The sequence below is a fragment of the Chionomys nivalis genome, chromosome 3 (genome assembly GCF_950005125.1).
Source record: "Chionomys nivalis chromosome 3, mChiNiv1.1, whole genome shotgun sequence".
Lineage (NCBI taxonomy): Eukaryota > Metazoa > Chordata > Mammalia > Rodentia > Cricetidae > Chionomys > Chionomys nivalis.
In genome coordinates, this window is record NC_080088.1 from 61757914 (window position 1) to 61876603 (window position 118690).

At 48.4% G+C, this 118690-nt stretch overlaps 2 protein-coding genes and 1 pseudogene across 2 annotated transcripts; all 3 read left to right on the forward strand.

Annotated features, from left to right (window-relative positions):
* Positions 1 to 12424: 12424 nt before the first annotated feature.
* Muc20 (mucin 20, cell surface associated) lies at positions 12425 to 26270 on the forward strand. The gene is made up of 5 exons (XM_057764646.1): positions 12425 to 12500; positions 13813 to 13948; positions 14574 to 17281; positions 22579 to 22670; positions 26013 to 26270. Exons 1-5 carry the CDS (start codon positions 12425 to 12427, stop codon positions 26079 to 26081), a joined length of 3081 nt encoding a protein of 1026 aa, XP_057620629.1. The 3' UTR covers positions 26082 to 26270.
* Positions 26271 to 32738: 6468 nt separating this feature from the next.
* Positions 32739 to 34444, forward strand: LOC130871772 (bifunctional phosphoribosylaminoimidazole carboxylase/phosphoribosylaminoimidazole succinocarboxamide synthetase-like). The gene is given in 3 exon segments (XM_057765374.1): positions 32739 to 33119; positions 33121 to 33548; positions 33551 to 34444. Coding segments are annotated over 3 exon segments (1248 nt in total). The 5' UTR covers positions 32739 to 32763; the 3' UTR covers positions 34015 to 34444.
* A 4321-nt stretch (positions 34445 to 38765) lies between these two features.
* LOC130871284 (uncharacterized) lies at positions 38766 to 43152 on the forward strand (annotated as a pseudogene).
* Positions 43153 to 118690: the final 75538 nt, after the last annotated feature.

Consider the following 118690-nt stretch of genomic DNA (forward strand, 5'->3'; position numbering starts at 1 on the left):
GGAATCCCCCTGAATTTGGAGTTACAGTCAGTTATGAACTGCTTGATGTGGGAGCTGGGAACCAAATTCAAGACCTCTGGAAGAGCAGTAAGCTCTCTTAACCACTGAAACACCTTTCTAGCCTGCCCACCTGCTCTCGCTCTCTCTCTCCCTCTCCCTCTGTCTCTCTCCCTCCCATGTGGTCAAGCAGTCTTAAATTCAAGCTCTTCTTGCCTCAGCTTCCTGGGTCCTAGGACTATGGATGTGTGTCTCCATGTCCGACCAACGTTACCACGTCCCAGTGAGCTACATTTCCAGCCCCTCAACTTCATCACAGAAATGATCTAGTTCCTTAGCAGCCTGGGGAGGCTGGGTCATTTGTCTTCTTAGTGTATAAAGTACCGAGATCTCCTTGTGGCATTTTCAGACAAACTTCATGTCAGTTGATCTTCTCTTTCCCTCCCCCAGCTCCCGGTCTCCCTCCTGTGAGTTCCCTTCCTCTCCCCACTGTCCCTTCCTTCTACTTTTGTGTTGTGTGTAATTGTGTGTAATCTATTATCCCATCCACGTTTTCCCTTTCCTCCCCTCCTCAGCCCTTAGAACTTCTTTCTCCCCACCCCCATACTGCCCTTTCTAGTTTCAACCAAACACCCCCACCCCCCCACCTCCCCACCCCCCCCCACCTCCCCCCCCACCCCCGCACATAATCATTAAAAAGCTAGGCTCAGCCTGTAGGGGAAAAATGTGATGTTTGTCTTTCTGAGTGTGGGCTCTTCACCCAGCAAAGCACTCTCCAGTTCCAGCCATTCTCCCGCAGACGTTGGGACTGCGGTTTCCTTTACTGCGGATGGGGAGCTGGGTTCAAGTCTGACCTTGATATGAAAGAATGTTTTCTTCTAATGGATTTGGAAGGGTCGGACCTCCCAAGCTGATGGCATCGGATAAGCAAAGGCTCAGAAGCAGGTGCAGGCAGGGTGTTTGGAGACTAACAGACTTGGGTGGTACAAGCAACAAGCACCTGTGTGAGTGACCGGCCTGGGTGCAAGGTGGTGGGGAAGCCAGGAAGAGGGAAAATCAAATCAGTGCTTCTAGAATCTCCCAGTTTTGTGGCCACCTCAAACATGGCCTTGGGCACATACCTGTCTTCCATCTGTAGGATGAGAGCATCTCTCTAGATCAGGGACTTTCAGGTTTTTCTGGCCCCAGACCATATTCATAACCATGAAATTGTTCTGTGACCTAGTTCATTCATGCATGTAGTTAAGACAATTTTGAAAACCACTTATTCTTGTTATATGTAAGGTATGTAGGTCTATTTAATTTGATTTAATTCAGATTGGTACCATCCCATCTCATCCTGTCCTGTCTAAAGTAGACATTGAATTGATTTCTAATTCATAAACAAGGCCAAGCTTAATCGGGATGGCTTCTCCCACTCCTCCCTCTCCAGCTGGTTCTCAGTGTTGACTGCCAGACCAGGTACCTGGGAAGAGGGAGGATAGAAGAATGGAAACAGATCGTCTGCTCCGGAGCTGACTGTGGCAGGCAAGCCCAGAGGCCGCCAGCCCAGCCCACCCTCACCTTGAGAAGTCCTAGGCCACCGACCTTTCAGCAGACTCCTATTTTCATAACAATTGGCCTTGCAGCCCTTCAAAGGCCTCTTTCTGTTGACCCTGTCAACGCTGGGAAGTCCTCAAGTTTGTCCTTAAACAAGGCCCGAGGCAGGTGCTGAGCTAATAGGAATCAGCTGAGAAGGAAAGAGCATAGCATTAAGATAATCTGTTTCTTTTTTTTCCACCTCTTAGAAAAGATGTTCCCGCATACTTGTGGGTTAGTAAGCAGACAGTAGCTGAGTTGAGCAGCTTAGGGAGACGGTTAGGGAAGCAGTTGAAAAGCCTTAGGTGTGAGAACAGCAAGCCTATCTTCTTACAGCCGTTCCCTTCACAGTTTTAGGGCTTACAGCCAGGTCTGTGAGCCACCTTGAACTACCGTTTTTTGTATGTGGTATGAGGCAGGACCCCATTCTTCCGCATGTATGCATCCAGTTGTCCCTGCATCTTTGGCTCAATCTCTGTCTATTTGATGTCTCTTCCCCTAGGCAGTTGCTCCCAGCCCCAGCCTCTCTGCTGCCCTGGAACAGATCACCACTGCCAGAGAGGAAGCTGTTATTGCGATGAGTTCTGCCGTGTGCTCTCAGACTGCTGTCCAGACCATGGGGCCCTCTGCAACTGGGATGACCTGCATGCAGGCTCACTTCTTCCACCCGTGGCCCAGCAGGCTGCTGTCACTGACAGAGGCAAGCCTGTCCTTCTGCTGGTGGCCACAATGTGGCCCGGATGGCACCACGTCCCCGATATTTCTTCAGTTCTTGTAGTCTGTGCATTTCATGCCCAGAGTGTCTTCATATTCCTCTCTGCTTGGCATCTCCCTTTCGCCTTTGTGCCTACTGCTCTCCTCTGAGCCTTTTTGAGGTCCCATGGGGAGAGGCTGAGCTATTGGTAGAGAGGGCCAGGCTAGGGGAATGTGGTGGTCCCAACATCTCTGGCCTGCTGGGAGACTTCAGAGCAGAAAGGAAGCCCGCAGAGTTGGTGAACAGCAGTGGGCTGGGAGGCATGGATGGGAGTCACGGATGAAGATGGTGGGCTTTCATGCTGTGTTTCAGCTGGTCACACTCCCAAGATGGTGCTGCAGATGGTGCTGAGGATGCGGAGCACGAACGACTCAGCCAATAGTAATCAAGATTGGGTGCAAAGCATGGTGAGTGCCTGGGAGAGTCCTCTGCTAGGGCTGGGTGGTAACCTGCTCCTGCCTCTCGGTAAAGGGAGGGGAGGGAAGGGGACGGGAGGGGAGGGGAGGGGACGGGAGGGGAGGGCTAAAAGGGAAAGGGGGAGGAGGGGCTCTATGAGCTAGGGCAGAGTGCCCTATTTGAATCTTATATCATTTTCATTATGTCATAAACTATTCCTTTTTCTTCTCCACTGTCATTTAAAAATACACAAAACAGGAGGCTGGGGAGAGGGCTCAGCAGTTAAGAGCAACTGGCTGCTCTTCCAGAGGACCCAGATTCAAGTCCCAGAACCCACACAACAGTTCATAACTGTGTATAACTGAAGTTCCAGGGGATCCAACAGCTTCACACAGACATATATGCAGGCAAAATACCAATACATGTCAAGTAAAAAATGAATATTAAAAAAACACAAAAATACACAAAACATCCTTCGTTTATGAGCTGTACAGAAACAGGCAAAGTGCCAAATTCACTGGCTTGTGTTCTAAACCCTCCTCTGTCCTCCTCTTTCCTTCTGTGCCCTGGCCCCAAAGTGCTCAGCCCAGCTCAGAAGGACACACCTCACTGTTACACAAGAGGAAGGGGTGTGGGGGTCCTGGCTCCTGTCCTTGCTGCCTGGGGGACCTGATTTGACTCCTATAACAGCTGAGCCTGTTTGCTCAGTTGGGCAGAGGTGACAACCCCCAGAGAGCAAGCATGGAAGGGCAGGGCTCTTGCTGGAGTGAGAGATGGTTAGAATATGAGCCCATGCGTGCCAGCAAGAGGGAGGACCGGCTTTGTTGCTCACTTAGGTTCTGCAGCTCCTCCGCACCAGCCTCCCCAGAAGGCCACTCTCAGTCACTGTGAAGGGGATCTGGAAGGGGCCCTGAGCCCTCCCGAGGGTCCTCCTCCAGCCCACGTCAGGACACATGGAACCACTATCACCTGTGGTTGGGTGGGGCCAATATGGCTGCCAGTCCAGGGGATGTCTACCTCTTAGCTGTCATCCTGTGAGCCCCCACATTGGCTTAGCCTGGGGAAAATGGAAACCTGGTATTGTTGCAAACATATCTAAATGTGCATAGAATTAGTCATTAAAAAATTACAAAAACACACTTGGTTCAGAGTGTTATTCATTGTGTTGAGATGATTACACACATATACTCTTACAATGACCTGAAAGTAAGCTAAGGAGGCTGGGAGTGTAGCTCAGTTGATAGAGTGTTTACCAAGCATGTGCAAAACCCTGCGACCAGTGCCCAGTACCCCAGAAATCAGGCATGGTGACACATACCTGTTACCCTAGCACTAGGGAGATGGAGGAAGTAGAAGCAGATGGATCAGACATTCAAGGTTATCCTTGGCTATATAGTGAGTACAAAACCAGCCTGGTCTATACTCATGTACACCCACTTTTTAAAAAATGCAGAAAATAAGAACTCAAATCAATAACTTTTAGTTAAGCAACCCACCGTCTCTCCCCTATATTCTTTCCTGGGTTATGAATAGTTCTTTACATTCAAGTTTCTGGACTCAGCCCCAGGGTCATCTTTGACTTCTCTCTGCCGATGGTCTTCTAATGACACATCACACCATACCATCCTTCCTATTATAGCCCCATGGCTGCAGTCTAAGGTCAGCGGCTCCTTCCTGGTACGCTTGCCTGGCACTGGTCTCTGGCTAGCTTCCAACCACATTGCGTCTCCAAAGCTCTGGTGTGAGGCCAGTTTTCTGTTCAGAGGCAGCCAGCTGCTTCCACCCTCTACACAACAAAGGTGAAAGTCCTGGGCCTGGCCTGCCACAGCCCAGCTCAGCACACAGTTCTAACTTTATCCCTCGCTAATCCCCTTCACCCACTCTTGGTTGCAGCAGAACAGAATCGCCCATTCTCCCCACCCACGCCTCACTCTAGGCCTTTACCAATCTGAACACCGTCTCTGGGCAACTGATTGCAGCAAGGATCCCTGTTGGCATAGAGCCCAGCTCTTGGCTAATGGTTTTATGTTGGCTTGATTTCTCTGAGTAGTTTACTTAGGAACATAACCCCGATGGGATTAGGGTAAAGGAAGTGAAACAGGAAAGAAGAGAGGGCCAGGACAAAGACCTGCCCTCCAGTCAGCTCTTGGGGTGGCTGACTGGTTACTTCACCTGTGGGATCTTCTAAGAGGCCTTGGGAAATATGTCTGAAAGGCATCTATCTGGTGACAGATGGGTATGCCCGTCCCTTTTCCCATGGGTTACAAGCTGGTCTAAGGAGTCCCAGAAATACATATTCAAAAAACGCAATAACATGAATAATAACTTGATGCAGACTAGTGAAAAACTTGGGTCGATCCAAAGCCAAACATCCATCGAGAAGAAAATGGCCATTGTGGTTGTGGTTGATTATGACAGTGGGGAGCCACCCACCATCAGAAGGAGAAAACACTGTTATACAGGAGAGCTCTGGTGAGCCTTGCACACATAATGTTAAATGAAAGAAGCCAAACACGGGAAAGTGTGTGCACGGTCCCATTTACATGTGGCTCAGGGCCAGCCATGGCGACAGTGAGGAAAACGTTTGCAGCTGGAACGGGGATGCTGATGGAAGGAGGCCTGTTTGTTGTTATGTTGTGTGGATTTGGCGATGGATCCAAAGGTCTCATGCATGCTAGAAGAGCTCTCTGCCATTGACCTGTATCCCCATCTCTGTTTTTAGCATTTACTTTAAAGCAAGGTCTTACTAAGTTTCCAGGCAGGCATTTTAACTCATGCCTAGACCAGTCTTGAATTTGCAGTCCTCATGTGTCAGCTTCCGGAGATGTTCCTTGCACACCATCTGTTCTTACAGAATATGCAGAACTTGTGGAACGCTCGCAGAACCCCCAGATAGCAGGAAGGGGTTTGTTTTTCAATGTGCGTATGTGTACACATGCTCATGCACACACATACGCACAGATGTGTGTACAGAGTCATGTGCACATGTGTGCACATTCATTTGGAGGCCAGAGGACCATCTCAGGTGGTGTCTTCAGGGACACTGTCTACATCCTTTAAGGCAGAGTCTCTCATTGGCCTGGAGCTCACCAGTTAGGCTAGCCTGGCTGACCAGTCAGTCCCAAGGATTCCTCTCTCTTTGTCTCCTCAGTTCTGGGATAGCAAGCACACACAGCCTCACCTAACATTTTTCTGTGGGTTCTGGGGAGCAAACTTAAGCCTCCTCATCTCAGAGGCAAGCATTCCACCCAATGAGCCCTCTCCCTAGTCATGCATGAAGGTTTTTTTTTTTTAAAGTGAGGATATCGGGGGCCAGCAATGTCTTATCCTAATTTATCTGGTTAAAACAGAGCCTGTTCAAAACCCAGGATCAGCACACTTTACTGCTACTCTGTCTGCCATGGAGACAGACTGTCCATCCCGTGAGCATGGCAAAGCTCACAGCTGCTTTCCTGCTACTCTGTCTGCCATGGAGACAGACTGTCCATCCTGTGAGCATGGCAAAGCTCATAGTTGCTTTCCTGCTATTCTGTCTGCCGTGGAGACGGACTGTCCATCCCGTGAGCATGCAAAGCTCACAGCTGCTTTCACACTTTGCCCATTACAGCCTGAAGGCCTGCACCCTTTGCCAAGTTTGGTATATAAACATTTCCTTCTGGCCATTCAGGGAGCTATTTACAACGAGCACACAAGTGCACTTGTTATTCTTGAAAAAATGTGGGGGAGTCCCCCCCAGGGCTCACGGAGCAGCAGCGAGCTCCTGCGGGTGCCAGCGGGGTGGGCGGGTGCTGGGCACCCGAGCGGCGGCAGAGTTACCATCAGCGGGGAGCCACGCGGTGGAATTCCCAATGCAGCAGGCACATGTGAGCAGACCCATAGACACAAAAGGTAGCCATAAAACATTTATTGAGGGAGAGAGGGAGAGAGGGAGAAAGGGGGAGAGAGGGAGAGAGAGAGGGAGAGAGAGAGGGAGAGAGAGAGAAAAGGAGGAGAGAGGCAAAGCCCCGTGTGTATACCAGGAGAGAACAGAAGGAGAGAGAGAGAGAGAGATGGCAGCGGAGGTCAGAGGTAAAAAAGGAGTGGGCGCGGCTAGGGCAGGGACCGAAAGAATAACATTTCCACATCTTGTTTTTAATAAAAAAAGCAAATTAGACACCCCAGTTTGAAGAAATTGGGGCGGCGAATTCTCAAGACGCTTCCGGCTGATTGTGGGCATTGTCTTTTGTAGAAGGTGAACCCGACAGAAGGCTGGATGCTGGTCACATCCTGGCATGGCTGGTCTCTTTGCTTTTGGGTGTCTATGGCATGGAGATGTCTGGTGTCTCTTATTCTGTTTAAGGTATTGGCAGAACAAAGAACAAAGATAAATTAAGGAAATAAATTTTTTTTGGACCAGGGAATTGAGGGGGTATCTGACCTGTTTAAGATGGATTCCTTAATTCGGCTCCCTGGAACTCACGAGAACTCCTTAGGTTTGTGAAAACAGAAGTTTTAGACATATAATGACTGTGGCATAAGAGATAAATTTGATTTGAAATTTGTTTGGTGAGGTCACCTGGCAAAACCTCAACCTCGCAAAACCTCTCAGCTGTCAAACTGTCAGAGATCCTTGAGAAGGATAAGATTTTACTTGAGTTACTAATTAAAAAATGACAGAGAACTTACTTGGTTGGCACCCAGAGCTACTCTTCTTGGATCCTCCATGGTCGATGAAGGTTGCATTTGGCCTTTGCTGTTTAGCGCAGGCTCCAGAAGACCCTGTGGACTAAGAAATCTGTAGGAAGACAGGCCTACCTTGACCTGAGCAGCTAGGCTGTCGATTCCAGTGATTCCATTCACATTTAGAGGTCTTTAGTTTAGACAAAAGGCAGTTTTTCCCAATGGTCAGCGCTCTGCAGTCGAAGCGAAATGCAGAAGGACGTTGTTCTGCGCGTGTCTGTCTTCTGTCTTCTTTGGAGGGAGCAGAGAGCTGCTGCTAGGAGCCAACCTGTCTCTTTGTTGTTGTTGTGAAAAGTTTTTAATAATTAAATATTTAAATATCACATTCCCCAGATCTCTGAGCAGTTGAGGGCAAAAAACTGCTTGTAATATAAGGTTAGTGGTGGGATTGACAATGGTAGAGAACAGCTTAAGAGACTTAAAAGTACATACCAGTTTAAAACATATGGTTTTGAAGTCTGAAATGAAAGCTGGGAGTAAAACCGGGAGAGTGTGGTCAAGCGACCTGTCCCTCAGCCAAGATGGCGGAAAAAGTCACCTGACCCATCTGGCCCTCAGCCAAGATGGCGACCACCATGTGTAGTCTGCTCTGTTGGAGAGCCACCATGCCATAACAAAAGCCGCAGAGGGGAGGGGCAAAAGGCTGGAACCCAAAAACGGCCGTCTATAGTTTTAATGGGGACATTTATCTGGACAGAGACTGATAAGTGTGAGGTTGAAGGGCATCCAAAAGCTGTCCTGGGGAGAGGACAGGGGAACTGTTTTTGAAAGCTTAGCACCCATGGCTAGAACCTTGGAAACACCCGCAAAAGGCACCCAAAAGATGCCACGAACATTGGCAAGCCCTGGACACAGGCGTCCGAGTGACCAGGGGGCAGTGTTATAGCCTGACTGAATCGACTCTAGCCTCCGTCCGGAGACAAAATCCCGGGCAGGAGGGAAACAGTCAGGCCAGGGGGCCGCCTGTTGCAGCCAATGTGTTCACACCGTAGTGAGCCCGTATGTAAAGAGGACAGAAAAAGAGCAGAAAGAAGAGGTGAGAACTGGAAGCTCCGAGCTTCCAGGCGCAGGTGAAAACACGGGTCCAGCCGATGGGGGGGCGGGGGTGAGTGTTAGCACCCGTACCCAGGACACGCCAGAGAAAGCCGGGAACTCAACCGGACAATCTCTGGGTGAGAGAGGACGGTAAGCTAACCCAGGTAAACTCATGAATCAGCCGCTGTTGGTCGCAGAGGGCCGCGTTCAGATAAGTGGAACACGTGGGGGCGGTCTCAGGTCGTTGGTCCTGACCTTGTCCCGGGAGGCCCTGAGCTACGGGAGGCGCCAAAACTGGAGCCTCGGCCTCAGGTGAAAAAAACCGGGATGTAGAGGTCTTACGAGCACAGCACCAATTTGTTGCTCTTGAAAAAAAATGGGGCGGGGGGGGGTTCCCCGGGGCTCACGGAGCAGCAGCAAGCTCTGGCGGATGCCAGTGGGGCGGCAGAGTTCCCATCTGCTGGGAGCCACGCCGGAGAATTCCCAACGCAGCGAGCGCATGTGAGCAGACCCATAGACACAAAAGGTAACCATAAAACATTTATTGAGGGAGAGAGGGAGAGGGGGAGAGGGGGAGGGGGGAGAGGGGGAGAGGGAGAGAGGGAGAGAGGGAGAGAGAGAGAGAGAGAGAGAGAGAGAAGGAGGAGGAGGAGGAGGAGGAGGAGGAGGAGGAGGAGGAGGAGGAGGAGGAGGAGGAGGAGGAGGAGGAGGAGGAGAGAGGCAAAGCCCCATGTGTACACCAGGAGAGAACAGAAGGAGAGAGATGGCGGCGGAGGTCAGAGGTAAAAAAACGAGTGGGCGTGGCTAGGGCAGGGACGGAAAGAATGACAGCACTTGCAACTAAAGTTTGTCCCTTTCTTAGGTGCTATGTAAGCTGCAACTTTGAGACCCAAGTTGGGAGGAGGAGGTAGCTACATAAGAAGCCAACCGACTCAGCTGTGGCCTGTGAGCTAAGGGTCAGCTTCATGTCTAGTACACAGACGGCGTTGCATTTCCAGGACATTTTTTGTTGGGTCAGTTAGGCCCTTGTCCCAAATCAGAGTCACCCCCACAATATGCCCTGGTTTTGTGGGGGACAGAGGGTGGGAGAGCCGATCCTCAGTGGTGCTGATGGTTCCAGGTCCTTCCTGATGTGCGGACTGAGAGGCTCGCTGACTCCACCCTGGCAGCCCATGTCGATCAAGTTGGATTGCTCTCGGTTCTGCTTTCACTAAACAGAGAACATTCACCGTCCCCACCAACCCAAGTCACACGCAAAAACTCCAAGTCTTTACGCTGTTCTCAACACAGCTGCCAAGGTTCCCACAGCCTGGCTTTCTAAAACCTGAGATAGCGTCCATCACTGCTCAGAACTCTCCAGGGACACCTTCTAGCTTGCTTGCCTGTCAGGTTAAAAGTGATGGGCGCCACTGTCTTAGACAAGGCTCAGAGCGAGGCCAAGTGGCCAAGTAGGGTCACTTCAGTCTCTCGTCCCTGGAACTACATTCTGACCTTAGAAATCAGAAGAGGCCAATGGCCAGATTTTGAGAACAGGCAATGAATTTCTTTCATCTTACCAAACAACAACAAAAAGAGACTTGACATTAACCAGTCAGGGATTCATTATCTATTTCCTGTTTGCACCTTACCAGGAAAGTATGCTTTGAAGTCACCAAGTCACTTTTTGTTTTGGTCTTTCCTTTTTCTTGCCGTGCTGGGGGTGACCCCATCCAGCCCCAGTCTTTCTGTTGGCGTTGTCTGTGCTGTGTCCTTCTTTGTCAGCACAGCTCACCGGAAGGAGTGCTCATTCTGTTTTATGGAATGAAGCTGCTGACACTCTTGCAATCTGTATTCTGATAGAGGAAAGCCTCAGATAGCCACGAGATCCCTATTACCCATCCCGGCCATTCCGCTGTCCCCACACCCGTGTCTTTGACTCCTGTAACTCCAGCTGCGGTGGCTCTTTGGTCATAAGCCTCTCTGCAGCTGTCCCTACCACCTTCTCACTTGTTATTTAGTATCTCACACACACACACACACCGCATACACCCATGTGACAAATCTACCTTTTTCCCCATGTTCCTCATTCACCCTCTCTTCAGGAAGCTAGCTCCCGAGGGCAGGCTCTGTCTGCTTTCCTCTATGATGGATTCCTCAAGAGCCAAGGCTGGCGTACCGAAACCTGCGCTTGTTAACGCAGTGGCCCCTGCGCCTTGTGCCCACTCAGGGCGAGCGCTGAACTGGGCTGAGGAAAATGGTCCAAGGACTTTCTAGTGAAGTTTGTGACGGCCTCGGAGCCACCAGCGTCAGCCCAGGCTTGGAGCCGACCCCGAATACAGAAGGAGCTGGCCCGGATCTCAGGGTTTAGTTTGTTTCTCTTTCCGCGCCAGTGTGTAGAGCTGCTGGGTATTTCAGGCGAGAAGGAAATGGCGTGGGGGAAATCCTTGTGGGGGTGAAATGGGCACCTTGTCAGTGGATTAGCTCGGGGGTAGCGACCTACCTGCTCTTGGAATGAGGAAGCCCCTGGCCCAGCAGGGGTGCGGCAGGAGGGGGTGCCCTCCCCCCTGCTGTGTTCCCTCCAGCTACTGGATGGGAGAGTTTCACACCTCATACCCGGTCATGGCTATCTGGCAAGGTCTCCCAAAGTCCAGGTTTCTGTAGTGAGCCCCTCCTCACTAGGGAGATGAAGAGGTTTGCCTACAGAGTGTGTTCACGGGACTGGTCCCTAGGCACTCTACTCCAAGTGGCGAGTGGCTCCAGACAGTCTCCAGCACCCTCTCCTGAAGAGGCTGACATACCCCACTTCCTCCTAGGCCGCACAGCCTGTCACCTCAGTATGGACTAAAGTTCTGGATGATAGTGTCACATGCCCAGCAGTGAATCCCAGACTGCACCCTCAGAACTCTCCTTGACTAAGGCCCAGAGTGGGCAAGCTACCTGTCTAAGATCACACAGCTTCTTGCCCACCATTAAAGGACAGAGCTGGAAACAGGACAGATGTTTTAACACAGTTTTAAACTGTATCTTTCTTTCTAGTCCCTACTTTTGTGAGTCTGTGACCTCCATCATGTCTGCCCCATCATGGAACTACTTTCATCTAAAAGCACCTACTTAAAATCTCCAAGGAGCCCTTGAGGGATGTGTCCCCTCTGTTTCAGAGGAGACACGTGGGAAATACAGGCTGTAACTCCACTCCACTGTCCCTCAGTCATCTCCCTCACAATGGCACCCAGAACAGCACGGCACCCTCCACATCCTGGTACCTGAAGCCTGGCTGGGGATGTGGTCCCAGCTTTGACGTGGTGGTAAACTCCCAGGTTGTTGACAATAGAAAGATAATAGAAGTGAGCGTCCTGCTCCCATACTGGAGCACTGTCCCCTGGAGACCCCAGGAACACGCACATCTGCTGGTGGGGGAGGGGTGCCACTTATATCTTGAGCATCTGAGATGAATGTATTTTCTATGAGCACCAGCAATGTACAGGTGACATTCTGTAAGAACTTTAATAGCCTCCTGCATCAGAGAGCTTATCCATTTTACAGATCAAAGAGTTGAGGCTCAGAAAGGTTGTCTCATTTGCCTTTGATCCTTAGAAATCTAGGCTCAGCAGAGAAACTTGGGTCCTGCTCATGAAGCCCAGAGCCCAGGAATGGGTAAGTGGAGTAAACACCCATCTCTCCCACACCCTTCCCAGTTGCAGGGGAGGCTAACAGAATGGAAATGTTGCTGTATCTTCAAATCAGAGAGGCAAGGCTGCCAGGCAAGGGGGCGGGGGTGGGGGTAGGAGGGCAAGCCTGGGTCAGCCCTTGCTGCAGGTCTGTGTTCACCTGGCTGCATCCTGGAACATGCCCAGTCACACCTGGGCAGGCAGCTGCCCCTCCTCCCTGGGTTGAGGAAGCAGGAAAGAGTGGTGCAGAGAGGCAGTGGGCAGGTCTGCCAGGCAGCGGTGGTCAGTGCCCGGCAAGATGGGCTCTCTCTGGAGCTTAGCTGTGCCTCTCCTTCTCCTCTGCTTGAAGGCTGGAGTCGTTGCCAGCTCTGCAGGTAAGGGACAGGACAGGACCCAGGGCTCCTCCCCGACAGGGCTCTGGGTGTGTGTTTTGGCAAAGCCAGCCCTTTGTGGGCAAGGGTAGACATCTTTGTTAATTTGCAGTTAACAACCTGCTGAGTATAAAATATGATGACTGTAGATGAGTGTGCAGGACGGCAGATGTGTCAGCTGGGCGTGGTGACTCCGGCTACCCCTGTAAGAGAGTGTGAGAGTTAGTCTTCAGGCATGGGACAGTGGGCTGGGAGGGTAGATGCCAACTGGTGATCATTTCGCTGTGAACTGAGAAATATGGCCTAGCAAAGCTCCCGTTCATCCAAGTCTGTTGCCAACACAATTACTCTTTGAAATTTGCCTTTGGAATGAAAAGTCTGTCACAAACCGCTCAGACAGGGAGGTTCTGAGACAGGTGGCCTTTTCTGGGAGATAGGAGCTAAGGCCAGTCTGCCACTGACAGGCACTGTGCCAAACTCATCACACACACAATGGAAAATAGATGGTTTCCAGGACAACTTTAGGTTCACACAAAGCAGAGCAGAGGGTCCTGAGGCATCGCCTCTGTCCTGTCCCTACCACAGACGGTCCTGCCAGCCATGCCCTCCAGCATCAGCGTTGTCATAGTGATGGCCCCACACGGGCACCCCACACTAGACAGTACCTTTTAACTCTACTTATTTCTTTATCGACTGAGTCTCTCTAGGCAGGGCCCTGGCTGCCTGCAACTTGCTATACAGACTTTATGTATGTGTGTATTTATTTCTTTCCCCATTTTCCATTTTCTCTGTGTGTGAGAATGTTTTTACATATGTGTGGACTCACATGTGTATGGCTGTGTGTGAACATGCGTGCATTGTATGTGGAGGCCTGGGGTTGATTTGATACATACACACACACACGAGAGAGAGAGAGAGAGAGAGAGAGAGAGAGAGAGAGAGAGAGAGAGAGAGAGAGACTATGAGGACCCGACACATGTGTGTAGCCCAGATGAGCAGATGACAGTCTGGGGATTAAACTCAGGTCATCAAGCTTTGTGGCAAGCACCTTGACCCACATGAGCTCTCTAACTGGTCCAACATTACGTCTTAAATTCTCATAACTTTAAGGACAGGCACTCATCTCTAAGACCAGTACTGCCACCTTAAGGGCGAGGAGCCTGCAGTTTACAGGGAGTAATTGATCCCCAGAGCCAGCATGTGCTGTCAGTGCCTAACCACTGGCCCACCCTGCCTATCACGCACACTCACAACTGACGGCATATGCTGCACTTTTCATCCTGTTTAACTGCAACCATACAACCCCACGAACCAGGTCCCTCGCTCCATCCGGAGCCCAGAGGCTTGGCTTGTGTCACAGAGTTGTACACAGCAGAACAAGGAGTGGAGGTGGGACTCAAAGCTGGCCTCACCTCCAGTTTGGAGGAATGCAACAACATCCTACGACCCGGGTGGGTTCCGTGGACCAGGAGGCTCTGAGAAAGAGCTTGGACTGGAGTGGGGGAGGTCTGTGGAGTTGGCGATCAGCAACTCCTGCAGATGTGGGTGTGAGAGTGTGGTTGGACTGGCTGAGTGAGCAAGGGAGGATACGTGTGCTCATGTGCCCACCTGATCTCTCTCCGTACCCAAGTGAGCTGTCCTGGGCTCTCTGACTGCTCGCTTTCCTAGGATACATTACATTCAGGCTGTGGGCTCCTCTCCCTTCTCCTACCTGTTACCTCTAAAGATGAGAACGCAGGTCGTTCTTGAATTTTAAGGAAATACTTCCACAGGAAAATACTTCGGGGGTGAGCAAACTACCCATCGGGGAATGACAAAGTTCTACAGAACGTTCTGGAAGTCCTCCTTCCTGCTCTGCAGTCCTGGCTCACGTGGGTTTGTGTCTCCTTTGCCCACCCTTGATGGCACAAGGCTGCCACACTGCCCTGCATCCCAGTGATCAGCAGGGACCCTGGGGCTGCCTGGACTCAGAGGGTTATCAGGACTTCAGAGGGTACTAGCCAGGGCGTCTGTCTTCAGAGCCACCATGGAGGCCATGACTTCTCCATGTTGTTTTCTTCATCTTTGTTTATATAGACAATGTGCCATCCGGCGGCACCCAGGGCATAAACGCAAACACCCATGTGAAGTCAGCCTATCGGGACTCACCAAGTTATTCCCTCCCGACATAGGCCTGAGCATCGGCAGTTCTGCTCCTGTGGTGACAGTGAACAACACGGAAGTGCCTGCCTTCACTCAGAGGGACAGGCCCAGTTCAGCGGGGGCTTTCCAGACCACTGACCTTACTCAGTACGTTCCTCTAGATGCTCAAACTCTGAGCGCTGAAACTGCTTCTAACACCTTAGCTGCAACCAGTACCAGCTCAGAGGTTAATTCTGGGGACACCCAGACCATCTCTCCTGCAACAGAAACAGGGAAGACACAGACCACCTGTCCTGCAGCGTCAGCCCTGGATATTCAGATCACCTCCACTACAGCGTCAGCTCTGGAGACTCAGACCTCTTCCCTTGCAGCATTTAGCATAGATACTCAGGCCTCCTCCCCTGCAGCATCATCGCTGGGCACCCAGACCAGTTCTTCAGCAGCATCGTTAGACACACAGACCATTTCTGCATCATCCCTGGACACACAGACCACTTCTGCATCATCCCTGGACACACAGACCACTTCTGCAGCATCCCTGGACACACAGACCACTTCTGTAGCATTATTCCTGGACACACAGACCACTTCTGCAGCATTATTCCTGGACACACAGACCACTTCTGCAGCATCCCTGGACACACAGACCACTTCTGCAGCATCCCTGGACACACAGACCACTTCTGCAGCATTATTCCTGGACACACAGACCACTTTTGCACCATCGTCCCTGGACACACAGACCACTTCTGCAGCATCCCTGGACACACAGACCACTTCTGCACCGTCATACCTGGACACACAGACCACTTCTGCAGCATCCCTGGACACACAGACCACTTCTGCATCATCCCTGGACACACAGACCACTTCTGCACCATCCCTGGACACACAGACCACTTCTGCAGCATTATTCCTGGACACACAGACCACTTCCTTTGATGCATCATCCCCGGACACACAGACCACTTCTGCATCATCCCTGGACACACAGACCACTTCTGCATCATCCCTGGACACACAGACCACTTCTGCAGCATTATTCCTGGACACACAGACCACTTCTGCAGCATTATTCCTGGACACACAGACCACTTCTGCAGCATCCCTGGACACACAGACCACTTCTGCAGCATTATCCCTGGACACACAGACCACTTCCTTTGATGCATTATTCCTGGACACACAGACCACTTCTGCATCATCCCCAGACACACAGACCACTTCTGCATCATCCCTGGACACACAGACCACTTCTGTAGCATTATTCCTGGACACACAGACCACTTCTGCAGCATTATTCCTGGACACACAGACCACTTCTGCATCATCCCTGGACACACAGACCACTTCTGCATCATCCCTGGACACACAGACCACTTCTGCATCATCCCTGGACACACAGACCACTTCTGCAGCATTATTCCTGGACACACAGACCACTTCTGCAGCATCCCTGGACACACAGACCACTTCTGCAGCATCCCTGGACACACAGACCACTTCTGCAGCATCCCTGGACACACAGACCACTTTCCCCACAACAGGCACCCTAGAGAACCAGACCATCTTCCCTGTTGAACTGACCCAGACTATTTCCCCCGTAACAGAGACCAGAACTCTTGCAATAAAAACGCCTTCCGACTTCATGGTTGTGCACCCCAACCCTACAGATACTTCAGCTACAAGTGGCAGCCCCAAAGTAGAAATGAGCACTCTCAAGACAGGCACAGTGAGTGACCCCGTAGACACTGTCTTTGACACCCTTTGTACGGATGACAGCTCTGAAGAAGCTAGGAAGACCACAGTTGACCTCTTGACCTTGGCTCACACCTCCACAGAAGCTGAACACCTGACCTCAGAGAGCAGCTCCACCTTGGAGAACTCAGCTAGGGTCCTCACCAGCCCACAGGTCCTGGGACCCGACACTGCACCTCCAGCCAAGGACTTGGTTGCCGTCAGCATCACCTCAGAAACAGAAACACCAACACCTGCCATCATCCCTGGTACCTCAGACACAAACCACAGCCCTACAGGGCCCTTGTCCACTTCTGAGATGCTAACTTCGCCTCAGTCCCCTGAGGCAAATCCACTTGGCCCCAAGACCACAAGTTCATTTGGGACTCTGTTGACAACTGGTACCTCAGCTCTTGCCATCACCCCAGAGGGCACACTGTCTACTAGTGACATCACAGAGAGAGAAACAACAGCGGCTCAGACTCCTGCCTCTGGTGGGACTTTGGTGACAGTTACTACGAGCCCACTGAAAGAAACCTCAGCACTTTCTGTTGAGTCGCAAAGCCACACTGAGGTCTTGGGAACAATTACAGTCTCCAGGGCTGCTGGATCAACAATGGCAGAAACAATATCCTCTGGTTCAACTTCAGACAGCAGTCCCTCAGCAGGGGCCACCACCAAGGGCTCTCCCACCTCAGAGACTTTAACCACCGATGATAGAACCAGCAGCTCCTCCCTCGCAGGTAGTAGCCCTCTTCCTTTTGTCTATTCAAGTACAGCCAGCGCCAGCAAAAACCCGAACATCACCTTAGCCAAGACCACAGCCTCACCAGAGACCCCAGGGATGCCCTCACCATCTACACCCACTACTTCTTGGACAAGGAGAACCCCAAAACATGATCCAGGTAAGTGAAACCCCCATGAGTGGTCTTTGCCGATTTAGGTTTGGAGTATTTTTTGGTGGGGGTGGGGGGTGGTTTTGAGATAGGTTTTTTCTGTAGCTTTGGAGCCTGTCCCAGAACTTGTAGACCAGGCTGGTCTCGAACTCACAGAGATCCTACCATCTCTACCTCCTGAGTACTGGGATTAAAGGTTTGTGCCACCGCCGCTCTGCCAGGTTTGGAAGGTTTTTTGTTTGTTTGTTTTGTCTGTTTGTTTGTTTTTGTTTTTAGAAACAAGGTTTCTCTGTAGCTTTGGCGTCTGTCCTGGAACTAGTTCTTGTAGATCAGGATGGTCTCAAACTCACAGAGATCTGCCTGCCTCTGTCTTCCAAGTGCTGGAATTAAAGGTGTGTGCCACCACCGCCTGGTTTGGCATATTCTTATGGAGTTGAGAGGAAGGAAGCGGTTCAAGGCCGATGTTGCACACTCTCCCTGACATTTCATGATTTCCTTTGTAGGTTGATAATAGGCAGTTACGATGTGGTCAAATGTATGTCATGTAGTGATGTGTATGTCATGTAGTGATGTGTATGTGATGTGGTCATGTGTATATCATGTAGTGATGTGTATGTGATGTGTTCATGTGTATGTGATGAGGTCATGTGTATGTCATGTAGTGATGTGTATGTAATGTGTTCATGTGTATGTGATGTGATCATGTGTATGTCATGTGTATACCATGTGGTCATGTGTATGTGATAAGTGTGAAACAGGTTTTCGAGGAGTGGTTGGGATCTTGGCTGTTTTAAGCTGAGAGACAGGACCCGTCCCAATCCTCAGAGCCTAGGTTTCTTCACCCTGGCTGGGAGGACAGGCAGCACTGGACGGACAGCATCTTTCCCAGATCTGACCTTTACAGCATCAACTCTTGTGCAACTGCTGTGCTTCAGGGGAGATTGGAAATGTTTTTTAAACACTTGGCCCTTAAGTCAGTCATGCCCACGCAGAAGGGAGGAATGTGGACAAGCAACTTGTCCAAATCGCTGCCACGTGAGCATGGAAGTGGGGCTCAGTGGCCATGTTTGCTGTGCTGTCTATCATAAAGAGTGACTTTAGGCAACCAATGAAACATTTGGGGAGCTTGACTCTTAACTTCTGAAACGGCAGAAACATCTCTGAGGAGCCCACCAGTCATCAGCTCTGTGGGAAGAAGAGTTTGTGGGCGGCCCGGAGGGAGCATCTGCCCTGCTGGTAGTGTTGTCCTGTGGTTCATTCCTGAGTGTCTTTGCCTTGCCCCAGCTTTCTGAGCAAGGGAAATAAGATACTAATCACGAGTTGAGGACATAGCTCAGTGATGGAGCACTTGTCACTGGTGAGCATGCCTAAGATCCTACATTGACCCCAAGCCCTGAAAAATCTCCGCCTCTGTCATCTGTACCTCTCTGTGTCTCTCTGTCTCCATCATCTCTGTGTGTCTACCTCAATCTTGATCTCTATCACCTGTCTCTACCATCTCTCTCTCTTTCATACCCATCTCTATCAGCGTCATTTGCTCTTGATCTCTATCCCTCCTATCTCATCTCTTTATCGTCTCTGTCAGCTCTATCTCTGTCATACATCTTCAGGCATGATATCACAGGCCCTGCAACCCAGTACTCAGGAGGTAGAAGCAGGACTGTGAGTTTGAAGCCAATTTGATCTATATAGTAAGACCCTATCGGAAAACCAGAATCAGCCCAAAACAAAAATTAAAACAGCGAAATATTTAATCACAACCATGTTATTGAATATCTTTTATATTCTGGACAGAAAATAATGTAAAAATTCCTCACAGTCAGTAGGCAGAACCCCAAAATGAATTTGCCAGATGCTCTAGTGTTCTGTCTGTTGCTGTGTGAACACCATGACTAAAAGGAACTTGGGGCGATGACTTATTGGCCCACAGGCCAGTCTGATGGAGGCAATTCCTAAGTGGGATTCCCTCCTCCCAGCTGTGTGTAGACCTGTGTCAAGTTGACAAAGCTACTATGGCACCAGAGGAAGACGATTGAACACAGTTGTCATGGGTGCAGGCCACTGATAGGATGGTGGCTGTCATGAGCTCCATAAATGTGCGAGAGAAATCTTGAGTAGCTGCAGACACTCTTGTCAAAGAAATGCCTAGGAATTGCAGGCTAGTTCACACTGGTGAGTTTGAACTCAGTTCTGCCTAGGAATTACAGGGTAGTTCACACTGCGAGTTTGAACTCAGTTCTGCCTAGGAATTGAAGGCTAGTTCACACTGGTGAGTTTGAACTCAGTTCTGCCTAGGAATTGCAAGCTAGTTAACACTGGTGAGTTTGAACTCAGTTCTGCCTAGGAATTACAGGGTAGTTCACACTGCGAGTTTGAACTCAGTTCTGCCTAGGAATTACAGGGTAGTTCACACTGGTGAGTTTAAACTCAGTTCTGCCTAGGAATTGCAGGGTAGTTCACACTGCGAGTTTGAACTCAGTTCTGTCTAAGAATTACAGGGTAGTTTACACTGGTGAGTTTGAACTCAGTTCTGCCTAGGAATTGCAGGGTAGTTCACACTGCGAGTTTGAATTCAATTCTGCCCAGTGCTAGCTTCAGGATCCATTTTCAGAGCATTTCCTCAGCCTGGTTGTAAAGAACATCTGGACTAGGCAGTGTTACCACAGAAGACCAGCTTTTTCCTTTTTGTGGGTTCATACCCATAGTTAGTTCCAAAACTTGCCTCAGTGGGCTTCTCCTTGGAGACTGATGGCATGTTTCCCATTCTGAGAGCCGAAGGCGAAGTCACACATGTATGGTGGTCCCTGGGTGAAGTCACACACGTAGACTGGTCCCCAGGTGAAGTCACACACATGGGGTGGTCCCCGGGTGAAGTCACACACGTGGACTGGTCCCCAGGTGAAGTCACACACGTGGGGTGGTCCCCAGGTGAAGTCACACACGTGGGGTGGTCCCCAGGTGAAGTCACACACGTGGGGTGGTCCCCAGGTGAAGTCACACACGTGGGGTGGTCCCCAGGTGAAGTCACACACGTGGGGTGGTCCCCAGGTGAAGTCACACACGTGGGGTGGTCCCCAGGTGAAGTCACACACGTGGGGTGGTCCCCAGGTTCTAGGCACAAGTCCTCTTGCTGTTCCCACTCTCACAGAGCACTCCATTAACAAAACTAGTCTGTCTGCATGGAGGATGAACCACAGATGGGTGTGTCTCACAAAGAGGGCCTTGCAGTGGAGAGGAATCCTTTTCTAAGTTTCTTTCTCTCTCTCCTTCTGTCTGTCTGTCTGTCTGTCTGTCTCCTCCAACTCTTCCTCCTCCGTATCATTATTGTGTATGTATACGTGAGTGTGTGTGTGAAGGTGTGTGTATGAGTGTATGTATGAGTGTGTGTGAAGGTGTGTGAAGGTGTGTGTATGAGTGACTGAGTGTATGTATGTATGTATGTATGTATGAGTGTGTGTGTGTGAAGGTGTGTGTATGAGTGTATGTATGAGTGTGTGTGAAGGTGTGTGTATGAGTGAGTGTATGTATGTATATATGTATGTATGTATGAGTGTGTGTGTGTGTGTGTGAAGGTGTGTGTATGAGGGTATATATGTATGAATGTATGCATGTACGAGTGTGTGTGTGTGAGTGTGTGCATGTATGTGGTGGGAACAGGTATTCATGTGCCAAGTGCACATCAGGAGTTCAGAGGACAGCGTTGTACAACCATTTCTCTTCTCCCACCCTTACTTGGGTTCCAGGAACCACACTCAGGTCACCAGGCTTACTCAGCAAGCCCCTTGACCCATTGAACGACCTCAAAAACTCAGAAAAGAGCTCTGAGCACACATCTCAAGGAAATTTACCCTGCCTGAATTCCAAATCCACAGCCTCTCAGATCATTCATTTCCTCGGTCCAACCATCAGGCACAAAACCAGTCAGTGCCAGATCAGGTCTAGGGAAAGTTAGTTACCTAGAGCAACAGTGATCCCGTAGGCAGCTGGGACTGACCCAGGATTCCCTGGCCAGGACTGACTTGCTGTCACAAGATTTTTTTTTTCTCAAGAAACTTAAAGTAAAGTTTATTTCTATTTGCCCCAGATAGCGAGAGCTTTCCTAGATTCTATGCAGTCCGGCCTGGTAAAACAACATGTTCCTTGGTGTTACCTATGGGAGCCTGGATGGCTCAGAGGTAGTCACGTCACCAAAGAATCCCACCTCTTATGTAACTTTGGGGAGGGGCTGGGCCTGGTGAGCCTCCCTGAGCCTTGAAAGAGGAAATGCTCATAGACCTGATTTGAAAAGGGTCTTTTATAGGTGGTCACAGCAGCTGCGATCTAAGACATCTGTTATCATACCTAACCCAGAAGAATCAGACACAGCAGTAGCTGTGGGCAAAAAGTTGGGAGGCCCACCAACCTTTGTTTCTACCACCACAAAAGATAATGACTTTGTTTGGACAAGAAAAAAAGATTCATCTGGAATCTGAAGGGCTTCTTAAGGAGGGGATGAAGGAGCAGGGTGTAATAAAAAAGACAGGATTCCAGAGACTTCTAGAAGCTAAGCCAGTGGCCTGTTGCCTTAGTCATTCTCATATGAGGTGAAGTTAAGAGAAATCAACTTTGTATTATAGTCCCATATGAAACAGTTCTCAAATGGTTAATATCAACAATTTAAAATTGAATAGAAATCTGATCTAAAGATTAAGGTGGCAAAAGAGACAGATAGAATGTAGAGGCAGAGGTGTCAAGCAGACAGCGTAGAGGCAGAGGTGTCAAGCAGACAGTGTAGAGGCAGAGGTGTCAAGCAGACAGCGTAGAGGCAGAGGTGTCAAGCAGACAGCGTAGAGGCAGAGGCAAGAGCAGCCAGTCCTTTTCACCTTGCTTTAGCAGCTCACCAGACATCTGCAGATGCTTTTAGCAAAAGTGACTTCAGAGCCTGGAAAGGCAGCACACTTGCCTGGTGTCATGAAACCCGAGTTGGAGGTCTTGTCTGCAGTGGGTTAGCAAGGGACCCAGGATATGCCGCTCTGCTTCATGATCTCCAAAATCGGTGACTTTCACAGTCAACTGAAGTAAAGGAAGTTAAGGCTTATTTCCTAGCACTCTGGAGGTAAAGGGATCTCTGTGCATTCGAGGCCAGCCTGATCTACAAAGAGAGTTCCAGGAAAGCCAGGGCTATGACACAGAGAAATTCTGTCTCAAAAATATAAAAACAAAACAACAAACGAAAGACAAGCAGGAGGCTAGACTAGTATGGAGAGGGCCCAGGTTGGAGATGAATGCACTGTTTTCACCATCTTTTCTCTATCCTCAACTTTCAGGTGAAGATGGCGGCTTCCTCCTTGTACGGGTGAGTGTGGCCTCCCCTGAGGACCTCACTGAACCCAAAGCCGCAGAGAAGCTGATGCACCAGGTAAGTGAGGCATCAGGCGAAAAGTGAGGGGCTCTCGGGGACCCCAGGGACCATTCTTCATGGTCTTTCTCCAGACATAAGGAAGGGAGATATCACAGAGGAATACATGAACACAAACATGTTACTGCTCAGCCTACCTTTGTTTTTGTTTTTTTTTTTTTTTTGTTTTTTTTTTGTTTTTTTTTTTTTTTTTGGTTTTTCGAGACAGGGTTTCTCTGTGGCTTTGGAGCCTGTCCTGGAACTAGCTCTGTAGACCAGGCTGGTCTCGAACTCACAGAGATCCACCTGCCTCTGCCTCCCGAGTGCTGGGATTAAAGGCGTGCGCCACCCAGCCTACCTTTGTAACAGCCCTGGCTGTCCTGGAACTCGCTCTGTAGACCAGGCTGGCCTCAGACTCACACAGATCCGCCTGCCTCTGTCTCCTGAGTGCTGGGATCAAAGGCGTGCATCCCTGCCCAGTCTTTCTCCACTCTTATACAGTCCAGCACCCCAGCCAAGGGAACGGTGCCGCCAATAGTGGGCTAGGTCTTCCCATATTAAATAACTTTATGCAACCATCTCCCTTAGTCAGGCCAAACTGATCCGGACAATGCTTCGTCGAGACTCTTCCAGGGGAGTCTAGAGTGCATCAGATCGACAAAACTAACATCACAGCCACCACGACTGACATCCCAGTAAACATCACATGGGTGTGAGAGGGTATGAAGTAGGGATGCTAGATACATATGAACCCCTCGGAGATGCTCCAGGCAGGGAGGAAGATGGTGGTGTGTTTGTATACCAATTTGGAGAAATTCTCTTAAGGAAGGTTCTGGGTTTTGGGGGTACTGTGAAGGAGTAGAAGATTAGTATAAAGGCCATAGGTCTAGCTCAATGCAGGCCTCGTGAAGTGGCCAAGTTCTACCCTATTGTGAACAGTGAGAACAGAGCTGGTGTGCCCCCTAAGACAGACTGCCCCTTCCCCCTCTTCCACCAATGTCTCAGCCTTGTGGAATGCACCCTTCACAGTCAATGAGAACCACAGCAGGTCAGGCTCCATGTTACCTCTTGAAAGAATAGACCGGAAAGAGAGGCTGACAGGCAGCCTTATGCCAGGGCTAAAGTCCTACAGCCAGGATAGATGGGTGAGGTGGTCCATTAGCAGATGGAAGTGGGTGGTAGGATCCCTCAATAAAGGCAGAAGAGACCTGACATCCGTCACTATTTGGCCTTGTGTAGCTTTTAAATTTTTTTCCTATTCCCTTTTCATATTGTAAATAAATCCCCACCCCACAACTAATTTCTGTTTTTATCTTATTTTATGTGTATGGATATTTTGTCTGCATGTACATCTGTACAGGCACCACATCCATTCCTGGTGTCGGTGGAGGCCAGTAGAGGACATCAAATCCCCTGGAACTGGAGTTACAGATGGTTGTGAGCCTCCATGTGGATGCTGGGAACCAAACACAAGTCCTCTGCAAGAGCAGCCAGTCCTTTTAACCACTGAGCCATCTCTTCAGCCACAGATCTGATTTGTTTCAGGTCCTAGATGTCCAGGCTTCCAAGAAGTTAAGTGACATTGATGGGGTGTGGGGGGAACATTTGGTTGCAAATGAGGGGAAGGAGGACCCCAGATGCACAGAAGCAAAGGAACGACAGAAAAGCAGTTTTGAAAAAGCATGTGGCTGGGTGGTGGTGGCGCACACCTTTAATCCCAGCACTCGGGAGGCAGAGGCAGGTGGATCTCTGTGAGTTCGAGACCAGCCTGGTCTACAAGAGCTAGTTCCAGGACAGGTGCCAATCTACAGAGAAACCCTGTCTCAGAAAAAAAAAAAAAAAAGCATGGTGACATGCTCCCTGGGACACTGTCATCTTATGGTCAGTGGGCATCACACGCCATGTCCTGCCCCACAGGTTCCCACTGACATTTTGCCTTTGGGTTGCTTGTTGCAGGGTCAAAGTCTTGAGCAGGAGCATCTGACTGGCCAAGGCTGGTTCTTGTATTCCCCAATCACTGCCCTGGGATATTAGGAGGGACTAAATATCGGGTCTTTGAATTCTTAGTAGCAAGGAAGCCCATTGGGACTGCCCTTGTGAGGATTTCTGTCCACAAGGTGTCCAAGTTTGACATAGGACAAAGAGATGACAGATGTCTCTGTCATGAACATCAAAGCAGGAAGCATGGATCCCCACGGGAGGGGGTGGCCACAGGGGAGCATAGACTTGAAAGGATCAGAAAGCAACCTGGAGCTCAGAATTGCAACAGGCAGCTGAAAGACAGGAGTGAGGCCACATGAGGTTGCCACTGCTTTTTTATTTATTATTTTATTATTATCATTGTTATTATATTTTATTCCTTTATTTTATGGGATTTATTAAGCGTATTGATTTTTGTTGAGGTCTGGTGTAGTAGGAGGCTGCTTGTTTGTTTCCTGGCTGCTGAGACTCCTGAAATAATCACACAGAAACTATATTATTTAAATCACTGCTTGGACAATCACTTAAGCGTATTGATAGCTAGCTCTTACATCTAGAATTAACCCATTTCCATTATTCTATATTTTACCGTGAAGCTTGTGGCCTACCAGCAAGGTTCCAACTGGCAGCTCATGTCTTTCCCCTCTGGCGGCTACATGGCGTCTCCTTGACTCTGCTTACTCTCTCTATATATTATCTCTCCCAGTCTGGCTAAATTCTTTAAAACCATGGGCCGGAAGCAGCTTCTTTATTCATTAACCAATAAAAGCAACACATATACAGAAGGACTTCCCTCACCATTTACCATTTTCTGTTTAAATAAAAAAATGAAGGTTTTAACTTTAACATAGTAAAATTACATACAACAAAACAGTTATCAAGCAAGAATTATAGTTAAAATATTGTTATCTACTTTATCTTTTATCATAACTAAGGAAAACTATAACTATCTATTCAACTCCATCAAAGACTCTAGAAGGATATAATATTGCCTAAGTTAACAGGACGTGCATTGTCGGCAACTTCTGAAACTCCAGAATTGACAGAAACATCTCGCTGCCTGGACAATCTAATAGGCCAAGCACTGTTGTAATTATTTCGGATCTGGGAAGCCAGGGAACAAACAAGCAGCCTCCGACTACAGTCCGGCCAATGGCGAGAGGCACAGGGGTCAGGTAGCTCTGAGGGTGGGTTCTAGGTAGCTGTGTGAGCTTGGGTAAGCCAGTCCACACCACTTTACCCCTCCAACAGTGCGGGTGAGAACTGGCTGTGTGTTTTAAGTGTCCCGGGAAGCACTGTTGATGTCCTTCTGCTGCCCCTTCTTGTCCTTGGCCTATGGAGGGTAGATAGGCCGGGCACCCCACCTGTTCTTCTGCTTTCCAGCTCAGCTGCGAACTGCACACCCACATGCCACTCATCCAAGTGTCCGTACTGAGCGTCAGAAGGGGCTGAAGGATGTTAGCTGCAACCAGGCATGCCCTCCACACCGGAAGAAGAGTTCTGCTATTTGTGGCCCAGGCCCAAACCAACCAAAGCCATGGTACTGTGCCATGGACCAAGGTCAGCTGACTTGGGAACCCGACCCCACACCTGACCACAAGACATTTGTCCACTCCACCTGACGGTGTGTGCAAGGGGAGAGGGCTGGCCTGTTTCCAGCCGTGTCGTTCACCATCTCTGACTGTTGTATTTCAGTAAAGAGAGAACTGACTACCTGTGTTCTTCTGTTTCGTGCTCATGACACTCAGTGTGACCCAGAGATGATCTGAATTGAGCCAGTGTGCCTTAGATGTCTTTATTATGTGGGAATTTGGTGTTTTCCTGTGGCCTGGTTTGGTTAGGCATTTACCACGATGTGCCCTGGAGCACTGTATTAGTCAGCTTATTGTCACTACAGCAAAATAGGAGATCAGCAACTTGCAATGAGAAAAAAAATTATTTCTGCTCACAGTCGAGAAGGTTCTGGGTCAGAATAAGGCAAACCCATTGCTTTGGGCTCCAGATCAGGTCGAAATAGGGCAGTGGTCCATTGTTTTGTGTTTCGGGGGAAGTGCCAGGTGACAAAAGCCTCACGCTCAGAAAGCAAAACAAAGGAGAAGGAAGGAGCAGGGATCCCGATTCTGTGATTCAAGAGTGTCCCCAGTGACCTCAGAGTTCCCCCTTAGGCACCATCTCCCTAGAACCCCACCTACTGAGGAGCTACTCTGGGGACTTAGCCTTTCACACCCGGATCTTCCAGGAAGGAGTCCACAGCACAGAGAGCTCCTTCAGGGCAGGGACCTCCAGTGAGGGAGGACCACAGAGAAAGTCAAATTGATTGAAATGCCTAGTTGTAGACTCAAACAGATTTAATAGAAAGTCTGGAACATGCAGTTATTCCTGCCATAGCTCATTCTCTCCTGCCATTATTTAAAATTCAGTGTGGTTTGTTTTTCTTCTCTTGTAAAAGCATAACTTGGTTATGATTTTAAACTTTTGGAAAATCCAAAAAGGAACCAGAAAGAGTAAAGTCGGAATAGGCGGAGGAGAAGGAAAAACCCTGAAATACCAGCTCTTCCATGCAGCCAGTGTCCAGTTGCCCAATGTTTGAGGAGTCACTGCACACTCAATGCTCCCAGATTTGAAGCTTATAATCCCACTTGGCTGCGTCATCCTCAATTTCCCTCAACTCCGTTCATTCCGCTTGCACCCTTCAGCTGCTCCAGCCCAAATTTTCAGAACCACTAATCCTTCTCCTTTCCCGCTCACATTTTATAGTAGAAAACTCAACTGGCTTCTCTTCCTCGAATGATGACCAGCACCCCAGAACCCCTCCCCCCAACTCACCATCTCTGCTGCCATCGCCCAGGTGGTCTGAGATGCCACCATCTCTCACCTGTAGTACTCCAGCCTCTCTCTTTGTACCTGCGCCCACCTGAACACCCAGTCCTGTCCCCAGACACCAGCTGGAGACGTCTTTTCATGACGCACGACAGGCCTCTGCTTCATACGCTTCTGTTTCCGTTTCACTCACAGGAAAAGCCAAATTTGGGCAACAGCCTGTAGACCGTGAACGATGGGTGTCTGTGCACCCAGCTCTCTGGGCTGCCCTCTGCATGCTGCCTGACTGCTCGGCTGATCCTTATCTATATCTGTGCTGGGCTTGCTCGGGTCTGTGGACTTTTGTATGCACCGTTCAGCCTGCTTTTCAAAGGCCTTTTCTGCAGACATCTGCTCAGCACCTCCTCCCTCTCTACCTGCTCAGCTGCTCCTCAGTGTACTCTACCCACAATCCCCTTCTCACCCTTCGTGCTGATTGCCACTCTGCCTTGATATACCTGGGGTATTATGCATTTCTTCTATTTGTTTTTATCACCTGCATCCTCGAACTATAATGAAATCTTTTTGCTCTTTGTAGCGTGCCTAGCACCTTGCATGTAGTCAGTCCTTCATGTGCCAGGGTTACAGCTCAGTCTCGGAGCACATTCTCAGTGTGAGCAAAGGGCAGGGCCTAATCTCTAGCATTGAAATGACTACATAAGTTGTTCCGTCGATATGTTAAATAGATTTTGAAACCAACCACCAGCTGCTCTAGATAAAAGGGGTGTGTGTTCTCAGAGTGACACTCTGTGTTCTCAGAGTGGGGCGGGAAATAATTCCAACTCTTACCCCAGTGTGTTTGGTGAGTCCCTGAAACAGAAGCGAGACTGTACTGTGTGCTGAGGTGGATTCAGAGACATATGGAACTAGGAAGATGCTCACGGGGTAAAGGTGCCAGCTGCCAACCCTAAGGACCCGAGTTTGATTCCCAGGACACACATTATGGAAATAGAGACCCAGCTTCCTCACAGTGTCGGAAGTAAAGAACCAAGTTCCTCACGGTGTCTCCGACTGCCTCCCCTTCCTGTACACAAAGTAAACAATGTGATTTATTTATTTATTTATTTATTTATTAAAAATTTCCGCCTCCTCCCATCCTCCCATTTCCCTCCCCCTCCCACCACTCTCCTTCCCCCTTGTTCTCCAGTCCAAAGAGAAGTCAGGGTTCCCTGCCCTGTGGGAAGTCCAAGGCCCTCCCCCTTCCATCCAGGTCTAGGAAGGTGAGCATCCAAACAGACTAGGCTCCCAAAAAGCCAGTACATACAGTAGAATCAAAACCAGGTGTCATTATCATTGGCTTCTCAGTCCACCCTCATTGTCAGCCACATTCAGAGAGTCCACACCAGAAAAAATAACCAGAGTTAACAAAGTAGACAAGATCGCCAGGCAAAAGTTGGGAGCACGGGGTGGGGGTGGGGGTTGTGGGGGAAGGGGAGATGGGGAGAGAGAAGAGAGAAGGGAGAAGGGGAGGATTGGGGAGAGCTTGGCAGGAATGGGATGGTTGAGATGGAGGAGGAGTGGATATGGGAGCAGGGAAGAAGATATCTTAACTAAGGGAGCCATTTTAGGGTTGGCAAGAAACAAAGTGATTTTTAAAAATGTCTCCTACCACAGAGAGTAAAGCTCGTAGGGGATGTTTAGACTCAACAAAGATAAAAGACTAGGAAGCCATTATTTACATCACATTCAGCCAGAACAGCAGGTCCTTGCTGTAAGGAGAGTTCCTATAGGACAACAGAGAGAGAAGCAGGCTAGCAGTCAGATGGACACACAGCAGAGAGGGGTAATCCGTAGAAGGAAGAATGAGAATGCCTTCCCATGAAAAAGAAAGTTTGACTCTGATGCCAAAGATGAGAAAATTAATACAGTTAGGTATAGTTTATTGTGTTTCAGGTAGGTAGGTAGAGATTTGTAATTTTTAAAAAAGATTTATAAAATTTTCAATACTAATAAGTGAGTAGAAAATATTAAATATTTTTTATCGTGGATGAAGCTCGTACAGGATTTTGAAGGCAAATGCAACTATTTGACAATTTAAAACCTTGCAAATGCACATCCTGGGCCGGGTGGTGGTGATGTACACCTTTAATCCCAGCACTTGGGAGGCAGAGGCAGGTGGATCTCTGTGAATTCCAGGCCAGCCTGGCCTACAAGAACTAGATCCAGGAAAGGCCCCAAAGCTACAGAAGAACGCCGTCTCAAAAAACCAAAACAACAACAACAACAACAACAAACAACAAAACAAAAACAACAACAAAAAAAACCCACATCCCTTCAACCTGGAGATTTCATTCCTAGCTTATTTCAAGAAAATAATGAAAAATCTATATAGAACTGTTATAACTGCCAACAAAAAGAAATCTAAACAAAACTCAAAGACAGTTTAGTTAGATGCAGTAGATGTTAAACACAATATTATTCATTCTGTAGAAATACCTGGCTGGAGTGATGACTCACCAGTTAAGAGTACCTGCTGCTCTTGCTAAGGATTAGAGTTTGGTTCTCAGCACCCATGTCAGATAGCTCTGGGATCTGATGCCCTCTTGTGGCCTCAATGAGCACTGCACTCATATGCATATACCTCACCACAGACACATGCAACTAAAAATAAAATAACTCAGGACAGGAGAGATGACTCAGAGCATGCACTGCGGCCAGAGCAGGCCCCGAGGCAGCAACCTCCAGGGGAGCAGGCCCAAGCCAGCAATCTCTGCTGGAGCAGGCCTGAGGCAGCACCCTCCATAGGAACAGGCATGAGCCGATGACCTCCACAGGAGCAGGCCTGAGCTAGTGACTTCCACCAGAGCAGGCCAGAGGCAACAACCTCCACAGAAGCAGGTACAAGTGTGCAACCGCTGAGGGAGCAGGCCCAAATGATGCCCGGGATTGCAGAGCAACCCCTGGGAGTGCTGAGTGACCTCCAGGAACATCTAGTGACCTCCAGAGTCACTGGGTGCACCATGAGGAGCAACCATAAGAGCCTTGGATCCACTGGCACCTGGAAGATTGATCATGAGAGACACAACCCCAACTACACCAACCAGAGGAAAAGATGGGTAGACAACGTAAAAACACACTCAACACCACAAAGAGCAACATGATACCAACAACACTAGTGGCCCCACAACAACAAGACTTGAACAACCAAATATAGATGAGGCAGAAGAAAAATGACCTAAAAATAACTTTAGGAGAATATTTGAGGCCCTTAAAGAGAAAATAAAAAATTCCCTCAAAGAAATGGAGAAAAAGACAAACAAAAAATTGGAAGAAATCAACAAATCCCTTAAAGAAAATCAAGAAAAAGCACTCAAACAGATGAAAGAAACTATTCAAGACATGAAAACAAAAATAGAGACAATAAAGAAAACATAAACCAAGGCAATTATAGAAGTAGAAATTATGAGAAAACCACAAACCATATAACCACAAAGAGCAGAATACAATAGATGGAAGAGAAAATCTCAGGCGCTAAAGATACAAGAAAGAAAATAGACTCATGGGTCAAAGAAAATATTAAATCTAACAAAAACTTAACACAAAATATACAGGAAATATGGGACACCGTGAAAAGACCAAATCTAGGAATAATAGGGATAGAAGAAGGAAAAGAAGCACAGAAAATATATTCAACAAAATCATAGAAGAAAACTTTCTGAACCTAAAGAAAGATAAGCATATGAAGATATAAGAAGCTTACAGAACACCAAATAGACTGGATCAAAAAAAAAAAAAGTTCCCTTGCCACATAATAATCAAAATACTAAACATACAGAATAAAGAAAGAATGTTAAGAGCTGCAAAGGAAAATGGCTAAGTAACATATAAAGGTAGACCTATCAAAATTACACCTGACTTCTCAATAGAAAAAATAAAAGCCAGAAGGTCCTGGTCAAGCGTTATGCAGACATTAAGAGACCACGGATGCCAGCCCAGACTACTATACCTAGCAAAACTTTTAATCACCATAGACAGACAAAACAAGATATTCCATTGTGGAGGGCTAGCTTTGAACTGCATAGAAACTGTGCAGGGTGGCTTGAAGTAACATTTTTGCTGACATGCTTGGCAGGCCAAGTAAGGAGGAAGCAAACCTCCTCTATCAGTAGAGTGCCCTGCCAACAATCAGTCCTTGAGTACACAGATGTGCGCTGTAGTTCAAAGGCTACAATTAGGTTGTGGTTTGTCTCCTGGTGAAGTGTTTCTACATATTATATTACAGCAAAAGTTATTCCCATAACAATAAGCTTTTTGTTTAGATTAACAAAGGCACAAAGCTCTTGAAATAATTTGTAACAAAGTGATTAGTTTATATAACTATTTCCAAGTATTACGAGAACCTAGCTTGTATTGTGATTTGAGTATTATAAAAGAGCACTGGCTTTGCAATAAAGTATGCAATTGTATCTCCTACTCTGCATTCCCTGTGTCCTGATTTCTGCGGCACTACCCAGGGTCATCCATAACCAAGGTAGTTGGGGAAGGGTCCCCAACATTCCACGACAGAACCAGATTTAATCAATACCTAGTCACAAACCCAGCCTTATGCAAAGTAATAGAAGGAAAATTCCAACCCAAGGAAGTTGGCTGCACCCACAAAAACATAGACAATAGATGATCCCACAGTAGCAAATCCTGAAGAAGGGGAAAACACACAAAATAACAAGAGCTAGCAATCACTGGTTATTAATATCCCTTGATATAAATAAACTCAACTCATCTATAAAAAGACACAGGCTAACAGATTGGATACAAAAACAGAATCCATCCTTCTGCTGCATACAAGAAACACATCTCAACCTCAAAGTGAGACATTGCCTCAGAGTAAAGGGTTGAGAAAAAAATTTCCAATCAAATGGACCTAAGAAACAAGCTGGTATCCTAATATTTAACAAAATAGACTTCAAACTAAAATCAATCAAAAGAGACAAAGAAGGATATTTCATATTAGTCACAGGAAAAATTCATCAAGAGGAAATTTCAATACTGAACATCTATGCCCCAAATACAAGGGCACCCTCATAAGTCAAAGAAACACTTCTACAGCTTAAACCACAAATAACCAAACAGTAATAGTGGGAGACTTCAACACTCCACTCTGACCACTGGACAGGTCTGCAAGACAGAAAATTAACAGAGAAAAAAGGGAACTAACAGATGTTATGACTCAAAAGGACTTAACAGACATCTATAGAACATTCCATCCAAACATGAAAGAATATACCTTTTGCTTCACTTTCCCATGCCGTCTTACACCTTCATCCCACCTAGGATCATGGCGACAGTTGAGGTACTGAACATTGGGAGAAAACTCTATGAGGGTAAGACAAAAGAAGTCTATGAATTGTTAGATAGTCCAGGAAGAGTCCTCCTGCAGTTCAAGGACCAGATTACAGCGGGAAATGCAGCCGGAAAGAACCACCTGGAAGGCAAAGCTGCAATCTCCAATAAGATCACCAGCTGTATTTTTCAGCTGTTACAGGATGCCGGTATCAAGACTGCTTTCAACAAGAAATGTGGGGAGACTGCTTTCATTGCACCCCAATGTGAAATGATTCCAATTGAATGGGTGTGCCGAAGAATAGCAACTGGATCTTTTCTCAAAAAGAACCCTGGTGTAAAAGAGGGGTGGGTTTTACCCACCAAAAGTGGAGATGTTCTTCAAGGATGATGCCAATAATGATCCACAGTGGTCTGAAGAGCAACTCATTGCTGCACAGTTTTGTTTTGCTAGACTTGCTATAGGCCAGACTGAAGTGGACATCATGAGTCATGCTACACAAGCTATTTTTGAAATACTGGAGAAAGCCTGGCTGCCCCAGAACTGCACGCTGGTTGATATGAAGATTGAATTTGGTGTTGATGTAACTACCAAAGAGATTGTTCTTGCTGATGTAATTGATAATGATTCTTGGAGACTCTGGCCATCGGGAGATCAGAGCCAGCAGAAAGACAAACAGTCTTACCGTGACCTCAAGGAAGTAACTCCGGAAGGACTCCAGATGGTAAAGAAAAACTTTGAGTGGGTTGCAGATCGAGTGGAGTTGCTTCTGAAGTCAGACAGTGCAGGGTTGTAGTGCTGATGGGTTCAGCTTCTGACCTTGGTCACTGTGAGAAAATTAAGAAGGCTTGTGGAAACTTTGGGATTCCATGTGAACTCCGAGTGACATCTGCCCATAAAGGAGCAGATGAGACGTTGAGGATTAAAGCAGAGTATGAAGGGGGTGGCATACCTACTGTATTTGTCGCAGTGGCAGGCAGAAGCAATGGTAAAACCGCATATCCAGTTATCAGCTGTCCTCCCATCACACCAGACTGGGGTGCTCGGGATGTGTGGTCATCTCTTCGATTGCCCAGTGGTCTTGGCTGTTCAACTATACTCTCTCCAGAAGGATCCGCCCAGTTTGCTGCTCAGATATTTGGGCTAAACAATCATTTGGTGTGGGCCAAACTTCGAGCGACCATATTGAACACGTGGATATCTTTAAAGCAAGCTGACAAGAAAATCAGAGAATGCAATTTGTAAAAAAGGAAAGAAAGGAAAGAAGAGAAAAAATTTACCTTTTAGGAGAAAAGTTACACATTCCTAGTTTGGATTAAAAAGGAAAGAATTCAAACAAAATGATTTCACATCAGAGAAATCAGTTCAACTAACTACTGAACAAATGGTCCTGTAGATATCATCCACTATATGATCATTGTTGGGCAGTTGTGTAACATTAGCAAAGAAATGTCATTTATAGAGTTGGAGCTATGTCTCTGTGCTTAAGAATCAGTGTGGTTCTCTTGCAGAGGACTGAGTTTGGTTCCCAGCATCCGTGTGGAATAATAATCACCTGTAACTTCTCATTTCTAAATGCTAATAATGACTTTTTATAAATCAGTAGTTACTACTTGATCTTCTATAGTTCACTATTTGAAAATTAAAATATTTGTATTGTTTATGCTAATAACAATACATTCTTCTCACTGCAAAATATATATATATATATATATATATATATATATATATATATACCTTTTTCTCAGCACCTCATGGAATACTCTCAAAAACTGACCACATACGAGGTAACAAAGCAAACCTCAACAGATACAAAAAAAAAATTAGAATAACCATATGTATTTTATCTGATCACCATGGCTTAAAATTTGAATTCAACAACAACACTAATTCCAGAAAGCCCACAAACACATGGAAATTAAACAGTGCTCACCTGAATCATCAATAGGTCAAGGAGGAAATAGAGGAAGAAATTAAAGACTTCCTAAAATTCAGTGAAAATAACAATACAACTTACCCAAATTTATGGGACACAATGAAAACAGTGTTAAGAGGAAAGTTCATAGCACTAAATGCCTACATAAAGAAGCTGGAAAAAAAATCTCACACTAGTGAGTTAACAGAACAACTGAAAACTCTAGAACAAAAAGAAGCAAACTCACCCAGGAGAACTAGGTGGCAGGATATAATCAAAGTGAGAACTAAAATCAACAAAATAGAAACAAAGAAAACAACACAAAGAACCAATGAGACAAAGAGTTGGTTCTTCGAGAAAATCAACACAATAGACAAAACTTTATCCAAACTAACTAAAAGGCAAAGAGAGAGAATATCCAAATTATCAAAATCAAAAACAAAAAGGGTGACATAACAACAGACATGGAGGAAATCCATATTTTGAAAACCTATACTCCACAAAATTGGAAAACTTAAAGGAAATGGACAATTTTCTGATAAATATAACTTACAAAATTAAATCAAGACCAGGTAAGCAAACTAAACAGACCTATAACTTCTAAAGAAATAGAAGCAGTTATCTCCCAACCAAGAAAAGCCCAGGGTCAGATGGTTTCAGCTCAGAATTCTACAAGATTTTCAAAGAAGAACTAATACCAATACTCCTCAAACTGTTCCACACAATAGAAACGGAAGGGACATTGGCAAACTTTTTATGAGGCTACAATTACCCGATGCCCAAACCACACAAAGACATTACTAATAAATAGAATTACAGACCAATCTCACTCATGAACATTGATGCAAAAATACTCAATAAAATACTGGTGAACCAAACTGAGCACAGAGCCCCACTTAGAGGAGCACTCAAATGTTTCTAGGCCTTGGAAGAGAAGGTGTGTCACTGGGGGCGGGCAGGCTTTGAGTTTCAAAAGCCCATGCCAGGCCCAGTTTAGAGCTCTCTGGATGAGAAGTGAGCTCTCAGCTCCTGCCCCAGCTCCATGCCTACCTGCTTGCTGCCATGCTTCCTGCTATGATGGCCATGGCTCACCCTCTGAAATTCTAACCAGACCCCAATTAAATGCTTTCTTTTCTAAGTTGCCCCAGTCACGGTGTTTCATCACAGCAAAAGAACAGTGGCAAAGGCCGGCTACATGTGCAGATGCCCCTGAAAGAAGGCAGTGGGCTCTGAAAGCTAAGGAAAGATCTCTCAGCAGTGCAGTCAAACAAGCCATCAACTGACCCATGTAATCACCGGCTGTGCAATTGATGATGTAATCACGAGCTGTGTGACCGATGATGTGATCACCAGCTGTGTGATCAATGATGCGATCACCAGCTGTGGGACAGATGGTGTGATCACCAGCTGTGCGACTGGTGATGTAATCACCTGCTGTGCAACCAATGATGTGATTGATCACCAGCTGTGCAGCGGATAATGTGATCACAAACTGTGCTGTGACAAGGCATAGCAGGAAAGCAGAGCTTACTTGACCACAGTGTCACTGTTAAGGGAGCCCTTCCCACTGAGTCTTTTTTCTTCTCTTACTTTGCACTTTTTTAAGTTGGTGACACCTACGCCAGAGGACAATTTCATATTAATTGCATTTATGTAAGGGCTTGTACACACAATGTTGTTGATGATTACTACTGTCAATCAGAAAAATTATAATATAGGACAGATCAATTGGAAATATTTGGAAATTCTAGAGTCTAATTATAATTGTGTGGAGAAGGAAGAGAGGATCAAGGTTAGCAGTAATAATGTCACCAAATCATCAAGAAGCAGAAGAACATGGAGAAATTCTCTAGGTATTAAGATTCTGAAGGTGTGTGTAGATGAGGTAAAAACATCAGATGGGCAGATGGCTGGGTTGGTAAGAGAGCTGGCTTCAGAGACATGATGACCTGAACTCAGATCCTCAGCATTCACATGAAAAGCCAGACAGGGCAACATGTTGTTGACCGAGTTTTCTGTCCTACCAAGTCCCAAAGAAATACACAGAGGTCTACATTCCCATTATTCTTGTCTGTGTTATCCACGTGGATTGGTACCTCTTATCAGTGAGGCAGTCACATCTTGCTTGTTCTGTGTCCAGCTTCCTCTGTGTCTGGGTGATGACTGCCGACTGAGCTTTCTTCTTCCCAGAATTCTCCTGTTCTCATCTCCCCACCTCTACTTCCTGCCTGGTTGCCCTGACTATACTTCCTGCCTGGCTACTGGACAATCAATATTTTATTAAAATACAAGTGACAGGGCACAGACAATTGTCCCACAGCAATATGCAAAGCCAACAACTGCAGCATTGCTGGGGATGGGACAGAGACAGGAGGGTCACTGGGGCTTGTGGATCAGTCAATCTAGACAAAATATCAGTCTCCAGGTTTGCTGAAAAATTCTGTGTCAGATTAATCACAGAGTGATGGAGTAGGCCTCCTAATGTCCTTCACAGGCACACACACTTGGGCACACACACACACCCCCACCCCCACCCCCACACGTTTCCTAAAGGGGAAAGTATGTGCAGACCTAAACAAGACCACCTGCCTTGTCAACTGTGACTAGGTATGACCTCTGAGACCCTAAAGCATGAAGAGACGGCACAATGGGCACTTTCCTGACAAGGTCACCCAAAGCCTGTTCATCTAGTTCTCCTTTTGTCCCTTGAGAGAGGGCTGGCCACCACGCTGTGTGAAGCAGTGCCCACTCATGGGTGCGTGAGTGAGTGGACCGCTTTCTAGTATCAAGAGTTTAGAGTGGTGGATCAGGACAGCCAGCTGCTGTCTGTCATTCTGGCCGTCTAGCTCCTTACATCAGGCCCACAGGAGATTTCTGGAAGGTTCCTTTAGAGCAGAGAAGAATGAGCAAGGACATGGGTATTTGTGGTCTCTTTGTCCTGCAGCGGCCCCTCAGGATGTCTCTGCGGCCTAGGACTAGAGTGTGCCTCTTCCTCTTCTCAGCTAGGCCTAGCTCCCTGAAGATGGACGAGTCCTCTTCTATCCCAGATGCCGAAGTGACAGAATCCAAACCAAAGAGCCAGGAGTAAACTCGTGAGAACTTGCAGTAGTGCCCTTGATCTAGCTCTGCCTTTCTGGAAGGTAGCTCTCTGCCAGACGCAGCATGGTGTCCCTAGGGGACAACCTCCTTTCCCTGTCAGTGCCCCATTCTGTGTCCTCAGCATTGTGACTGAAAGACCCTACAGAGCCCCTCCTCAGAACCCGCAGCCAGCAGGCTCCCCGGGAGAACGTCCTGTTTGCTTGAAAGATTCTCAAGATCAGCAGCTAGCCTGCTCTCGTGAGAGGAAAACAGGGTATCTATAAGATAGGACATCTACAAAGCAAGATGACTGCACAGTAGGATATCTATAAGATAAGAGCAGGATGTCTGCTGCCAGACATCCATGCTGGGAGAGGAAAACCATTCATGCCCCCCGCCTCATTCCGATAACCACGCTTCTGCTTCTGTAAATTGCTTTTTGCTGCCCTCTTTCCTATAAAAAGTTCTCCTCCCAGTCTGCAGGTGCGCAAGTCCTCCGAAAGACTTTGCCACCCGCAGGTACCTGTGTCTACCTAATAAACCTCTTGCAGTTTGCATCCGACTCGTGGTCTCGGCCTGGTCTGTGGGTCCGGGGTCTCCACCTGAGGGAAGGTCCCTACCGGGGGTCTTTCATTTGGTGCATGGGCCGGGAATCGAGGCCCCCACCCAGGGACCACCGACCCACCATCGGGAGGTAAGCTGGCCAGCACCGATTTGTTAGTCTGTGTCTGCGTCGTTTATGTGCTTTGTTAAGTCTGTACACTCAGATGTGGGTGCTCTGTATCTGGCGGGCCCAGGAAGGAGCTGACGAGCTCGGACTTCCACCCCGCAGCCCTGGAAGACGTTCCAAGGGTGTCTGGAGCCCGGAATTAGGTGGCAGCTTTTCCGGAGCTCAATCTGTATCAGACCCAAAGTCTTGCTTTGCTGACTTGGGTCTGAATCTGGAGCCCGAAATTAGATGGCAGCTTTTTCGGCGCTCGTCTGGCGGGCCACATTCCAAAGGTGGCCGGAGCCTGATTTTTCACAGTCTCTGTCTGAATTTTTGCTTTCGGTTTTGCGCCGAAGCCGTGCTGCACGTCCATATTGTTTGTGTCTAATTGTTGGATTTTTGTGTTTAAATATGTTCTTTGTTTTTGTATATCTGTTTGTGCTCGAGTCTAAATCTGGTACCATGGGACAATCGTTAACAACCCCTCTTCACTTAAGAAGGGGGGAAAATTGGGGTTTTAACTGTTTCTCAGAGACTGGAACTGATGGTATTTAATAACAACAATGTCTGTCATTGTACTCTTACTGGAATTGACCTGATGATATTTGTAACTGCTTATAGAAGTTGGAAAAGTTTGACACACCCTGTAAAATGTTGAGCCTCCTCCATATGCAGGATCAGATAGCCCAGAGGGACCTGAAGCGGCGATGGCCGAGGGGCCCCCACAAGAATCCCCGGCCCTCTCACCTATGGCTGGCCAACAGAGGGACAGACGCGAGCCGCCGCCTGATTCCACCTCCCACGCCCTTCCCCTCCGGGAGGGTCCGAATGGGCAGCAACAGTACCATTCTCAGCTTCTGATCTCTATAACTGGAAACAGCATAACCCTTCCCTTTCCAAAAACCCAGTGGCGCTGACTAATCTAATGGAGTCCATTCCAGTCGCCCACCAGCCCACCCGGGAGGATTGCCAGCAACTCTTGCAAGCCCTGCTGACCTCAGAGGAAGAGCAAAGAGTCTTTTTGGAGGCTCGGAGAAACGTTCCAGGCGACAACGGTCGCCCAACCCTTTTGCCTAACGAAATTGACGAGGCCTTCCCCCTGATGCGACCTGATTGGGACTTCACCACAGCTGCAGGTAGGGGACACCTACGCCTCTATCGCCAGCTGCTTATAGCGGGTCTCCGAGGGGTGGCACGCCGCCCCACCAATTTGGCCCAGGTTAAGCAAGTAATACAGGGAAATGAAGAGACGCCCGCAGCCTTCTTAGAGAGGCTCAAGGATGCTTATAGGATGTATACCCCCTATGACCCTGAAGATCCAGGGCAAGCTACAAGTGTATCCATGTCTTTCATTTGGCAGTCTAGTCCAGATATTAGAAGCAAAGTGCAGAGACTTGAGGGTCTCCAGGGATATACTTTACAAGACTTACTAAAAGAGGCAGAGAAAATTTTCAATAAGAGAGAGACTCCAGAAGAAAGAGAGGAAAGATTATGGCAGAGAATGAAAGATCGGGAGGATGAAAGAGACAAAAAGAGAAATAAGGAATTGACTAGTGTGTTGGCCACCATGGTTCAGGGACAGTATAGAGAGGGAGGCAGGAAGGGAGGACGACTCAGGGCCAAAATGGACAGGGACCAATGTGCCTATTGCAAAAAAAAAAAGAAAAAAAAAAAAGAGGCTCTTGGACCAGGGCATCCTCATCCCCTGCCGGTCACCATGGAATACCCCCCCCCCCTTTTACCAGTAAAGAAACCAGGGACTGGGGACTACCGGCCAGTGCAGGATTTGAGGGAGGTCAACAAAAGGGTGGAGGACATGCACCCCACGGTCCCCAACCCCTATAACTTATTGAGCACTCTGCCACCATCCCACGTTTGGTATACCGTATTAGACTTAAAGGATGCCTTCTTCTGCTTGCGGCTGCATCCGGAGAGCCAGCCCCTTTTTGCCTTTGAATGGAAGGACCCAGATCTTGGTCTTTCGGGTCAATTGACCTGGACTAGGCTCCCCCAGGGATTCAAGAACAGCCCGACCCTCTTTGATGAGGCTCTGCACCGGGACCTGGCAGACTTTCGGGTCCAGTACCCCACCCTGACATTGCTCCAATACGTTGATGACCTCCTTCTGGTGGCCACTTCGGAGAAAGAATGTCAGGAGGGCACAAAGTCCCTCCTACAGACATTGGGACAATTAGGATATCGGGCATCAGCCAGGAAGGCTCAGATGTGCCAGAAGCAAGTCATTTACCTAGGTTATCAATTAAAAGATGGACAGAGATGGCTGACCGAGGTGCGCAAACAAACTATCACTAACATCCCTGCCCCCGGAACCCCCGCCAGCTGCGAGAGTTTCTGGGAACAGCGGGATTCTGCCGCCTCTGGATCCCAGGGTTTGCCGAGATGGCTGCACCCTTGTATCCTCTAACTAAACAGGGGACAATGTTTGACTGGGGAGAGGAACAGCAGAGGGCTTTCAAAAACATTAAGAAAGCCTTATTAGTCTCCCCTGCTTTAGGCCTCCCTGACATTACCAAACCTTTTGATTTATTCGTGGATGAGAGACAGGGTTACGCCAAAGAGGTCCTAACTCAAAAACTGGGCCCTTGGAGGCGTCCTGTAGCTTATCTCTCAAAGAAACTCGACCCAGTTTCTTCAGGGTGGCCGCCCTGTCTGCAAATGGTAGCAGCTATTGCAGTCCTCACTAAAGACGTGGGTAAACTAACCCTGGGCCAGCCACTGACTATCCTGGCACCCCATGCGGTGAAAGCCTTGGTCAAGCAGCCTCCAGACCGCTGGCTCTCCAATGCCCGCATGACTTACTACCAAGCCCTGCTCCTGAATGCGGACCGGGTGCAATTCGGACCTGTGGTCGCTCTTAATCACGCGACCTTGCTCCCCCTGCCGGAGGACCCGGAACACACGGGACCAGACTGGACCCGACGAATCAACCCCTCCGAGATGCTGACTATACTTGGTATACGGATGGCAGCAGTTTCCTGGCAAATGGGAAACGAAAAGCGGGGGCAGCAATGACAACGGAGACTGAGGTAGTTTGGGCAGAAGCCCTACCAGCAGGCACCTCCGCCCAGAGGGCTGAACTCATCGCTCTGACCTAGGCACTCCGGATGGCAGAAGGTAAGAGACTGAATGTTTATACGGATAGCTGCTATGCATTCGCCACGGCTCACATACATGGGGAAATTTATTGAAGACGAGGGCTGCTGACCTCAGAAGGAAAGGAAATTAAAAACAAACTTGAGATACTGGCACTCCTGAAAGCCTTATTTTTGCCCCCAAAATTAAGTATTATGCACTGCCCTGGGCATCAAAAAGGCCATAGCCCTGAGGCAAAGGGAAATAGGCTGGCAGATAACGCTGCCCGAGAGATTGCTATAAAATCAACCAAGACCTCCCAAGCTCTCCCCTTGACGAACCCGGAAGAGGCCCAAGCCTCCAGTTTGCTACCCTATAGTAAAGAGGACATTGATCTCCTAAAGAAAATGGGGGCCACATATGACCCCGAAAAGCAACATTGGGTTTTCAAGGAAAAGATTGATATGCCAACAAAACATACTTATAAAATAATAGACTACTTGCATAAATTGACTCATTTGGGGCCAAAGAAGATGAAAACCTTGTTGGACAGACAGGAGTCAGGCCAATACCTCCTGAACAGGGACGGAGCCCTGCAAAAAGTGACTGATGAATGCCAAGCCTGCGCTCAGGTAAATGCAGGCAGAACCAAGCTTGGTCCAGGAGTTCGGGCACAGAGACATCGTCCTGGAGTACATTGGGAGATCGACTTTATGGAGGTTAAGCCAGGTCTCTAGGGGTACAGATACCTCTTGGTGTTCATAGACACTTTTTCAGGATGGATAGAAGCCTTTCCCACCAAAAACGAAACCTCAAAGGTGGTGACCAAAAAGCTCTTGGAAGAAATATTTCCCAGGTACGGAATGCCTCAAGTCTTAGGCACCGATAACGGGCCCGCCTTCGTCTCCCAGGTAAGTCAGTAGGTGGCCAAACTCCTAGGGGTCGAATGGAAATTACATTGTGCGTATAGACCCCAAAGTTCAGGACAGGTAGAACGCATGAATAGAACAATTAAGGAGACCTTATCCAAATTAACGCTTGCAACTGGCACTAGAGACTGGGTGCTCCTCTTACCACTGGCCCTGTACAGGACCCGCAACACCCTGGGGCCTCATGGACTGACTCCTTTTGAAATCCTATATGGGGCTCCTCCCCCATTTATAAATTTCTTTAATTCAAACATTGCCGATTTTGCTAACAGTCCTTTTATGGAGGCTCATTTACAGGTGTCTACAGATTGTGCAGAGAGAGGTTTGGAAGCCACTCGCTGCTGCTTACCGAGACCAACTGAACCAGCCAGTGGAACCGCATCCCTTCCAGATAGGAGATACTGTTTGGGTCCGCAGACACCAGACCTAAAACTTGGAACCTCGGTGGAAAGGCCCTTACACTGCCCTTCTGACCCCCAATGGCACTAAAGGTTGACGGCATCGCAGCCTGGATCCACGCCTCACACGTTAAGGCCGCCCATACAGCTGACAAAATGGAGCCCGCTGCAACCCCAGCATGGAGAGCCCAACGCACTCAAAACCCCTTAAAGATAAGGCTTACCCGTGGGGCCCTTGGATCATTATATGGGCCCTACTAAGACTGGGGATGGTGACATTCCCGGGATATGACTGTCATCAACCGGGGAATGGAGGGGGATGACATGGGACCAGGAACAAAGACTTCTATGTTTGTCCAGGACAAAACACACAAAAGGGACGTGGAGGGCCGGGGGACGGTTACTGTGCCCAATGGGGTTGCGAAACGACGGGGGAGGCTTACTGGAAACCCTCCTCCACCTGGGATCTAATCATGCTCAGACGAGGAACCATGCCTGGGTACTCAGGAAGGGGACCCTGGACTTGCGGGGGGGGGGGGGGAGGAGCTTGTGGCCCCTTCTATGATATCACTACCGCTACCAATGTCCAGGGCACCACCCCAGGAGGTAGATGCAACCCCTTAGTCCTAGATTATGGAGACCAGCCAATTTAGACAACTTCAGGCAGCCATGCATACTGATATCAAGGTGCTGGAAGAATCGGTTAGTGCACTTGAAGAGTCATTAACCTCCCTCTCAGAGGTAGCCCTACAAAACAGGAGGGGGCTAGACATGTTGTTTTTACAAGAGGGAGGGTTATGCGCAGCACTCAAAGAGGAATGTTGTTTCTATGCGAACCACACTATGACAAAGCTTAGAGAGAGGTAAAGACAGACACAAAAAGCTGCTCGAATCACAACAGGGATGGTTCGAAGGGTGGTTTGATAAGTCTCCCTGGTTTACGGCTCTATTGTCTCCTCTGACGGGTCCCTTGATTGATTGTCCTCCTTCTGATACTCCTGTTTGGGCCCTGCATCTTAAACCGCTTGGTCCAGTTTATGAAAGACAGGCTGTCAGTTATTCAGGCCCTAGTGCTGACCCATCAGTGTCATATGTTACAACAAGAAGAAACCGAGGTTCCCTAACTGCTTAGAGTAAAAGATTTAACTCTATGATAAAAGAGAAGGGGGGAATGAAAGACCCTACAGACCCCCTCCTCAGAACCCGCAGCCAGCAGGCTCCCTGGGAGAACGTCCTGTTTGCTTGAAAGATTCTCAGGATCAGCAGCTAGCCTGCTCTCGTGAGAGGAAAACAGGGTATCTATAAGATAGGACATCTACAAAGCAAGATGACTGCACAGTAGGATATCTATAAGATAAGAGCAGGATGTCTGCTGCCAGACATCCATGCTGGGAGAGGAAAACCATTCATGCCCCCGCCTCATTCCGATAACCATGCTTCTGCTTCTGTAAATTGCTTTTTGCTGCCCTCTTTCCTATAAAAAGTTCTCCTCCCAGTCTGCAGGTGCGCAAGTCCTCCGAAAGACTTTGCTGCCCGCAGGTACCTGTGTCTACCTAATAAACCTCTTGCAGTTTGCATCCGACTCGTGGTCTCGGCCTGGTCTGTGGGTCCGGGGTCTCCACCTGAGGGAAGGTCCCTACCGGGGGTCTTTCAGTGACCAGAGTTACTAGACAAGGTATAGAGTATCGAGTATGTCACACCTTCAGATGAACAATTTAAAAATAAATAAATAAAAGGATGTCTTAAATATTTCCTGGAGCACTCTTGTACTACAAAATAAATTGTGCTGGTGGTTTGTCAGAAATTTAATTTTTACTAGGCATCCCCCACTTTTTATTTGCTAAATCTGACAACTCCCCTTTCTTATTCAAGAATAATATGCATTTGTAGAGTACATAGTCCGAGCTGTGTGGGTGCTTTGCATCCGTTAGCAAACGGCCCTCCTTTGGGAGATATGATCTTGCTATAAGCCCTGTTCAGATCTTGCAGTGATCCTCCTGCATCTGCTTCCCAAATTCAGTTACAGGCATGGGTGGCCCTTACTGATATAGCTCACAATTTTAGAAGTTGAAATCTAAGGTTGATTGGCCTCATCTGTTTGATCTTTAGGTCAGGGCGCCTTGACTAGGTCAGATGGCAGAGAAACAGAAAAGAGACCTATCCACCATATGCAAAAGAGGCCAAGGGCACAGGCCAGCCTCATGTAATAGAATCTCATTCCCAGGGGCACTGGGATCCCTTGAGAAATACTCGTCTTCCTGAGGGTGGTTTCCATGACCTAACCGCCTTGTACTAGGCCTTGCCTCTTGAAGGTTTACCACTTCAACATGACCGCACCAAGGACCAAGGCTCCAGCACAGAAATCTTTAGGGAACAAGGGCCCCCAAAGCATTGGCTGAGGTGTAGAAGTGGGGTGAGACAGGGGGAAACAAGGACCAAGCCAGTGCTGTGGCCACTGATGCAGCCAACACGGGGTACCTGGGAACTGTGGTAGGGCTGGGACCCACCGCCCAACTCCTGTATCACCTGTCTAACATTTGTGTTTATGATGATTGGGAGAACGAACTGTGCCTAGCCCTTCAGCCACCAGAAGAGATGATAGAACCCATGGCTTGGAGACATGAAAAGATGGAGGCTTTATTTAAATACATTTTAATGAGAAGTAAGCCAGTTTTATATGTAAAAATATTTTGGTTAATGTAGAACCACTCACCCATTAACTCTTGTGTGTGTGTGTATGTGTGTGTGTGTATACTCATACATAACAATGTCCTTCTTTCAGATATGTCTTTGCGAAAATCCACCCATCTCTATATTTGGTCATCATGGCCTTTTCCTGTGTCCCGGTCTACTGCCAAGGTATAGTCCGACTTCATTTCTTTATTCATTCTTGAAGAATCGCAATTCTCTTCGTTCAGCAGCCCCTTTCCAGTCTCCCTAGACCAGAGGTGGAGCGACGGGTGGGTCCTGAGGTATCATCTGGAGCCAGGCTTCACAATTCTGAGGCCAAAGGGTAGGAGAACTTGTACACAGAGGAGCTGCAGAAGTGGAAGGCTGCAAAGGCCAGGATCCCCAGCAGCAGGAGGGCTCCCAAGGCTCCGAAGAGGATCCCGAAGAAGGCTCCAAGTTTCACACTTAGGTGCTCACAGTGTTCGCCCCAGGATGTATAGATGGTGAAGGACGCACAGCTGGGGACAGAGAAGTGTGATGAGCGAGGATGCAGGGGACCAAGGGCTATTATCCAGGATAAGGCAGGGGCTATGAGGATCCAGTCTGCCCGAGGCCAACTAAAGAAGTGAGGTCACCAGCTAAAGAAGGAGGTCACCAGCTAAAGAAGGGAGGTCACCAGCTAAAGGAAGGAGGTCACCAGCTAAAGAAGTGAGGTCACCAGCTAAAGAAGTGAGGTCACCAGCTAAAGAAGTGAGGTCACCAGCTAAAGGAAGGAGGTCACCAGCTAAAGAAGGGAGGTCACCAGCTAAAGAAGGGAGGTGTGCATAGCACATTCTACCCCACCTGGATGACCCAGAAGGGTGGGGTACCCATATAGTCACAAACCCATCCCCTTATTCTCCCAAAGGATGGGCTCCATCCTCCACTCAGCCCAACTCTTTCGACCAGTCCTGGACTAAGAGTGAACAGAGGACACTGGGCGGCAAGCCCCTGTGTCACTGCAGAAATACAGTTCTCTCCTTGGGGAGATGCTCAGTTTGCTAACAACCTAAGGATCCAGCTTCAGGGGTGTTCCCAGACTGAGCGCTCTTACAGAGGGGCAGGACCAGGACCAGACCCAAATAGCGGATTCCTTTCTACAGGGTTGGAGGGCATCCATCCTCAGGAGGCTCTAGTACTTCCTGGGAAGCCCCTGGGCTCCCCCTGGACCCTCGCTGCTCTACAGTGCAGTTTCTCATCTCCAGGATGGTTGGAGCACCCTCTGCCACTAGCCTGGGTTTCAGAAGCAATGCATGTCTTTTTTGTCTCCATGCGGAGGAGCGGCACCTGGCCTCCTCTCACCTCCCCCCTCCTCTGCTTCTTGTCCCCCAGTTACTAGGGAGTCACCCCAGTGTCGTGTATTGGGAAGGACAGTGCCTTCCTGAATCTATTGTGCCCCACCCAGCCTGTGTTCCCCAGTAGTATCCTCTCCTGCCCCAGGCCCCTACCCACCTGCATTGAGGCCCGTTTGGTAGGTGCTGGCATTGGCCTCCATTGTAACAGTAGCCCTCACTACATGGGGACACACAGGTGACTCCGTTCTGGGGGCTGTAGACCAGCTTGTAGCCCTCGTAGCCATCACACAGGAAGTAATAGTTCAGCATACTCAGGTTCACTGTAGGCAGGACAAAGACGTATATAGAACAAGCAAACAGCTGAGCTAATTCATGTCTTTTTCATTGAGAAGTCAAATGTCAGATGCTATCCTGAGAAACAATCGGTTGGTGCACAGATACCTGTATCTGCGAGTACTCAGTTCTACAGGGTTGATCCAATCAACAGTGTGTAACGGAGTGGGGCACTTAGCAAATAAATTACTGTACAGCCCTAAGGGTTGTCACCAAGAGGGTGACAGTTTGCAGGGTCCGAAAATGCCAGTAGTGACGAGCACACACTCAGAAGTTAGCCAAACCTCATACTCTCCGAATGACCAGCTATGTAATGGGGACCTTTCCTAAGTGATAAATTTCACTCAGATTTGCAAACCTCAGAGCTGACTTAACCTGCTGCCTCGTCAACTGCAGACCTGCATGTAGGGCCACATACTTTCTACTGGGGCTTGATGTGGCCCTCGGGTCTGTGAGGACCCCTAGCTACTTCTCTCCTCTTCCCCAGTTGTCTCGATATTGTCCTCAAGATAGAGCGAGCGACTCACGGGCCGTCACATCGTGGATATCTGCCCTGGAGATGGGGAAGAAGGTGACGTTCCTCCTGGCTTCAGGGTTGCTCCTCTTGGGCCGCCCACTCCGAGCCTGTTGGAGGAAGACCTCCACCACAGCGTCTATGAGCTGGTGGTTCAGGAAATGGATGACAGGTCCCCTGGGACGGTACTGGAAGTGGGAGACGACCCGCCAGTGTTGAATTGACTTGTCAGAGGGCTGTGCTGAGGGAGAGCTGTGGGGGAGGGTAACAGTGAGGGTCTGAGGAGCAGGGGAGAGGAGAGGGGCGTCATGGAGGGACAGCCTCACTTACATCCGCGTCAGTTCCACTTGGCTGTTCCAGAGAAAAGCCCGCACGTCCAGGGTCCCTAGCCTGTATGCCACCTACAATGGGGGAAAATGAGAGGGGGATGGGAGGACAGGCTGAATGAGAATCAGAGAGGCCCCACCCACCTTTGAATGCAAGGCCTAGGACCCCTGAAGCCCATCTCTTCTCACATGAGACTGGCCTGGGTCCTAGCTTAATAAATATTCAGTGGGTGAGGGATGAGGCGCTTTCCCCCCAGCATCGCCAGGGGAACCTCTGAAACAAACACCTCTGCTTGGCCTCCGATCCCAGCCCTTCCTCTCCCCTCGTATGTACCAAACACAAATTGTTTAGCTAAGATCCCGGCACGGCCCGGTGCCAGGAATGCCAAGGTGACTCAGGAGCCGTTTATTTCAAAGAGCCTTCAGTTAAGGGCAGCAGATGGATGTCAACACATCTGATCGGTTGAGGTTGAGCCTCAGGGTGCCAATAGTAATAATCACTTTGAATGTCTGTCGTGGTTTGGTTCTAAATGTTTTATATGCTTTGTCATTTCAGTGTTGACAGGGCCTGATGATGGGTACTCTTTACGCTATCCCCGTTTATACACAAAGCCGCTATAAATAAGCTTGTCCAATTGTTACGCCTGCTCTAGGAAGCAGCTGGGCAGAGATTTGAGTCCCTAGGTACAGGAGTCTAGTTTCCACCATTCACTAATTTACTCTGCTTAGTGGAGCTATCAACAAGGACATGCTATCGCAGTTCCCTTTGGGAAGTCGGGTGGAGGTGACTTCTTCCGTATAGCAGCCAGGAAGTGTGAATCATGAGGGGTACCCAGAAGACAGGCTGGGGTAACATGTCACCCTGGAGTCTTCTTAGGGCAAGCTGGTGATTCTAATACATGCCACGGTCTCTAATCCTGAGGCTTCCCAATGTCCAAGGCTCTTGGCCCGCCTCTGGCAAGAGGCTCCCCTCCTCTGGGAAATTAATATCGTTGAAGGATGTACACATTATAGCACAGCCCCCACGGGGAACTTGCAAGATCCACTTCCCACTGGGAGCCCAGCAAGCAACACTGACCGAGGCGTTGACGTCAGCGTGGGAGGCGGTTTCATTTTCCCTGAGCGAGAGCATGATGGTCCTCAAGGGAAGCTCTGGAAAGGGAGAAGCAGGACCACTCATCACCCCAGGGACTTCTCAGCCCTCATTAGCTCCCCCAAGCCCAAACTCATCCCACAGGAGGAAAACTCAGCTCCGACCTGGGTGTTTGGGGAACTTGGGGCTCAGACACTGGTTTTCCCAACATTCCCAGCCAGGCAGAAGAGACATGTGAGGCTGGTAGGGATGGCAGGAGGATTTAGTCATACCTTTAGAGATGGTGGGAGTGAAGTCGTTCCCAGCCAGGAAGCAGCGGGTATCAGTGAAGGCTGGGGGGCAGGTGCAAGTGGGCTGGCAGCCTGGAGCCTCAGAGATGTAGCAGTGGCCATGGTTGTAGCAGTAATTCGTAGGGCAGGAATGGTTCTGGCAGACTAAAGAGTCTTTGAGAGCTGTAAAGGGGGCAGGACAGTCAGTTGAAGGAGATGAATAGCCTGTTGAAACCTGACCCCCAGAATATCGTGGGTTTTGTGTGTTTGTTTGCACCCATGCCCAATCTGTGCTGTGCTCATGGACTACTCTGAACCCTAAATCGTCTTTCCCTTCCTTCTCCAGACATTTCTCTATAACCTTTCCCCTTCTCCCAGGTAAGCCTTCTCCCACTTCTGCAGAGGCTGTGGCATGCAACTCAGAGCTGCTCTTGTCAGAGAGGGACCCAGAAAGCTGGCGAGAAGGATCCCAGTCTACTTCCGCCCTCACATGGCCATCTCCTGGCTCCACCCACTCTGGTCAAAGACAGTGGTCTCCTGACTTCACTAGGCTGCCTTCAAGGACTGGAGAGGCCACACTGTCATCTCTGCTGTGTGGCTACTGTGGCTCAGAGGAAGAAATGCAGATGGGCAGGAAAGAATTCAAAAGAGAATGCAGGTTCCTCTGTCATTTAGGGTCCCATGTCGACACTTCCGAGGTCCCCCACCCTTCTCCACTAGTCTTTCCCCATGTTTCCTACAGCAGGGTCTCACAGCTGCTCTGTTCCAGCCCCACCATCAGCATCTGCACCCCCTCCTCCGGCCCCATGCCATCCACCATCCCCTTCTAAGCCCTCCTACCACAGCTTATCGTGGGGCATTTGAAGATGTCTTGCTAAAGACAGACACACTGGTATGTTTTTGTCTATCACAGATCCTTGGCCTATCACCTGGACCCAGAACCTGGCCACCTCCTCTTGCCAGGACCCTGTTCCCAGCTCACCTGCACAATGCCGCCCATCTCCAGTCATGTTCGGAGGGCAGGGCCCACAGCCCTTCCCAGGGATGCAGGTCACCTTTGGGAAGCATGGAACCTCACAGAGGTTCTTGGAGCGTTCACAGAAGCGGCCAAAGGAGTCCTCATCGCACTTACAGCTGGTCACCTGAATAACAGCAGGGGGCTGGTGGCCACAAGCTAAAGGACTTCTAGTAGCTCTGCCTGACACCTCAACCGTGAGAAGGCCTGCTTGTCTCAGCCCCTACAGGACAGGATTGGGAGTCCCTGCCCATAGCTACACTATCCCCTCCATGGCTCTGCAGTAGGCTCTCAGCCTCTCCTGGTTCACACTCTTCCTCCTTTCCTGGAATCCCTGATAGAGTGAGACAGGGGAAGAAACAGAGAGGAAAGAGAAACAAGCAAAGAGACAAAGCAGAAATGGGGCAAGAGCTGCGAACTTGAGTCATGAAATTTGACCACAAACATGGATGGAGAGAATTTTCTCCCCACGGAAAAAGAGGTGCTTCCTCAACTAGAGGGAAAGCAGAGGAGCTGGAGGTCTCAAGACAATACCCACCCTCTCTTCCCAAGCCCGAGGAGATGGTTGTGGGGAGCTACTCTCCATTAACACCCTATGAGGGTTTGTAGTGTCGGAGCCCGGCAGTCTCTGGTCGGGAGGAAGGCAGGCGGGGCAGCTGTGCGGGAGGCTATGGACCTCTTTCCAGAGTGCACAGAACTTCCCGTTCTGCACCTCGGTGCTGCGGTGGGGACTATGTGAAAGGCTGAGGTGAGCATTTCTAAGCCTGACAGGGAGTGAGGTGGAGCACAAATATCTCTTGTGCTCTAAGCAGAGATGAAAGTTCCTCTTCCCACAAGATGGCCCCTGCGCTACCACCACCACAGCTCCACCCTCCCCACTCGCACCATGCCTAAGGGAGAGCATGCTTTCCGCATCCTTCCATCTGCTCCCCATTCCCCACAACCAATGGAGGAGTCCTCCCCAGTTCCCACTACTCACCTCAAGGGAAGAATTGCCCTCCCTGCGGGTCTCATTGTACAAACACTGGCTCTCCATACTGCAGAAGCAAGCCACAGTCCTGGGCTGGAATATGGATGACAAATGAGTCCTAGCGTCCGTTGCTAGAATCTCCAGGGTACATGCTTCTGGAAGTGCTGGTGTCCACAGCAAACTCCCGTTATCTGTTCAGAGAAAAAGAGACCTCGATGGCTGGGAGATCCTCTGCTCTGTGGTCAATGCATGCTGGCATCGAACACCCCGCTTCTCCCTGAATCTGGAATGCCACCAGGCATCCTTTTCAGCAAAGACGCAATTTCCCTCAGAGCTGGAATTCCTACGGTGATGGCTGTCATGCTCTAAGCTGAAGGGAGGCGGCACCTGCTGAACAAGCTGGGGTGCTGGGTGTAGGCATAAATAGGAGAAGGCTGCTCCCCCCCACTGGCGTGAGGAGGCTTCTGAGCGCATCTCTGCCTGAGCCTGTAACGCCATTGTGTACCAAGGCAGCGCCATATAGAACAAAGGAGATGTAGAGAAAGTGTCCCCAAATGAGACCGATCCGTGATTAGAGCCCAGAGGAAGGTCCCTGGTGACTCTGGTTTAGCAAAGAAAGTCGCTATCCCCTCTGCTTTAGCCCACCGAGTCACAGCTACTGGCCTAGGTTCTCAGACATCATTACTAACGGGGGAAGATGTGCTGTGATGCCCTAATCCGGAAAGTCAGAGGAGAGAGAAAGTCGGATAACTTGGCTAACCACAGGAAAAACAACAAAAAGAACCAATAAAGGTATTTGTATTTTTTTAGTCTTATTCTAGAGTGTGTTATTCTTTTAGTAGCTATGGTAACGCTGTAAACTTATGGCTCTTATTCCATTTATTTATTTTGTGTCATGTGGGAGCATGCCCATAGCATTCATGGGGAGGTTAGAGGACAGCTTGTAAGAGTTGGTGCTTTCCTTCTACCATATGGGTCCCAGGATGAAAATTAGGTTATCAGCTTGGTAGCAAGTGCTCTCACCTGCTGGGCTTCTCATAAACCCTGTAAACTATTATTATTATTATTATTATTATTATTATTATTATTATTATTATTATTTTGAGGAGACAGGGTTTCTCTGTGCAGCCCCAGCTGTCTCGAAACTCACTCTTTAAACCAGGCTGAACTTGAACTTGGAGAGCCACCTGCCTCTGTCTCAATTCCGGGATTAAAGGTGTTCACTAACACTGCCAAGCTGAACTAGTATTTTTAATGGTCATACTTGATCATTCTAATGATCTGGTAAATGCTCCATGATGGTTAAAAACGATGCATATAACTGGGCATGGTAGCTTATAATCCCAAGGGGCAGAGGCAGGCAAATCTCTGCAAGTTCAAGGCTAGGCTGTTCTACACAGTGAGTTCCAGGACAGCCAGAGTCAGATAGTGAGACTCTTGTCTCAAAAAAAAAAAAAAAAAAAAAGCAAGCGTTTTGTTAGATGAAAGTAAAATGACCTTTGCATTAGCTCTGTGTGCCCAGAGTGAGCCTATCTATTTAGTTCCGTCTATCTAAACCCCTTACTGCTACTCACTTGGGGAGGAACCACCTATTTGAACTATAGCTATCTTTTTTCGCTTGGGACCACGTGCCATTCTGTATCCCAGACTGGTCTTGATCGCAGGGCAATCCTCCTTCCTCTAAGATGGCAGGCTTGAGCTGCTATAGCCAGCTATAAGCACCGATACTAAGAAAATCTGTTTCTCAGGGCCTGGAGAGATGGCTCCGTGGTTCAGAGCACACACTGCTGTTTCAGAGGGCCAGAGATCAGTTCCCAGCATCCACTTCAGGTGGCTCACACTGCCTATAACTCCAACTCCAGGCAGGTTCCAGCACCTGACCCCATGTGAACATACCCTATACACAGGAACATAATTAAAATTAATAAAAAAGTATTTTCAGAAGAAATGCTGTTTCTCAAGTCAGATGGGGTGATACATTCTTGTTCTAGTTTCATTTCTGATGCTGCCCTAAAACACCCAGAACAAAAGCTTGGGCTGGGAATGGGAGTGGGGGAAGGAGACAGAGAGACAAGATGGGGAGAGGAGGTGGAAGCAGGGAAAACGTTGGTTGGTTCTGGTTACTCAAATGAAAGATGACAGGTTACTGAGCAGAATGAAGAAATGCAAGATAGGCTAGGTTGACTCGGGTCTCTCAGCCCCTACTCCACGCTGTTGCCAGCCAAAGATTCTTACCAGAGAGTTTAAAGCCACTACAGCCATTGGTGAGGCTGAATGTGACATCCTTAGAGTCGCTGGTGATCATAATGATCTCCGTCCACCCCTTGTAGGCTTGAATCTTGCTGGGGCAGTGGATAGAGGGCGGGTACTGATCTGAAATAGAGAGACATGGCAGAGACTAGCTATGCACAGGACGCTCTCCTGCCTTCCCTTTCTGCTCCCTTTCTCCATGACTCTTCCTGCAAGCCCTTCCCAAGCCCGGGGCCCACCTCCGGAGCAGGACTCAGTCTTCCTGCTCTGCAAACTTTAGACTCCTTTTTCTAGTCTCCTCCTCAAACTGGATCATTTCTTCCCTGAACAAAATGCCATGCTGGGCCTTGGGAACAGATGGTTGGTTTTTACCCCAGGAAGAACTGAAACCTGTGAGGGTGATCTGTAAATGGACATTCCATTTTCCAACTCTCCCAATGCTGTTTCTTGGAAGCCTATTATTTCCAGTCCATTGCTTATTAATTCATTCCGTTAACAGATTTATCAAGCACATGATATGTGTATGGCACTAGTCTCTATAGCAATGAACAAGTGACAGAAAAAGAGGCCCAAGGGAATCATAAATTATAAAATGCACTGAATAGTTATAAATACTAAAGAAAATAATCAGGAAAAGGAGTGTGAATAGACAAGAGAAATGAGACAGGCGGCCCAGAGGGCCTTGCTAAGCAGACAGTGTCAAAGAATGAGAGAGAACACGCCTGTGGCCGTCTGTAGAGAGAGCCTTGCAGGCAAGAGAGAGGCATGTGGAAAGTTACCAGTGAGCCCAAAGAAGTCCATGGGGCAGAGAAGAGGGGAGGAGAGGGGAGTGTCAGGAAAGGGCTTCTGGATGAGGGAGGGGACAGACTGCACTGGACAGTGAAGGGAAGGCTGTCGTCTGTCAGAAGGCTTGAGTGAGCTGGGAGCTGTCTGAGGCTTTGATCCATTAAAGGAATAAAAATGCGGAACTTGAAGGAGTGTCATGAAATGGGGTCCGCGCCTGCTTTCTGTCTCCGGAAAGGCCTCTCGGTGCCTCCTGTCACTTACTGAGGGTGCCATTCACGTATTGGAATGCTTTAAAGATCATGTTAGTATTTCGTCCGATGGTTATGTTTCCTGTGGCCAGGGCATCAAACTTGCACTGTGGGTCTCCGTGGCACCCAGAGGTCACGTCTTCATTTGAGGTGTTCAACAGTTGAGACAAGAAGACGGGGGTGAAGTTGGAAGGCAGAGAGTCTGTCCTCACCCCAAGCAGGCCTGTCCCATTGATTTGCCCTGTAACGCAGGAGTTATGACGACGGTGTGAGACTCCAGCCATGCTTTAGTTGTGCCTGCCTCTAGTCTTCATGATGGGTGAGGGGTGAGGCATGAGAGCTGATAAGGATGAGAAGGCTTCTGGTTTCTGAGTCTGGAAATGCCTGCTTCAGTGAGGGAAGGCCACCCACCCCCTTCCCCACTTCCCAGGAGAGACATACAGGTGGAGTGGAGGCGGGAACAAATGTGGGGCAGTGACAAAATCTTTGGACCTTGCCAAGGGTGACTAAGGTCCCCACAAACACAATGGAGACAGTACAGTAGCCCCCTCACTGACCTGCCCCAGTGGCCTTAGGACCCCAGACTCACATGTCATTCCATAGTGAAAAATGGTCTCCTCAGAGCTGTTGGCAGGGATGGTGGAGCCATTGGGCATCCTGAAGTCATCTTCCAGATTGTCATTCCAGACTCCTGTGGGAAAGAGCAGGAGGTTTGTCTCCACAGGAAGGTGGTGTCCACTCTCCAGGGTGCATCTGACAAGACAGCTGCATCTGTCCCCATCCAGGGTCCAAGGAGGTGGGAGAGGACCATACACTGACACTGCACCTTTGTGCTTTAGAGAGGGAGAAGAGAACCAGGAAGGATGTGGGGGATGATGAGAGGAAGGAGGCGATGAGGGTCAGAAAAGGAAACGTAGGTGTGGAGGGAGGGAGAGGGTAGCCGGGTGGACCCCCACCTTTCCCATAGTGCCTCCTTCAGACTCCCTTGAAGAGACGGCAAACAGGAAGTTAGCCTCAACAGTGGGTGAAGCAGCCTCCTCTGAGCCCTGGGGCACTGAGGAAAAACTGGGTAGTGAAGTCCAAGGCCCACAGGCGAGACAGCTGCCTGTGCAGGGTCTGAGTTCCATTCTTACCCAGGAGTCCCTGTGTGTGGTTGCGGTACTCCTCTGGGAGGCTGGAGGAGGCATGGAGGATGTTGGAGAGAGCAATCACGGAGATGGTCACTGTTCCGTCGAAGCTGGCTGAAACCTGGGAGCCACTTTGGGTCAGGAGGACACCAGTGGTATTGAACATTGGCAAGTCTGGAAGATAGGGGGACAAGTGACACCTCAGCCAGCATGCCTCTTGGGCCTACGACTCAGCAGCAATGAAGGGTTATGACACAGAGGGCACTAGGAATCCTGTCTATGCCTCGAATAAAGGTCCCACGCCACCCAATCCAGCCTCTAGACACTTCCTTCTGTGGTAAGAAACGAGGAAATTTCAGTGCCTGGGCTGGGTGAAGAAAGCCCTTCTAATGCAGCAGTTTAAGGGACAGAGGGGCAGAGCGCAAACATTCTGTTTTGCTAGTTGTTGCAGCCTCCCCCAGCACACCACTCCCAGGGGGCTGAGATCCTGCTGAAACCAGAAGATGTGGGGTGGGGCCGGGTGCTGATGGCTACTGAGCCTACCTTCATCCGTGTAGCTGGTGTTAAAGGTCACGGTCTGGTTATTGTGTACAACTCGGATTGTGTCATTGGGTTCCAGGAACCACTGAACCTGGAAAGGAATTGAAGGAGGCCTGAGCCCAACACGAACAGGCAGGGCAGAGACCTGGAAATAAGGCTCGGGAGAGCAATTCAAGGCTATAATCCGGGCCAGTAGAAGAGGTAGGTGATGGACAGGGCAAATGATAAGGATGTGTCAATTAGCGTGTGTGGAGGGAGCTCAGTGGGAGTCAGGCTGTCTCACCGCAGCCCTGCGGAGCAGACAATACCATTGTCCCCGCCCTGTTGTTCCCATTGTGTATGAGAAAACAGTGACACTAAGCTTTCGTCAAGGTTGAACAGCAGTAAGAGACAACACCTATCGTAATTCTGCCGTCTCTACGTTTCACTCTTCTCTCTCATCTATAGCTGTGTCCTCTCTCCCTTTGTTCCAGGATGCACGATCACCATGGAAACACATCTCTGGGTGTGTCTACATGAGTGTTTCCTGAAATCTTTAACTGAGCGCCAAACTGTGAGCCAAAAGAAACCTTTTATCCTAGTTTGGATTACTATTTTTGTGATGAAGAGTCATGACCAAAGCAGCTTGGGGAGAAAGGGTTTATCTGGCTCACACTTCCACATCATTGTTTGTCACTGAAGGAAGGCAGGACAGAAACTCAAGCAGGGCAGGGACCTGGAGGCAGGAGCTGATACAGAGGCCATGGAGGGATGTTGCTTACTGCCTTGCTTCCCAGGGCTTGCTCAGCCTGCTTTCTTATAGAAGCCAGAAACACCAGCCCAGGGATGGTACCACCTACCATGGACTGGGCCCTCCCACATCAGTCACTAATCAAGAAAATGTCCAGGATAAGCTCCAAAGCAACAGAAACCCTGTTTCAGAAAAACCAAAACAGGAAAAAAGAAAGAAAGAAAAAGAAAATGCCCTACAGGTTTGCCTGCAGCTCAGTTTTATGGAGACATCTTCTTAATTGAGCTTCCCTTCTCTCAGATGGTTGCTTTGTCAAGTTGACGTAAAACTAGCCAGCACACACTTCCTTCCTTAAGCTGCTCCTTATCACAACAACAGTGAGAAAATAGAAAACCAATCTCTCCTCTTTTCCTTATTCTTGTCCTCCTCCAGTTGTCCAGCTGATGGTCCTGGGGAAGGGAACGCAAGGGTACCCTGGATAACCCCTCACTTACTGTGATGGGGGAAGCCAGGCTGCTGGTGTTGTACTGAGCCGCAAAAGCAATGAAGTTAGTGGCCTTGGCAGAGCCTGTCTGGGCAGTGCGGCCCTCCAGCAGGAAGGAGGAATTTGTGTCCTGGGCCTGGACCAGCAGAAAGTCCCCCAGCCCATTGAAGGTGTAAGTGACATTATCCAAAGTGGTGATGTGGGGGTCGCCATATGTCCACGCTGAAAGAAAAGACGTTACATGTCAGCATAACTGCCCAGCAGGTAGGCCTTCTGTCTTGGTGGACTCGAGCTCGGGCAAACTCCCCTGGCATCCACAACCTGACCCAAAGGCCTCTTATGCTCTTGCCCCTATGCCATCGCTATATACAAAGCCTTCTGTTTGCTGTTAGGCTCACATGAGGCCCCCGTCATCCTTGTGTTCACAATTCCGCCCTAGGAAGCTGATCTCTTGCTAACCCAGGCTCCCTTCCTGGATGCTCCACCTTCACCATGATGCTCACCGGGCCGCGGAGGTCTGTATGTAGCACAGCTAAGGCGGGGCCGGGCGCGGTGGTACAGGGCACAGAAGGAGGGCTCGTCGTTCCAGTGACAGCACCACTTCTGTGCCTCCCGTTCCTCCTCTGTGGAGAAGAAGGGTTTGTCAGAGGGCGGAGCGCCACAGAGCCAGCAGGTGGGTATCAGCATGGTGGTATCAGTGGCTAGAGTACGTGTCTGGAAATAGGCATGGCGCAGCTCACATCCTTCTTTGCTCAATGACTGGCAGTAGTCTCTGACAGAATGTCATTGCATGTCCTCCTTGAAGGCATGTGGGGCTATTACATAACATGGCAAATAGTATAAGCTGTCAGAGGGCCAGGGGAAGAGCAGACATAGACAATGGTATAGAGAGACTAGAGCGGGCCCCAGGGTGGGCAGTAGCAAGGTACCCTGCCCTGTTCATCTCCACATCTTCCTGCAGAAGGTCTCTGTTGGGATATGATTTCGAGTCTCAGTCCTGTTAAGATGTGTTGAGATCTCCATGGAGACACATACCAAACTGCCAAGGACTGTGCATTCTCCAGCCTTCCCGAAACTCTCCCCAGTGGCCGTAGCTGCAGCACACGCCCCCTCGCCCAGAGGAGAAGCTGCACAGTTGCCTGTCACTGCCGTACTGCCAACCTGCAATGAGATCAACCATCCTCAGGCCAAGGAGCTTATGGTAGGTGGAGATGAACAGGGGGAGTTCGTCTGCGGGGTGGGGTGCTCAGGGTGTCTGGGAAAGGGTGGAACAGGTGTGAGCAGAGGTGACGGTCGGTGGGGGTTTGTGAAGGGCGGGAGAGGGGTATCACCTGTGTTCATGCGCCAGAATCGCAAGTCCCGTCGTCCCTGCTGCCAGGAGCAAGGGCAGGAAAGCTGGCTCCGGCCCCAGCTCCAGCCCCAGCTCCAGCCCCAGCTCCAGCCCCAGCTCCAGCCCCAGCTCCAGCTGGGCCACCGAGGCTGGCTCTCCAGCCACCACAGACACTTGAGCCGGTAGTTGGGCTTCACCTCCTTGTGTAGCCTGTAGAGCTGCAGCCCCCGGATGCCTGGGAGACAAGGAGATCAGTGATTACAGCGGGGCAGGGCCTGCAAGCTCTGCTTCAGCTGCACACAAACTCCAACTGCATCCTCCACCCTACGCCCTGCCTCTCTGGACAGCTCCTCCTAGGAAGACTGCATCCTCCACCCTACGCCCTGCCTCTCTGGACAGCTCCTCCTAGGAAGGGCCCCCGATCCAGATTAGCAACAATTTATCTCCAAAGCACCTTGAACAGAAGCTCCCAAAACACTTCAAGTCTTAAGACCTTATGGCAAAACTCTGGGACAAGTGCTGGGCATGGAGGCGACACTGTGATCCAGTCTGACCTGCCTGCCTTCCCTCCTTCCTTGCCCACTGTTCACTCTCCCTACCTCCTCCTTCCTTCCCTCCCCGCTCTCTGTCTCTCTCTTTCTCTCTGCCACATCTTTCAATACCTAAACCACCACCTCCTCCTCTAGAGACATGCCGTCCATCCAGTCATGCCGTCAGACCCTCAGTCTTCATAATGTACCCTTCCTTTCCTTTCAGTGGCCAGAGCAACCAGGACAGAGGTAGGTCCCTGCCCAGAGACTCTGGAAGTCACAGAGAAATTGGCAGGCTAGTAGGGCCTTGCTCTAACACCCTGAGTCTGTGGAAGCCACTTTTGGGCCCAGATACCATCTTGGGAAGGGGGAAGTCACTAGAAAAATCCTCAATGGAGTTGTGAAGTTCAAACCTTCAATTCATTGGAAGTTTCATACCGCACACTTCTTCAGGGAGAGAAGACTCCAGAGCCCTGCCCCAGACATAGTATGATATAGTATATGAGATTTTCAACCCTGAATTAAAAAACTGAATGCTTTCAGAAGAATAACGTTGTTTATAATGACCTGTTCATACATGCACGTGCACACACTTATACATACATACATACACACATGCACACACATGCCTGCACGTGCACACACCGTGAGACACTCTAAATCATAAGCAGATGTGTTTGACAAAGAACGCTGATGTCACAGGAAAGCTCTTCCATGGGGTGGCACCCACCTGCCATTTGACCTTCGCTCATATTTCTGATTGCCAAACATCTTTGTCCCAGATCAATCAGACCTGAACTCATGCTTCAAGATCTACACGGTGCCGGGCTGTGGTGGCACACACCTTTAATATCGGCACTCAGGAGGCAGAGGCAGAGGCAGGCGGATCTCTGTGAATTTGAGGCCAGCCTGGTCTACAGAGCCAGTTCCAGAACAGACTCCAAAGCTACACAAAGAAACTCTGTCTCGAAAAAAAAATCTACATGGCTGATTCTCCTCAGTGCTAGCATGCCCTCTTCGCCATCACAGTTTGGAAGCTGGCCTTTCTTCCCCTTTGGAGCCTCTCTCTATTACACTGAGTCACAAAGAAAGAGCCATGGACACTTGCTTCTGGACACTAGGGTCTCTTCCACAGCGAATGCTTGTTGAGAACCAGTGTGGCTGACCTTTCTCACCTTCTCCTTTCATTTTTCTGTCTGTTCACCTACTGCCTGGCATATAATAGGTGTTTGATAAATGTTGATTAAGTGAATGTCAGCCTTTTGGAACTCCTCCTGGTCGATCTCCTTAAGGATTCCATTCCAGCTCTGGAATGGGACATTTAGATGGTCATCCTAACTCCCTGCTGGCAATACCCTTGTCCTCACTCCAGAACCTGAATGCCCACTGACAGACATCCAGGGTTTGGCTCTCCCAAGGAAGGGGACTTACAGGGGTTGAAGGTGTGAAAAGAAATCGTTGCCTAGGTGATGCCAGCTGTGGATTCACCTGTAGGTGGTCGGCCTGTGCAGGACGCTTTCTGGAGTGGCAGAGAGCGACGGTGGTCTAGGACCTCCCTGGCTATAGAGTAGTGGGCAAGGGAGGCCTGGGGCCAGCTCATACAGTTGGGTGGCACTGTTACCTAATTTGTAATTCAGGAATCGATCTGGACGGTACTTCTCCATTGCTGGCCGGAGTGTCAGCGGGCTGTTTTCAAAATACCCATCTCCACTGCAGGCAAAGGGAAAGACTCTCAGGCCTCTGTGTCACACTCAGGCTCTTTGCTCTCAGCTGAAAACCACCCACACATTTAGTCTGTCAGTCACTCCGGCTAGCCCCCCGTCAGCAGCTGGTAGCCTGTGCTTAGTCAGGTGGGCAGCCAGACTGAGTCACAAGCCCCAGCGCTGAGGAGGAAGAGAGGATGGGTGGGGGTGGGGAGCCTCTGCTTCACCCCACATCTGATCGGTGACAGTGGGCTCACTCAGGACGCAGCGGGTGTGAAAGCAACAGAGTTGAGGCCATATTTCCCTTTGTTTCCCTTGAAGCGCTCTGAGAACATACTGCAAGGGATGGTTCAAGGCCAGTCTCTGAAGCCAGGCGATCACTGCTATCTCGACTCGGGCACTCACTAGCTTAGTGGTCATGGTTATTTAACATGTCTGACTTTGGGGTTTTCTATCTGGGTGACAGAGATGTCGTTTGCAACCACATCACAGCTTTGTAAAGCTCCAGTGCCGAGACATTTGCAAAGCCCTCGGATCTGAGTGGAGAGACCAGGTTCAAGGTCCCGCCACCTTCACCGTCAGTGTGGATCCAGAATGGAAGGAGTTCCGCAGCAACAGCCGTGGTGCCAGCGTAGGAGCGTGCCCACAGAAAGTGCTCTGCTGTCACACAGGCTGGAGGACAAATTCATGCCTGACATCTCTGGTGGGAACAACGAAGACGGCGTGAAACTGCCGGCTCCCTGGGTAATGGCATGCTTTCTTCCTTCCATCGCACACCAAAAGCCAGTCCAAGCCATGCGCTTGTAAAACAGCCTGGACACACCCCGGTGGAACAGAAAACCGTCTGTGGCAGTTACTGCAAGAACACGATGCATGGCCATCACAACTGACTGCCTCACAAGCAGGGGTTGGGAGCTGTTGCCTCAGAGACTGCGGCTCCTTCCCGTGCAGGAGTCTATACTACAGCTAGCCATGGCCTTCCTCCTCGGTGCCTTCTCCAGCCAAGCTGTAGAGCGTCAGGAATCACAGATTCCAAACTTGCATGTCTGTGTTCAGATGCCCGCTTTGTCACTTTGAAACTCTGACTTGAAGCAAATTACTCCTCTGCTTGAACCTAAGTTTTCTTACCTAGAGGACAATGAACGGTCTTATCTTATAGGATACTGGTCAGCTATCATGAGTGGCTGTGATCACAAATTAAATAAATAAATAAACAAACAAATAAATAAATAGAGTATGTGATGTAATAGGAGTAATGAGGCACTATTAGCTGAAAAGCCAGCTCAGCTAAGGTCAGTGGAAACCAGAAAGGTCAAAGGTTGAAAGGCTCCAGTGCACAGGCGCTGGGATAGGCTTGATGGCAGGATGAATGTGTGTGTGGGGGCAGGGTGACTTTCACCAAGAAGCTGCATCTTCAAGGATGGGACGGGAGTGTGAGCAGGGAACCCTTATCACTTACAGTTCAGTGCTGACAGCTAGCCGATCCTGTCCTACCTGGAGAAGCCCATGACGACTCTGTTGCTCAGACCCTGGGTCACATCCCAGCGCATCCCACCACTCTGGTAGAGAAACAGGGCGTAGGAACTGCTTCCATCTGTGGAGAGTATGGCTTGGTAGGTATTGGTCTGGAAGTCAGTGAGAGATAGAGATATCTATGAGAGGTCTGGAGGTTCCTCCTTGGGGCCCCACACCCTGGTACCCCCACACCCTGGCCAGACACAGGCCTGTCACCTGCTCCTGGTCCCCCTGGGCTGGACTTGCAGGCAAGTTTGCTGTGATCAGAGCATCAGTTACCTTGGGTATAGAAGCACTTAGAGTGGCCAGTTCTCCTTCCTTGTAACTCTTTTTGCAGGGAGAGGAAATAAAGGGCTCTGGGTTGCAATCCCATTAGAAGGTGGTTTTTAAGAAAAAGTAAAGGAACCTGAGAGATTAGATGAGACAGCAGAGCCAACAGAGGCCTCCTTGTCTCTCCCTCAGGGATAAGTAAGGACACTGTCCAGGTCCTGTGTGTGGTATAGAAGACCTGTCCCAGGTAGTCAGTGAACTGTTTGCTGAGCGCCGTGTGCTGATACTTCCCTCTAGTAAAGGGAGCTGACTCGTGTAAGTCACATGACCTTGTCAGCCCACAGACATTCCTGCCTGTAAATGCAGTCAAGGTTTCTGCCCACTGTGAGTACTCAATAGACCGTGCTTTCAAGGGGTGGCTATAGCCAGCAGTCTTTACTCCAGTCAGGGAGGCTCCCTATGAGCCTACTGGGATGTTTGGCTCCCACCAGGCTCACATGGAGCCAGCACCCACGGTCCACTCACCCCATAGTTCCACTGGGCAGGATAGGCAGGAACGTTGAACCAGGTGACTTTCAATGTCCACTTGGCTTTGTAGCTCCAATCACTTGTGAACTCACGAATCAAAGTCTCCACCTTCCGGATGAGCTCGTTGTTTTCATCATGAAGTGTGTTGTATTCCTAGAAAAGGAAAGTAGGTACGAGCAAGAAATTCAGAATCCCATTCAGTTCCCATAAGGCAGTGGTTCTCAACCTGGGAGTCTCAATCCCTTTGGGGTTTGAACGACCCTTTCAAAGGGGTCACATATCAGATATCTGCATTACAATTCATAACATTAGCGACATTACAGTTATGAAGTACCAACAAAAATGATTTTACGGTTGGGGTCACTACAACATAAAGAATTGTATTACAGGGCCGGAGCACTAGAAATGTTGAGAACCACAGCCTTAAGGGGTCCCTGCTTCCTGCTTGGGGATGCTGTTCACTTCAGTGCCCGTGGCTGCTTGTACATCTTTTCCACAAATCTGAATTTTTGTAAGCTCTTTGGACTTTAAGATCGATTTAAATTTAGGCTGCAGGAAAATCTGGGGCATGTGAGCTAGAGAGTCCCTACCTTAGAAAGTTAAACCTTCTAGAATTGAACAGATGCATCTCTTAGCTCAAACTGACTTGGATGATATGGCCATGTGTGTCAAATTTTACATTCCTGTGTCTAGCTCGTAACTCCTAAAGGACGGGTGTATGCCTTTCCATCTTTGGAACCTAGGTAGTTCCTTATCAATGGCAGGTACACAAACACAAGTGCTATGGCAACTGATGCTACATGCTTTGACAGGCTGGAATTATTAACTTAATTCAGAAATGGAGAGGGGGGTCTGTTTGGCTCAGACTCATTAAGACAGACCCTCTACATCTCCATCCCTGCCACCTGCAGGCCTCCACATGGTTGAAGTAGGGTGTTGCAGGGTCTGTTTATCATTCTTTCTTGGTTTCCTCTCTACCTGTATTTAAGCTTCAGTGGCTTCCCACACAAGCTGAGGCTGTGATGCAATGCCCTTCCAGTGCCCTCAACCTCTCCAGGCAGGATGCTGAAACTCCCGACTGTCAAGGCTTTGAATGACCCACCTGGTAGAATATGGTTCCTCTGGAGCTAGAGAAGTCAGCATCATCCCAGAATGGGGCCACCATGGCCACACCTTCCCTTCCTGTGAAGCCTCTTTGAGGTGGGTTGGGGTAAGAGAAGATGCTGTAGTCTGACTCTGGAAAAATGATCTGGCCATTGTCTGTGAACTGAACACAAGGGTTCTCGGTTAGGGAGGGTTGAAGGAAGAGTTATCCCCATCTAAGGCCAGCTCCTCAGAAGCGTGCCCCCCCGAGCGCCCATCTGTGCAGAGGATGAGAGGTGTCAACCTTCATGGTCCCCTCGTCCACTTCTCGCCTTTTAGGAGAACTCGTTACCTAAGCACCTTACAAATACTCTTCCCTACCAGGACAGTCTCCTATCGTCCAAAGTAGTGGACGGTGTCCTGCTTCAGTGGGGTAGCCCAGCCATTGTCAGAACAAAGCTTCTTGGTAAGTGCCTCACCCTTAAAGCTTGGGAAGAGGCAGAAGAGGACAAAGGAGTCAATGTCCTCCTTCCAGTACTGTGTTGACCTCTCAGTTGGGTGTTACTACTCCTCTCCCTGAGGGCAAGTGGAGCCCATCACCATTCCCAGGGAATCAGGAAGTAATCACAAGAAATGAAAATGAGGTAAACCAATCAAGTTTCTAAGCATAGCTCATTCCTCATGAAAAAAACAAAAACAAAACAAAAAACTTATTAAATAACCGTGATCTCTTCTTACAAGGGAGAGGACGGTTTTGCCCACATGGGCAGGGAGGCATGACTTCATTCAGCTTTCCCCAACTAGAAATTGATATAAAAGAAGGTATGGAGGTGTTGTTCAGCAAAGGTGACTCCCATTCTCCCTTCTGCTCAGTCACGGGGCATCTCCATGCCTGGAGGAGATACAGGGCCCAGAGAACACAGGCCACAAACTTAAAACAAGGGCTTCAGCCAGAGACTCACGTAGAAGGAATCCCGAAGAGAGGAGCCAAGAGGGAAGCCAATCTGGATCTTGAAGAGGGGCGAGGTAAAATCCACGGTCCTGGCAAACAACCGGTGGTCTCCAACTTCAGGGCTTGTCCCGTAGGGGAAGAGGGGAATGCCTAGGCCAGGACAAAGGAGAGAACAGCACCCTTGCGGGCCTTTGCTTCTTCAGGTTCAGAAAGATCCCGAGGGAGCTTTCCCTCATCTGCTGCTTACCTCGGCCCTCTTTCTGAAAGCGTCCCTAGACCCTGACTCTTTGCTGCTCCATGAATAGCTAGCACATCCTCCTTGTATATCCTCAGGTGGTACCCTTCTCATTCCTCAGCTGAGAACATCCTGACTTAATGGCCCTGCCGTGAGGATATCAACTGTACGCTCTGGTGGAGAAGTCAGAACTGCACAAGGGCAAAAAGATGAAACTTTGAGAGCACAAAGACCAGTCACTTAAAGGCCTTTTCATAAAATGGCCCTTGTTTCCTGAAATGGTGTTTCTCCAGATAAATCCAAAGAATGCCCAGGCCCCAAAATTAATCTAGGCCACCCTTATTTCCTTGGATTCCAACTTGGGACCTTGTCCTAAGTGTTTTCCAAGTGGACTTCACTCTATACTGTAGCATCAACTCATTAGGACCCTGGCATGGTCTTTATTGGCTTAGCTCAGAGTCTACATAGCTCTTGGATTCCTCGCTGACCCCTTGCTTGACCCTCCCAAATTTATCCATACCAGCCACCACTGTGCAAATCTAGATCCTTCCTGGTTGCCTCACCCACAAGGTTTCTGCACACACCAGACTCCTTAGAGTACTCAGACCCCCCACCAGTCTTCACCCTTACTCCCGGCAATCCCAAACGCTCGGAGCTCCTAACCCATTCAACACGGGGTCCATCTTTTCATTCCCGCGGCTGTATTCTTGCTGCTCAGACCGTTCAGCCTATCTGAGGTGCTCCCTGCCCCCCAGCTCCTATCTAGAAGTCTCCTGTCCACCTTGATCCTATTCCCACATCGCTTACAGGCTTGTACCTAGTATCCTGATCTTTAATCTACAGAACAGTTGATTGGGCCCCTACTCACTCCCCTATTTCCATCTCCCAGCCCAATACAATGCACAAAATCACCCTCAGCACCCAGCTTTGGTGTTGTTCCCTGTAATCTCTGATCCCAGAGAGCAGAGACTGTAACCAAGTGGTCCTAAACAGTCATCATCCCTCTAGAGGAAATACAAGTGGGAGAAGATGATTTATTCTTGGCCTGGATGGGACAGAGTAGAAACCCAAAGAACTGGATCCCTCAACAACACAGAAGGACCTAAACTGGCAAATCCAGTCTCGCAATCACAGCGAAAAAGTCTGTGAAGTCTTGAACTCTGCCTCGGGTAGAAGGCAGAGAGGGAATGTCTTATGGGCATTACTCACCCTGCTCTGGTAAAATGGGGATTGGGGGCACTGTTGACCTGGAGGTTGTGGTTGTGCTGGGCGTGGTAAGGGTCAAGGAAGTAGTAGAGAGGGATGTGCCTCTGGCACTGGTTGTCTTCAGGGAGCTTGTGGTCATTCCTGGAAATATAGGAAAAGAAGACAAGAGTGTTTTATATGTCAGAGAATATGAGAGTCACAGAAAATGAGGAGCTGGGAGAGACAGCTGAAATGTTTGTTTATATACTGGTCAACAGTCACTGCCTCCATGTATACACAAACAGGACAGACCGAGAGGAGGGGCTAGTCATCATTCACTGTGGGGAGCCTCACCTCAGCTGACTCACCTGAGGAAGATGTCCTATGGGAAGCGGTGTCTGTCACAGTGGGTCTACGTGAAGAGGATGAGTGGTTTCCTGTGGTCGGCTCTGTGAGAATGGTTTGAGAAGTGCTGGAAGACGCCATGCTGGTTGTCCGGTAACTCTGAGAATATGTGGATGACGGCCGCGTAGAGGTGCTGTGAGCTAGGATTGTTGGTTTTCCAGCTAGAGTTGTGTTTGGAACTCTTGATGTGGCAATACCGTGGCTTCCGGTGATGTGTGCAGAGTCTGGAGAGGTTGAAATGTCTGGTGTAGCTCGAGGTGGGTTGCTCCTGTCAGAAGCAGATGGAGCAGATATTGTGCTGGAGGAGGGTGTTCCCCAAGAACCTGTCTGTGTCGGAGTGGGTATACTCGGGGAGAAGGAACGAGATGATGGCATGACCTCTGTGAGTGTGGTGTGAGGTGTGCTGCTGGTCCCCATGCTTCCAGTGTGGACGCTCTGAGAAGATGGCGAATATTCCTGAGAATAGGTGATGGGGGTGGTCACCGTCGACAGGACATTTGCTGAGCTTGTCACTGAGATGTTGGTCATGACAGACGTGGAACTGTGAGAAACTGTTGGAGATTTGGTTCCAGTATTTCCTGAGCTAGAGTCTGTAGAGACTGATGCCGTTGGCATCTCTGACGTGGCTGGATTTGTATGGATAATGCTGGAAGTGGATAGGTTGTTTGTGTCATTTGGAGATGATGGCCCGTGAGACACTGTCTGTTCAGAAGTTGAGCCACTTGGGGTGGGTGAAAAAGTTGATTTGGTCAACTCTGTGAGTGTGGTTTGATGTGTGCTGCTGGTCCCCATGCTTTCAGTGTGCAGAGTCTGAGAAGATGTCAGTTCCTGAGTCATGGTGATGGGTGTTGTAAGCGTAGACAGGACTTTTGGTGAATTTGTTATTGAGAAATCAGTATTGACAGGTGTGGAACTTTGAGAAACTGTTGGAGATGTGGTTTCTGTATTTATTGAGTTGGAGTCTGTAGTGAATGCTGCTGTCGGCACCTCTGATGAGGCTGGGCTTGTGTTGATCACAGTAGAAGATAGGCTGGCTGTTTCCCCTGGAGATGATGTCCCTTGGGACACTGTCTGATCAGGATTTGAACCACTTGGGGACGTTGAAAACGTTGATGTGGTCACCTCTGTGAGTGTGGTTTGAGGTGTGCTGCTGGTGTCCATGCTTCCAGTGTGCAGAGTCTGAGATGTTGTCAGTTTCTGAGTGGAAGTGATGGGTGATGACACAGTAGACAGTTCCTGTGGTGAAGATGTCATTGAGAACTGTGTGGCAGCAGATGGAGAACTTGGAGTAACCACAGCAGTTGTGTCCCCTGTGTGTATCGTGCTGGTTTGAGTGGAGGGTGAACTTGGAGGTGAACTGTTCATGGTGGGAGCAGACAGGGAGGTTGTTTCTCCAGTAGTGGGAGTTCTCTGGGACCCAGCCTGTGTCACAGTGGGTCCCCTAGTGGAAGATGAATGAGTTGGTGTGGACACCTCTGTGAGGGGATTTTGAGGTGGGCTGCTGGTCACAATGTTCTCAGTGTGGTCACTGTGAGAAGATGCTGACATTTCCTGACTGGAGGTGATGGGAACTGACACTGTTGAAAGTTCCTGTGGTGAAGATGTAACTGAGGCTTCTGTGGCAGTCCCTGAAGAGCTTTGGATGATGTCTGGAGCTGTGCTTCCAGGAACAGATTCTGTAGAGGGTGCCGTGGTGGGCACCTCTGATGTGGTTGAGATTGTGTTGATGGCAGAACTGGAGGGGACAGGTGTTTCATCTGGGGAGGAAATTCCATGGGACACCGTCTCTGCTGCAATAGAGCCACTGGGGTTAGGTGAGAGAGATGATGTGGTCACCTCAGTCAGTGTGGTTTGAGCTGTGCTGCTGGTCTCTGTGCTCCCAGGGAGGTCTTTCTGAGATGTTGACAATTCCCCAGTAGTGGTGATAGGTGATGTCACTGTTGAAAGGACATTTGGTGAATTCATCATGAAGCCATCAGTATTGACAGGTACGGAACTTTGAGAAAAAGTTGTTGATGTGTTCTCAGTATTTCCTGAGGTGGAATCTGTAGAGAATGCTGCCAATGACACCTCTGATATAGTTGGTTTGGGGTTGGTGGCACGGGAAGTGGAGAGGTACGTAGTTTCTTCTAAAGATGATGCCCCTTGGGAGACTGTCTGTGCAGGAGTTGAGCCACTTGGGAAAGGAGAAAAACTTGATGTGATCACCTCTGTGAGTATGGTTTGAGGTGTGCTGCTGGTCTCCATGCTTCCAGTGTGGAGGTGCTGAGAAGATGTTGGCAATGCCTGAGTAGCAGTGATGGGTGTCGTCACCATTGACAGGACATTTGTGGAACCTGTTATTGACACATCAGTATTTACAGGTGTGGAACTTGGAGAAACTATTGGAGATGAGGTCCCCGTGTTTCCTGAAGAGGGCTCTATAGAGAATACTGTTGTTGGCCCCTCAGACATGGTTGAGTTTGAGTTGAGGATGGTGGAAGTGGAAAGATTGGTTGTTACAGATGAAGATGATGTCCCATGGGACACTGTCTGTGCAGGAGTTGGATCACTTGGGGAAGGAGACAAACTTGATGTGGTCACCTCTGTGAGTGTTGTTGGAGGTGTGCTGCTGGTCTCCATGGTTTTAGTGTGAATGTTCTGAGAAGATGTTGACAATTCCTGAGTAGCAGTGATGGGTGTTGTTACTGTTGACCAAACATTTGGTGAATTCGTCATTGACACATCTGTATTAACAGGTATAGAGCTTTGAGAAGCTGTTGGGGATGTGATTCCTGTATTTCCGGAGGTGGAATCTGTAGATAATGGTGCTGTTGGAACCTCTGATATAGTTTGTTTTGTGTTGGTGACACCAGAGGTGAATATGTTGGTTGCTTCTTCTGGAGATGATGTCCCTTGCGATGTTGACTGTGCAGGAGGTGAGCCACTTGTGAAAGCTGAAAAAGTTGATGTCACCTCTGTGAGGGTGTTTTCGGGTATGCTGCTGCCCTCTGTGCTTACAATGTGGAGGGTCTGAGAAGATGTTGTCAGTTCCTGAGTGGAAGTGATGGGTGTTGACACAGTGGACAGTTCCTGTGGTGAAGATGTCATTGAGAACTGTGAGGCAGCAGATGGAGAACTTGGAGTAACCACAGCAGCTGTCTGCCCTGAGTCTACTGAGGGGGTTTCAGTGGAGGGCAAACTTGGAGACGAACTGCTCATGGTGGTAGCAGACAGGGAGGTTGTTTCTCCAGGAGTGGGAGTTCTCTGGGACCCTGCCTGTGTCACAGTGGGTCCCCTTGGGGAAGGTGAATGAGTTGGTGTGGACACCTCTGTGAGGGGATTTTGAGGTGGGCTGCTGGTCACAGTGCTCTCAGTGTGGTCACTGTGAGAAGATGCTGACATTTCCTGACTAGAGGTGATGGGAACTGACACTGTTGAAAGTTCCTGTGGTGAAGATGTAACCGAGGCTTCTGTGGCAGTCCCTGAAGAGCTTTGGATAATGTCTGGAGCTGTGCTTCCAGGAGCAGATTCTGTAGAGAGTTCTGTGGTGGGCACCTCTGACGTGGTTGGGATTGTGTTGGTGACAGTAGAACTGGACGGGACAGTTGTTTCATCTGGGGAGGAAATCCCATGGGACACCGTCTCTGCTGCAGTTGAGCCACTTGGGTTAGGTGAGAGAGATGATGTGGTCACCTCAGTGAGTATGGTTTGAGCTGTGCTGCTGGTCTCTGTGCTCCCAGGGAGGTCTTTCTGAGATGTTGACAATTCCCCAGTAGTGGTGATAGGTGATGTCACTGTTGAAAGGACATTTGGTGAATTCATCATGAAGCCATCAGTATTGAGAGGTACGGAACTTTGAGAAAAAGGTGGTGATGTGTTCTCAGTATTTCCTGAGGTGGAATCTGTAGAGAATGCTCCCGTTGACACCTCTGATATGGTTGGTTTGGTGTTGGTGACACTGGAGGACTTGGAGAGGTAGGTAGTTTCTTCTGGAGATGATGTCCCTTGGGAGACTGTCTTTTCAGGAGTTGAGCCACTTGGGGAAGGAGACAAACTTGATGTGGTCACCTCTGTGAGTGTGGTTTGAAGTGTGCTGCTGGTCTCCATGCTTCCAGTGTGGAGGTTCAGAGAAGATGTTGACAATTCCTGAGTAGCAGTGATGGGTGTTGTTACTGTTGACCAAACATTTGGTGAATTCGTCATTGACACATTTGTATTAACAGGTATAGAGCTTTGAGAAGTTGTTGGGAATGTGATTCCTGTATTTCCTGAGGTGGAATCTGTAGATAATGGTGCTCCTGGAACCTCTGATATAGTTTGTTTTGTGTTGGTGACACCAGAGGTGAATATGTTGGTTGCTTCTTCTGGAGATGATGTCCCTTGCGATGTTGACTGTGCAGGAGGTGAGCCACTTGTGAAAGCTGAAAAAGTTGATGTCACCTCTGTGAGGGTGTATTCAGGTGTGCTGCTGCCCTCTGTGCTTACAATGTGGAGGGTCTGAGAAGATGTTGTCAGTTCCTGAGTGGAAGTGATGGATGTTGACACAGTGGACAGTTCCTGTGGTGAAGATGTCATTGAGAACTGTGAGGCAGCAGATGGAGAACTTGGAGTAACCACAGCAGCTGTCTGCCCTGAGTCTACTGAGGGGGTTTCAGTGGAGGGCAAACTTGGAGATGAACTGCTCATGGTGGGAGCAGACAGGGAGGTTGTTTCTCCAGGAGTGGGAGTTCTCTGGGACCCTGCCTGTGTCACAGTGGGTCCCCTTGGGGAAGGTGAATGAGTTGGTGTGGACACCTCTGTGAGGGGATTTTGATGTGGGCTGCTGGTCACAATGCTCTCAGCGTGGTCATTGTGAGAAGATGCTGATATTTCCTGACTAGAGGTGATGGGAACTGACACTGTTGAAAGTTCCTGTGGTGAAGATGTAACTGAGGCTTTTGTGGCAGGCCCTGAAGAGCTTTGGACGATGTCCATAGCTGTGTTTCCAGGAGCAGATTCTGTAGAGGGTTCTGTGGTGGACACACCTGATGTGGTTGAGATTGTGTTCGTGACAGTAGAACTGGACAGGACAGTTGTTTCCTCTGGAGAGGAAATCCCATGGGACACTGTCTCTGCTGCAGTTGAGCCACCAGGGGAAGGTGAGAGAGATGATGTGGTCACTCTGGTGACTGTGGTTTGAGCTGTGCTGCTGGTCTCTGTGCTCCCAGGAAGGTCATTCTGAGATGTTGACAGTTCCCCAGCAGCAGTGATGAGTGTTGTCACCGTTGACAGGACATTTGATGAATTCATCATTGAGCCTTCAGTATTGACAGGTACGGAACTTTGAGAAAACGTTGGTGATGTGGTCTCAGGATTTCCTGAGGTGGAATCTGTAATTAATGATGCCGTTGGAACCTCTGATATGGTTGGTTTGATGGTGCTTACACTGGAGGTGAATAGGTTGGTTGTTTCTTCTGGAGATGATGTCTCTTGGGACACTGTCTTTTCAGGAGTTGAGCCACTTGGGGAAGTTGAAAACCTTGACGTGGTCACCTCTGTGAGTGTTGATTGAGCTGTGTTGCTGGTCTCCATGGTACGGGTGTAGAGGTTCTGAGAAGATGTTAACAATTTCTGAGTAACACTGACAGGTGTTGTCACCATTGAGAGGATATTTGTGGAATTTGTTATTGACACATCTGTATTGACAGTTGTGGAACTTGGAGAAACTGTTAGAGATGTGGTCTCTGTGTTTCCTGAGGAGGACTCTATAGAGAATCCTGTCGTTGGCTCCTCTGACATGGTTGAGTATGAGTGGAGGATGGTGGAAGTGGGCAGATTGGTTGTTTCAGCTGGAGATGATGTCCCTGTGGACACTGTCTGTGCAGGAGTTGAATCACTTGGGGAAGGAGAAAAACTGGATGTGGTCATGTCTTTGAGCGTGATTTGAGGTGTGCTGCTGGTCTCCATGCTTCCCGTGTGGAGGTTCAGAGAAGATGTTGTCAGTTCCTGAGTGGAAGTGATGGGTGTTGACACAGTGGACGACAGTTTCTGTGGTGAAGATGACATTGAGTACTGTGTGGCAGCAGATGGAGAACTTGGAGTAACTACAGCAGCTGTGTGCCCTGCATCTATTGTGCTGGATTCAGTGGAGGGCGTACTTGGAGGTGAACTGCTCATGGTGTGACCATGCACAGAGGTTGTTTCTCCAGGAGTGGGAGTTTTCAGGGACCCTGCCTGTGTCACAGTGGGTCCCCTAGTGGAAGATGAATGAGTTGGTGTGGACACCTCTGTGAGGGGATTTTGAGGTGGGCTGCTGGTCACAATGCTCTCAGTGTGGTCATTGTGAGAAGATGCTGACATTTCCTGACTGGAGGTGATGGGAACTGACACTGTTGAAAGTTCCTGTGGTGAAGATGTAACTGAGGCTTCTGTGGCAGGCCCTGAAGAGCTTTGGATGATGTCTGGAGCTGTGCTTCCAGGAGCAGATTCTGTAGAGGGTGTTGTGGTGGACACCTCTGACGTGGTTGGGATTGTGTTGGTGACAGTAGAACTGGACGGGACAGTTGTTTCATCTGGAGAGGAAATCCCATGAGACACCGTCTCTGCTGCAGTTGAGCCACTGGGGTTAGGTGAGAGAGATGATGTGGTCACCTCAGTGAGTATGGTTTGAGCTGTGCTGCTGGTCTCTGTGCTCCCAGGGAGGTCTTTCTGAGATGTTGACAATTCCCCAGTAGTGGTGATAGGTGATGTCACTGTTGAAAGGGCATTTGGTGAATTCGTCATGAAGCTATCAGTATTGAGAGGTACGGAACTTTGAGAAAAAGGTGGTGATGTGTTCTCAGTATTTCCTGAGGTGGAATCTGTAGAGAATGCTCCCGTTGACACCTCTGATATGGTTGGTTTGGTGTTGGTAACACTGGAGGACTTGGAGAGGTAGGTAGTTTCTTCTGGAGATGATGTCCCTTGGGAGACTGTCTTTTCAGGAGTTGAGCCACTTGGGGAAGGAGACAAACTTGATGTGGTCACCTCTGTGAGTGTGGTTTGAGGTGTGCTGCTGGTCTCCATGCTTCCAGTGTGGAGGTTCAGAGAAGATGTTGACAATTCCTGAGTAGCAGTGATGGGTATTGTTACTGTTGACCAAACATTTGGTGAATTCGTCATTGACACATCTGTATTAACAGGTATAGAGCTTTGAGAAGCTGCTGGGAATGTGATTCCTGTATTTCCTGAGGTGGAATCTGTAGATAATGGTGCTCCTGGAACCTCTGATATAGTTTGTTTGGTATTGATGACACCAGATGTGAATATGTTGGTTGCTTCTTCTGGAGATGATGTCCCTTGCGATGTTGACTGTGCAGGAGGTGAGCCACTTGTGAAAGCTGAAAAAGTTGATGTCACCTCTGTGAGGGTGTATTCAGGTGTGCTGCTGCCCTCTGTGCTTACAATGTGGAGGGTCTGAGAAGATGTTGTCAGTTCCTGAGTGGAAGTGATGGGTGTTGACACAGTGGACAGTTCCTGTGGTGAAGATGTCATTGAGAACTGTGAGGCAGCAGATGGAGAACTTGGAGTAACCACAGCAGCTGTCTGCCCTGAGTCTACTGAGGGGGTTTCAGTGGAGGGCAAACTTGGAGACGAACTGCTCATGGTGGTAGCAGACAGGGAGGTTGTTTCTCCAGGAGTGGGAGTTCTCTGGGACCCTGCCTGTGTCACAGTGTGTCCTCTTGGGGAAAGTGAATGAGTTGGTGTGGACACCTCTGTGAGGGGGTTTTGATGTGGGCTGCTGGTCACAATGCTCTCAGTGTGGTCATTGTGAGAAGATGCTGACATTTCCTGACTGGAGGTGATGGGAACTGACACTGTTGAAAGTTCCTGTGGTGACGATGTAACCGAGGCTTCTGTGGCAGGCCCTGAAGAGCTTTGGATAATGTCTGGAGCTGTGTTTCCAGGAGCAGATTCTGTAGAGGGTTCTGTGGTGGGCACCTCTGATGTGGTTGGGATTGTGTTGATGGCAGAACTGGAGGGGACAGGTGTTTCATCTGGGGAGGAAATCCCATGGGACACCGTCTCTGCTGCAGTTGAGCCACTGGGGGAAGGAGAGAGAGATGATGTGGTCACTTCGGTGACTGTTGTTTGAGCTGTGCTGCTGGAGTCTGTGCTCCCAGGGAGGTCTTTCTGAGATGTTGACAAATCCCCAGTAGTGGTGATAGGTGATGTCACTGTTGAAAGGACATTTGGTGAATTTGTCATGACGCCATCAGTATTGAGAGGTACAGAACTTTGAGAAAAAGGTGGTGATGTGTTCTCAGTATTTCCTGAGGTGGAACCTGTAGAGAATCCTGTCTTTGACACCTCTGGTATGGTTGGTTTGAGGTTCGTGACACTGGAGGTGGAGTGGTTGGTAGTTTCTTCTAAAGATGATGTCCCTTGGGATACTCTCTGTGCAGGAGTTGATTCACTTTGGGAAGGAGAAAATCCTGATGTGGTCACCTCTGTGTGTGTGAGTTTAGGTATGCTGCTGGTTTCCATGGTTTCAGTGTGGTGGTTCTGAGACAATGTTAACAATTCCTGAGTAACATTGATGTGTATTTTGTCTGTTGACAGGACATTAGGTGAATTTGTCATTGACACATCAGTATAAACAGGTTTAGAAATTAGAGAAGCTCTTGGGGGTGTGATTCCTGTATTCCCTGGGGTGGAATCTGTAGATAATGGTGTTGTTGGAACCTCAGATGTGGTTGGTTTGGTGTTGGTGACACTGGAGGTGGATAAGTTGGTTGTTTCTTCTGGAGATGATGTCCCTTGGGATGATGTCTGTGCAGGAGGTGAGCTATTTGTGAAAGGTAAAAAAGTTGATATGGTCACCTCTGCGAGTGTGGTTTGAGGTGTGCTGCTAGTGTCCATGCTTCCAGTGTGGAGGCTCTGAGAAAATGCTGGCGATGGCTGAGTAGAAATGATGGGAGATGTCACCTTTGATAGGAAAGTTGGAGAACTTGTCTTTGAGCCAGCAGTACTGTGAGAAGCTGTTGGAGTTGTGGTCCCTGTATTTCCTGAGGTGGGATCTGTAGAGGATACTTCTATTGTTACCTCTAATGGGGTTTGGTTTGGGTTGATGATGCTGGAAGTGTATAGGATGGTTGTTTCTTCTGAAGATGATGTCCCTTGGGATGCTGTATATGCAGGAGGTGAGCCACTTGTGAAAGGTCGAAAAGTTGATGTGGTCACCTCTGTTTGTGTAGTTTGAGGTATGCTGCTGGTCCCCATGCTTTCAGTGTGCAAAGTCTCAGAAGATGTTGTCAGTTCCTGAGTGGAAGTGATGGGTGTTGACAGAGTGGACAGTTCGTGTGGTGAAGATGTCATTGAGAACTGTGTGGCAGGAGATGGAGAACTTGGAGTAACCACAGTAGTTGTGTGTCCTGCGTCTACTGAGGAGGTTTCCCTGGAGGGCAATGTTGGAGGTGAATTGCTCCTTGTGTGAGCATGCAGGGAGGTTGTTATTTCAGAAGTGGGAGTTTTATGCGACCCAGCCTGTGTCACAGTGTGTCCCCTTGGGGAAGATGAATGAGTTGGTGTGGACACCTCTGTGAGGGGATTTTGATGTGGGCTGCTGGTCACAATGCTCTCAGTGTGGTCATTGTGAGAAGATGCTGACATTTCCTGACTGGAGGTGATGGGAACTGACACTGTTGAAAGTTCCTGTGGTGAAGATGTAACTGAGGCTTCTGTGGCAGTCCCTGAAGAGCTTTGGATGATGTCTGGAGCTGTGCTTCCAGGAGCAGATTCTGTGGAGTGTGCCGTGGTGGGCACCTCTGATGTGGTTGAGATTGTGTTGATGGCAGAACTGGAGGGGACAGGTGTTTCATCTGGGGAGGAAATCCCATGGGACACTGTCCCTGCTGCAGTTGAGCCACTGGGGGAAGGTGAGAGAGATGATGTGGTCACCTCAGTCAGTGTGGTTTGAGCTGTGCTGCTGGTCTCTGTGCTCCCAGGGAGGTCATTCTGAGATGTTGACAATTCCCCAGTAGTGGTGATAGGTGATGTCACTGTTGAAAGGACATTTGGTAAATTCGTCATGAAGCCATCAGTATTGACAGGTATGGAACTTTGAGAAAAAGTTGTTGATGTGTTCTCAGTATTTCCTGAGGTGGAATCTGTAGAGAATGCTCCCGTTGACACCTCTGATACGGTTGGTTTGGGGTTGGTGACACTGGAGGTGTAGTGGTTGGTAGTTTCTTCTGGAGATGATTTCCCTTGGGAGACAGTCGTCTTTTCAGGAGTTGAGCCACTTGGGGAAGGAGAAAAACTGGATGTGGTCACCTCTGTGAGTATGGTTTGAGGTGTGCTGCTGGTCTCCATGCTTCCAGTGTGGAGGTGCTGAGAAGATGTTGGCAATGCGTGAGTAGCAGTGATGGGTGTTTTCCCCATTGACAGAACATTTGTGGAACTTGTTATTGACACATCAGTATTTACAGGTGTGGAACTTGGAGAAACTATTGGAGATGAGGTCCCCGTGTTTCCTGAAGAGGGCTCTATAGAGAATACTGTTGTTGGCCCCTCGGACATGGTTGAGTTTGAGTTGAGGATGGTGGAAGTGGAAAGATTGGTTGTTACAGATGAAGATGATGTCCCATGGGACACTGTCTGTGCAGGAGTTGAATCACTTGGGGAAGGAGACAAACTTGATGTGGTCACCTCTGTGAGTGTTGTTGGAGGTGTGCTGCTGGTCTCCATGGTTTTAGTGTGAATGTTCTGAGAAGATGTTGACAATTCCTGAGTAGTAGTGATGGGTGTTGACCGAACATTTGGTGAATTTGTCATTGACACATCTGTATTAACAGGTATAGAGCTTTGAGAAGCTGTTGGGGATATGATTCCTGTATTTCCTGAGGTGGAATCTGTAGATAATGGTGCTGTTGGAACCTCTGATATAGTTTGTTTTGTGTTGGTGACACCAGAGGTGAATATGTTAGTTGCTTCTTCTGGAGATGATGTCCCTTGCGATGTTGACTGTGCAGGAGGTGAGCCACTTGTGAAAGCTGAAAAAGTTGATGTCACCTCTGTGAGGGTGTTTTCAGGTATGCTGCTGCCCTCTGTGCTTACAATGTGGAGGGTCTGAGAAGATGTTGTCAGTTCCTGAGTGGAAGTGATGGGTGTTGACACAGTGGACAGTTCCTGTGGTGAAGATGTCATTGAGAACTGTGAGGCAGCAGATGGAGAACTTGGAGTAACCACAGCAGCTGTCTGCCCTGAGTCTACTGAGGGGGTTTCAGTGGAGGGCAAACTTGGAGACGAACTGCTCATGGTGGTAGCAGACAGGGAGGTTGTTTCTCCAGGAGTGGGAGTTCTCTGGGACCCTGCCTGTGTCACAGTGGGTCCTCTTGGGGAAAGTGAATGAGTTGGTGTGGACACCTCTGTGAGGGGATTTTGAGGTGGGCTGCTGGTCACAATGCTCTCAGTGTGGTCATTGTGAGAAGATGCTGACATTTCCTGACTGGAGGTGATGGGAACTGACACTGTTGAAAGTTCCTGTGGTGAAGATGTAACTGAGGCTTCTGTGGCAGGCCCTGAAGAGCTTTGGATGATGTCTGGAGCTGTGCTTCCAGGAGCAGATTCTGTAGAGGGTGTTGTGGTGGACACCACTGACGTGGTTGGGATTGTGTTGGTGACAGTAGAACTGGACGGGACAGTTGTTTCATCTGGAGAGGAAATCCCATGGGACACTGTCTCTGCTGCAGTTGAGCCACTGGGGGAAGGTGAGAGAGATGATGTGGTCACTTCGGTGACTGTGGTTCGAGCTATGCTGCTGGTCTCTGTGCTCCCAGGCAGGTCATTCTGAGATGTTGACAATTTCCCAGTGGTGGTGATAGGTGATGTCACTGTTGAAAGGAAATTTGGTGAATTCGTCATGAAGCCATTAGTATTGAGAGGTACGGAACTTTGAGAAAAAGTTGTTGATGTGTTCTCAGTATTTCCTGAGGTGGAATCTGTAGAGAATGCTTCTGTTGACACCTCTGGTATGGTTGGTTTGGTGTTGGTAACACTGGAGGAGTTGGAGAGGTAGGTAGTTTCTTCTGGAGATGATGTCCCTTGGGAGTCTGTCTGTGCAGGAGTTGAGCCACTTGGGAAAGAAGAAAAACTTGATGTGGTCACCTCTGTGAGTATGGTTTGAGGTGTGCTTCTGGTCTCCATGCTTCCAGTGTGGAGGTTCAGAGAAGATGTTGGCAATGCCTGAGTAGCAGTGATGGGTGTTGTCACCATTGACAGAACATTTGTGGAACTTGTTATTGACACATCAGTATTGACAGGTGTGGAACTTTGAGGAACTACTTGAGATGTGATTCCTATATTTCCTGAGGAGAACTCTATAGAGAATGCTGTTGTTGGCCCCTCTGACATTGTTAAGTTTGTGTTGAGGATGGTGGAAGTGGAAAGATTGGTTGTTGCAGATGGAGATGATGTCCCATGGGACACTGTCTGTGCAGGAGTTGAATCACTTTGGGAAGGAGAATAACTTGACATGGTCACCGCCGTCTTTGTGGTTTGAGGTGTGCTGCTGGTCTCCATGGTTTTAGTGTGGAGGTTCTGAGAAGATGTTGGCAATTCGTGAGTGGATGTGATGGGTGTTGTGACTGTTGACAGGACATTTGGTGAATTCGTCATTGACACTTCAGTATTGACAGGAATGGAACTTTGAGAAACTGATGGTGATGTGATTCCTGTGTTTCCTGGGGTGGAATCTGTAGTTAATGGTGCTTCTGGAACCTCTGCTGTGGTTGGTTTGGTGTTGGTGACACTGGAGGTGGATAGGTTGGTTGTTTCTTCTGGAGATGATGTCCCTTGGGATGCTGTCTGTTTATGAGGTGAGCCACTTGTGAAAGGTTGAAAACTTGATGTGGTCACCGCTGTCTGTGTGGTTTGAGGTTTGCTACTGGTCCCCATGCTTTGAGTGTGCAGAGTCTGAGAAGATGTTGTCAGTTCCTGAGTGGAAGTGATGGGTGTTGATACAGTGGACAGTTCCTGTGGTAAAGATGTCATTGAGAACTGTGAGGTAGCAGATGGAGAACTTGGAGTAACCACAGCAGTTGTGTGTCCTGTGTCTACTGAGGAGGTTTCCGTGGATGGCAAAGTTTGAGGTGAACTGCTCATGGTGTGAGCATGCATGGAGGTCGTTTCTTCAGGAGTGGGAGTTTTATGCAACCCAGCCTGTGACACAGTGGGTCCCTTAGGGGAAGATGAATGAGTTGATGTGGAAACCTCTGTGACAGGATTTTGATGTGGGCTGCTGGTCACAATGCTCTCAGTGTGGTCATTGTGAGAAGATGCTGACATTTCCTGACTAGAGGTGATGGGAACTGACACTGTTGAAAGTTCCTGTGGTGAAGATGTAACTGTGGCTTCTGTGGCGGACTGCCACAGAATGTCTGGAGCTGTGCTTCCAGGAGCAGATTCTGTAGAGGGTGCTGTGGTGGGCACCTCTGACGTGGTTGAGATTGTGTTGGTGACAGTAGAACTGGAGGGGACAGTTGTTTCATCTGAAGAGGAAATCCTATGGGACACCGTCTCTGCTGCAGTTGAGCCACTGGGGTTAGGTAAGAGAGATGATGTGGTCACCTCCATGAGTATGGTTTGATTTGTGCTGCTGGAGTCTGTGCTCCCAGGCAGGTCATTCTGAGATGTTGACAATTTCCCAGTAGTGGTGATAGGTGATGTCACTGTTGAAAGGGCATTTGGTGAATTCGTCATGAAGCCATCAGTATTGACAGGTAGAGAACTTTGAGAAAAAGTTGTTGATGTGTTCTCAGTATTTCCTGAGGTACAATCTGTAGAGAATGCTCCCGTTGACACCTCTGATATGGTTGGTTTGGTGTTGGAGGCACTGGAGGTGGAGTGGTTGGTAGTTTCTTTTAAAGATGATGTCTCTTGGGAGACTGTCTGTGAAGGAGTTGAGCCATTTGGAAAAGAAGAAAAACTTGATGTGGTCACCACTGTTAGTGTGGTTTGTGGTGTGCTGCTGCTCTCTGTGATCTCAGTGTGTAGAGTCTGAGAAGATGTTGTCAGTTCCTCAGTGGAAGTGATTTGTTTTGACACAGTGGACGACATTTCCTGTAGTGAAGATGTCATTGAGAACTGTGAGGCAGCAGATGGAGAACTTGGAGTAACCACAGCAGCTGTCTGCCCTGCGTCTACTGAGGGGGTTTCTGTGGAGGGCAAACTTAGAGGTGAACTGCTCATGGTGTGATCATACACAGAGGTTGTTTCTCCAGGAGTAGGAGTTCTCTGGGACCCTGACTGTGTCACCGTGGGTCCCCTTGGGGAAGATGAATGAGTTGATGTGGTCACCTCTGAGAGCACGTTTTGAGATGGTCTGCTGGTCACAATGTTCTCAGTGTGGTCATTGTGAGAAGATGTTGACAATTCCTGACCGGAGGTTATGGGAACTGACACTGTCGAAAGTTCCTGTGGTGAAGATGTAACTGAGGCTTCTGTCGCAGTCCCTGTAGAGCTTTGGATAATGTCTGGAACTGTGCTTCCAGGAGCAGATTCTGTAAAGGGTGCTGTGGTGGGCACCTCTGATGTGGTTGAGATTGTGTTGGTGACAGTAGAACTGGAGGGGACAGTTGTTTCATCTGGAGTGGAAATGCCATGGGACACCGTCTCTGCTGCAGTTGAGCCACTGGGGAAAGGTGCGCGAGATGATGTGGTGACCTCAGTGAGTGTTGTTTGAGCTTTGCTGCTGGTCTCTGGGAGGTCTTTGCTCCCAGGGAGGTCATTCTGAGATGTTGACAATTCTGCGGTAGCGGTGATAGGTGATGTCCCTGTTGACAGGACATTTGGTGAATTCGTTGGTAAGCTATCAGTATTGACAGGTACGGAACTTTGAGAAAAAGTTGATGATGTGGTCTCAGTATTTCCTGACATGAAATCTGTAGAGAATGCCGATGTTGACACCTCTGATATTGTTGGTTTGGTGTTGGAGGCACTGAAGGTGGAGAGGTAGGTTGTTTCTTCTGGAGATGATAGTGCTTGGGACAGGGTCTGTGCAGGGGTTGAGCTACTTGGGGAAGTTGAAAAACTTGATGTTGTCATCTCTGTGGGTGTGGTTTTAGGTGTGCTGCTGGTGTCCATATTCCCAGGGTGCAGAGTCTGAGATGTAGTCAGTTCCTGAGTGGAATTGATTGGTGTTGACACAGTGGACAGTTCCTGTAGTGAAGATGACATTGAGAACTGTGTGGCAGCAGATGGAGAACTTGGAGTAACCACAGCAGTTGTGTGCCCAGTGTGTACTGAGGGTGGTTCAGTGGTAGGCAAACTTAGAGGTGAACTGCTCCTGGTGTCAGCATACACAGAGGTTGTTTCTCCCTGAGTGGGAGTTCTCTGGGACTCTGCTTGTGTCACAGTGGGTCCCCTTTGGGAAGATGAATGAGTTGATGAGGACATCTCTATTATGGGATTTTGAGGTGGTCTGTTGGTCACAATGCTCTCAGTGTGGTCATTGTGAGAAGATGTTGACATTTCCTGACTAGAGGTGATGAGAACTGTTACTGTTGAAAGTTTCTGTGGTGAAGATGTAACTGAGGCTTTTGTGGCAGGCCCTGAAAAGCTATGGATAATGTCTGGAACTGTACTTCCAGGACCAGATTTGGTAGAGAATGCTGTGGTGGGCACCTCTGACGTGGTTGGGATTGTGTTGGTGACAGTAGAACTGGACGGGACAGTTGTTTCATCTGGAGAGGAAATCCCATGGGACACCGTCTCTGCTGCAGTTGAGCTACTTGGGGAAGGTGAGAGAGATGATGTGGTCACCCCGGTGACTGAGGTTTGAGCTGTGCTGCTGGTCTCTGTGTTCCCAGGAAGGTCATTCTGAGATGTTGACAATTCTCCAGCAGCAGTGATGAGTGTTGTCACCGTTGACAAAACATTTGATGAATTCATCATTGAGCCTTCAGAATTGACAGGTACGGAACTTTGAGAAAACAGTGGTGATGTGGTTTTAGTATTTCCTGAGGTGGAATCTGTAGTTAATGGTGCTGTTGGAACTTCTGATATGGTTCGTTTGATGTTGGTGACACTGGAGGTGAATAGGTTGGTTGTTTCTTCTGGAGATGATGTCCCTTGGGACACTGTCTGTTCAGGAATTGAGCCACTTGGGGAATTAGAAAACCTTGACGTGCTCACCTCTGTGAGTGTTGATTGAGCTGTGTTGCTGGTCTCCATGGTACGGGTGTAGAGGTTCTGAGAAGATGTTAACAATTTCTGAGTAACACTGATAGGTGTTGTCACCATTGACAGGATATTTGTGAAATTTGTTATTGACACATCTGTATTGACAGTTGTGGAACTTGGAGAAACAGTTAGAGATGTGGTCTCTGTGTTTCCTGAGGAGGACTCTATAGAGAATCCTGTCGTTGGCTCCTCTGACATGGTTGAGTATGTGTTGAGGATGGTTGAAGTGGGCAGATTGGTTGTTTCAGCTAGAGATGATGTCCCATGGGACACTGTCTTTGCAGGAGTTGAATTACTTGGGGAAGGAAAATAACTTGATGTGGTCACCTCTGAGTGTGTGGTTTGAGGTGTGCTGCTGGTCTCCATGGTTTCAGTGTGGAGGTTCTGAGAAGATGTTGGCAATTCGTGAGTGGAAGTGATGGGTGTTGTGACTGTTGACAGGACATTTAGTGAATTCGTCATTGACACTTCAGTATTGACAGGTAAAGTACTTTGAGAAACCATTGGTGATCTGATTCCTGTATTTCCTGGGGTTGAATCTGTAGAGAAGGGTGCTGTTGGAGCCTCTGGTATGGTTGTTTTGGGATTGATGATGATGGACGTGAATAAGTTGCTTTTTTCTTCTGGAGTTGATGTCCCTTTGGACACTGTCTGTTCAGGAGGTGAGCCACTTGTGAAAGGTTGAAAAGTTGATGTGGTCACCTCTGTGAGTGTGGTTTGATGTGTGCTGTTGGTCCCTGTGATTTCAGTGTGCAGAGTCTGAGATGTCAGTTCCTGAGTCATGGTGATGGGTGTTGTGATCGTAGACAGTACTTCTGGTGAATTTGTCATTGAGACATCAGTATTGACAGGTGTGGAACTTTGAGAAACTGTTGGAGATGTGGTTTCTGTATTTCCTGAGTTGGAGTCTGTAGAGAATGCTGCTTTCGGCACCTCTGATGAGGTTGGGCTTGTGTTGATCACAGTAGAAGATAAGCTGACTGTTTTTCCTGGAGATGATGTCCCTTGGGACACTGTCTGTTCAGGATTTGAGCTACTTGGAGAAGTTGAAAACGTTGATGTGGTCACCTCTGTGTGTGTGGTTTGGGGTGTGCTGCTGGTGTCCATGCTTTCAGTGTGCAGATTCTGAGATGTTGTCAGTTCCTGAGTGGAAGTGATGGGTGTTGACACAGTGGACAGTTCCTGTGGTGAAGATGTCATTGAGAACTGTGAGGCAGCAGATGGAGAACTTGGAATAACCTCAGCAGCTGTCTGTCCTGTGTGTACTGAGGGGGTTTCAGTAGAGGGCATACTTGGAGGTGAACTGCTCATGGTGTGAGCATACACAGAGATTGTTTCTCCAGGAGTGGGAGTTTTCAGGGACCCTGTCTGTGTCACAGTGGGTCCCCTAATGGAAGATGAATGAGTTGGTGTGGACACCTCTGTGAGGGGATTTTGATGTGGGCTGCTGGTCACAATGCTCTCAGTGTGGTCATTGTGAGAAGATGCTGACATTTCCTGACTGGAGGTGATGGGAACTGACACTGTTGAAAGTTCCTGTGGTGAAGATGTAACTGAGGCTTCTGTGGCAGGCCCTGAAGAGCTTTGGATGGTGTCTGGAGCTGTGCTTCCAGGAGCAGATTCTGTAGAGGCTGCTGTGGTGGGCACCTCTGACGTGGTTGAGATTGTGTTGGTGACAGTAGAACTGGAGGGGACAGTTGTTTCATCTGAAGAGGAAATCCTATGGGACACCATCTCTGCTGCAGTTAAGCCACTGGGAGAAGGTGAGAGAGATGATGTGGTCACCTCGGTGACTGTGGTTTGAGCCGTGCTGCTGGTCTCTATGCTCTCAGAGAGGTCATTCTGAGATGTTGACAATTCCACAGTAGCAGTGATAGGAGATGTCACTGTTGAAAGGACATTTGGTGAATTCATCATGAAGCCATCGGTATTGACATGTATAGAACTTTGAGAAAAAGTTGTCGATGTGTTCTCAGTATTTCCTGAGGTGGAATTTGTAGAGAATGCTGCCTTTGACACCTCTGATATGGTTGGTATGGGGTTGGAGGCACTGGAGATGGAGTGGTTGGTAGTTTCTTCTGGAGATGATAGTGCTTGGGATACTGTCTGTGCAGGAGTTGAGCCAATTGGAGAAGTTGAAAACATTGATGTGGTCACCTCTATGAGTGTAATTTGAGGTGTGTTGCTGGTCTCCATAGTTTCAGTGTGAAGGCTCTGAGAAGATGTTAAGAATTCCTGAGTAGCAGTGATGGGTGTTGTGATTGTTGACAGGACATTTGCTGAATTAGTCATTGACACATCAGTATTAACAGGTATAGAACTTTGAGAAGCTCTTGGGTGTGTGATTCCTGTATTTCCTGGGGTTGAATCTGTGGGTAATGGTGCTGCTGGAGTCTCTGGTATGGTTGTTTTGGTATTGGTGATGATGGGCGTGAATAAGTTGGTTGTTTCTTCTACAGTTGATGTCCCTTGGGAGAACGTCTGTGAAGGAGTTGAGCCATTTGTGAAAGGTTGAAAACTTGATGTGATCACCGCTGTCTGTGTGGTTTGAGGTGTGCTGCTGGTCTCCATGGTTTCAGTGTGGAGGTTCTGAGAAGATGTTGGCAATTCCTGAGTGGATGTGATGGGTGTTGTGACTGTTGACAGGACATTTGGTGAATTCGTCATTGACACTTCAGTATTGACAGGAATGGAACTTTGAGAAACTGTTGGTGATGTGATTCCTGTATTTCCTGGGGTGGAATCTGTAGTTAATGGTGCTGTTGGAACCTCTGCTGTGGTTGGTTTGGTGTTGGTGACACTGGAGGTGGATAGGTTGGTTGTTTCTTCTGGAGATGATGTCCCTTGGGATGCTGTCTGTTTATGAGGTGAGCCACTTGTGAAAGGTTGAAAACTTGATGTGGTCACCTCTGTCTGTGTGGTTTGAGGTTTGCTACTGGTCCCCATGCTTTGAGTGTGCAGAGTCTGAGAAGATGTTGTCAGTTCCTGAGTGGAAGTGATGGGTGTTGACACAGTGGACAGTTCCTGTGGTGAAGATGTCATTGAGAACTGTGAGGCAGCAGATGGAGAACTTGGAGTAACCACAGCAGTTGTGTGCCCTGAGTCTACTGAGGGGGTTTCAGTGGAGACTGTACTTGGAGGTGAACTGCTCATGATGTGAGCATACATGGAGGTTGTTTCTCCAGGAGTGAGAGTTCTCTGGGAATCTGCCTGTGTCACAGTGTGTCCCCTTGGGGAAGATGAATGAGTTGGTGTGGACACCTCTGTGAGGGGATTTTGATGTGGGCTGCTGGTCACAATGCTCTCAGTGTGGTCATTGTGAGAAGATGCTGACATTTCCTGACTGGAGGTGATGGGAACTGACACTGTTGAAAGTTCCTGTGGTGAAGATGTAACCGAGGCTTCTGTGGCAGGCCCTGAAGAGCTTTGGATAATGTCTGGAGCTGTGCTTCCAGGAGCAGATTCTGTAGAGGGTTCTGTGGTGGGCACCTCTGACGTGGTTGGGATTGTGTTGGTGACAGTAGAACTGGATGGGACAGTTGTTTCATCTGGAGAGGAAATCCCATGGGACACCGTCTCTGCTGCAGTTGAGCCACTGGGGGAAGGTGAACGAGATAATGTGGTCACTTCAGTGAGGGTGGTTTTAGCTGTTTTGTTTGTCCCTGTGCTCCCATGGAGGTCATTCTGAGATGTTGACAATTCCACAGTAGTGGTGATAGGTGATGTCACAGTTGACAGGACATTTTGTGAATTTGGTTTTGAGACATCAGTATTGACAGGTATGGGACTGTGAGAAACTGTTGCAGATGTGGTCCCTGTATTTTCTGAGTTGGAGTTTGTAGAGAGTGTTGGTGTTGGCCCCTCTGACTTGGTTGGAGTTGTATTGATGACAGTAGAAGTGGCCAGGTTGGGTGTTTCTTCTAGAGATGATGTCCCATGGGACACTGTCTGTGCAGGAGTTGAATCATTTTGAGAAGGAGAAAACCTTGATGTGCTCACCTCTGTGAGGGTGGTATGAGGTGTGCTGCTGGTCTCCATGGTTTCAGTGTAGAAGTTTTGAGAAGATGTTGACCGTTCATGAGTAGCAGTGATGGGTGTTTTTAACATTGACAGGACATCAGTATTCTTGAATGTGGAAGTTTGAGAAACTGTTTGAGTTGTGGTTCCTGTATTTCTTGAGGTGGAATCTGTTGAGGATACTTCTATTGGAACCTCTGATATGGTTGGTTTGGTATTGGTGACATTGTAGGTGAATAGGTTTGTTGTTTCTTCTGGAGATGATGTCTCTTGGAATGTTCTCTGTACAGGTGGTGAGCCACTTGTGAAAGGTAGAAAACTTGATGTGGTCATCTCTGGGAGGGTGGTTTGAGGTGTGCCTCTGGTCTCTGTGCTCCGAGCATGGACAGTCTGAGAAGATGCTATCAGTTCCTGAGTGGAAGTGATGGGTGCTGACACAAAGGACAGTTCCTGTAGTGAAGATGTCATTGAGAACTGTGTGGTAGCAGATGGAGAACTTGGAGTAACCACAGCAGTTGTGTGCCCCGAGTCTACTGAGGGGGTTTCAGTAGAGGGCATATTTGGAGGTGAACCGCTCATGGTGTGAGCATACACAGAGGTTGTTACTCCAGGAGTGGGAGTTCTCTGGGAATCTGCCTGTGTCATTGTGGGTTCCCTAGTGGAAGATGAATGAGTTGGTGTGGAAACCTCTGAGAGCTGGTTTTGAGGTGGGCTGCTGGTCACAGTGCTCTCAGTGTGGTCATTGTGAGAAGATGCTGACATTTCCTGACTGGAGGTGATGGGAACTGACACTGTTGAAAGTTCCTGTGGTGAAGATGTAACCGAGGCTTCTGTGGCAGTCCCTGTAGAGCTTTGGATAATGTCTGGAGCTGTGCTTCCAGGAGCAGATTCTGTAGAGGGTGCTGTGGTGGGCACCTCTGATGTGGTTGGGATTGTGTTGATGACAGTAGAACTGGAGGGGACAGTTGTTTCATCTGGGGAGGAAATCCCATGGGACACCGTCTCTGCTGCAGTTGAGTCACTGGGGTTAGGTGAGAGAGATGATGCGGTCACCTCAGTGAGTGTGGTTTGAGCTGTGCTGCTGGTCTCTGTGCTCCCAGGGAGGTCATTCTGAGATGTTGACAATTCCCCAGTAGTGGTGATAGGTGATGTCACCGTTGACAGGACATTTGATGAATTTGTCATTGAGCCATCAGTATTGACAGGTACGGAACTTTGAGAAAAAGTTGTCGACGTGTTCTCAGTATTTCCTGAGGTGGAATCTGTAGAGAATGCTGCCCTTGACACCTCTGATATGGTTGGTTTGGTGTTGGAGGCACTGAAGGTGGAGTGGTTCGTAGTTTCTTCTGGAGATGATGTCGCTTGGGAGACTGTCTGTGCAGGAGTTGAGTCACTTGGGGAAGGAGAAAAACTGGATGTGGTCACCTCTGTAAGTATGGTTTGAGGTGTGCTGCTGGTCTCCATGCTTCCAGTGTGGAGGTGCTGAGAAGATGTTGGCAATGCCTGAATGGCAGTGATGGGTGTTGTCACCATTGACAGGACATTTGTGGAACTTGTTATTGACACATCAGTATTGACAGGTGTGGAACTTGGAGAAACTCTTGGAGATGTGATACCCGTATTTCCTGAGGAGGACTCTATAGAGAATGCTGTTGTTGGCCCCTCTGACATGGTTGAGTTTGTATTGAAGATGGTGGAAGTAGAAAGATTGGTTGTTGCAGATGGAGATGATGTCCCATGGGACACTGTCTGTGCAGGAGTTGAATTACTTGGGGAAGGAGAATAACTTGATGTGGTCACTTCTGAGTGTGTGGTTTGAGGTGTGCTGCTGGACTCCATGGTTTTAGTGTGGAGGTTCTGAGAAGATGTTGGCAATTCGTGAGTGGACGTGATGGGTGTTGTGACTGTTGACAGGACATTTGGTGAATTCGTCATTGACACTTCAGTATTGACAGGTATGGAACTTTGAGAAACTGTTGGTGATGTGATTTCTGTGTTTCCTGGGGTGGAATCTGTAGTTAATGGTGCTGTTGGAACCTCTGCTGTGGTTGGTTTGGTGTTGGTGACACTTGAGGTGAATAGGTTGGTTGTTTCCTCTGGAGCTAATGTCCCTTGGGATGCTGTCTGTTTATGAATTGAGCCACTTGTGAAAGGTAGAAAAGTTGATGTGGTCACCTCTGTGAGTGTGGTTTGAGGTGTGCTGCTGGTCCCCACAGTTTCAGCGTGGAGATTCTGAGATGTTGTCAGTTCCTGAGTCATGCTTATGGGTGTTGTGATTGTAGACAGGACCTCTGGTGCATTTGTCATTGAGACATCAGTATTGACAAGTGTGGAACTTTGAGAAACTGTTGGAGATGTGGTTTCTGTATTTCCTGAGTTGGAGTCTGTAGAGAGTGCTGCTGTCGGCACCTCTGATGTGGTTGGGTTTGGGTTGATTACAGAAGAAGAAGACAGGCTGATTGTATTTCCTAGAGATGATGTTAGTTGGGACACTGTCTGTGCAGAAGTTGAGCCACTTGGGGAAGGAGAAAAATGTGATGTGCTCACCTCTGTTAATGTGGTTTGAGGTGTGCTGCTGGTCTTCATGGTTTCAGTGTGAAGGTTCTGAGAAGATAAGAATTCCTGAGTAGCAGTGATGGGTGTTGTGACTGTAGACAGGACCTCTGTTGAATTTGTCATTGACACATCTCTATTGACACGTATGGAACTTTGAGAAACTGTTGGCGATGTGATTCTTGTATTTCCTGAGGTGGAATCTGTAGAGGTGTTTATGATGGTCACTTGTGAAGTGATGAGAGGGGAGCTTCCAACACTTAAAGCAAGTGAGGTAGCTGAATCTCCTGAAGACGAAGTCACCTGAGTAACTGTCGGTGTCAGCGAAGATCCACTTTGGGAGGTCACATCTGTGAGGGTCATGGTTTGCGGTTCACTGGATGTCTCTGTGCTTCCCGCCTCATAGGTTGGAGACAGTGAGGGTGATTCCTGAGTGTTGGTCTTGGAACTTTGGGTAACCTCTATTGCTGTGTGTCCTGCATTACTTGAAGTCGTATCTGTAGAGGTTGCTGAGCTCATTTGAGTTGTGCCGGTGCCACTGGAAGAGGATGTGTTGGTTTTGTCACTCAGAGGGGACATACTCTGTGTTGCTGATGAAGAAAATGATATTGTTGCAAAATTTCCTTTAAATAAAAGAAAGAAGCACTTTATACAGTAATTTTTGTAAGGCTTTTTTAAAATTTAGCCATAGCCGTGAATTCTGTTCACACGCGCACACCAATGTATTGATACATATTGCAGTAAGTAACTTGGTGTTTTGCTTTCATTATAGATGTTTCTGAAAGATAGTGACATCTGATGGATCCCATGAAACCCTTTTTCCTCATGTCAATCTCATAAGCCAAGAATTATAGGTCTTGTCTACAATACTACTTCATTCAAATGCACACACAGATCATGTGATCAAAAGCTTTCCAATTAAAGCTGTGCCGAAGGGTGGTTTGAACAGCATAGCAAATCCTATCTGACTGGGCTTCAAGGCTCTTTTAGGTACAAATAATATTTTTCTATTAGTATTTTTTATTGTGAGGAAGAAGAAAGTCAACATAGTCACGGATCTAGCTTGCCTCAGTTCCATTCATCCTCAGCAACACAGGTGGAAGATAACATTTTTAGGTTTTCTTCTTTCTCAGAGGAAAGGGACCCAGAAAAAGAAAAGTGCCTATAGCTTGTGAGAGTCATAATGTAAGGCGATAAGAAGAAAATCACAAGAGAGGGTTAGAGGACATGTTGTGGGATATTACTTTAACTATGTAAAGATGTGTTACTCTTCTTTATGCTGCATTTTTATTAATTATGAAAGCTCAGCCTTAGTTTAGGCTTGTTTCTAACTAGTTCTTATAACTTAAACTAACCCATAATTTTTAATCTATGTTCTTTTACTTGGCTCAGTTATCTTTACTCTGTCCTGCCCATCCTGCTGCCTTCGCATCTGACTGGTGACTCACCTTTCTTTTTCCCTGAGACCTCTCTATTCCCAGAAGTCCTGACTAGCCTCTTCCCACCTTCCTGTTGGCCATTCATGTGCTGCATTTGTTTAACTAGGTAAAGACGTGTTGCTGTTTTTACACTGCCTGCCTAAGGCACCTGACTGGTCTAATGAAAAGCTGAATGGCCAATAGGTAAGCAGTAGAGGGGTAGGTTGGGCAGGCAGGCAGAGAGGATTAATAGGAGGAAAGACCTAGGCTTGGGAGAAGAGAGAATGAGGGAGAAAGAGAGGGAAGCACCCAGGGCTGGTCAGCCAGCTGCCTGTCAATGACCTATGGAGTAGGAAATACAGAATGAAAGAAAGGTTAAAAAAAAAAGTCCCAAGGCAAAACATCTCTATGAAGAGAAATGAGTTAATTTAAGTTTAAAAAGCTATCCAAAAACTAACCTCAAATCTGACCAAATATTCACAACTAATAATAAGTATCCATGTCGTGATTTAGGAGCTGGTTAGTGGCCAAAACCAAAAAGCAAAACAAAACAAAAAATCAAACAAACAAAACCAAGCAAGCAAACAAACAACAACAAACCCCCTCTACAAGGTCACCCTTTTCACACCATTTTATCTACAACTAGTGACTCTGCTCTAGAATTGTACAGTGTATGTGACCTATAGAGTCCCTCAGGGCAGCTTGTTTCCACAGGACAGAGAGAGAGACACAGAGAGAGAGAGAGACAGAGAGAGAGAGACAAAGAGAGAGAGAAAGAGAGAGAGAGAAAGAGAGAGAGAAAAAGAGAGAGAGAGAGAGAGAGAGAGAGAGAGAGAGAGAGAGAGAGAGAGAGAGGAGATAGATGCATGCACAAACAAACAAGGTTGAGCGGAAGAGGGTACAAACACCATGTGTGGGTTAAGAACATAGCAAGTGCTTAATATCCAAAGCGTACTTACATTCACCTCACAACATCTGTACAAATAAGGGCCACTATCCCTGCTTTCTACACAAGTAGGGGCCTCTTAGAGACCCGGCTTTTCCAAAATTTTCAGCTCTAAAAGCCAGGACTACAATACCCAAGTTCCTAACCTCCACTTCAAAGTTCTCCATGTCCTTCAGCACCATGTTGTGTAGGAAGTTAAGGCCTACCAGGCTGAGATGCCTGGAGTCTTCCTGGCACTGTCGGAGGTCCTGATCCTGCCTTGCCAGAGGGGCGACCAATGCGGCCGAGCGATGTCAAGGGATCAGAGCATCTGGGTGCTGGCAGTGTAGAAAAGGTTTTCCCTGTTGCTGTTTCCCTTTCATTGGATTCCTGGCATCTGTGTCCTTGATGCTGCTCCTTCTCACCCCCTCCCCCAAGGGAGCAGTTAGGACCCAGCAACATCTGGCACCCAGAACAGGGATTTCTGGCACAGGATTTGAGCTTGCTTGACTGTTCAGAGTCCTTTTTTCTTTTTCTTCATGGCTGTAAATTTTTGTTTTTTCCCAGAGCAGGTTCTAGTCACCTCCCTCTCCTCTCCCGCGGTGCTGGACGGTATGCCCGACATGGTGTAAATCAGTGAGAAGGCCCCTCCATGTTGTGTGTTCTCAGTCCCTTCAGTGGGAAAGTGTTGGGACCCCCGTTCTTTACCTTTTTGTGATGTCTGTCATGTTTGTCTGCCTGTCTGATTAAGAAGGCACATTTTCTCTGTTCGGTTTGCCAGGCACCTTCACTAAGCATGAAATATTAAGGTCCAACTCAGTTTTCTACCCCGCTGACTGTCATCTTCCCTCTGGCTGCTGCCCACCTGCTCTCTCCCACTATAAAATGGGCAACCTGTCCCTCACCTCTACCCCTTCCGTGTCTTATCTCTCCATGGCATCTGATGATGAGGGGACAGACAGTTCAGCTCCACAGAACATGCTAAGGAGAGCGCGACCACCGTCAACACCACGTGTGCCGCTTTCCCATCAGCTCCACTCCTGCTGCTGGAGGAGAGGCACAATGTCCACCTGCCTTAAAGGCAGAAGTTTCCGCACACTGTGGTATGACCCTCAGCTGCCGAGGCCAGCGGAAATTTTCCCAATCTACCTGGGACAAAACGCCACTAACCTGCCCCTTTAAACTCCAGGCGGGTCACTCCTCAGCCCCGCCTGTAAGAGGAAGCTCTGGTAATCCAACAATCTACTGGACACTGCCCGTTTTTCCACACTCCCAATGCTGACCATCTACATTGATGGACAAGCTGTCAGAGGCTTGGTGGACATGGTGTGGACATCACCATATGAACAGAAATGGAGGTGCGCTGCTTCCTCCGTTGGAAATTTAGACCTGGGCCTTCCATTAGTGGGGTAAGAAGTCAACAAGATTCAAAACTTATTACCTATCTGGTCCATTGGAAAGACCTTGATGGCAACAAGGAAGTCATTCACCATGTCATTTCTACAGTACCAAGAAACCTCCGGGGGCAGAGACATTCTGGAGTTTATGGGTGCTGTCTTAATTATTGATGATAGAGTTTTTTTTTCTTTGATGACCTTCAAGTCCCTGAAAAGATAGGTTTGGCAAATCACAATCCTATGCATGAGTCGCACCTCCAATTCTAAGGGCCACTGCCCCTCAGAAATCCACCATGACTGAGCCTCCCAGCCCCATACATGGACACAACTCTCGAATCAGAAGGTCTGAGTGCAACAGTGGCCTATAATTGAACCCAGGCTGTTAGTTCTAAAGGAATTAGTTGCAGAACAGCTAAAGAAGGGGTAAATAGAAGCAACCACAAGTAAACATAATACCCCTATATTTGTTATGGGTACTATCAAAATTAATAAATATTTAGTTCAAACGGGAGAAACCCTTTGAAAAGGAGAAATGATAGCTCATCCACCAATGTGACAGTCCTACAAGCCATAGGGACTCGCAAGTGCCAGGGCAGTGCTCTGGTTTGTCTTCACAGGTAAATAGAAATACCAATCTTCAGGAAATCAAAAGATTTGGACATCTAGACATTTAAAGAATCAGAGAAAGCTATCCAGAGAAAATTACCATGCAAAGAAAAATCCAACCTGTGGTACCAATATTCTCTGCAGAGAGAAGTCTCACTATGTAAACATCTTTATTTCTTTACTTCTCAGAAAAGTTGTACCAGTTCAATTAAAAATCAAGGGTGGGCCGGGCGGTGGTGGCGCACGCCTTTAATCCCAGCACTCGGGAGGCAGAGGCAGGCGGATATCTGGGAGTTCGAGGCCAGCCTGGTCTACAAGAGCTAGTTCCGGGACGGGCACCAAAGCTACAGAGAAACCTTGTCTCGAAACCCCCCCTCCCCAAAAAAATCAAGGGTGGCTTTGGAGTTGAAGCATGGCTCTCTCCTTCTCAAAATCCAAGTGTGTTGTTAGAAGAAAAGTTCAGAGCTTCTGTCTCATATCAGAAAAGCTATCTGGTGTGGGACAGAAGAAAACCTAAAATCTAGGAACTATTGTTGTCAAAACTCTGTTATCTCCCCAAAATTCTATTTATCCTTACTTATTTTTGACCCTTTAGTACATTTTTTTGGATAAATATCTAACTTAAAATTTAAACTTTCTGTTTTGATATTAATAATGTTTAAGTTTTCCACAATAAACAAAACATTTTTCTAACAGCAATCCCTGAAGTCTCCAGAAGGAAGATGGGGCCCCACAGCAACAATTCTACCTGGTTCATAAAGATGCCATCGAGCCAACAAACATCACTCAAAGATCCTAGACTGGGAATATAGCCTAGGAAATAAAATCAGGGCTGTGGACAGTTATTCATACATACGTGTACAAGGCAGCATTATTCTTAATCCCCAGGATATAGAAACAACTTAAGTATATATATTGACAGACTGATAGATAAAATAAATAGATGATAGATAGACAAATATATGATGGTTATATAAATAGATAGGTTTATATAAATGATAGATGTAAAGTATATATTCAGTAGAATATTTTTAATTATATGTAAGTGTATGTGTGTGTCTATGTGTCTGCATGTATGGCCTTGCCTAAGTCTCTCAACAATTAACTTTCTGAGGTCCTGGAAGATTTCCCACACCACTGGCATCCCCTGCAATTCACAGGGACAAACCATTGTGGAGAGGATCAATAGAACTCTTAAGAAACTGTTGACCAGGACTATGTCACCAGAGGCTAGGAGAGATCCTCATCTGTCCTTAACAGAAATCGTTTTCCATATGAACTTTCTCAGTTTTGATAAGGGGCTCAACCTGGCCTACTGGCACTGGGTGTCTCTGCCAAGGAACACCCCTGCCCCTGGTGAGATGGAGAGATCTTATCTCCCTCCAGTGGAAGCTGCCAGCCCCCTGCTAACCTGTGGGCAAAGGATATGCTTGTGTTTTTTCTCAGACTGCCATGACACCAATATGGGTCCCTGTAAGAGATGTACATCCATCCATGGATCAGCCTGCTTACACCAAGGAGGGAATAACCCAGGAAGGGTAATATATATGCTCCCCTTTCTTGCTCTTACTGCCTGCCCACCCAAACAAATTGATTTATTAATGGCAGAAGTTATGACCTTTGACGCTTCATTAAAAAAAAAGTTTAGCATAATATAAAAAGACTGATCCCTCCTGGATGCTCACATGAGCATTAATTGGCAGGGTGGTATTATTAATCTGTATTCTTTTTCAATGTCTCCTGCAGTATATCTGATAGCAATGAAGAGCAACTAAGGAGACTCTTCAGGAGTTAATGACTCTTAGGCATCCTTCTCGCAGTCCTTCACAGGAGGTTATGTATACCTGGTTATCTGTAATTCAAAAGACTACCGCCTAGTTCCCCCACCCTGGCAGCTCTCTCTAGGAATGAATGCTCTTTGAGGGTTAGTAATGACAGGTAAGAGCTTGCTCTGCAGGCCAACCTAAGACAGACACAGTCCAGTTGCTGAGCCCTCCTGAGGCGGGGTCAACAAGGCCTGAGCAAAGAACTCTGGCTCCTGCTGAGTGCCCATGTAATAGATAAAAATGGATTGATATGTAGATTAAGGCTTACCAGGCTGAGAGGAGCCAACCTGGAGTCTACCTGGTGCTGTAGAGGTCCTGATCGTGCCTAGCCAATGAGGGGCAACCATGCCATATCAACCCATCAGAACCCTGAGTCCTGGGAGGGTATATAAAGTTTTCCCCATAGCTAAACAAATGAGTCTGCTGTTCTTCTCACCCCTTCCCGAGGGAGCTGTTAGGACTCAGCAGCAATGTTGGAAGTTCTGGAGAAGAGGAACCGTGGAGCCCAGTGTGACAGATTCTATCAGAGGGAGGGGGAGCCTCAGAAATGAGTAGAACAGCGTCAGCAAGGAGAGCGGAAAGTGCGCAGTCTGGAAGAAGGCACCGGAAGTGTCAAGAGGTCTTTTTTCACAAAGAGTGTGACCACCAAAGACAAAGATGATGCTGTTTTCACCAAGGCACAAGTGGCGATATGAAAATTCCAGAAATACAGGACAGGAACAGCGATTAAGAGCATATACTACTCTTGTAGAGAAGTGGGGTTGGATGCCAGAACTCCACATCCAGCAACTCTCCAGCTCCTGAGATTTCCAGCCCCAACAGATCTGAAACCTCTGCCTTCTGCAGGCACCACACTCACATGTGCCCCACACTCATATATATGATAAAAAAAATATAAATCTTTTAAAATATTCTTCATATTGGGAAAAAAGAGTGAACAAAGGAGGCTGGATTTGAGCAGTGCCCATGTGGAAATACTATGTCTAATCCTCTAATATGTAAATCACTACATACGACTAAAATTCTTTTTTTTTTTTCATTTGAAACTATCACTGCTTTATTTCAAAGAAAAAAAAGACCCTTCCAACTCAGGACCCCTCCCCTCAAAAAAATAGCATCAGTTGTGGAGGAAGACTGGGTCGACCTGACTGTATTACAACAGCAGCCACCTCTTGGCCAGATTTCCTGTTGATTTGGGGACTTCCCTTTGGGGCTTCTGACTTGCCCCGCCTACTATGCAAGCTTGTCCATCTCTTCGTCTTGGGTGGCACTCGGATCTATTGCAGAACACGATTCAGAGCTGTGGGGTGGGTGGAGACACCATCAATCTCAGCACATGTGTTCTGACTGTCCAGATCCACTTCAGACTCTGGATCTGTCTGAAGCTGCTGCACATCGTGTGGAGACACGGATGACCTCCTGCGCTGGTGCTGGAAGAGATGCTTCAAACCTTGGCCAATCACATTAATGTTCTCCAGAGCATTGTGGGTCATTTTAGATAACTTTTGTTCTGATTCTGTCTGCCTCCTGGTTTCTGTATCTTGGGATTTGCCTCCAGGATCAGGGTCCTCATATAACTGTTCACTGCCGGAAGGCTCCATTAGTAAGCTTAATAAGCTTATTTGCAAATTCAAAAGATTTTAAACACACCGAGACTGTCAAATTAGGTAGGCATTTGCTTCACCAGTGACTATGCATGCAGCTGTGAGATGGAGGCTTCATGCCTACCTTCATTGCTCTTCCTCAAGCATATCCAGGGGGTACAGGTATTCTTTTAGAAAAAGAGGTGGAGAGATGACGGACAGCCGGCAACTCCGCCAGCGTGGCGCCTCCGCCAGCGCCGGCTCCTGCAGCTGCAGCCGCCGTGCCTGGTCCATCCCCACCCCACGCTCCCCCTCCCGGCCCGCCCCCCACCACAACTAAAATTCTTAATTAAAAGGTTTGTCGTGATCAAAATCAAATCACTCAGGCAGTGGCTAGGGTAGGTTTCCATGCACCTCTTAAGTGGTTACAACACAGACGAAATCATTTGTCTATAATACAAATGTTTTACAAACCTTGTATCACAAATGTCATTCCAAAGAAAAGATATCAGTTATTCCCATCAAGGAATTTAGAAATAAATAATAAATGTTAATATGCCTGGCATAATTGAAAGAGGCCATTCTTTCTTGCTAAAGTTGTCAAGTACTCTTGCCCTTGAAATAGCCCTAAGAGGACCAAACAAATGCGGGCAGTTTCCTCCCCGTGGTCAATAGTCCAGAGTAGAAAGAAAGCATCCGGGACACTATGTCTTCCCAGGCTGAGTAAGCCAGCACCAGCCAGCAAAACCTCTTGCAGCTTAGAGGTTCAGAGATCTGTCTTTGGAAAAAGCCCTGGAAAGGGATCAAAGCAACGAGAGGTGGGGGTGCGGGAGACATCTGCCTAGGGTGGCCTCCAGGAATCCTCAGAATGAGACTGTCTGAGAGTTGTCTCCTCCAATCTTTTTTATAGGGGGCAGGATTTTGAGACAGGATTTCTCTGTGAAACAACCCTAGCTGTCCTGGAACTTGCTCTGTAGACCAGGCTGGCCTCGAATGCACAGAAATTCACCTGCCTCTGCCTCCCAAGTACTAGGACTAAAGAAGTGCACCACCACTGCCCGGCTCCTCCTGTTTTACATTCATCTCTAGTGCTGGAATTAGAGACATGTACCACTACCACCACTCGGTTTCTATGGCAAATTAGTGTGGTTAGTGGGAATAAAGGTGTGTGTCTGGTCTATAAGGCTGAACAGGGTGGCTGTTTTACTCTATGATCTTCAGGCAAGCTTCATTCATTAAAATGCAAATGAAATATCACTACACAGAGTGGCTTCAAAATGTTTTGTAAATGAGCCTTGAAGCTGACAGTATCTTAGCATTTGTGTATTGTTATGATCTAGTGTTTCTCACCCGCGGTCTCTCCCACCAGCAAAGGGGACCCGCCAAGGCCTCACCAAGGCTTTGGGTGACCTGTCACTGCTCTGCCAAGGCCTCTGGTGACCCACCACAGCCCCTCATGAGACTGGCTGCCCTTTGTGGGACCGGCCTTCCCCACCCCATGTCTTTAAAAACTAATAACATGTATAATCCCATCTACTGGGGAGGCTGAAGCAGGAAGATCTCAGATCCCCAGTTGGAAACTCCTAAGTCACATAGTGTGTTTGAAGTCAACCTCAACTACATAGTGAAACTATTTATCCAAACTCCACCCCAAAATGTAGAGAGAAAAAAATCCTAGAGCTGGGACGTGGCTCATATAACATGAACTTTTGAAGTGTGAAACCCTGGGCTGTCTATGCCAGGTTTATAACGAGCAGGACTTTTCTGACTTGAGGGTATCTTCCATGAGATGAAAAAGGCAGAATTAACCTGGACCATGGTGACTTCCACAAGGGGAGGCAGTGACTTACTACAGTGGTAACACTTTGCTCTTGGGTTACAGCAGTCCCTGCTAGCCTCAGGGAATCTATTCCAAGAACTCAGTGTATGCCTGAAACCTTGAACAATATCCCCCTATATAATAGAATGATTTTCCCTATATATATATACATTATGTTAAAGTTTAATGTATAAATTAGGCATAAGAAGATGCTAGCAACAATAGTAACGTAGAACAATAATAGTAACTTTGTAATGTTATTAAAAACCTATGAATTATTCATTTCTGGAATTTTCCATCTAGTGAGCTTAGACTTAAATTGACTGCAGGAAGATATTTTATAGCATTGTTGTTATTTTTGAACTGAAATGGAATTTCTCCTTTTTCCTTCTGCTGGAAATGGTAACAAGAGCATTGGGAATTCCAGACAAGCCCGGTACTCACCTCCGGGCTTCAAGCCTTTTTTCCGCCTAAGTGCTTACAAGTAGTTGGAAAGCAGCCAGCTCACAGAGAGAACTGCCGAGGAGTTCCAGTTCATGTACAACCTTAGAATTGCCCTGACTCATTCTATCTCTCCTCCTGTCTCTATCTCCACGACACAGTGGTCTCAAATTCACAGTCATCCTCTGGCCTCAACCAGAGGATGTGGGATCATGGGCGTAAACTGCCACACCCAGGTCCTTCGTTCCCTTCTTAAGAGTGGCATTCAGACTTTCAAGTGAGAGGGGGCTCTGAATCACCTCAGTTTACACAGACCAAGGGACTCACTTGCAAGCCTGTGGACTGCATTAATAGCAATTGCTTCCTAGGGAACTGTCTGAGCTGCTGCAGACAAACGGGTGGACTCAGCTGCAGAGTGAGCGCCTTACTGGAAACTCTTAGCAGACATTGGAAGATTGTGGAGTGCCAGCTCTACATGACTTTGTCTAGGATTTAGAAGAAGGATGCTTTTTGACTGATTTTAGAATGCTAATGTAACTGTAACATTAAAACTATACAAACCAGATGGTGGTGGCACATGCCTTTAATCTCAGCATTCGGGAGGTAGAGGCAGGCAGAACTTTGTGAGTTAGAGTCCAGCCTGGTCTACACGAGCTAGTTCCAGGACAGGCTCCAAAGCTACAGAGAAACCCTGTCTCAAAACCCCCGCCCCCAAAATTAAAACTATACAAAGACAATTCAGAAAGAAAAGCTAAGATGAATAAATCTTGGTAATAACATACCCAGAAATATCCTAGACAAAAATATTAGCAAGTCCAACCCAACATTAGATTTTTTAAAGTATATTATAGACAAGCCAAATTTAAACCATAAATGTAAAATGAATTTAAGGCCTAATGAAAAATCACCATAGAAACCACAAGGAGGAGGGAAAGTGACCATCCGGGGACTTAAGTTACTTAAAAGCTATGCATTATTCTGCCTTCCTTTTAAGTCCTAAAGGCCAGATATGGTCATTCACACCTGTAAACCCCACACTTGGGGGGCTGAGACAGAAGGATTGATTATGAGTTTGAGGCCAAGATGAATAATTTGAAGAGAAAATAAAGCAAGTTCTGGGCTGCTGAAATGGAGCAGAGGTTAAGGGTGCTCGATGACCTCAGTTTGATGCCCACGATCCACATAGTGGGGAAGAGAAAACTGACTCCCCCAAGTTGTTCTACGACCTCAACATGCATACCATGGCGTGCGTGCATGTGTGTGTGTGTGTGTGCGCCCGCGCTTTCACACACATGCATGGACACACACATAAGCTCAAATGTAAACAAACTAGTTTCTACCAAACTGTTAACCTTTTATCTCCACCAGTATAGTATAATAAACACTGTAACATGGTCAGTAAAGATAAAGCGGTGGAGGCATTTCCTGTAAAATTAGGGATCCAGCCAAGATACTGCCAGCCAGTCCTCATTGCTGCTAGTATGGAGGCCTTGGCAGGTGCGATGAAGGGAAAATCAACAAAAGATGTGCAGAATTCCTTTTTTATATAGGAATGGAAGAAGAAAACCATGATTGTTTGAAGATAACATAATCACTGACATAAGAAAGTAAATTGGGGCTGGGGTGCTTGTAGCTTCTAGCCCCATATGGCATCCCCATAACCAGTACAAAAACGGAAATCTCAAGAAAGAAGAGAGGAAGGGAAGGAGGGAGAGAGGCATAGGGAGAGTAGGAGAAGGAGAGAGAGGAGGGAGGAAGAACAACCATTTTTGTATTTATAAATTATTAACAAAGTTTTACATATATGATCAAAATTTGAAACAACTTCTTCCTTAAATGTTAGTGAAATACAAACATTTTAAAAACTGTAACGTTGGGGCTGGAGAGATGGCTCAGTGGTTAAGAGCACTGGCTACTCTTCCAGAGGTCCCGAGTTCAATTCCTAGCAACCACATGGTGGCTCACAACCATCTGTAATGAGATCTGGTGTCCTCTTCTGGTGTGCAGTCATACACGCAGACAGAAGAACCCTGCATACATAATAAATAAATAAATAAATAAATAAATAAATAAATAAATAAATAAATCTTTTTTAAAAATCTGTAATGTTTATGTAGTAATACAAAGTCCTGAGGACAAATATAACTAAGGATATGTTTCATCTTTTTGGGCAAAGTCACAAATACCCTCACCGAAACATGTAAAAGAAGACATGATCATTTTACTCTTTTGGGAAACATAGTTAAAAAAAATTTCGTAGTTATTGTATAGACATTGTTCTTTTCCCCAAGATTTTCCTATGTTTTGTGTGTGTGTGTGTGTGTGTGTGTGTGTGTGTGAATAAACATGCTGGTTTGTTTCGGTCAACTTGACATGAACCTAAAGATATTGGAAAGAAAGAATTGAGAAATTGCCTCCATCAGGTTGGCCCATAGACAAGCCTGTGGACGTTTTCTTGGCTAATGATGGATGTGGGAGGGTCTAGCTCACTGTGGACAGGGGGTCCAGGCTTGTACAAGAAAGCAGGCTGAGGTGGCCATGGCAGCAGTTCTCCGCGTTCTCTGCATCAGCTCCTGCCTCTTGTTCTTGCCCGACTTCCCTCAGTGATGGGCTGTTACCTGGGAGTGTAAGCTGAAACAAACTCTTTCCTCCCCAAGTTGCTTTTGGTCATGGCGTTTTCTCACAGCGACAGAAACCCTAACTAAGCCGGATAATAATCCCAACACACGGGAGGTGGAGGCGGAGGGATCTCTGTGAGCTCGAGGCCAGCATGGTCTACAGAGGGAAATCAGTCTTTTGTGCCGTGGACAATCGTCTCCCTTCTCTGACCTCAAAGCCTGCAAGAATGGGTCAGAGGGGAGTGACCCAGACCAACAGCAAGGCCTCAGATACTTCATGAAAACTCTCTGCTGATCTCTCAAGACCCCTTCCTAGCCATGCCCTACCCGGCATCTGGAACATTCATGATCCTGCAAATAGGAGCAATGGGGTAGTGGCTGACCCTTTCCTGGGGAGCATCTGCAGCCTGCCCTGCTCTCTAGAGTAGTGAGAACTCAGGGTTAGAGCACTCGGTTGTTTTCAGTTTATGACTTTTTTCATGCCTCTGTGTGTGTACCTGCACTTGCCGATAGGGTCAAAGGTCAATGTCAAGTTCCTTCCTTGATGCTTCTCTATTTTGTTAGGCAGAGTTCCTCACTGAAACTAGAGCTTGCTGAGTCAGCTAGGTTGACTGGCCAGCGAGTTCCAAGAACCCAGAGTCTCTGCCTTCCTGCGAGGATTGTAGCCGTGCACGACAAGCTGCTGGGACTGAGCTACCTCCCCAGGCCTGGTAAATTTTTCCTTAATAAGTCTCACCTTGAGCTTGTCCCATATGTTGGCAGTACATATGTGTGATGCTTCCATGTGAGAGAGTTTATCCATACCCCTGCAGAACAGTGGGCACCATTTCTAACACTGGATAAAAACATTAAATAATATCCATCAGAGGATTTTGTGTGTTGTGGTTTTGTGGGTTTTTTATTATGTTGTTGGTGCAAGTAAGGAAGCTAACATCTATTTTTCACTTTCTAACACTATATATTTATTTATTTATATTTTTTCACTCGCTGCTGGGTAACGTGGCTGTGTCAGGGCTTTAGTCCATTCACTACCTCTGCACGTCACGGTCAGCTCTGTTCCCATTATTTCAGCTTATTTCCTAAATAGAAGTTTCTATTAGAATTAATGGTTAATGCCATCGTATAAAGTTCATGTTATTCACACATAGTGAGAACTAATTTATAACAAAACTGCACTTTGGCTGACACTGAGAGTCTAATTTTCTAGGTGTGGATGGAATCTGGGAATTTGCATTTCAATGGTATCCAGTGTGATTCTGGCCTCTGTGGCCTATGGACTACATTTTAGGAAACACTATTCCTAAAGTCAACTGATGAATGTGGAGATAAGACAAGAATATATATCTCTTACACTCTAAGAGACTGAACCTCAAAGCCAAAATTAATAATACACCTTCAGACTTAAGACGTCTAGCCCACTGTGTACCCAGCCTGTTGGTTTAACCTGTCTTTAAGGGAACCAGGTTAACACCCAACCTTGTCTTTGTTGGAAGCAACAATAGGTTGAAAATCCAACCTTATGACACGGAAGCCTACGTGGGCGCTGGCAGCAGCGTGCGGGTATGGCTGGTAGCATTCATTCGTTTGGTTTTTGTTATCTGGGACAGCGGGGGTCGGTTGGATTGACTTAATCCCTTGTGAAACTGTTGAAGATTTCTGTGAGGTCTTTCCCATTCCTTCCACCTTTGGTGCTTTCTGTGTTGTAAATACAGAGCCAAAGCCTTCGGTTAGGGACAGACACACATTCAGGCAGGCAGAGATTCAGACTCACACAACAGACAAAGTGAGAGAGATGCAGGAGGAGAGAGGAGTGGAGAATTTAAACCTGGGCTCACTCTTGGTAAAAAGACCTTGGGGTGTGGGGAGGGGCCATCCTCCAGGAAATGTTCCTGACTTTCCTGGTCCTGTCTCAAGTGATAAGTGGCAGACTCTCCACTGACAGGCTGTCCCCTGTCCAGGGTCCTGCCTGCTGTCCACTAGCAGGCTTTTCTCTCCCCACTGTCCTGTCTGGTCACTCACAGGCTACCCCTCTGCCCTGTGTCCTGTCTGCTCTACTCCCTCAGCTGGCTTTATCTATCCATTCTTCGCCTAAGCATCTCTTTCTGCACCCCTCCTTGTCTGCAAACAACCACATTCAGGACTCATTGGCTTTAAGCTGTGACTATCCGTCTAGCGTCTTCTAGCTCTGGCTGACGTATTGTCTTGACTGGTTGATGCTCACCACATGACGCCTCTGCTCTCCACCACAGCCATTTCACCAAAACCAAACCCTCTGAAGAACCACACATAACTGTCCTCTCAAGCCCCAGTGGCCCCAGTGGCTCTGTGTCACCTGTCTCCACCCATCCGTTCATTTGTTATCTCCCTAGTGTGTACCGAATGGGGTCTTCAGCCTTCTCTCCTTCCCCTTAATATTCACACAACATTGCCCTCTCAGGGGTACAGTGTCAGGGCCCCTGCCTCCACGTTCCCGGCTGCCCCACCCCTGATGGAACAGTACTGCCTCTGGGTGACATCTTCAGGTCTTTCCCTCTTTCTATGTCCACACATCTACTCATCTCTTGCTTTCACCCACATCCCGAGCTCCCTTTCCGGTGCCACCGTGTAGCTTCTGCTCTGCAGTCTGCCCAAGCCGAAACATCCATCTCCCTCCTCTTGTTAATTGTTAATAGCAGTTCCCAGAAGTCCCGGCTGGAACCCTCTGACTCACCTTCCACTTCTTTCTCTTCCCTGTCCCCAGCATTACAGTTTGACACCGACGATTGTTCCCCCAAATGACTCCTCCCATCGTGTCCCCCTGTTCTCTTTGCTGGGTCATTCTCGTTCCCCCCTCCATTGCTCTTTCTAAGTTTCCTGTTCCGTGCTTTGGGTATGATGTGAGTTTGTCTCTCAACGGCTCATCTGTTGGAAGCTTGTGTCTAATTTGACAGTGAGACCTTTACAAGGAAGGTTTGAGGGGAGCCGTTGGGTCAGCTGGAAGCATGTCCTGGGAAGGGATTGTGGGACTCCCGTCTCTCCAGCTTTCTGTTGAGTGACCACTCATTCTCAGATATACTCTGACTGGCCTGCCATGGGGTCCTCCCCAGAGCTTATATTTATATTATATTTGCATTCCAAACCGTGAGCTAAATAAAATTCTTTTCCTTATCCACCTAATGCGCCTCTGGGATTTTTGTTCCAGTAACGGAAAGTTGGCTAATACATTCCCAATTGATGCTTCCCACACACTGCTGTTGGATTGATTTTAGTGACAAGGACCAGGAAAAACGACTCTATATTGCCTGCTCTGGAAGGAAATTGCTTGGATGCTGAGGACATGGTTCAGCTGCCACATAAGATCCAGGGAGACTGGTCACTATATTGCCTGCTCTGGAAGGAAATTGCTTGGATGCTGAGGACATGGTTCAGCTGCCACATAAGATCCAGGGAGACTGGTCACTTCTTCATAGCTGTGATGCAATGCATAGATTAGGATCCCAAAGCAGTTCTCAGAGGGATGCCATTTGCTAATGACTGACCTTCTTCTGGTCGTGGATGAGTATCTAAGAATACTGTTGGTGCCTTGGTATACATAACACGTTGGCTTCTGTAAGAAGGCATGGACGTTCTCAAAGCATTCTTGGACTCTGGGTAGTTTTGTGGACGGCATGTCTCCATGTTGAGTCCTGGAACATCAGCCTGCCTTTGGGACTAACTAGCCCATACACCGAACCTCTTTGTTTGCCCTTGGTAGCACATTTGAACCCTATGAATAATAAAAATACTAATTTTCCATCATGCTTATGCCATATGTCACTAATAGTGTGCCCTATTGCACAGTGAGAAACCTAAGGCTAAAAAACTTGCCCAACTTCTCCTGTAAAAACTTGAAGCTGTGAGCTGCTGCTCAGCTTCAGGACCACCACATCTGGAGTGTCGAAATGGGCTGAGCTGTGGGGGTTGCCTGCCCCAGGTTCTTGGTCTGCCATGTTGATGCGGAACCAGGCCTGAAGATAAGTTGGCAAAGAATGTGACACTGGGACCTTTCCAAATATTCCCTGGCTCTTCTTCCTAGGATGATCAAGGTGAGTCCTGGGCTGCTGTCCCTTTGGAGTGGCAAAGCTACTGTTTGAGGATACATGTGGTCTGGCCTAAAATGGAAAAGTTCTGAAGCTCTATGAGACCAGAAGCTTTATCCAGGGATGGAGAGGCCATTGGAACCAGCTCTGACGTGGACCAACTCTGATGTGGACAGGCTCTGATGTGGACCAGCTCTGACATGGACCAGCTCTGACGTGGACCAGCTCTGATATGGACCGGCTCTGACATAGACCAGCTCTGATGTGGACCAGCTCTGACGTGGACCAGCTCTGACGTGGACCAGCTCTGATATGGACCGGCTCTGACATGGACCAGCTCTGATGTGGACCAGCTCTGACGTGGACCAGCTCTGATATGGACCGGCTCTGACATGGACCAGCTCTGATGTGGACCAGCTCTGACGTGGACCAGCTCTGACATGGACAGGCTCTGACGTGGGACTGTGCCTCACAGCTATGTCCTGGAGACACTCTCTGATCCCTCTAGCCTCAACAGTGTCATGCCTCCCAGCTGTGTGGTACTTCTCAGGGCTCCAGGGATGGCTTTGAAAGTGAAAACAGGTGTCACTCTTTGCAGTGGCCCTCTGGTGACTCCACAGTCATGAGAAGGTAATGGGTGTGTTGTTGATTAAGGAGGAGTGGTGAAGATGACAAAAGAGAACATTCCAGAAGGGTGGGGTGTCATACCCAGAGACACCCAGTGAAAACAAAACCTTCACCTTGTAGGTTCTGTGGGCTGAGGCTACATCTTAGCACCTGGCCTGTTTGTCTTGAGTTTCTCCTGGAACTAGAGGTGAAAGACACACAAACCGAATCTCCCACAATGCATCACTTCCCCACTTTCCTTTCTTGGCTGGTGAGCTCTCTGTAGGGTTGCCTGGGAGAGAGTAGAGTCCAAGTGGAGAACCCAATGGTGCCTGCTGGGCAGCAAATGCTGTGGAAAGTGTGAAGAAGTTGAGGGAGGGAGAACCAGCCTTCGCCCTCTGTGGGGAGCTGAGGGCTCTCTGTGTGCATACCAGCCTCAGAAGCAACCCATCACTGTGCATTTCTCTTTTATCTGTCTTAGAATTCAAGACTAGGGAAGAGACTAACTGGAAATACTTGAGAGAGTCTGGATGGACTGGAGCAGGGCCAGGCTTCCCGAGATGACGTCATCCGTTCTTTTGAATGTACTCCTCAGGTTCTGCCTCTTAGTGCCTTCAAATGAGGTTGGATGGAGAGTTAGCTTGCACCCAATTTTCCTGACATTGTCATGCTAACTCTAGGACCAGAAAGAGGTCCACGAGACAGTTACACGACCTGAGAAGTGCCCCTCCCAATAGCATACTTGCTCTTAGTAGCAGAAGGACCCAAGAGTAAACTTAGGCTAGGTGGATTTGCCCAACTCAGATGGGAGCCAAGAAAAATAGGCTCTAAAACCAAGATGGCAGCCGCTGGCAGCCACACTTCTGAGAACTGAAGCTGGACTGGTAATGCAGAGGTTATGGTGGGTCTCGGCACTTCACAGATCGTCCTGGAGTTTCTGGATGCATCATCTCTCACATGCTGGGAGAAATGAGGAGAGGTGATCTCACCCAAGACAATGCCGCAGGTGAAGAAGCACCTGGATGACCGCCCTCGTTTGATGTCTCCAGCAGACGCAGCTAGAAAGGAAGGTTGAGCCTTGTTTTTAGAGTCCACTGTGGGAAGTGGCTTCTGGAAGGTCTTCCTTGGTGACACAGACTTAAGGTTTTAAGGTCAGCACAACGGTGTGGCTTCCCTACTGTGAGAGGAGATGAAATCTCTTGAGGAAGTCGGGATAACGACAGGCATATTATTGCATGGTTCCCTTGAACTCTCTTCAGAAGGGGACTTGACTTGCCACAGAAGGGGAGTGATTGTGGAGGAACAATGGTGACTTGTTGAGGCTCCTGTACGGCATGGTGCTTTTAACATCCCCTACAAGATTCTTTCTGAGCAGGATGAGGGCAAGAAATAGCAGAAGCCAAAGTGGCTCAGGGCCAGCATCTAGAGTGACACTGGTCAACATTTGCTGCGTGACTTGGGTTACTCGGGGTGTGTGTCTAGGAAACTAGGACAATAATGACACTTGTAATACCCACAAGGCAACGTCTGTGAAGCACTTAGCCTCCACCCAAGCTTACCAGGTGTCATTTGACATTTCTGTGTCTCTACAGAGTTGCTACAATGCCTGCCTCTGCTGCCTTCACCCTCCCCAGCTCCCTTGGCCATCACCCAGCCAGCATCATCTGCCTGAAGCCTCACTGGCTCCTGGCTGCTTTTTCATTCCACCGCAACCCCACCACGGCCCTTTCCAATCACAGTGTCCAGTACAATCGTTAGAAAGAACTTTCGAGAGCCTGCGCAGGTCGCTCCTTGACTGACAGCCACTCACTGCCCGCCCACGTTAACGACTTAAAATCTGTAATCCATCCCGCAGCCTGCCGGCCCTGCAGGATCTGGTACCTGCCACCTCTTTAGACCTGCAAGGGGCCAGTCTCTTTGGGAATGTTCCACATGGCCTTGCCCTGATGACTCATGCCTGGCTTCGTGTCCCATGTTTCCTCCTCAGCCCTGAGGGCTCGGCTCGCACACAACATCGGTTCCTTGGAGGCCTTCCCAGACTCAATCTAAATGAAGCCCCCTCAACATCTCCTTCACACTCCTCCTTCCCTGGGGACATTTCTGCAACTCTTTCATGCCTGTCTGCATTTGGCAAGATTGTAGCTTCAGCACGCTGGGCCAGGGGCACCCAAGAACAATGTCAGGCCCACAGAGGAGGCACACCTCTCATGGTCCTTTAAATTAGCAACTAAGTGAGCGATGGCTCTCCCTTGTCCACATTTCTGTTCTTTCCTCTAGGGGCGGAGTGGGCTCTCGCGCGTGGCAAGGGAAACCTGGATTCTTCTCCCAGCTGCCTCACTTCTGGATCATAGGCCTGAACCAGGTCACCAAAGTTAGAGAGCTTTGGGAGGCAGTGACCATGACTTAATCCATCTTCGTGTCTGAAGTCACTGGTGTGCGTAGGCTTTCAGGAAGCGAAGCAAACAGCTTGGAAGCCTGAGTTGCTCTGACCCTGAATTCACCACGTGGCGCTGTTTGGAGTCCAAAGTACAGAGTTGCTCAGTGAGTCCTTAAACATACACACATGGAGAGGCCAGAGCTGCCCACCACACAGACCAGGGTACGCTGTGATCACAGCCACCCTCGTTAGAGGTTTTATGTGTCACAACTGCCCCATTCCTAGGAAAATGCTAGGAGCAAAACCTGAGGTGACAACAAGTTGCGCTCATTTTGGTTCGGCTCCTATGTCGATGCCAGAAAATAAATGCGCTCAGCCTAGCAGAAAGATACATAATGAAGGCGAAGGTTGAAACCAGGAGGATCCTGACCAGCCTGGAGGGAAATGGGCCCACGGACCGCTTTGTGTGTCTTTGTGAGGCATTTACCCTACCAGGAAACCAGAACGCAGACCCAGTAGCAATTTCTTATTTTTTTTTTTTGGGGGGGGGGGGGTTGAGACAGGGTTTCTCTGTGGTTTTGGAGCCTGTCCTGGAACTAGCTCTTGTAGACCAGGCTGGTCTCAAACTCACAGAGATCCGCCTGCCTCTGCCTCCCGAGTGCTGGGATTAAAGGCGTGCGCCACCACCGCCCGGCAATTTAAGTACAGAAAAGACCCAACTGTTTCTTGGCCTCTCCTGGCAACGAAGACACAAGCCACTCATTTGTTGAGCAGGGACTGGGCCATCCTGTCTCAGAAGCCAGGGCATAGTGGGGACTGCCCAGGAGAAAAGACCCCCGGAAACAGCAGTCAGCTTTGGCGCCGTGGCAGCGCGGTCCTTCCCGGTAAGATCAGCCACATTCAGAATAAAGCTGGGCAGCATGCGCAAGTACTTGTAAGTCCTGGGGTGCTCATACCTGCCACCTGAATCAACAGAGGTCTATCCTGGCTCCATTGTATGTACCCCCTGCCTCTTAACCCCGCCCGCCATCAGAAGGATCCCTCTTGAAGAAGTTTGTATGGCTCCTCTCGATGCGATCTCGCTATCCTTATGATGACAACGCCACATTATAGGACACTGAGACCTTATTGCTGAGTTCCTCCCCTGTCACACCTGTTGCCGAGCCCTTGGCCTGAATCTCCTTGCTTTTCACGGCAGGACCACTTGTACAAAGGTCCTCTGTTTTTGGATGTCGCTGGGCAGGACTGGGGGCCTTGGGGGAGTAGGGTCAGATGGGCCTGTGAAGTTTGGGTGGCCTCAACTGTGGGCTGGGGAGGCCTTTTTCAGCCAGTCAACAATATTGGATGTTCTCTGAAAGAAGACCAACGGGCCCCTTCCCGCTGCATACCCTGTGGCCATGGATCTCCTCCTCCGTCCCTGCACTAGCTGCGGCCTCAGAACCTCCCAGCGGTTACTCAAGGTGGTGATGTCACCTCTGTTACCAGGTCACTGACAGTCCTAGCGGGAGAAACAAGGAAACATGGCCGCTGGGCTTCCTTCTGAGTCATTCCTGCCAGGAGCCAAGGGTTGTGCTCTTGGTCCGATCCACCTCTGTCCTCACTTTCACTCTGGAGAGACCCGGCTTTACTGGAAATGGCTTCACCTCTCCTCCTCTTCCATGAGAGTTCTGTGCTTTCCACCTGACCTGGGCCAACAGCTCCAACACCTTCAGAAGTGGCCGGGACCAGGGGAAGGTCCTGCCAGCCGGTGTGAACAGGCAGCTCAGACCCAGACGTATGCGGGGGCCTTAGTAGAACCCTCAGGGAGTCTGAAGGAACTGGACTGAAGGGTCCCGGAGCCTCAGAAGCTGCCTTAAGCAGGTTAGTGACTGGATTTTCCCAGGAAGCTGCTTGTAATTCTCCATCTCCTGCTCCACGCTCCACTGCCACCCCCACCCTCCTGGTTCTGCTCCTGTACAGCAGGACTCAGCTCCAGGACCAGCCACACTTCCCTGCGTCATTCATCTCCAGCATCCTCCCTTCCCTCTCTGGTGACAGCCCCCCTACTCTCTCCGTCACCTGCACCCTGCATCCTGCATCCTCTCTACAGAGCACAGAGGAATGATCCAAACACTGCGAAGCAGCTGGGGAGCTGGTACCAATACTTTGGAGTTGACTTTGGAAAGAGTTTTACAAATATCTTTTATTTATTCCTTGAATTTCATGTAACTAAATAATGAATCTTGATTAGAAAAGTTCTCACACTATAGCTCAAGCTGGCCCAGACCTACCTAAATAACCCTAAAGCTATTTAAGCTATCCTAAAACTCACAGTAATGCTCTTGCCTTAGCCTCCTGAGTGCTAGGACAGACTTGAATCATCAGACTTGGCTTTTTAAAAAATGCTTGTTTTTATGTGTATGAGTATTTTGCCTAAATATATGTTTGTGTGTCTGATGTTCACAGAGGCCAGGAGGAGGTATCAGATCCCTACATTATACACAGCCTTGAGTTGCCAGGAACTAAACCTGGATCCTCAAGAAAAGCAACCAGTGCTCTTAACCTCTAAGCCATTTCTCCAGCCCTTCAGACCTGGTTCAGATCTGGCTCTAAGAGCTTGCAGCTTGTTTCCACTGCTGTTCTGTTTGGTTTTGTAACTCTCAGGATTGAACTCAGGGCTTTAGGCTTGTTAGACAAGCAATCCATCACAAAGCTACATCCCAAGTGCTAGAGCAGACATTTTACTTTATGTTTTGAGATTGGGATCATATAGCCAAGCTGACCTTAAACCAGCTCTCTATATAGCTGAGGATGACTTTGAACTCCCAATCCACTTGTCTCTAACTCCCAAGGGCTAGGATTACAGATACGTTATACCATGTCCAACCCCCAGAGTTGAATTGAAACCACAGAATGTAAAAATTTAAGAACTGGGTAGAAGGCGTAGTTTAATAGCACAGAATATATGGTTAGCACAAGCAAGGACCTGGGTTCGACCTCCAGCACCACAGAAACAAAAGCAAAGCCGGCCTGGGGTGTGGTGGTTAGTATAGTGCTTTCCGAGCATGCGCAAACCCCTTTCAATCCTCAGTACCACACAAACTTAAGAATTTGTTGTGGTAGTGGCTGTTGCCTTGAGTCTCTCTATGTAACCCTGGCTGTCCTTAAATTCACAGAGCCCCACCCACCTGCCTCTGTCTCCCCAGTGCTGGGATTAAAGGCGTGCGTCACCATAACTCGAAAATGTAGGAATTTAGAAAATCGTATTGTGTCTTTCACTCCTTTGCTCTGAATATGGAGAACAGAGGTCCAGAGAGTTAGGATAAAACTTGCACTCAGAACCAGGACGGTTAGCAGCAAAGGTCAAAGCAACACGGCTCCCATGGCAACTCTTTCTTCCCAGCCATGGAGAAAGCCCTGGGAAGCTGGCCCTTCAGTACTGTTCCTTCTGCTCCCTGAAGGACCTATCCAGGGAGTCACATCTATTTCAGCCTAGGTTCTGTCTTCACACCTGCTGGCAGGACCCTCTCCCAGTCCTGGGCCGCCTCTGAAGATAACACTCCTTACTTCACAGGCGTGGGAGTCCGGAAGGCAGGTGGTTGCGGGGAGCTGCATTTGCTCTTTGACAAAATGTCAAGGAAAACTAGTGCACGCTTGTAATCTCAGTGCTCAGGAGGCTGAGGCAGGAGGATTACAGATTTAGGATTGATTTAAGCTTCATACTGAGTTACATAGTGAGAACCGCTCTCTAAGAGGAGGAGGGGAGCGAGGTGGAGGAGGGATGAGAGACAAGCTATCCTAGTTTTCCAGCGACCACCTCACGCTCTGGATGAAGTGCCTCTCTAACCTGCTCCCTGGAAAATACTGCCTTCAGCAGGAGCTTCCCAGACCTGTTGAGATGGGCAAAGAACTCTGACTCTGATCTGGGCTCCTGGTGCCTCACCCTTCACAGAACACTCAGGCACCCCGACACACAGAATGAAACCTCAGTTTGGAGTCAGACTGGCAGCTAGGGAGTGACAGGAAGAAGTCTCAGGGACCTGGGGACCATCCCCAACAGGCCCTGTGCCCATCTCATCAAAGTTTCGGAATGGCAGGAGGCTTTTTATTTTGGAGACAGCACACTGGCTGCTCTCAGCATCTCTGCTGCTTCTGCCTGGCTTCTGTCCCCACCACTCTCCGAGCTGACCTGCCTCCTTCCTTTCAATTCTGATTTCTTCTTCAGTTTTCTCCTTTATGTTCACTTTGCTTTGAGTCATTGATTTCTCATCCATCTTGTTCTCTGATTTGACATCTTTGTAAGAGTTTTTCTTTCGCGCCTGTCTCCGGCTTTTCTGTTTTCCCTTTGCTGTTTCTCCTCAACTCTTTTGCTATGGTTCTGCCTCTTTCACTCTCTATAAATGAAGTTCCGATCCCCTCCACCATGGGTTCCCCAAACCAGACCACCCCTGCCCCCATCTTTCTTTTGCTCTGCCTCTTCTCTCTGTCTTTCTAGTGTTTGCCCCTTTTTGTCTTTCGCTTCTTCCTCAGCCCATACCCACCCATTCACGCTTCTTTCTCTCCCCTGCTCCTTCTCTCTCCCCACTCCGCTTTTCCTCCCTTCCCTGAAACCAGCCTCCCCTCTGGCCAAAACTCTATTCCAGATACATCACTTACCAGCTAAACAGAGGCAGCTCAGACACAGCCAGGGGACCCTCCAGTGAGGCCCTCTCATGGCTCCACGGAGTCCCTTAGGCTCGCCCAGGAAGCTCCAAAGCACAGCAGAAGCAGCAAGAGGAGCAAAGGAGCGCCTGTCCCCGCGGGCTGCTGGCCCCAAACAGGTGTATTTCCCTGTAAGGGCCAGAATGAGTACCAGGGGGAGGAGGACAAAAGAAGGCGTGGCCTCATGCCAATCATCCTTGCCCGGTCTTTTCTTTCCTCAATCCTCACTCCCCTCCCCCCACCAGGAAAAAAAAATAATACCTGTACACCCATACTGCTCCTTGTCAGCTTGAGCCAAGTGGAGGGAGGGAGGGAAGGAGAGGGTTGTGGGGAAAGTGAAACAAGGCTGGCAGGAAGCGAGAGACACCTTCCCTCCCTCTCCTAGGTCAGCAATGGCCACAACTACTACAGGAGTCAGCTGGATCATTTCAGAAGAAGAGGTGCGGACAATGAGGAAGAAACAGCACAGAGGAAGTGACTTCGGGGCTGTACTAACAGGAGGAAAAAAGTTAGAGAGCATGAGAGCGACCGTGTACAGTAAGGGGTGGAATTAAAACTACTCTATAATCCGTCTTTAAGAAAGGGGTGGTGAGGTTAGACCATCTGCTCATGACAGCATGTGAAACCTGGCAGATATCTTCTGTCCCATCTTTAGGAAGGGGTGATGAGGTTAGACCATCTGCTCATGACAGCATGTGAAACCTGGCAGATATCTTCTGTCCAGGATGGGGATTTCCCGAGGCCACTGGGAAAACAGCTTGAGGGATCTGTTGGGATTAGCAAGGCTGATGTAGAAACTGGATAGAAAACTTATTCATAACATAGAGGTGGTGAGGGGTGCTCCTACAGATCTGGGGGCTTGGATCATCCCATTTTGGAACTCACCATTTTGGGTCACCTCTCAGAACTCAAACTCAAGCGAGAAAGGATATGAACCCCACTGTATTCCAGGCAGGGCTTTGAAGTTGATAGGGGGCAGTTTGTAAAGCTGTAGGAAGAAAAACAAGAGATTCCTCCTTAGCCACATCACGAAGCTGCTTCAAGCACATCAAGGCACCATTCTCTGAGTGTGTCTGTGGAGTGGCTGGTTCCAGAGCAAGAATGGAGCCCAAGACGAGGAGCCAGCATTTCGGCATGCTCAGGCAGAGACAGCCTTGCCACGGCAGAGTAGTGTCTGGCAGTTCCATTTCACAGGACCGCCTCAGAAAACAGTGGGAGGCTGACATATGCTGCCCCTGGGAGGGAGACGTCCTGGTGTGGCCCAAGCTGCCACCCTTATCGTGGAGACACTATACTACGCTGCAGAGACATGCCTGATGTCCCAGGTACCTGCTCACGGACATGCGTGGGTATGGACTGCTGTCATTCCTCAGTCACTGCCTATCTTTTTTTTGAGAGGGTGGGGGATCAAAGTCCCTCATTTACCTCGCCAAACCACTCCATTGCTTTTTAGGAACACAAAAGCCAGAATGGTAGAGAGGGGTGTGAGGCCTCCTGCACCTTGACAGGATAGCAGGAAATTGTCATGAAAACAGTTTGCATAGGTACCCTTGACACTAGGGGTCAGTCTTATATATCAGCCCTTGTTTTCTTTTAAGATTTATTAATTTCTAATTCACATACATGTGTTGATGTACACCACAGAAGCCTGAAGACCCAGACGAGGGCATCAGATCCCCTAGAGCTGGAGTTACTGGCAATTGCGAGTTGCCATGTAGGTGCTGAGAACTGAACCCAGGTTCTCTCAAGAGCGGCACATCTTTCTCCCACTGAACCATTTCTCCAGCCTCTCCAGTTCTTGCTCATGGTTTCTCCCTATTAATTTGCCACCTGTGTTTTTGTTTCTTTCAGTTTTATTGAAACAGTGTCTTGCTATATAGCCTGGAAATTCTGATCCTCCTGCCTCAGCCTCCAGAGTGTTGAGATATTAGGATTGAGCTACCATGCCTGGCCCATCATTGTTAATGACAGTGGTGTTGCTTCTGCTTCTGGTGGTAAATAATGGTGCTGGTGATGATGGTGGTGAGGATGGTGGTGGTACTAGTGATGATGATGGTGGTGAGGATAGTGGTGATGGTAGTTATGCTACTGTGGTGGAAGTAGTGACGGTGGTGGTGCTGGTGCTGGTGGTGGTGCTGGTGATGGATGATATGGTGGTGGTGATGAATGATGGTGGTGTTGGTGGTGCTGGTGGTGCTGGTGTTGCTGGTGCTGGTGGTGCTGGTGGTGCTGGTGGTGATGCTGCTGCTGGTGATGGAGGTAGAAATGGTGATATTGCTCATGGTGGTGGTAGTGGTAATGATGGTGGTGGTGATGATGATGACAGTGATGGTGGTGGTAGTGGTGCTCTTTGTTTTTGTTTTATTGTTTTGGTGACACTCTCTAGATTACAACTTCTTATCCACAAAGGACAATAAAAACTCCAGGTCACAACAGAGTAACAGTTGACGTCAACCTAACACAGATAATTTTCCAGGAGCTGATGAGGGCCCCTGAGCTTTAGAACGAGCTTTGTTATCCAGGGTAAGTCACAGTCTCTTTCAGTCTTGTTTTTCTCATCTGAAAAAAGTGGAGGTAATGACCATTCTGTGAGAAAGCCATGAGGCTGAAGTGAACTTACATTTGAGAGAGTGTTTTACCAGTGTTAGGACACCAGTAGAGGGTATCTGGCTTGTGGTTCATCCTGACACCATCCTGGCAGAGATAGATGCAGCAAGCAGTGAAAGAGGCTGAGGTTGAGACCTAAGTTCGTCTGCTCACAAAGGTCTCTCCAGCCTCATTTTGGGTTTACAGTGTTGGAATCATGAGAAGAGGTCTGTGATATTCCCCTTATCCCCTCCCTGTCTTTCTCAGTTTCCTTCTTCAGCTTTCCCGCTGAGCCCATCTCCTTGGCTTGCTCATTCCCCAGTGTTGGGTGTCTGTAGTGATGCCTCCCTCTTCATCCAGTTGAGTCATGGGAATATTTTTTCTTTTCTTCTGCCCTCCAAATGCATCCTATGGGCAGGGTAGATGAAACTACCATTGACTTCTCCGAGTTGTGCCCTGTCAAGACCTCCTGTGACTGCTGGCTGCTGGGTTTGCTGAAGGCAGGAATCTGAAAAGGGGAGGAGGAGGCCAAAAAGAACTCACAACTTAGGATAATGGAGTGATACTAAAAGCTTTCCCCTTGGTAGACTGACTGCCTGAAACCAACAGCTGAGCTCAGGACAGAAAAGTCAGGATTACTTTTCTGCATGTATGTGTACATAAATGCACATGGTCATGCATGGGTATGAAGGTCAGAGAACAACATTGGTGTCATTCCTCAGTCACTGCTTATCTTTTTTGGGGGAGTTGGGGATCATAGTCCCTCATTTACCTAGCCAAATAGGTTAGGTTGGCTGGCAGGGAACCCCAGAGATTCATCTATCTCCATTCTCAAAGTGCTGGATTACAAGTGCGCTCACACCTGGTGTCTTTTATGTGGGTTCTGGGGCTTGAACTTGGGTCCTTGTGCAGGCAAAGTAAGTATTTTACTAATTGAAATATTTCCCTAGCCATCCTAAGGGACATTTCTCTTCAAATTCTAGTCCCATTTTTTGGGGGGGGTGCCCTAAGTTACTCACTGATACATATGTTATACCTCCATGCGACTTGGAGTATTAAGGACGCTACTCTGGACTAAACAAAAATACTGACTGGAGTGAGACATGGCAGGAAGCAGAACTCTCATTAAAGCTCATTAAGTCTTGAGCAAACAGGTTTCCAGCTAGCCTGTGGGCCCCAGTGTTTGTCCCCCAAGTCTGTGCACTGCTGATTACTTCCTTGTCTCATTGGGAGAAGACAGGGGTTACTAGAGGTGAGCGTACACTCCTCTCATTCCTACGTCATGGTCAGGCTGGGTGATCAAGCGACACAGAGACTGCTGATTTCCTCCATGGTTCTTTTCCTGAGTCACACACTGGAGTCTGAGCCAGGTCTTCCTGGCCCAGAGTGAAAGAAGGGAGTTGAACGGAGAGTTCTTATTGTATGTTTGGCTCTCTGTTACTTCCCCATGGCAGACACTGAGGTGGCCTTCGTTGAGTTGACTTGCCGGCTAGCAGTGAGGAGAGAGCCCCAGCTGTTTTAAGCCATCATCATGCCCTTCTTCAGCTGGTCCTATGACCAACAACTGAACAAAGTAAAGACTATGTCCATCCCGGGACTCCCTCAGAGTTCCCATGGAGCGGGGGAGGGGGGGCTGTGATGATGTCACAGCTCTGCTGCTGTGTCCTCCTGACATGGGGCCG

Bases quoted from the DNA above. Each gene is read 5' to 3' on its own strand.
- Muc20 (XM_057764646.1), top strand. From the start codon at position 12,425: ATGGGCTCTCTCTGGAGCTTAGCTGTGCCTCTCCTTCTCCTCTGCTTG. The intron at 13,949-14,573 runs GTGGGTTCCGTG...TTGTTTATATAG, and splicing joins AACAACATCCTACGACCCGG to ACAATGTGCCATCCGGCGGC. The intron at 17,282-22,578 runs GTAAGTGAAACC...CTCAACTTTCAG, and splicing joins AACCCCAAAACATGATCCAG to GTGAAGATGGCGGCTTCCTC.